The sequence below is a fragment of the Sorex fumeus genome, unplaced genomic scaffold (genome assembly GCF_029834395.1).
Source record: "Sorex fumeus unplaced genomic scaffold, SorFum_2.1 ptg000122l, whole genome shotgun sequence".
Lineage (NCBI taxonomy): Eukaryota > Metazoa > Chordata > Mammalia > Eulipotyphla > Soricidae > Sorex > Sorex fumeus.
The window spans coordinates 19,419,286-19,557,423 of record NW_026606179.1 but is presented as its reverse complement, the minus strand read 5'-3'; the positions used below and the strand labels follow the sequence as shown (position 1 = coordinate 19,557,423).

At 56.0% G+C, this 138,138-nt stretch overlaps 5 protein-coding genes across 9 annotated transcripts in view; 2 read left to right on the top strand and 3 right to left on the bottom strand.

Annotated features, from left to right (window-relative positions):
* Positions 1 to 193, bottom strand: part of MAP4K1 (mitogen-activated protein kinase kinase kinase kinase 1) — a 19,170-nt gene extending 18,977 nt beyond the window's left edge. Inside the window, exon 1 of the mRNA XM_056136737.1 lies at positions 95 to 193. Within this exon, the coding sequence (XP_055992712.1) occupies positions 95 to 193 (99 nt within the window). The remainder of the gene's footprint in view (positions 1 to 94) is intronic.
* Positions 194 to 1,626: 1,433 nt separating this feature from the next.
* EIF3K (eukaryotic translation initiation factor 3 subunit K) lies at positions 1,627 to 12,986 on the top strand. The gene is made up of 8 exons (XM_056136646.1): positions 1,627 to 1,772; positions 2,769 to 2,867; positions 5,349 to 5,469; positions 6,016 to 6,090; positions 10,033 to 10,099; positions 10,208 to 10,285; positions 11,583 to 11,708; positions 12,916 to 12,986. Exons 1-8 carry the CDS (start codon positions 1,714 to 1,716, stop codon positions 12,945 to 12,947), a joined length of 657 nt encoding a protein of 218 aa, XP_055992621.1. The 5' UTR covers positions 1,627 to 1,713; the 3' UTR covers positions 12,948 to 12,986.
* Positions 12,987 to 16,852: 3,866 nt separating this feature from the next.
* On the top strand, positions 16,853 to 79,150 carry ACTN4 (actinin alpha 4). Of its 5 annotated transcripts, XM_056136192.1 has the most exons (22): positions 16,853 to 17,120; positions 56,638 to 56,752; positions 57,246 to 57,365; positions 59,331 to 59,417; positions 60,425 to 60,512; positions 61,534 to 61,612; positions 62,266 to 62,347; positions 62,889 to 62,974; positions 66,555 to 66,647; positions 67,536 to 67,766; positions 67,900 to 68,047; positions 71,009 to 71,159; positions 73,034 to 73,142; positions 73,368 to 73,508; positions 73,610 to 73,792; positions 73,894 to 74,028; positions 74,920 to 75,099; positions 75,686 to 75,832; positions 76,700 to 76,780; positions 76,992 to 77,057; positions 77,449 to 77,607; positions 78,038 to 79,150. In XM_056136192.1, exons 1-22 carry the CDS (start codon positions 16,959 to 16,961, stop codon positions 78,194 to 78,196), a joined length of 2,802 nt encoding a protein of 933 aa, XP_055992167.1. In that variant the 5' UTR covers positions 16,853 to 16,958; the 3' UTR covers positions 78,197 to 79,150. The 5 variants fall into 5 exon arrangements, with proteins under 5 accessions (XP_055992167.1, XP_055992164.1, XP_055992163.1 ...); XM_056136189.1 differs by lacking the exon at positions 76,992 to 77,057; XM_056136188.1 differs by lacking the exons at positions 62,889 to 62,974; positions 76,992 to 77,057 and adding an exon at positions 64,266 to 64,351 and having other exon boundaries at positions 16,854 to 17,120; positions 78,038 to 79,149.
* A 332-nt stretch (positions 79,151 to 79,482) lies between these two features.
* CAPN12 (calpain 12) lies at positions 79,483 to 89,296 on the bottom strand. Its single transcript, XM_056136864.1, has 21 exons — positions 89,060 to 89,296; positions 88,325 to 88,394; positions 88,121 to 88,239; positions 87,751 to 87,884; positions 86,757 to 86,925; positions 85,351 to 85,425; positions 85,188 to 85,273; positions 85,032 to 85,106; positions 84,482 to 84,645; positions 84,190 to 84,383; positions 83,887 to 83,898; positions 83,562 to 83,770; positions 83,438 to 83,480; positions 83,301 to 83,360; positions 82,911 to 82,968; positions 82,659 to 82,732; positions 82,516 to 82,578; positions 81,964 to 82,042; positions 79,739 to 79,855; positions 79,586 to 79,644; positions 79,483 to 79,509 (listed from the first exon to the last, which is right to left on the bottom strand). The coding sequence occupies exons 1-21, from the start codon at positions 89,294 to 89,296 to the stop codon at positions 79,483 to 79,485; spliced, it is 2,124 nt and encodes a 707-aa protein (XP_055992839.1).
* Positions 89,297 to 111,930: 22,634 nt separating this feature from the next.
* On the bottom strand, positions 111,931 to 116,217 carry LGALS7 (galectin 7). The gene is made up of 4 exons (XM_056136080.1): positions 116,212 to 116,217; positions 113,462 to 113,550; positions 112,579 to 112,780; positions 111,931 to 112,044 (listed from the first exon to the last, which is right to left on the bottom strand). The coding sequence occupies exons 1-4, from the start codon at positions 116,215 to 116,217 to the stop codon at positions 111,931 to 111,933; spliced, it is 411 nt and encodes a 136-aa protein (XP_055992055.1).
* Between the last annotated feature and the right edge of the window lie 21,921 nt (positions 116,218 to 138,138).

Sequence of the window (138,138 nt, the reverse complement as noted above, 5' to 3'; positions counted from 1 at the left end):
AAGCCAAAGGCAGGCGCTGAGCCCCTCTCCCGGCCTCTCCTGCCCTCACCCCCTGGGTCACGGGTTGCAGGGGTTGTAGGAAGAAATTCCTCACCTTGAAGACTTCCCCGTAGGTGCCGCCACCCAGTCGTTGCAGCAGATCATAGTGGTCGCGGGGGTCCCTATTAAAAATGTCGGGGCCCACAAGGTCCATCCCTGGGACCAGACCTGGGCCCAGGGGCCAGCAGGGCCTCAAAGTGCAAGTGCTGGCACCTCCCTCCCTCCCTCTCCACAAGCCTTGCACCCGCCCGCCCGGCCTCCACCGGCTGTGGCCTCCCTACTCCCCACTCTCGTTTCCTGCCCCAGCTGCAGGGCTGTGTGGCTAGCTCCACCCCCTGTCCCCTGAGAGTCTGAGAGGGGCAGCGAAGCCTGGGGACCCAGGGGACCCTCCTCAACCTCCAAGGCCCTGAACTGACTGTGAACCTGATGCAAAGTATCTGCATAGCGACTTGGGCTGGGCAGGGGTGGGGGTGCCCTAACACCCCTCCCCCTTTCTAGGTGGCAGCTAAAAACCACAGCTGAACCTCTGCTAAACGCTTGTGGGTTTGGCCACAAGCGGGAGATGGCAGGTCTGCACGCGGATGGCCATGAAGCTTATGTCTGTTGGTCGGGGTTCAAACATGCACTTACTGGCAGACTGTGCTCAGTACAAGCCTAGATACCTTCTACGCACTCATGTGGTTGAATCCTGGGCAGGCGCCTCCTCATCTACCACCTGGGTCTGTGCATTCACACCTGCGACTGCGCACAACTGTCCAATCCTCAAGGCCCTGTAGGAGGCTAATTGGACTTGGGACTCTCACGGGTACCGGGTGCGATCGAGCAGGTAGAGCACTGCTTTGCGGGCTCCTAGTCTTGAGGTAGGCTGGAGTAATAGCACAGTGGTAGGGCATTTGTCTTACATGCAGCCTGCCTGGCCAAGCTGGGTTTGATTCCTCCGCCCCTCTCGGAGAGCCTGGCAAGCTACTGAGAGTATCTCACCCGCACAGCAAAGCCTGGCAAGCTACCCGTGACGTATTCGATATGCCAAACACAGTAACAACAAGTCTCACGATGGAGACGTTACTGGGCCCGCTTGAGCAAATGGATGAGCAACGGGAGGACAGTGACAGTCTTGGGGTAGAGCTTTCAGGAGCAGGTTCAGGACTTAGGGAGCTCAGGTTCCTCCTACAGGAACCCACCACCGGGGAAGCAGAGCTCCAAGGGCACTTAGCCACCGCCCCAAAGGAGACTGCTCTGCGCGATTCCATCAGTTTAATGAACCCAGGTGCGCGCGCGCGCGCCCGCCGACAGATCCGTCTCCTTCCTGGGCCGTTCACGCGCACGTCTCAGGACCTAGACTCCGCTCAGCAGGGCCCGGAAGAAGCTTAGCCCCGCCCCCTGCCGGCCCGCTCCATTACGCGCCTGCGCGCTGGACTCAACGAAGCTTTTTCTCACGCGGGAGAGCCCGCGCGGGTGGAGCGTGTGCGCACGCGCCAGGCCTGGCGCGGTCACGTGGCAGTCGGGGGCGTGGCTACGCCGCTGAGCGCTTCCCCCTACGCGTCGGGCTCCGAGTGGGAGGGGAAACAGTGACGTAGTTCCGCTTCCGCCACCTTTTCTTCTTCCGGCCCGCGAGGTTGCCCCGTGCCGGCCGTGTGTTCGGCTCCCGCCGGGCAGTGCCAAGGGACAGCAGCCATGGCGATGTTCGAGCAGATGCGAGCGAACGTGGGCAAGTTGCTCAAAGGCATCGACAGGTCTGAGCCGCGTCGGAGGGGCGCTCCCGGCGAGGTGGGGAGTAGGGGGAAGCGGGGACCCGGGATCCCCGGGTTTGCTCGGGGGTGGGGCCTTCCCGCCGTCCGGGCAGCCGCAGAGGCAGGAGGTAGCGTCGCCTGCACTTGGCCTTCCCCCTTTTAACTGTCCAGCTGAGTGCAGGTGGACTTCTGTCCCGGAGCACCTCGCTCACCTCCACCCTCTGGGCTTCCCAGTCTCGCGTTCTGCCTTTCAGTCTTGGGTCGCTCACGAAACACCTGCCTGGGGACATCCAGTGTCAGTGCTGGCCGCTGCCGAACCCAGTTTTAAGTGGGGATCCCCTGAAAATTGTGGGCATCAGGGAGTGGTCTGGGCTGGGGTAGAGGTAGCTGAGCCAGAGAGAATGGATCAAGACTAGGGTGAGGTCTGGAGGGGGACGCAGGGGGAAGGTGGCACGGATGTTTAGTCTCGGATGGAGGTTGCAGTGAGCGTTAGCCGGGAGGTTGGGAGATGCTCTGGGGAAGACCCAGGACTCCAGTAGGCTGCAGTGCTGGTTAGGGTTGTATGTGGTAGCTTTTACTAGACATGAAAGAACTGATTTACAACCTCAGGGAAACTGGTCGCCTGTCGCTGTCCAGAGGGAAAGAGGAGACAGGAGGAAGAGCAGGCTAGCGACACTCCCCCTTCAATGTCCAGTGTCAGCTCCTGTCCCTCTGCCCACCTACTGCACTTTTGTGTTTTTGGCTCCCAGGGCATACTCATAGCTCTGTGCTCAGGGATTACTCCTGACAGGCTCAGGGGACCATGTGTGGTTCTGGGGTTCAAACCTGGGTCAGCCATTACACCTGACAGCCACAGGGAACCATATGGGGTGCTGGGCATCAAACTGGGTCAGACACTACACTTGACAGCTTCAGGGAACCGTATGGGGTGCTGGGCATCCTGCCCACTGTACTGTGGCTTCAGCTCCTCTGTGCTCAGCCCTCTTGACTCCCCTCCAGGTACAATCCTGAGAACCTGGCCACTTTGGAGCGCTACGTGGAGACGCAGGCCAAGGAGAATGCCTATGACCTGGAAGCCAACCTGGCCGTCCTGAAGCTGTGAGTCGTCTCTCATCCCTGCAGCTGCCCTGGGTGCTGGGGAGGAAGACACCGTGCCATAGAGAATGGGGCAAGACTAGGGTGAGGTCTGGAGGGGACAAAGGGGGAAGGTGCTTAATCCTAGATTTTTAATCTAGGATGGAGGTTGCAGCGAGCATTAGTGGAGAGGTTGGGAGATACTCTAGGGAAGACCCAGGACTCCAGTGGGCTGCAGTGCTGATTAGGGTTGGACGTGGGTAACTTTTATTGGACGTGAAAGAACTGATTTACAACCTCGGGGACACTGGTAGCCTGTTGCCCTCCAGAGGGAAAGAGGAGACAGGAGAGAGGAGCAGGCTAGTGACACTCCCCCTTCAGTGTCCAGTGTCAGCTCCTGTCCCCTCTGCCCATCTTTTGTTTTTTTTGGGTCCTAGGGCTTACTCCACTGCAACTGCTGGGCCCTACCGCATAGCATGCAGGAGGTGCCTTTCCTTGGTATTGCAAGAGCAAGACACAAAAGAAATTGGGATAGGGCAGGGGATATTTTGTTTGTTGGGTTTGGGCTCTCCCAAATAGTGCTCAGGGGGTCCCGGGGCCATTCCTGCCCCTACCAAACCTGATAGTTCAGTCCTTGGTCCCAGTGATGGTGCTGCTCTGGTCCAGTGGTGTCTGGGGGCTTCTGAGATCACATCTGGCACTGCTTAGTTTGGCTGTCAGCAGTCCTGGGACCAGCTGTGCAGTATGTGATTGCATTGGCTCACTTGGGATGTTGTATAAGGGAAAAGATGCTTGTGTTTTCGGGAGAAGCTGGTAGAACTTCTACATTGTTTTTTGTTTGTTTGGGCGCCATAGTTGGTGGTGCTCAGGACTCACCCCTGGCTCTGCACTCAGGGATCACTCCTGGTGATGCTCGGGGAACCATATGGAATGCCAGGGATCACACCAGGTTTGACTCTACAAGGCAAGCACCCTACCCACTATACTATCTCTCCAGCCCCAAGATCCGAACTTTTTAACCCAAGGACACTACCCCATATGGGCTAACTGAATGTGGGAGTTGTGAAAAACTGGGGGATGGACAACATCGTGTACAACATCCAAAAACTAATTCACAGTCAACCAAGAAGGGAATCCAAGATGTTTTGCAGTGTCTGTCCGTGTTGTGTTTTTCAGTGAATAGGGGTTGTGAGTGGAAAATGTTTGAGATGCCCTGGTTTAGATGGCTGAGGGTGAGGTCATGTCCGTGTGGTCAGTACTGGCTGTGGGGCTGTGTGTGTGTTCACCCAGAGGTAGTGATGGCCATTACTGATCCCTTAGTACAGGAGGAAAGTACAGGGAGAGTTTGAAACGTGTGTAACCCAGGACCCCTTGTATACCCAGATAGCGACAAGGTACAGAGATCTCATCCAAGTGCTTGTAGCTGAGATTAAGAAAAGCGGGGACAATAAGGAACTGCTGGGGTGCAGGCTTGGAGAGGCCCAGCGACGGGTTATGGGCCAGCTAGCTCCAGCAAGGAGACGCGGTGACAGAGTTCCTTCCTCACAGCTGGAGGATTCCGGATGAGGATGACGGTGTACACGGGAAGGCAAGAATAGCATAGGGACAAGAACAGAACATCATACACTGGAGGCCTCCAGGGTGTGGTTATCTGGATCAGAGAGAGACTGTGACATTGTACATGAGAAACCCAGACGTATCTATTTGGACTCTCTAATAAACTTGAACTTCTTAAGCAGGGGTGGGGCGGGGGTGGGGGGATGTGCAATTCAGGGGCTGGAGCGGTTGTCCATAGCACCCAATAGTGCTCAGGGTTTGCTTCCAGCTTTCTTGAAATGGGCCCCCATACACAAAGCATGTGCTGAGCCTGGTGAACCATATGGCCCTAGGAGGATTTGTTTGGTTTCACCTTAATTTATTTATTTATTTGGCCACATTGGGCAGTACAGGGGAACTTTTGCCTAACTCTATGCTCAGGGATGAATGACTCCAGGGGAACATGTGCTGGAGAGTGAATGTTGATTACCAGTATGCAGGGAAGAGCCCTACCTCCACCCCTTCCTCATCCCCCCCACACCACTGCCACCAGGGAATGTTAAACCCAGCCACATAGAGGCTGGAGTCATAGTACAACAGGTAGGGCGCTTGCCTTGCATGGGCCAAGCCGGGTTTGGCCGCAGCACCCCATATTGACCCCGAGCCCTGCCAGGAGGAAGCCCTGAGCCTAGTATGGCCCCACAAAGGAACACAAGATATCTAATCCTGGGCAGTCTGGCCCTGGACCCGGGCCCTGCCCACTCTCCAGACTGCTTCTGGTGTACGTGTTCCTATGTTGTAAGTCACCTGTTGGACCACCTGGTGGGGTCTTTGGGGCCTGCCCTTCCCCTCTAGAGTGGAGATACAGGCTTTACGAGGTGAAGGTCATTTGTGCTGAAGGTCATCTCAACCCTGGGCAGTGGCCGAGAGAGCTGGAGCGGCCCTTGGAATTTTGTTTCTTGTTTGCAGGTACCAGTTCAACCCAGCCTTCTTCCAGACGACAGTCACTGCCCAGATCCTGCTAAAGGCCCTCACCAACCTGCCCCACACAGACTTCACACTATGCAAGTGCATGATCGACCAGGCTCATGTATCCTTGTGGCTGGCTTTGGGGTGCCCGCGCGCATGTGTGTGTGTGTGTGTGTGTGAGTGTGAGGGAGTGTTTGTGTGTGTGTGTGTATGTGTGTGAGGGAGTGTGTATGTGAGGCTGTGTGTGTGTGCGTGAATGTGTGTGTGTATGTGTGAGTGTGTGAGAGTGCATGAATGTGTGAGAGTGTGTGTGTGTGAGTGTGTTTATGTGTGTGTGAGACAGAGTGCGTGTTTGTATGTGAGTGTGTGTGTGTGAGAGAGAGAGAGAGAGAGAGAGTGTCTGTGTGTCTCTGTGTCTCTGTGTCTGTGTCTGTCCTTGTGCTAGCCCAGCAGGCCGCCTGCGTCTACGCCGTCCTCATCCCTCCTTACCGGATCCTTCTCACCGTGAGATCGGCTGTCACTGACCACTGCATGAGTGTATGTGAGCACAACGCGCATTGTAGAACGTGGTGTCTGCGTCTCTCTGTGCTCTAGGCACGAGCCTGTGGGAGGACAGGCCAGAGGGATGGCAGGACCCAGCTGTTTTCCCTTAACACGACCCGCACAGCAAGACGAGCGGCCCATCCGGCAGATTCTGTACTTGGGAGACCTGCTGGAGACCTGCCACTTCCAGGCCTTCTGGGTAATGTGGGGGTTGGCGGCAAGGAGCCCACAGGAACCCCCAGCCCGACCCTGCCCTACACAGCCACATCCTGCAGAAGCCCTGTCTTTGCCCCCCCACCCCTCCAGTGCTCCTCTGCCCCCTCCCTTGCTTTGACAATTTTCTGGGGGGGCACTGCATCTCCTCAGCCTTCCTGCTTTTTCTTGGTGTCCCCCCACCCCAGTCCTAAACCACCTTCACATGGCTTCACGTTTTGCCCATCCCTTCGTGAAAATGAAGGTGTTGGTAGTTGGGTCTGCACCCAGAGGTGCTTAGGGTGGCTCAAGGCTCACTGCTGGGGGTCCATGCCGTGCCAGGGGTAACCCTGTGCCTCCCAGTCTGCACACAGCAGTGTCCCAACCCTTGGGGCTCTGTCCGGCTCCTCAGGAAGATGGTTGCCCTCATTCAAAACCACTCTTTTTTTTTTCTCTTTGGGTCACACCCAACAATGCTCAGGGGTTACTCCTGGCTCTGCACTCAGGAATTACTCCTGGCAGTGCTCAGGGGACCATATGGAATGTCGGGGATCCAACCCAGGTTGGCCGCGTGCAAGGCAAATGCCCTACCCGCTGTGCTATCGCTCTGCCCCCCCTCACAACCACTCTTGGGCCTCCTTGCACCCTGATTCTGGAAAGCCATATCTGGCCCCTCAGGGTCCTCTCACTCCATCAAACTCGGGCCTGTTCTCAGCATGGGGGACCTTCAGGATGTTCAGAACCACCAAAACCAACCCCCATGCAGTGTGGTATTCACAGGAGCGGAGGCCAGGTCCAGGGATGGCAAAACTCTGCCGTGATTCTGACCTTAGCAAAAAGACAGAGCGTTCTGCCGTGCACGGGCCGGGTCCCGTGCCTGCTCCCCCTTCGATGCTCGCACCCTGAGTTCCGATGCCTCCTGCCTTCCACGCTGTCCCTCTTGTCTCCCTGCCTGGGCCCCGAGCAACAGCTCTGGCGTCTGCTTCCTGCTTTTGAGCAGTGTTCCCCAGCTGCGGGCCCATGTGGGGCCCCCAGATATTCAGAGGGGTTTGACAGGTTAAAGTCGGGCAAACGGGGCCACAGGAAGGGAACAGGGTTGGGCCAAAGGTGGAGGAACACCTTTGAGAGTAAATTATTCCTCTCCCACCACCCCATGCGCCTCCCCCTGCCGAGTCTAGATGGGGAATGAAGCCCTCCTTGAGGAGTGACTCCCGGCTCTCAATCCCCCTTGCTCCTCGGCCCCCACTCTGGATGTATTTTGTTTTGTTTTTAGGCCACACCCTGACATACTCAGGGCTTATTATTGGCTCTGTGCTTACTCCTGTCGCTGCTGGGGATTGTATTAGGGTGGGCCACATGCAGGGCAAGTGCCCTCCCCGCTGTATTTTGTCGAGGCATCCCTGGCCTGACCGGGACACTGGAACTTGTCTTGTGTTTGCCCCGATGCCCGAGGCTGCTGACTCAACCGCCCCTGCTCCTTGGGTCCCCCAGTCTGAGCAGATCCCCTCTCTCCTGCCTCCCGGTCTCCTCAGCTGCTCCCTGCTGCTCAGGCTGGTCTGCCCTGCACTAGTTCCACCCTGAGGCTAATGGGGGGGTCCCCTTGCTCCCCATCTTTCTTACCACACCTATTTCTGCGACACCCCCCCACCCCAGCTCCTGGGGGGTAGGGGTCAGTTGTCCAGGGTGCCCAGCTCGTTCCTGGCACCCTGGCACGTTTTCTCAATTTGGAGACACATCTGGCAGTGCTCGGAGTTGCCCCCAGTGGTGCTCAGGGGGACCATGTGTCAGTGGGGATTGAACCCAGGGTCCCAGCACGCGGCGCTTGCACTTCAGCCCTCTGAACCCTTCTTCCCGCGCTCTTTCCTGATTTGGGAACTGGGTCTCTGTAGTGCAGCACTTGCCTCATAAGTGGCTGCTGCAAGTTTGATGTCTAGAACTACACACACAAAGACTTGCTTTTTTTTTGTGGAGGGGGGGGGGTCACACTTTGCTGCTCTGTGCTCAGGGATCACTCCTGGCGGGGACCATATGGGATGTGAGGGATGGAGCCTCATGCAAGGCAGGCCCCCTGCCTGCTGTTCTGTCTTCCCTGCCGTCTCCCCAGTTTTGACTCAGAAAGGCTGGCGTGCCCAGAACCCCCCCGTTGTTCTCCTGGAGTGAAGGTGACTGGTCTTCAGCCCCTTCCCTCCCCCCCCTCCATTTTAGTCCCCTTTTTTAGAGCCTCCCTTGATTTCAGTGACCTGCCCTCTGCCCCCAGTACCCTGTTGGTGAAGATCGTGACCCTTCCCATAATGCCCAGCCACACTCACTCCAGACCTGCAACTCTTTTTTTTTTTAATTAATTTATTTATTTATTGAATCACTGTGGGAAAGGTTACAAAGCTTTCAGGTCTATGTCTCAGTCATGCAAATATCAAACACATTTCCCTTTACCAATACCTATTTTTTCCCATGAAGAACCCCAATAAAACCCCACCCCCCACCCCTCCCCGTCCCTGTGAGGCAGATGAATTCTAGTTAACACTCTATCCGCTTTGATTAGATTGTTTCAATAAAAGATTCACCACTATTATTTAGAGTTTCCCCCCCCCCCCCCCAATCAGACATGCTGAAAAAGCATTGTGAAGTGATTTGCTTTCTACAGCTGGGTTCAAGAATTAAATGTTGGTTTTGGATTTCTGCTATTTTACCTATTGACCCTGGAAGTATTTCTACTGAAAGTCAGATAGTTAAGAAATTGGTTTCTGTGTTCTGGAGTCGTGGCCGTGCTGGAGAGCCGCTAGTGGGGGGCAACCGGTGGCCTCGGTAGGGCGTGAAGGGCGGAGCGAAACGCCCCCCTTCCCATGAGGTTTTAGTCGCCCCCACACTCCCGGCTCATACCTGCTCTCCACAAGGCTCCCATGTGGCCGCCATCTTTCTTTCCAGAGAGGAGAGGGCGACTGGGGCAACACCCTTTCCCCTCCGGCAGACTTGATGGCCTGGATCAACGCATAGTCCGTTCACTTTTCTGCTCCAAGCTGCTGGGTTCTGCATTAAGTCCTTGTGCTTCTGGGGCCATGGCCATGCTGGAGAGCCGCTCGTGGGGGGCGACTGGTGACCTCGGTAGGGCGTGAAGGGCGGAGCGAAACGCCCCCCTTCCCATGAGGTTTTAGTCGCCCCCACACTCCCGGCTCATACCTGCTGTCCACAAGGCTCCCATGTGGCCGCCATCTTTCTTTCCAGAGGGAGGAGGGCGGAAGGGAGCAACACCCTTTCCCCTCTGGGCAGAAATGATTGCCTGGATTAACGCATAGTCCTTTCACTTTTCTGCTCCAAGCTGCTGGGTTCTGCATTAGGTCATTGTGCTTCTGGGGCTGTGGCCGTGCTGGAGAGCCGCTCGTGGGGGCAACTGGTGGCCTCGGTAGGGCGTGAAGGGCGCAGACCTGCAACTCTTGCTCGCCTCTCCTGGCCATGCTCCTTCTGAAGCCTAAGGCATGGCAAGGGAGTAGCCCTGAGGAGGTGGCAGTGGGGCATGGGGAGAGTTGCAGCCCCTGTAGGCCAGAGTCGAGGCCCTGAGGTACGCTGGGGCCTCTGTCTGCCAAGCAGGGAGGTAGTGCCGGGCGGGGGACAGGAGCAGGGCAGGGTGCCCTTAATTCATGGGTGATGCTCTCCCCTCTCCTGGGAAAGTGGGTTCTGCCTGTGAGGATTACCCCAGGTGCCTCTCATTTGGGGCACATTATTTAGTGGCTGACGTTTTATGTCTCTAAAGTGGCCTTGTGGGGCCGGAGAGACAGTACAGGGCTCAAGGCACTGACCTTGCTTGTAGCCATCCAGATTATGGCCCCAACTCAATCAGTGGGAGGCAGGGGGCAGGGTGGCACGGAGACTGGCCGGCTGGCTGTGGATGGGTGCTCTGGGAATTGGTGCCAAGTTAAATAAACTTTCTTGATCTCTTGTCTTCCCCTCCCAGCAAGCCCTTGATGAAAACATGGATCTCTTGGAGGGTATTACTGGCTTTGAAGACTCCGTCAGAAAATGTAAGCCCCCCCTCCCTGAGCACAGGCTCCCCCTGGTGGGGGGTAAGGGGCACAGGCCTGGCTTTCTTTGGGGCGTCCCTTAACGCTTGTGTGCCCTGATTTCCGCAGTTATCTGCCATGTTGTGGGCATCACTTACCAGCACATTGACCGCTGGCTGCTGGCCGAGATGCTCGGGGATCTCACGGGTAAGCTGTCTCATCCCTGCCCCTGGGCCCCTCAGAGCACCCTCTGCCTTGACAGAGTCACAAGAGTTGCCCTGGGGCCTGAGTGATAGTACAGTGGGGAAGACCCTCGCCTTGCCACATGGCCCACACAGACAGGTTTGATCGCCAGCACCCCATATGGTCCCCTGAACCCCACCAGGAGCGGTTCCCAGGGTAAGCCCTGAGCACTGCCTGATGTGGCCCAGAAAACAAACAAACTGTGCCCTTCCCTGAAGGAGGGCTTGAGGTTCTCAGCCATCTGGAGCAAAGCTCCTGCAGTGCTGGATACGACACAGTGACAACATACGGGCCAGCCAAGGTAGCAGTCTCTACGATCTGGACTTGGTGCCTGGAGCACGTAGCCAGTGTAGCCTGAGTGCTTCTGGGTATTGGGGAAACCACACCCTCAAACATGTCTTTCCCATCTTACGTGACGACATAAGCATGATACTACAGAGTTTCTGACAGTGACCCAACACCACACTGCAGCATGCCCGAGAGGGCCCAAGCACCACACTGCAAGTGCCTGAAGTGCCTGAGAGTCCTGAAAGTGACCCAGCACCACACTGCACAGTGCCCGAGTGACCCAGCACCACACTGCATGTCTTTCCCATCTTACATGACAGCATAAGCATGATACGTTCTGACAGTGACACACTGCAGCGTGCCCAAGAGTGCCTGAGTGACTGAGCACCACAGTGCAAGTGCCTGAGAGTGACCCAGCACCACACTGCAGAATGCCTGACGGTGCCTGGGCACCACACTGCAGAGAGGCAGTGAGGAGGGCGCCAAGCAGGTCTCTGGAGGGAAGTAGGCAGAGCCAGCCTGGGGAGCCTGTCAGGAGCTGTCTCTGATCACCCAGGCGACCTCAGTATCATGTCCCCTGTCTGCCCCCCTTTCCCCACCCTCAAAGCATGTGAATGAGGGGGAGGGAGCAGTGGAGGGAGGGAGATTGTTAGATATGCGGGGCCACCCCAGGACATTGGTCCTCCCTCACCCTGAGTGCTGTGAGCAGGGAGGGAGGGGCCAATCAGATCTTGAAACCATTTCATTTGGTTGTGGGAAAAGAGCAGATAAGAAAGTGCTCTGCTGTAATTAGGGCTCTGCTTGTTTCCCTGGGAGAGGAGTGAGCAGCCCGGGCAGCGAGGCCCAAGCCTTGGGGCCGGCTGGGAGGGGGAGGATGCTGCCTAGATCCTGCTGGGCCCAGCTGCCCGGGCAGAGGCTCCAGCACCGTGGCAGGGGGTGACCACGGGTCTCTGGGTGGCGGTGTCCCCTGCAGACAACCAGCTCAAGGTGTGGATGAGCAAGTACGGCTGGAGCGCAGACGAGTCAGGCCAGATCTTCATCTGCAGCCAGGAAGAGAGCATCAAGCCCAAGAACATCGTGGAGAAAATCGACTTTGACAGTGAGTGAGGCCTCGGTGGTGCACCCAGGCCTGCCCTCCTCTCCACACCCCCCCCACCCCCCAAGCCCCATCAAAGTGTTCTGGATGCGGATCACCATGACCTTTAAAGCCCCGGGACTACCTCAGTGGAATGGCGAAGGTGTGCTGGGCATCCTGCCCCTGCTGGGTGGTTGAACGGGAGGCTCAGCCACGGTCTCAGCCCGATGCTGATGATTTCAAGCCTGTTGGTGTAGCATGGCTTCTTGACTTGGAGCAGCAATCAGGGCAGGAGAGATTGATCCATCCACAGTCCACCCCCAGTGCTGTTTGGACCCCCAAGCACTGCCAGGAGGAACCCCTGAGCACTGCCAGATGTGGCCCCCAAACTGAAAAATAGAAACCCAGTATTTGGAATTTGAGGAATAAGATTGCATGAGTCTCATGCTCTACCGACTGTGATAGCACAGGTGCACAGCCAGCCTGGCTGAGCCAGGTTCGATTTCTCCGCCCCTCTCGGAGAGCCTGGCAAGCTACCGAGAGTATTCAATATACCAAACGCAGTAACAAGAAGTCTCACAATGGAGATGTTACTGGGCCTGCTCGAGCAAATCGATGAACAACGGGAGGACAGGACTGGACAGGACAAGATTGCATGGCTGTCTGTAGTAAATGGGACGATGACAGTAATAGCATTGGGCGTTATTCCTAAATGCCTTTCAATCTTTATGTCCTGCTGGGGTAGCTACCTTCGTCGAGTACTGACTTTTTAAAAAGATCTTTTTTTTTTTGGCCACACTTGTCAGTTTTCAGAGATTACTCACAGCTCTGTGCTCAGGACCATTCCTAGGAGGCGGGACTCAGGGTTAATCGTGTGAGGTCCTGGGGATCAAACCCAGGCTGCCCGCATACTAGACAGCCACCCTCCTTGCTATGCTATTGATCCTGCTTCATGAGCGCTTGCTTCCTGCCTGTGTGAGGCCCAGGGTCACATGCACACAGGGGCACACACCAGATGGCACGGCTCTGTCTGCTAGGGAAAGTGCTGCACAGTTGGACTCTGAATTGGGGCTCCTTGATCCAGAGTTGGGGTTTCTGACTGTCACTCCCAGACTGCCTCTGTGCGGGAGCCTGGGCCCAGAGGGGCCTGTGGGCGGCACCGTGCTGGGCAGTGGGAGCTTGGGTGCCTTTCTGCGCACACTGACCTAGTCTCCCCTTCTTTTCTCCACAGGCGTGTCCAGCATCATGGCCTCCTCCCAGTGACTTGGCCACTTTCAATAAAGATCATTGACCCTTGATAAACGACTTCTCCCCAGCTTCCTGCCTCTGCGCCTCACCCGCCAGAGGGAGCCCAGGAGCAGCCCTGCGGTCCCCGTGCCAGCGTCACCTCCTTTCTGACTGGGGGGGGAAGGGGGACTGTGGCTGACTTCCGCCTCCCCTCTTCCCTCCCTGACTTCCTCCCCTGCCCCACCCCACTGCACCTTCCCTGCAGGTCATATCAAGTAGGGGGGCAGTGAGTCAGTCAGCAGGGGCGGCTGAGTGGGCTGAGGCCAGGGGCTCTGCCTCTGGGTCTCCACTGGGCTCCTCTGCAATCTCCCCAGCAGGGGAGGCGGGTGGGAGCCTGGGTCCCAGGTGTCTGGTCCTTATCCTGGGGAGGGAGGGGCCGACCTTTGTCCTGGGGCCTTTGGATGGGGCCCAGCCAGAGGCAGCAGCTGGAGACAGTGGGGGAAGGTTCAGGCCCTAAAGGCACAGACACACCTCACAGGCAGCTTCCAGGGGGCTCTGGGCCCTGGGAAAATCTTGTTGGTGGCAGGCTGAGTTGTTCCTCACTGGGGTTTCCAACTAGACTGATCTATTTCAAACTGATCTATTTCAGGGAGGGAGGGGGGCCATGTGGTCCTGGGGATTAAACTGAGGACTCCCCAGTGTGAGACCTCCATCTCCCAGCCCTTTGCACTGCTGCTCCCGCCCAGCTCACTTCTGTTGGAAGAAACTGACTAGTCCTGAAAATTGGAATTTTGGCACAGGCCATGACCGCCTCCTTCCCAAATCCTGCCCACTCACTCCCTGCTGGACTTGGGAGCCTATAGGCAGCTCCTTATCTCCCAGGTATTCCAGGCATCCTGCTGGCCCAGTGACCTTGGGCAAGTGTCCTTCCCTCTGCTCACCTGGAGGAAGGGGGGTGGGGATGCTGGGACTGTCTTTTGGGTAAAGAGGAGAGGAATGCTCGGGGCTTGCCTCAAGAGGGTGCCTCTGTAGGGCAGTTGCGGGTGCCCCACCTGCTAGCCTGTCCAGCCCTGCCCTTCGTTCCTCTGAGGCTACAGACAGGGAGGAAGGGCAGGGCGGCCACCCTTTGCCCCCAGTGCCAGGCCTGTGCAGGAGCCAGGAACTAGGGTGTGCCCAAATCCTGGGCACAAAGAGTGCTTGGGCAGAGGCAGGGAAAGGCCCAGGCGCGGCATAAACCAACCCACTTGACGGGATGACCAGGACACCCCTGTGCGGGTGAGTGCCGTCCCCACACCCCCGCTTGGCTGATGGCCTGGTGGAGGGCCTAGCCGGTATCTGGGTCTGACTGCCCAGTTGAGGTCATGAAGTGACCTTTTAGCTAGTGGAGCCTGACCGATTCTGCCATTGGCTACGGGGCTTACTTGTGGGCTACAGCATGCCGGGGCTCAGCCCAGCCTGGTTGCTCTAGGGCAACCTCAGGCCTTGCCGTGCTTGCCCCAGTTTTTCAACTGCACCCCTCTTCCATGTTCCCTGGTGCATAGGGAGAGTTTTGCAGGACTTGGCATCCTGTAAGAAGTCCTGCCATCCGGGACTCAGGCTGCTCTAGGCAATGGCTCTTTGTCACCTTTAATACCCCGGTCTGTTTGTGTTGTCACCCTGGTGCAAACGGCCAGCCACCTCCTGTTTCCTGTTACCAGGGGGATAGGGCACCCAGCACATTCCTACTGCTCTTGGGGCACCCAAGAATTGGCTCAGAAACCTGAGGCTGCCTTGGGGGCCCGCTGGTCAGGCCTTTTGGCACCGCTGCAAGGCACCTATTATTATGGCACTGTCCCTGGCTGTTGGGAAGGAACCTCAAGGATGGCAATTAAAGGGCGCCTTCCATTTAAGCCTCTTGACCGAAGCCAGCACCTTGTCTATGGGCCCTTGTCTCAGCGCTTTCCCAATGCACCAGGAGTGGGCAGGGAGGGACACATGGCCCAATGCCCAAATGGCCTTTCCTCGCCAGCCAGGCCCAGCACAAAAGTCCTAGGCTGGTTCTCCAAGTCAGGCAGGAAGGGGCTGCCCTGCCCAGCCCTGGGAACAGTAGCTCTCATGGGTCTCAGGTCATGGCCTCCCCTGGGAGAGCGGGCCCTGGCCTCCCCATTGGTCCCCTTCCATCCCTTGGGAGGGGTGAGGGAGCCAGGCCTCAACCCTCATACCTGGAGGAAGCATGTGTCCCTTGTCCCCTCTGGCCGGAAGTAGCCCTTACTCCAGTCACTCATGTCCTGAACTGCACACTTCCTGCTAACCCCTCCCCCAGTCCTGCCCAGTGTTCCAGAAGGGTTTCTCAGTCCTCAAACCTAAGCCTTCCAGAACCTTCTTTTTCTCCCCCTTCCCCCCCCTCACTCCTCAAATTCAGGATAGTAAGTGTCGATTTCTTGCCTCCAAATTCTCACCATGCCCCCCTTCAGAACCCTGGTCACTGTCACCCATGGCAGGACCGCCTAGCATCCTTGCTGGTCTCCCTGCCCATCTAGCCCCGCATAAACAAACAGATTTAAAGTCATGATGGGTGGGGGCTGGAGAGTACAGTAGGTAGGATGCTTGCCTTGCACATGACTGACCCAGGTTCGACCCTGGCATCCATTATCACTTGAGAACCACCAGGAGTAATTCCTGAATGCAGAGCCAGGAGTAAATCCTGAGTATCAGGTGGTGTGACCCCCACTAAAAAAAAGATGAGGGGCAGAAGATGTGGCTTAAAGTGGCGGAGTACACGCCTTGCAGGGAGATTTTTTAAATCAGGGTGGAGAATTATTCAGCTGCAGACTAAAGATACATCAGTGTCAGGCCAGCATCCCCACACTGACGTTCTTGGGGAGATGGGCAGAGACCGGGATCCATGCCTCGTGCTATGTTAAGTGGTGATAAATATGAGGGAAAAGATTACACAGGGAAAGTGTGCTATTTTAGTTGAAATGGTCAGGTCTCACGGAGGAGGGATATTTCTACACAGGCAACTGTGAGCTTCCCACAAACGCAGTATCCAGGAAGGTGTTAGCGGTGGTGATAACGAGGTCTCACTGGATACCCGGCTGGAGCACGGGAGGAGCGAGGCCATGCATTGGCAGCGTGGCGGGAGCCCAAGAGAGCAAAGGGCGAGGTATCTGAGAAAGGGAATGACCACGGACGGGAAGAGGGAAGACTTTGTGGGTCTGGCAGAAGCCCCAGGCGTCTCGTCTGAGTCAAAATCCGGGCTGGGCAGGGACCGTGTCATTCCCCGCAACCCACACGTAAGCCACTTTAGACTACTCATACTGAGTCCAGTGCTCTCGGACAGGTGCCAACAAAAACTGGTTGGATGAATGAAGACAAGCAAACCTCCCAAAGCCCCCCTATCTGCCCAGGGAGCCGGGATCGATTCTAACCTAGTTGATGTCGTGAATCGTTCAGACCCCTCTCCTCCCTGCGCGCGCGCGCGCGTACACACACACACACACACACACACACACCCCAGACCACGCGTTCCATTTCCCGCTTGATTCTTGTCCCTAACACCGCCTGGGAATGTGAGTCCAAGACTTTCAGTGTTGTTCGTCGGGGAAGGGAGGGGTGCCAGGGCAGGGACTTGGGTCGGTCTCGCTGAGCGCCGAAAGCAAGGCCGGGCACACAGAAGGCGTTTAATAAGTATTTGTGGCATTCCTGCGGCGAAATCCATCCCACTCTCGACAGGTTACGGCCTGACGCGGGGACCCCGCCTTATGAATCATTCATGATCCGGCCCCGCCCCCCCGCGCGCGCCCGGAGGAACCGCGGGGGCGGGCGCGCGCGCGCGCGCGGCGGCCGTGCGCAGGCGCAGCGCGGCGCCCGCGGCGTCGGGCCGCGGCCGGAGGGGCGGGGCGCGGGCGGCGGCGCGGGCTCGGGGCGCAGGCGCGGCGGGCAGTGCGCAGGCGCGGGCCGAGGGCGGGCTCTAGCAGCTGAAGCGGCGGCGGCGGCGGCGGCGGCCAGAGGGGCGGGAGCTGAGGCGGGAGCGGACGGGCTGGTGGGCGAGCGAGCGGCGGCGGAATGGTGGACTACCACGCGGCGAACCAGTCGTACCAGTACGGCCCCAGCAGCGCGGGCAATGGCGCGGGCGGCGGGGGGAGCATGGGCGACTACATGGCCCAGGAGGACGACTGGGACCGGGACCTGCTGCTGGACCCGGCCTGGGAGAAGCAGCAGCGCAAGGTGAGCGGCCCCCGGGCCGGATGGGCTGGGCTGGGGCCGGGGAGGGGCGCGGGCGTCCCGGGAGCCGAGTGGGGTGCCCGCGCCTCCCGGGCAGGCATCGGCGGGGCCGGCCGGGGCGCCCTGGAGTTGTGCAAAGGAATCGGGCAACTTGAGCGGGGGGATTGGGAGTCTGGAAACATCATGGGCGGCCGGGGAGGGAACATGGAAGTCTGGGAAAAGGAATCCGGGGAGCCGGAGGGAGGCACTGGCGGGAGAGGGAGACTCAGAAATGGGATCGGGGCCGAGCATGGCCATGCTCGGGGGGTCGAGAGAGAAACCCGGGGGTCTGGTGTTTGTGGGCTCGGGGTACTCATTCGGAGATCTGCAGAGACCCTCCAGGAGGGAGGGGGTGCTTGGGGTGCAGGAAGGTCTGAAAGGGATTGGAATTGTGGAAGCTTCGGGCCGGGGGCGTTCTAAAGGGACCAGGGTTCTAGGAGTCTGGAGTTGGGGGGTATCTGGAGTGGGGGGGACCGGGAAGAGGCGCGCACAGGGCCCCAGGAGCGGCGTGGTTCTGCGGAGAGGAGCTTGGGGTGCGGGAGTGGTTGGGGGTGCCAAGGAGCCCTGGTGGGATGAATTTTGGGAGCTGTGAATAAGTTTTCCAAGTGAGATGGATTTGGGGTGCCCTGTGCTGAGTGGAGGAGGAGATTGGAAGGGGACGGAAGAAGGTGGGGATAAGGCTGGGGACGGTTTTGACGACGGGCTGGGGAAGAATTCCGGGAAGGTTGGAAAGTTCGGGCAGAGGGAGGCGGAGCCTGGGGGAGAGGTGTTCTGGAAAAGGTGGGGTGGTGGGGGAGCCCCGGATCCGAGGTGGCTGGTAATAGAGGGGGGTGTGGGTAGACGGAGAAAGGAACCGGGGTCTCCTGGAGAGCCTGGTGAAGGGGGAATAAAGAGTTGAGGAGGGTGTCGTGGCGAATCATGCGCTCGGCGGGGAGGGCACCCCAAAGGTGGCCGATTCCGTTGCACAACTCCAGGGCGCAGGATCTTAGGTCTCTTTGGCTGCCTTTGGCCGTGTGGGCTCAAGTTTGTGGATACCCATAGTCGGGAAAGAGAGCTCAGCGACAGTGGGGGCGGGGACCCAGAGGAAGGGGGCGGGTGTGCGGTCAGAGGGGATGCGCAGCTGATGTGTCTCGCTGAGTGGGTGTGCGTGTGGGGAGGGGTGGGGGGTAGGACCTCAAGTTTCAGGCATCCCCGTTTCTTCAGAGATCTGAGTTTTTCTCCCAGATCTGTCCCTAACCCCCTGGGGCCAGACACTGGATCTCTTCAGACAGGACAGTTCTGTCTTGTGTAAAACTAGGGCTGGCTGAGGGGGCCCCTATGTGATTCTGCAAGGACGTGTGTGTATGTGTGTGTGCGCGAGCGCGTGTATTTACGTGTACGTCTACGTGTACAGGGTGGAAGGGGCACTGGGGGAAAGGAATTGGTAAAGCCACTTCAGGAGTTCCAGGTTGAGGGAAGTGTCGGGGCTTCCAGTGGGGCATGAGTGGTGGGGTGACAGGGAAGGAAGCCTCATGAGGGTGTGGGTCGGTTTCAGGCTAAGTGGCCCTCTGGAGGGGAAGGTTGGGAAGAGCAGCTGTGCCTGGCTGCGTGGGGCGGGGCTGGCATGACCTTGGGTAAATTACCAACCTCTGCTAGAGTTTCCTCATGGACTGGGGGGTGGCGGGGTGCCCTTATCTGGGGCCCCACCTCCCTCCCTTTCTTCCTCCAGGTGGGCAGGTGGGGCGATACCTGCCCTGAAAGTGCTTTTTTTGGGGGCGGGGGGAGGGTCACCTGGAAAAGTGGGGAGCTGGAAAGAGAACTGGCATGGGACTGTTGCTGTGAGTGTGGGCCCTGTCTTGCCAGGTGCCCTGTTCACCCACTTCTGGGAGTCTGGAACTGGGCACCTTCTGAATGAGTCTGCCTGGTGCGCACGGTGAGGCGAGGGCACCCTCCAGGCCCTGGGCAGGAACCCCAAACACCCGCTGCTATGTGTCATCCTCCCCTTCTTCCTCCAGGAGCAGGCGGGGCTGAGGAAAGGGTGGAAGCTGTGGAAGCGGTGGAGAAAGGGTGGCGCCTGTGCCCTCACACCAGCTGCTTTGCATTCTCCCGTGTCCTGCCGCCTACCTACCACGGCACTAGTTACACACAGCTGCTCTGGGAGGGGGGGAAAGATTGCTTCACTGTTGGATGCCTTGGGGGAAGGGGGGGGGCATCCGCCTTTTATGGAGTGGGGCACGTGCATAAAGGAGACCCCTGGGGCTGCTGACTTGTCTCTCCTTTGCGGTGGCATTTCAGGGTTTGACACCTTGCCCTTCTAGCCTGGCTCAGGCTGAACCAAGGCCCCGAGGCACGGCCATGGGGCCAGGGCAGCTATAGACTCTTGGAGCATGTGGCATTGGGTCCTTCTAGGAACCAAGCAAGGGTTGGCCCAGATGAGGTGTGCTGGTCCAGGTGGTGATATTTCCCCTGCCCCACAGCCTTCTGCTCTGACTTTGAGGGGCCCCCGTCACATTGATGTAACAGTTCTCACCTGGAAAGTGTCCCCCTCGGGGAAGGGAGGAGGCCTGCTTAAGCACTGGGCAAATTCCTGAGCAATTCCTGAGTTCAGGCCACACTTTCCCCTGGTTTCTGAAAGGCCCCCTCCACCCTCTGGAGAGTGAGTCAGCTCCCTGCTGGCATGGGTGTTGGTGGTGTTGGTGTTGGTGGTCGTCAGGGTCAGGGTCAGGGGGGCTTTCTGCTTTTTGGTTTTGGAGCCACCCCTGGTCATGCTCCGGATGCTCCCAACTTGGAACTGTGGGTTTCCCTTTCAGAAGTGGGACCATGCTATGCCAGGGACTCAAACCCAGGGCATCAGCATGCAGAGCATGTGCCCTCAGGGCTGGCTCCAGGCCCCCTCTCCTGTGTGGCCAGGTCTCTTGACAGCTGCTCCAGATCTTCCCACCCAGTGAGAAGAAATGTCTCCTTCGTTAAGCCGGCAGCTGGTTGGAACCTGCCGGGGCCTCTGTGCTTAGAGCCTGACCTTTGGCTCTACTGCTCTGGGTGTGAGTTAATTATTTGAGGGTTTTTGATGCTGTTTTGTTCTCTTCCAAGTAGGGTGTTTTCTTTTCTTTTCTTTTTTAGACTGAAGAAGATGAGGGCCCCAAAGTAGCCATCTGTTATTTTGTTCCATTACTCTAATTGTTTGCCTCTCAGGATCTAAGATCAACAGGGCCTTTGCCGTTTTCAAAATTGAATAATGTTCGACCAGCAACAACAACAACAAACTCTGTTGGCTAGAAACGAGACCATGGCCATGTCAGGGGGCACGTGTTCTGTGTTTGCCCATTTTGGTCTTTTGGGCGAGGCCTTGCTCATTTGCCAGTGTGCCCTTCCCGTGCCCTCTGTCTTTCTCATCAGTCTTTCTTGATACCAGCAGCAGAGGGGAGGTGTGTGGGGCCCCTCGTTGCTCCCCACATTTCCCTGTGTGGAAGGCTGAGGTCTAGTCTGTGCCAGCCTGGTGCCATTCCTTGGAATTCCGGCTGCTGCGTTTAATTCTAGGCGGTCCCGGGCGTGGGCCCTGGGTTGCCCTCTGCCTTTTGAAACATCCTCCCTGGTTCCGGCTTCCGAGACTAACAGGGAGACTCCTTTGGCAGCAGGGAGCTGACTCACTGTCCAGTTGGGAACTGGGACTAAATGGTTTCCTTTAATGGCAGCTGCCTTGAATGGGCTGCCTTGGGGTGGGCAGGGGAGTGGGGCCAGGCAGGTAAAAGTGGGTGCAAGTGGAGGCTCACGTGGGGCAGGGTTGTGGCACAGAAATGCTCCTTCTGCCTTTTTTTTTCAGCGTTACTGAGCCACCCCTGGGGTTCTCTGTGATTGCTCACCAAAATCCAGGTGACACGCAGCCCAGAGGATGAATTTGGGAAACCCAAGAATTTCTGCAACTGTTGGGCCAGTCTCAGAGGGGTGGGCATTTGCCTTGTACACAGCCTACCCAGGCTTGATCCCTGGCATTTCTTATAGTCCCCCAAGCACCTCCAGGAGTGCAGAGTCAGGAATAATTTCTGAGTATTGCCGGGTGTGGCCCCAACCTCCCTCCCCTTCCCCTTGCCAATTTTATTTTTTTTCTTCTTCCTGAGAATGATGAGATCTGAACGTCTCAGGTTTTTGCTGTACTCATCTGTGATGTGTTGGGAGTTGGGAGCCTTTGACCAGATGGCGGGGTGTTCTCCAAAGGAAAAGATTCCCTGGTTGCTTTCATCTTCTCGGGGGCTGGGGGTATGGGAGAGGAAGGGCAAAAATAATTAGCGAGCAGCTGTTTGCCCTGGTGTCACTTGCTCTTTTAAGTTTTCTGAATAGCTCAAATATCAACATGCTGCTCTCTTCCCTGGCTTTGAGTCCCCAATCATTGGTTTCCCCGCTTGTGTCGGGGCGCCTTCCCTGGGGATGGCCGTGTTCTTCGGGTCACCTCCCCTCACTTTCCTTCCGCGTGTGTTTTACATAATAACACCGGCACTCAGGTTACCTTGTTGAAGTCCCCCTTCCCTCCTTCCCTTTTTTTCATGGAAATTGGAGGCTTGTGATAGCAAGTTGGTAATTCAAGGACTGTGGTAATTGAAACACTGACCTACTAAAAGGTGGGCGGAAGTTTTCTGTTTGGGCAGATACAAAATCCTGACATCCATGAGATTGGAAAGAATTGTGGATGTCTCTGGCAAGCGGGAGACTTGGAAGAGGAGCTTAACCTTTGAAACATCAAAGCCAGTTAGACGGAAACTTAGTTTTACAGTGTGAAACAGTGAAGGGCCAGAAATGGTTATAATGTGTTTCAGACTGGCAGGGTGACACTTTTGTTGCCGCGAAGTTTACATGTTACTTTGTAGCCCAGATCCTAGGTAACCCAGAGGGGGAGCTTTGGGGCATTTCCAGAGCCCTTTAAGTGGCCTAGTTGAAGTGTGTCTGAATGTGTATGTGTATGTGGGTAGTGTGTATTGGTGGGGGGGAAGGGGGGGTGCGGGCGGGCAGCAAGGCGGCAGGGGTGCAGGCAAGGCCCAGGCAAGGCCCTGGATGGAGTGGCCAGGAGGAACGCTCCATCTCCATAGTCCGTGAGTGTTGTGCCTTTGGGGGTTGTGTTCTCCGTTGCCTTCCCTCTCACCCCCCTTCTCCTCATCAGCCACAGATAGATTAACTTGGAGTGTCCTTGGGAAATCGTGTGTCATGCTGGGCATGGGTCAAGCCCAGGATCCCTGATCCTTGGAGCATCTCTGAAAGCTAGCTGTGGGCTACAGAGGTGCTAGAGACATTGAGGTATTCACCTGGCATGCAGCTGCATCCACAAGCTGGTTTGAATCCCTGGTACATAAGTCCCTCTAACCGCCGCCAGGCATGGCCCCTGAGCGCTAGATGTGCTCCATTCCCCCCCCCCAAAAAAAAAGGCTGGTTGGTATAACTTGGTTGCTTCTCTTTAGTCTGAGTGAGCGGCAGTTACTCTTGAAACCAGGGGTCTTATTCTTAGTGAGCATTTATTGGGGTATTGTGCGAAAGGGAAGGCTGGCCAGACTTGGGGAACTTTTCTTTGGGGTCCACACTGACTCCTGCCTTCCTGGTGTGAACACCATCTTCCAAGGAGTAAGGATCATCCTGTACTTCCAGAGGGGCCGTGGGCTGCCTCGCCCTCTTTGTCCTCAGCCTTCTGAACTTCAGTCACTTGTGGTATTTCTCTGCCCACTTAGGCTATACATAACAGGTCAGTTTGCCTTTTTAGACTTGTTATAAACAGAAACTGCAGAAGTATGGCAAATGGACAGCCCAGCTCCCATGGCCATAAATAGAAGGAAACTTCAAAAAAAAAAAAAAGAGGCAAGAAACAAAGCAGTATTGTTACCTTGCTCTCTTGGGGACCCAGCAGGCAGAAGGGTCTGGGCCTGAGGCTTTTTCCCTGCCTTGAAAAGGGGCTTGGGTGGGTGCTGGCTGGGTGCTAAGGACTCAGCCATCCAAGCCAATAGTCCCTTTGAAGTAATCAGAAGTAATCAGACAGCTCCCCTGGAAAACCAGAGGCAGTAACCTCCCCACTGATTCAGGGTTTATATGCCGCGTGCGGATAACCCTTCTGGCTCCCAGGTGCGCTTTGCACACTTGGAAAAGAACTTTTATCCGCTTCTTGGCCCAGGAGAAATTCCGTGAGTGGCAGGAGTGGGTGATGACAGAGCCAGGTCCCGCGCTGGCCCTTTGTCCCCCTGGCCCAGATTCCAACACAGCTCTGCAATAGAAGGTGTTTTGCTTTCCATTGTCAGGTTACTGTTGGGAGGGTTTTTTCCCCCCCAAGAGACCAGGGCTCACTGATGGGCACGAGTCGTGAAATGATCACTCGCTTGTCACGCAAGCTTTTTTTTCTTAGGGCTTCAGGCTTTCTTGCGAGGGCCGCCTCCGCCACTAAACCACACGGCCACCCCATCTGGGGGGTTGCCGCCTACATTCCAAAAAGGAAAGCAGCGCCCTCCCGCCGAGTTAAGAAAGGCTTATTTAAATGTTTTCCTTCCAAATAGCAGAGCAGAACAGATCCTTTGTCTGCCAGTGGAACTGCCCAGCCAGCGGGCAGGAGTCTTTGGTGGTGGCCCTCACCGGCCCCTGGGAGGGACACGGAGAGGGAGGTTGTCTCCAGAGGCTCCTTGCCGGTGTGGTGCTGATGGAATGGGACGGAGGGCACCAGCCACACAATCACACTGTGTCTCCGGCTCCGGGCGGCAATAAAGGCCACATTGTGGTTTGGTTTATACTTTGTCAACGTTCCCCCGAAAGGTGTGGGGCTGAGTGATGTCTGCCACCGGCTTTCTCGTGGGTTTTTCCTTTCATCTCGCGGCTGTTCCGGGTGAGCAGGAGGAAGCTGCAGGCTGGGCGGATGGGAGGTGAGGCGGCAGCGCGCCAGCCTCCACCTGCCAGGGGAACCCGGAGGGAGAGTCCGGCCCTGGTCTCAGGTCCCCTGAGCATGGCTGCTGCCTGCCTCTGCTGTCTGCCCCTAGGACCGCCCTCACCTTTCTTCCTTTCTTGTTTTGGAAATACCCGCTTCCTTTTGATGGTGGAGAAGCGCCGTGGAAGCGGCCCGGGAGAGAGCTTGCAGGCCACAACCTGCAGCCACAAGCACCTGGGAGGGTCTGTGTCACAGCCATGCCTGCCCCCCCCCCCCCCAACCCCCTGAGTCCTGCCGTGCAGTGCTGGAGACTGAGTCCCCTCAGCCTCAGCCTGGAGCCCCAGTCTAAATCTGGGTGTGTGGGGAAGGTGTTGCGTTGCTGTCACTATGGAAACGGAGTTGCCGACTCACTGTTGGGTGGGGTGGGGGGAGATGGCACGCCTCCATACCAGAGGGAACGCTCAGAGCTGGGGCCGGACGGGGCTTGGTTTCTGGGGCGGGCAGGCAGGATGGCCATTTTACAGGGAGGCACACAGGCAAGGATGCCCTGGACGCCGCTGTGGGCTTTGTGGCTGGGACGTGCGCCTTTCCCCTAGGCCTTGGGAGTTGGAATCTGAGCTATGTGACTTCTTAATAGCAGGGCCAAATGTGCCTGCATCTCTTGCCTTGCTTTCACAAACACTGACAAATTAAAAAAGAACTACAGTTTCCAGCAGATCTCAAATTCCAGCCCTTCGTTCCATGATAACATTTGAAAAAAATCCACATCCTTCCTTACCCCAGCTCTGACAATAAATAAACCTTTTCTCCCCGCGGTCTCCCCCCTCCCTTCCTAAATAAGGAAATGAGTGTCTTTGCGTTACATTGTGTCCAGTGACAACATTAAAAGCTTTCCACAAAGTGCTTCTTTGGTTGTTGCTGGCATGCTTGCGCGAGTGTGTGTGTGTGTGTAAGTAATAGGCTTGTATGATCTTCCAGTTCTGGCCTGTGAAGTCAACTCCATTTCAAAATTCAAAATGTCTGGAAGCAGCGGCTTGCCAGCCTGGTTCAAGGGCAGTGCGATGAATCAACCCTTCTCACTGGCCGTCTGCTCACCAGTCCTGGAAGATGGCCAGAGGTAAACGTCACCAGGATTGTGAGGCTTTTTTTTTCCCCCACCCAATTCATTTGCATGGTGCTGCCAAGTTTCTAGGATTTGACTTTCTGTGCAACTGGAAGATCTCTCTTAAAGACATCTTTCAGAGAACTTGGGGTCTACAGTTGTCCCACTATGTTGGGGTGAGAGCTGCTTGGTCACTTTGAGAAATCCACCCCCCCCCCCGTTTTTTTCCTTCCGGTTTTGAGGCACACCCAATGGTGCCCAGGGGCCACCCCTAGCTTGGTGTTCAGGAAACCCTGCCATACCAGAGATGGCATCTGGGTGCGCTCCAGCCCATTGAGTCATCTCCCCAACCCCTTCTTTTCTCCATTTGAACTTTCACTAATGCAGACTGTCCGTGAGATACCGTTCAGGCCTTCGAGAGTCGGAAGCATTTCAGGCATGATTGGTTCCCGGATCACATGGTCCCAGCGCAGTGGAATGCCAGGGAGTGACTCCGAGTTCCTGACTGCTGCACAGAATACACCAGAGATTCAAAGGGAACAAGCTTTGACCCTAAGAACAGAAAGTTTAGGGCCTGGAGAGATGGATATTTGGGCTGAGCCAGTCTTCCCTCCCTGACCCTGAGTGCATCTCTGAGCACTGCTGGGACTTGACCCCCAGCACAGAGCCAGGAATAACCCTAAGCATTATTGGGTGTGGTCACCAGGGGAAAAAAACCCAAAAAATAGACCCCAGGAAAACAAAAACTTGAGTTCACACCACACACACACACACACACACACACTTTTTTTCTTTTTTTGCAGAAGCTACCTTAGGATTGAGCAAGTTTGGGCCTTAACACACACCCTTGCCTAATATGGCCTTCTCAGGGGCCACAGCTACAAGGAACCAGCTTTTCTTACCCAAAAATAAATGCGTGTTCCTGTGAACGTTCCAAGAATAACTCAGACGTGAGACTTCTGAGTAGCCATTCAGATGCTGTAGGTTTGACTCAGCGTGTAGGCAATGGCAGGTCTTTGGGGTCCCTGTCCAGGATCCACGAGGGGCCACCAGCTTCATCTCGTCCACATTACCTGTGTGTGTTCCGGAGCGCCTCACAGGAGGGTGGGGGAGGTGGAGGGTCAGCATGGAGGTGAGCAGGGTTCTTCAGGCAGGGTTATGCGTCTGCATCCAACACCCTGAGTCAGGGAGCAGGGTTCACGGAGCCAGGCAGAATGCTGTGTCTGAAGCGCTCTCTCTCCAGAACCTGTAAGCGCCACAAACAGGCACTGGAATGGGTGCAGAGCTTAAGCCCTTTGCCCATGTGCCAGTGCTAGGGTTCCAACCCAAAGGTTGCTCTCAAGCCCCTGCTTTTATGCCGACATACTCTAGGGCAGTCTAGGGTAGGGAACGAAGAGATGGGACGGGGGCACAGGTGCGTGGGGGTCCTTTAGGTTTCAGGGGAAAGCCTTGGAACATGACAAGGCAGTTGCTCCCCATGAGATAAGAAATGTGGAGCCAGAGAGCTCTGGGACAAGGTGGCTTGATCTTGGGGAATAAGCATGTGGTGGCCGCAGGACCTGGGGTGCAGAGAAGCGGGGATATGGTGGCTTTTGTGGCGCCTCATGGTTGGGAGTGGGGGGACCTGCAGCTGCCACAATCCTCCTTTCCCCCTTCCCTGGGCCAGGGGCTTGTGCTGCTCGGCCCACTCTTTCCTCTTCGGGCCGTGGACAGGCCGGACCAGCAGTGACTTCTGCAGAGGGAACCCAGAATGGCTGAGCGGTCGAGCAGTAGGACCTGCCGCCAGCCCCTTGGTCCCGGCTGCCGGGACACCTGCATCCGATTAAAGGCCAGGGGGTGGGGGTGGGGGTGGGGGGGGCTTTGGGATCTGGAGTTTCATGGCACCGTGGACTCATGTGGCTTTGGAGCGTTTCTCAGCTTAACTTTTACCCCAGGAATGAATTCCAGCCCCCGTTGGTCCCATCAGGAGGCTGCTGGATTTACAAAGTGTCTTGGGGAACATGTTGAGTCTCCCCGTTGGATGGAGATGGGAGCCAAGAAGCCCCTTTCCAGACAAAGGCTTGGGCCTCTTTCCTAACCAGCCTTCCACACAGTATTATTTATTTAATTGGGTGAGGGGTCTGTACTGGCAGCGGGAGTACACACAGGGCCACATGGGACTATACAGTGCTGATGGTAGAACCTGGGCCTCCAGCTTGCAGTCAGCCCCTTGAGTCGATTTCTGGCCTTAGGCTTGTCCCCTCATTTCCTTGGGTCAGTGGGAGCTGCAGATGGGGCAGCGGCTCTGTGCCACCCAGCTCAGGCAGGATCAGCGTCAGCGCTCTAGCCACCTGAGAAACACCACGGGTTTTCCCCTGGCCCTCTTGTCAGACTAGTTCTGTGGCTTTTGCTGGTGTGTGTTTGTGGCGGGGTGGGGGTGGATGGGGACTCGACTACGGTGACAGAGCTTGGGGCAAAAAGTGTCGCTCCTGATTTGGGCACTGCAGCCAGCAAGAAGTGAAGTTTCATGAATCCTAGTGTCCTCAGTGTGTAGTGAGGCTGGGCTGGGGTGTCGCTGTGGTGGTGGGGGGAGGGGTGGGGGTTGGGCTTCTGTGCCCTCGATTTCTCAGGGAGCACCGGCCTGGGGAAGGACTGCAGAGGGGTTGATGGCGAGGCGCTCTTCTCCCAGGAGCTGTCTAGAAGAGGAGAGAGGCCTGTGTTTACAGAAAAGGAAACATCCCCGTTGGGGAAGTTGCTTCCGAGTGGGAAGCATGTGCATATGGCAAATGGGAAACGTGCTTGATTGGCCGGGAGTCAGACCCCTCCCCGATTTGGAACGAGGCTGTACGTTTCCATGGTGGGAGGCTTATGATGCATTTATGTCGAGCCGAATCCACTCCAAGTTAGCTATTCCTGCCGGTAGAAAAGCTAGCCAGGGTGGAGAGTTGGGCGTGGGGGTGGGGGGGGGGCGCTCTCGCTTTCCTTCACCAGCAGACTTGAGGGTCTCTTGGAAGACTTTGGTGGTTGTCACAGGGCCACACGTCTGTGCGTTGCTGAGCCAACCGGCATCTCGTGTAACCTGAGTTGGGGTGTCGCAGGGCCCTGGAGTCCAGCTCTCAGGTAGAAACATGACCGCCGGGCCAGACAGCAGCCCTGGCCGGGCCCCTCCGCCATGCGCAGCGGGGCTGCGCGGAGCCGTGCACGCGAGCCTTTGGGGTACGAGAGAAACCGGAGACCCGGTCCCCGGCGCTCACGGTGTAGCTGGGGACAGAGCGAAGCCACACGAGGCCGCGGCAGGACATTGGAGCGGCACCCCGACCTGCTCGAAGCCCCCCAAGCGTGTCCCGGGAGAGCGGAGGGTGACTCGTGGGGTCGGACATGGAGACGTTTATAAAGGAGGTGAGTGAGCCCGAAGGAGGGCCGGCCCACGGCCACAGGTGGGCAGGCTTCTGAGGGGTCCGTATCCAACCCAACCACGTTCCTTCACCGCCTCTCCTGAACAGCCCTCCCTGCTCCTTCCCCAGGTGCCTGGTCTGTAGGAGGTCTCAAATTCAAACCCCCGACCGAAGGCCACAGGGCCTCAGATCCTGGGTCTGCAGCTGTGCGGTGCAGGCTAGACCCCTTCCCAGGTCGGGCCTGCTCTCACTTTGCCTCTCAAGTCCTTTGCTTGCTGCCGGCCTCTCTAGAACAGGCCTAAACCCTTCCTGCTGTCCAGAGCCTCTCCCCACCTGGCTGTCCTGCCCCTCTGCTGCTGGGCGCTGCCCAGTGCCTCTTTGTCCTGCCGGCCATGCGGAACCACGGCCAGCGCTGCTGTCTGAGCTCTTAGGGATGAATGGGGCTGATTCCCCTGGAACGCGGCTGAGAGGAGCCCTCCCCGGGCTCTGCCTGGAGAGTTTACGTTTGCCGGCCAAGCCCAGCTTCCAGGTGCTGTCTATTTAAATAAATGCCTTGGAGCTGGCTGGTGGAACCTTAAGAGCGCTCCCATCCCAGGAAATACTCCAGTTACTCCAGTGTGTTTAAACAAGAAATAGACCAGCTCATTCAGATGCTCATGGCCAAACGTGTGAGTCAGATTCTGCAGTGCCCTTGATACACGCCTGATAGGCCTTTCCGAAATCCACACACTCGAGCTGCACTTGGCCCCGCGGAGAGATAAGCCTGGGAGAGCGGGCCTGGGCCCAGACTCCATGCAGCTTCCCTGGGTCTTTTCTCCCTTAGGATGTGGCCGTGCCCTGCACTCACCATGCAAGGCTGAGGAAGGAGGCGGAAGAGCACCTCCCAGGGCCCCGCCTGTTGGGGGAGGGCGAGGGTGGCAGGTGGCTCCTGGAGAGAGCCCCAGCACCGCGTGTGCTCCTGGGAAACTGCAGAACTCTGCCCTTGGTTAGGACTTCCCAGCAGAGCCCGCCTCCTGACAGGCCTTCAGGGGGGCTCTTCTGCCCACAGTCTGGTGACGGGCATTCTTTGAGGGAACCATCTGTGGCTCCTGGGACTGGAACTGTAGCACAGCCGGGAGGGCGCTTGCCTTGCGTGCATCCGGTCCGGGTTGGATCCCTGGCGTCCCATATGATCTTCCGAGCACCGCTGGGTGTGATTCCTAAGCCCTGAGCGTTGACAAGTATGACCCACCCAAACAAAAACAACAAAACCAAAAAGCCATCCATCTGGGACTCCTTTGTTGGGGTTGGATGCGTTTCTTGCCCCCCTTTTCTGGAGTGCGTTCTTACGAAGCGGCTGCCGAATACTCAGGCAGAAAAGTTCCTCTCCTGAGCCCGGCGGGCAGGAGATGCCCGCCCAGCCAGTGGGTTAGCTGATAGCACTCGGCCTGCCCACTGGCCACGGGAGGCAGCTCAGATGTCGCAAGGATTCAGGCTGTCTGTTGGCCCGGGGTGGCTGTGAGGGGGTGAGGTGGGGGGTGTTGTTGCCGCATTCTTTGACGAGCCCCGGCAGGGTGCTCCTGACACCCTCACTGCATCAGTCAGGAGGAAGTAGGAGGTAGGGGTGGGGAGAGGGTCAGGGGGTCAGGGTTCCACGCCCCACCCCTGTCTCCTGTAGCTGCCTGCTCCGTGGCCTTGGTAAGCCTGTGTGTCCTGAAAAGGGCCCAGCATGTTCCCCCCTCCGCCCCTCTGAAGTCTCGGGTCAGTGAGATGATAAATAGTGTGCCTGACGCAAGCATGCGCGTGGTCCCTGCTCAGTGAACACAACCATGTATGTGGCCAGCGCTCAGTGAATGAGTGAGCTCGTTCACTTCAGTGGCTTGTCCTCCTGCACTGGGGGTGGGGTGGGGTCTGCTGTGGGCGCTTCCTCCATAAAGGAGTTGAAAGGGCCCAAGGGGCCTGCCCAGCACAGTGGAAAACTCAAACATATCCCCCCCCCCCCCCGGGGGGGGGTTTGGAACCTTAAAGCCAGCCAGCAGCTTCAAAAGTCACATCCGGAGAGTGGCTGCTTGTAAGTGACAGCCACACCCATGGCGTCCCATGTCCTCGTCACCTGGGAGGTGGCCACTGGCCTCCAGGCCCGAGTGCCCCTGGCGCGCCCAGGTCTGTGACGGCTGAGCTCTGTGCAGCACAGGTCAGGCTCGCCCTGTGCTCAGGAGTGACTCAGCTTCTTACTAAGTTTGGGATCTGTTGAGGGGGTCTTTCCCCCCTAAAGTTCCCTGTCCCCTCAAGTGAAAAGAACCTGCAGTCTTGGGTTGGTCGGTCAGGCCACTTGTCTCCCAACCGGCAACACAACGCTTTCCTGCCCCTATACCCCCACCCCCACCTCTGCTGGCTGCCTCCAGGGCTGCTGCCTCCCAAGGCTACCCGAGGTGGGCCCAGATGCTGACCCAACCTTTTCTTCCCCGAGAGGTGTGTGCTTCACAGGCCTGCTGCCCGCTCCTTCCTCCTTCTTCCCACCCCCCCTTCCCGAGGTCACTTCCTGATGCCATTCCTCAACTTAGCCCCTATCCCCCCCAAAAGCAATCAATTCCACAACCTAATAAGGCAAAAGAATGAGGAGAATGTCCGCCTCCCAGCCTCTCCCCTAACAGGGCGCAGGCCCACAGCAAATTTGGAAAATGTTACGAGGGAGCGACAACTGAGTGGTGTTGGGGGTGTGTGTATGTGGGTGGGAGGTGGGGGGGCTGCCCCACCCATTTCAGGAGCTGCCCATTGTTGGCGTGAGGAGGGGCCTTTCCGGAGGGCCACCCCGGTGCTTTTCCAAATCCCCTCCTTGCCACACGTGTAAGTGTGTGGAAAGACCTAACCACCCCCCCCCCCCACACACACACACACACACCTCGGCCTGCTGCGTGCAGGGCTGGGATTCGCACAACTGGAACCCGGGATACCAAGGGTGGTGGGGCGGGTGGGAGGGGGTGACGTTGGGATGTGGTAGATCCAAACCCCCGCTGCTCTGAGATGAGCAGTTTTCTTCCCTTTGACCATGCCAGGGTTAATTTAGCCTGGGCGTTAATTAAAACTTGTCGGCACTTAGAGTGTGGGGGGGCGGGGGGGGCGCAGAAAACTGCCACCCCTCCTACCTTATTATTCCAGGCAAATCCACCCTCTCACGAATTTCCACTGGGGAGCGGAGCCCAGGATTTGGAGGGGGGAGGGCTGCCTGCTGGGGCCAGAACTACTTTGTTGGGGAAGGTCACGCTCAGTAATTAACCTGAACGCTGTGGGGAGGGGGGCAAAGGAGATGGAACCGGGGGCCTAAGGATGTGCCAGATCTTTCAAATTGCTAATTATCAGCAGGCATGAGGTCATCCGTAAATATATCTAATTCTTTAGCTGTAATTAAGGTACTCATTAAAAGTGCAGGGAAGTTTTTTTTCCCCCCCTCTTCTTCTTCTTCCAAAGGAAAAAATACAAAAAGCCTTTGTTTCCACTTGACAGGATGGCTCAGAACAGGCCGAGGACTCCAGACACAGGACTAGTTTCCTGCCTCAAGAGCCTTTACAGGAAACTCAGTGCAAACAATATTGGTGACCCTGCCAAAGAGGCAGACCTGGGGTGATGTCATTGTCCGCTACCACTGCTGGGTCTGGAGGTGGGGTAGGGGGCGTGTGGGCCTGGGGATTAAAAACTCAGCTGGTGAATGTGAGTGCGTGTGGTGGGCGCCAGGAGAGAGGGTGGCAGTCGCAGAGGCCACGAGAGAAAGGAACTCCCAGCAACTCCCAGTGGTGGGGTCTTTGAGGTATCCTTAGCAGCTAGGTTCCGTTTTTTTTTTTTTTTTCTAGGTTTTATAGGGAAAAAAAATTCTATTTACTCTTCTGAAAACACGGTTGCTTTTTTCAGTCGCACCTTTTTTGGAACTCTTCTTTCCATGGGGCACTTGCTTTCTTGGGCGCTGGGTGCAGGCTGGGTGCTAAGTTAGGCATGAGGGTGATGTTGGCCGAGATTTTTTTTTTCCCTTTTTTTGCCACACCTGCCGGTGCTTAGGGGTTACTCCTGGCTTTGCACTCAGGAATTATTCCTGGCGGGGCCCTGGGGACTCTAAGGGGTGGAATCTGGGTCAGTCAAGTCCAAGGTGAACGCCCTCCCCACTCTGGGTGAAGATGAGCTCCATTGGGAAGGCTGGGAAACTGAGGCTCAGGGTCCCTTCGGGCTGTCTGTTTCCACCACAAAAAAAACAGTGCTGGGGAGCGACCCCAGGTCAGCGAGTTGGCTCTCTCAGTCACTCCTCTTTCCCATGTGCCTCAGGAACTGTCTGGAGCCTCTCTGGAAAAAAAAAAAAAGGACAAGCTTTGCATCTTGTCATTTTTCTTCTGGCTGGAAGTCTAACCGAGAGGCATAAACACAGCCTTAAAATGAAAGCAACAAAAATAAACTTGAACCAGCCCTGCGTGAAGACATTCATGCGAAATATGCAAGCTGGCTTACTATTTATACGGCAGGAGGCAGTCCGCGGAAGATCCGGCCGGCTTGGGGAGAGCCGCCTCTGTTAGGGGGCTGCCTGTGCCCTTAGAATTCCAAATAAGCCAGGACCCGTTTCCTCAGATGAGGCTGTAATGCGGTGTCTCCTTTCATTCTCTACATAGGTTAGCATCTTGATGAAATCTCTGAAATGCTAATGAAGGGTCCTGTGCCCCTCAGGAGCCCCTCAGAAGTGCTTCCCCAGAATCCTCCCCTCCTTAGGAAACATCCCGCGGCTCCAGAGGGAAGGGGAGACTTGACCATCCTGTCCCGCTCCTGTGGTTCTCACATCCCATGGTCCCTTCTTCGTCTGGGTTTTTCTTTTTCATTTGGTCAACTTTCACCCAGACGCTTGGGAGTGCTTAGATATCCCTAGGGAAAGGAAACCCAGCAGACAATCACTGACCTGTCCTCCTGATGGTCGCCTTGTGGGGCAGTGAGCCTGACACCGGGACGACAGGTGGGGTGACAGGTGGATGTGATGGTGGCTTTGGCCCACAGTGGCTGACCTCAGGGCTGCCTGCTGTCAGTCAGCCTCCAGGTCAGTTCTGAGGTTTTGGCTCTTGCCCTGTCGGTTTTTTTTTTTTTTGTCAGTTTCCCAGAGCCTACAAGTTCCCCTGGGATCCTGCTTTCCCAGATCTGCCCTGCGAAATGGGAAGGGGTGACCAACCTAGCCTGTTGGCTCTGTCTCCCAGCCAAGAAAGACCTTGCAGGTGTCCCCTTTGAAGACCCGGGGCCTGGTCGGGTTGGCATGGGTAGTGGAGGAGTGCCCAGGAGCCATGCACTGTTATCGGAGTGGGGTGTTTGTGGCCTGGGGGAGCCGACACTGGTGGCAGGAAGCACAGCCAGTGCCAGGGGACTTGCAATCACCCTCAGGTTGTGCCAGCTGCTGCTGCCTCCCGCCCTTGGTGCCACATCTTGACAGTATCTGGCAAGAAGCTGAGCTCAGGTGGCTTCAGTGAGTCCCACTTTCCGGGGGTGGCACCCTGCTGCCAGTAGCCTTGGGGACTTTGGGGACACTTAGGAGTGTGGACACACTTGGTCCATGAAGCAAAGACTCCTGGGTAGCTTGTTACTTTGTGTGTGTGTGTGTGTGTGTGTGTGTTTTGGGGGGTGGTGGTGGTGGGGAGACTTTTGGGCAGTGCTCAGGACTTACTCCTGGCCCTGTGCTCAGGCATGACTCCTGGAGGGGGTTCGGGGACCATACGGGGAGTCAGGGCTTGAACCCAGGTTGGCCACGTACAAGGCAAGTGCCCTCCCCGCTCCACTGTCACTCTGGTTCCAACTCCTGAGTAGCCTGAAGTAGGAGCTGGGGTGGTGGGGAGGTGCTCACAGCCCTGCCAGGAGTCACCAGGCTGGCTCTATCACGTAAGGAAACTCGAGCACTTTTTTGACCTTGGGTGCCAAGGGTTCCCCCCTCTTTCCCGCCGACCCGAGGGGGAGTCATTCCTCCAGGACCCTGAGAGCCAGCGCGGTATCTGGTTTGTGCCCTTTCCCCCCATTTTTCTATTTGGATAGGATGTCTGGAGAGAATGTTTCTTGGGTGCCCCCCTGGAAATGAGGTGTTTCCGCCCCCTGGTTCTCACAGGCGCCCTCCTCTCTCCCATCCCTCTCAGAAACGGGGGCGGGGGTGACCCTGCCCTGGTGCGTGCCTTGTCACTCCAGATTGGTGGGTCGGGGGAAAGGTCCTGCCCTTTGAGCCACAGTGGCGGGGACAGATGTAGCGGCTCCTGGTCTTCGGGAGCTGAGGGGCTGTGGTCCTGGGTGGTGGTCGCGCAGGGGACAGACGCGGGGGAGCAGCCCCAGGAGCAATGGGTGGCGACCCCATGCGGCTCCCACAGCCTGAAGAGACGCAGGCCTGAGGCTTCATTTTCCGAGACCATGAACGCTCCCGGAACGAGCGCTCAGCTTATGAAGAAAAAGAAAATCCAGGGAGCCGACAGAATGGGGCCCGCCTGGCTCCCAGAGCCTCCCTCCATGCCCTCTGACCTGTGGCGTTTGTGTAGTCTTGATCCTTCCCGCCTCTGTCCCTTCTTCCCTCTCCACTGCATTGCTGCCGCCTTAATCCTCTTACCGAGAGGGAGAAAATCCGTTTCCTTTTGCTGCTGGGCGGCTGTGCCCCTCGGGTGGCAGAAAGGATGGGCAGACGCAGCGCGCCTCCCACCCCCCACTGTCCGACTTTTTCCTCTTTGGTCTTTTCGCTTTTCCACACGTGCATGCAGCGAGTGTACCTTGGGGTCCTCCAGCACGCTCGCAGGTTGAGATCTGGTTCCCTGTTCCCCATGAACAAAAATTATGGAAAGTTTTGTTGTTGTTGTTGTAAAAGGGCCCCAAACAGCACATGGCACACCCATGTCGATGCAGTGGCATTTCTGCCTGGTACTATCACCTCCAGCATTAGCTGCTGCCCACAGTAATGGTCTCAGGACTTTGGGAAGGTCCCAGCCACTCAGGGTTTATGAAGGAGACCCACTCCGGGCACTCTCGATGGGAAAGCTAGAATGCCACTTGCGCTGTGCCGGGACAGCAGAGAGAGTTATGGGTTTCCGAAAAATGTAGGGGGGCTCTAGGTAGGTAGTGCTTTTGTTACCTTTTGAAAAGAGCTTTGGACATTCACTGATATGTGGGGTGGTTGTTGTTTTTCTAAACTCCTTTGTTTCTTTTTAGTTCTTGGTTTTGGGGTCACATCGTGGTGGGCTCAGGGGACTGTACACGGTGTCAGGGATTGAACTCAGGTTGGCTGCGTACAAGGCAAAGACCCTTGTTATCATTCTGGCCCGCTTTTCCGAAACTTTTACTGCATTCCCTGTCAACGGGTTTATTGGCCCCCATAGAAAAGGAACCTCATCAAACTGTGCTTTTGGAGCTGTCTGTCTGGGAAAAGCCAGGAAACTCCCCATAAAGGCATCGCCCTCAACTTCAACTTTTTTGGACTTTGTTGCCTTCGCACTGGCCTAAGTATTTCCTGACTCGATTGTTTTCTCAAGCTGGCCTTGGGTCCTTAGATGTTGTTTGTGTGCCTAGAAATAGCCAGAGGAAAAATGGTTGTCGTGCTTTGCATTGCTCCCTGCCTCTCCGTGGATGGAAACTCTTGCAAAAGGACTCAGGCTGCTCAACCCTCAGAATTGGGGGCAGAGGCGATGGCAGCCCCCCCCCAAACCTGTTGACACTCACAGCAGGGGCTGCTGTTGCCCCACCATCGTGAGCGGGAGTGGGGGCCTTCCTTTCCTCTGTGGCAGTGCGAACGAGGTCCATGGGGCCAGAGGCAGTTGTGGGCTGCTCCCCAGTGGCCTTTGCTCTCAGCATGCGGGCCACACAGGAGCGCTTCTGTAAGTCCATCTCTGCCCCTTCCCTTGACTCTGGGCTAAAGAAAGGAAGAAATTTGAAGGGGAGAGGGGAGGGGGAGCCACAAACTGATAAAAAGAGAAGCCTTCCTCTTCCTCCTCTTTGCTTAGTCACGATTGATCCAGAGAGGTTGGGGCCAGCGTGTCTTGAGCCTAGATCCAGGATGGACCATCAGCAGCAGGGCCCCTGAGGAGATGGAGGCAAAGTAAATATTCTCAGTTGCTTGCAGCCCAGAGTGGGTGGGGGTGAGGGGGTGGGGAAGCCCAGAGAAGGGGCCCAGAGAGGGGGCCTGGCAGTAAGCAGCCAGAGTGCTTCTGACTTTTTCCTCTCTGTTTTGTTTTTGTTTAGGGGGTGATACCTGGGAGTACCCAAACATTGCTTCTGACAGTGCTTGGGACTACTGTGGTTGTGGGGATTGAGCCTGGGTCAGCTGCATGCTCGACAAGCTGTCCTATTGCTCTGCCTTCAAACTGACCATTTCTATCTGGCCGACCCCCTTGTTGGAAGAACAACAAGCAAACAGAACAACCGAAACATTACTCTGCAGCCTCCTTCCCTGGAGAAGGAATACACCCAACTAGGAGGTGGCCCCCTACCATTGTCCCCAAACAAAACGTCCCCTCACCATTTCAACGAAACAGAAACAGACCCTCTCCCTGCCTTTTGCTGGGGTCCTGAGTTGCCCTTCTTCACTCAGCAGCAGGCTTTAGGGGAAACTTCTGAGATGGTGGCAGAGAAGGGGGACCTGGGAGTGAGCAGGAGCCCCCTCCCCTAATCCCCCCAAGAAGTGTGTCAGGCAGGGACAGTGGAGAGTCTGGGGTGCGGGTTGTCTGTGCCTCCCTGGCCCCCCAGGTGTGAGATAAGGCCAGAAACTGCGGCCCCCAGAGCTGACTCCAAGTTGAGGACCTTGGGTTTTCTTGTGAGTGCAGTGAGGACACATTGATTCCTGAGCCACTGTTAACTGCTGCCCCGGCCCAGGGCTGCAGTGTACTCCCCGAGTCCCAGTGGACACCAATTTCCCTGTGTGGCTGTGGGAGGGGGTGCTCGTTCACCTGTCCTTTTTGGGTGTTTCCCCCGCATACGCACACTTGGCAGTGCTCAGGACTTAACTCCAGCTCTGTGCTCAAGGGATCACTCTTGGTTGGGTTCAGGGACCATTTGTGGTGCCGGGGATCAAACCCAGGTTGATCCCCATGCAAGGTGAGCACTTTACCTGCTGTTCCTTCTTTGTCCCCTGGCTTGTTCTTTCAGGGAGGGTTGGGGGGATTTGGACCACGCCTGGCAATGCTCAGGGGTTCCTCCTGCCTCTGCACTCAGGAATTACTCTTGGCAGTGCTCGGGGGACCCTGTGGGATACCAAGGATTGAACCTGGGTCAGCCATATGCAAGGCAGATGTCCTCCCTGCAGTCCTGTAGCTCCGGTCCCTGTCCTGTCCTATCCTGTTGTGTGGAGAGAACATCTCCTTCTCTGACTTAGATATAACCCTTCTGTCTTATACCTCTCCACCCCCCATACCCCCTTCACCTTGGGGATGAAGACAGGATGCTGAGGGTCGCAGATCTCATTACAGGGACCCTCTGACCACAGGCCTGGGCGGCCCCCAGTGCCTTTGATGTGGAGGAGGGTAGAGGTGATGGTGACGCACAGGGATGCCCTGCCTGGGCCTGTCCCCTTGTCCAGTGGGATCGGGGCTCTGAGCTGTGCTGTAAGCGAGTTGGTGGGGGGGGAGGAAGAAGGTGCTGCCTGGGTTCTGGGGCCAGCCTCCCCTCCACCCGGCCTGCCCTTATATGGCGAGCTGGCGGGGACAGGTGACGGCAGAGGGGGTGTCTTTCCGTGTTGCTGGTGGGAGGCGCCCAGCTGCATTCCTTCTCAGACAAGCACGAACTAGACACTTTTGAAATGGAAGGCCTGAGACCCGCCAAAGAATTAATCCCGGGCTGAAAAGCCTATGGTGAGGGAGCAGCCAGCCTGGCTGGGGTGTTTGTTGCTTTTTAATCAGACCAGAAATCTCCCTCTGGGGGAGGAGGATCTCCCAGGCCCAGGGCGGAGGTCTCCAGCTGTCCATGGCCAAATCTGACTTGCTATCAGGTGCCCTTCGACTGGTGTCTGTGTCAGCCCGGTTGGGCTATGGGCTACTTCCTGGTTGAAAGGGCAGCTGCCAGTGGTCCTGACCCTTCCTTCGTGGCCCGTCCTGGCCCAGAGGCCCCTGAATAAAGGGGAACTGCGGGCGTGCAGGCCTGGGTCCAGTGGAGGCTGGTCCCAGTTGCCCTGCAGGACTTTCTCCGACCTGTAAACTTGGCTCCTTCTGCACACGGGCCGTGTCACCAGACAGGCCTGGACACTTGATCCTGGCCTTGTTCTGCTCACCGGGGCACCAGTTGTGAGTTGGCCAGGGGTGCTGGGGTGAATTCAGCGAGGCACTGGACTTTGGCACATGGCAGAGATGGGGACCCTGGCTCGCTGTGCAGAGGCAGGGAGGGGTGGGCTCACCTTCCCTGTCCCACCCGGAACCCAGTGCCAAGGAGGAAGACTACGGAGCTGCCTGAAGAGTGTGCCCATGTGTGCCAGGCAGCCTGGCCAGAGATTGGGGGAGGGGGCACTGGAAGGGGACTCGTAGACCCGAAGGAAGCGCTTCCTCATGGGCCTGGCCCTGTGGTCTCTAGCCTGAGTGACCCGGGAGGCCCTGGTGTTTGGGGGCAGGCTGGACCTTGTCCCCAGAGAACCACAGCGTTCCTGAGAGCCAGGAGAGGTGTCCCATGTCCTGCGGAAGGCCACGGGCCTCCTCCCGCTGGGAAACTGGCCACCCCACGGGGCCTGCGGGCCGGATGTGGGCGGAGAACAGGAGTCGGGGAAGGCCACGCAGCCGCTTTCATCTCAGGAAGCCCCAAGTGCCCCCACCCCGCTGAAGCAGCCCTGTCCTCCTGTGTGGGAGCACAGCCAGGGGACCAGGGTCTGACGGGAGGACTCCCCCAGCCCCCCAGTCTCTCGCATGAGGACCCGGGCAGTACCCTGCTTGTCTGTCGGGCAATCTTGGATGGCTGCCCGGCTCTGCATGTGCGGGAGTTCTGTTTCTTTCCCTTGCCATGGTGGGGGACCTGCTTTCCCCCGCGCCCCATGCGGCGGCGTCTCCTCTGAGTTTGTGCTCCTGTATGGGATGACTGATGCCCCTTGAGTCCTCTCTTGAGCTCTAGCCATCCTTTGCTCTCTGCACCCCACTCACTCCAGGCCCTGAGGGAGGGCCTTGGAAGCAGAGTTGGTTCTGTTTGTCTACTACCGAGTTGCCAGCAGTCTCAGGCAGTGATGGTGCGCAATAAAGATTTATTGAGTGAGTGGGCACACAGCCAGGCAGGCAGGTGGAACGGACCCGCCACCCCCTGCCGTCCACCTACTTGTTTCAGCATCTCCACTTGTACTTGAGGCCGAGGTCATTGCCCTTCCCCCCCCAACCCCCCCAAAGAAAGATTCTCAGGCCAGCTCACCTACAGGCCAGCCTGCTTCCATCTAAGCAGTACCCCCAGCAGCCCCCTGCCCATGCTCTGCTGGTCCTTGGGGACATTCCTGGGGGTCGCCAGCCGTCCTTGCGAGGTGCGGTGTCAGTCCCGATCGCCCTGACCAGGGAAAGGTGCTTTTCAAGGGTGGGGTGTGGGTGACACCCCTGAACCTAGGAGTGGTGGGGACACCATCGCTGGACAGAAGAGGTGTAGGTCTGGAGCGCGGGGACCCGGGGCAGTGGGACAGTCCAGGCAGCCTCATGCAGGAACACCACCCTCTCTCTCCGGGCCTGTCCTTTCCCTGCAGATTGAGCTCACCTCAGCCTCACCCAGCGGCTGGGGAGCCCAGGGACACTGCCAGGGCATCTTGGCCAGCTGCCCTCCTGACAGGCAGGTCAGCACCGTGCCACATCCGGGGATGGCCTTTGAAGGAGACGGGCCGGTGGTCCAGAGGCCACTGTTAAAGGGGGCGTCGGTGGGACATGCGGTGCCATGGGAAACCCAGAGACCTCAAGGTGGGGCCAACGTGGGCGGCAAGATCTGGTGGCTCCCTGGCATTGTCCTGACCATAGCGCCCAGAACGCCCGCCCTGCCCCTGCTGGCGCCTGGGCATTGGCTGCCACACCCTCCGCACCTCCTTCCCTGTCTGCCGAGCCACGCTCTGTCCCGAGGCCAGGCCCCCAGGACCTTCTCTCTCTGCAGGGGAGACAAAGCCAGAGACTGTTTCTCCTTTGAAAGGCAACTTTGTCTGTTGGGAGGAGAATGGCAGGGAAGAGGTGGCCCGTGTATTGGTACATGTGTCTGCGGACACGTCGCGAGGGGAGCTTCAGCCTGCCCTGAAGGGACCCCCGTCTGCTCCCACAGCCTCTGCTGCCTGGATTGCGAGAGAATGAGGGGAGCTGGGAAACAGGTGGGGAACGCTCGCAGGGGCCCTGGGGTCCTTGCGCTTATCCTGGGAACAGTCTGGGATGATGCCACGTGGCCTGCAGGCTGGACTGGGTCTGGGGAGAAAGTGGCTTCCTCTGAGCTTCCTGACATGGCTGCCTTCTGTCCCCCAGGGGCTGGAGGACAGGCCTTGGACACCCCTGATGTGTTGTGGTTGTAGAGACAGGTCCCTGCCATTTCTCCCTAACCTCTCTGCAATGTGAGAACCTTGCAAACAGACACAGACACACAGACACACACACACAGACACACACACACACAGAGTTGCAGAGAGCATGTAGAAATTATGGCACCTTAGAAGTAGAATCATGATATACCTGTCACCCAGAGTCCGTGGTGATCAGCGTTTTGCCTAATTTGTTTAATTAGCTTCTCCCAATACCTCCTCCCATCCCAGAGTATTTTATTTCACAAGCCTATTTGTCATCTGGGGCCGCACAGCAGTATTCAGGGCTGCTCTGGGCCGGTGTTCTGGGGGACTGTGCGGTGCCAGTGGTGTGTCCCAGGCCTCCCCACGCAGAGCCTGTGGGGTCTGCCCTGTTAACACTCGTCAGCCACGTGCCTGTTTTCACAGAAGTCACACCAGGCTCGGGGGCCACAGTGCTGGTCTCCAGCCAGGACATGCATTCTAGCCTGGGAACCGCAGCTCTTAGCTAACCCTTGAGAAATGCTTTTTCTTGGGGCTGGAGCTGTGACCAACTTGGGTTTGTTTGATTCCCGGCACCCCATATCCTCCCCTGAGCTTTGCGGGATGTGACCTCAAAACAAAAAATGCCTTTAGATTCCTTCCTCTCCCATTCATTGTCATCAGTGGTGTTTTGGGGGGGGAGGGTCACACACTGGTGGCAGTGCTCACTAGGGCTTCGGACACTTGCTGGCCCTCAGAGTTCCAATGCAGGGAGGGTTGGGCCACACCCAGCGGTGCTCAGGGATAACTCCTGGTGGCACTTGGGTTCTGGGGATTGAACCAGGTCAGTCACCTGCATAGTGCGCCGCTCAACCCACTGTACTGTCTCTCTGGTCCCTCTTGCATGAGTCTCCTAGACAGACCCAGACAGCTCGGATTGGTCCTGTATATCTCTGATGGGTGTGGATGTATTTGTTTTGTTGTATAATTAGTACCATTATAAACACGAACCCTGCATCAATCCCCTTGGCTGGTCTTGGTGGCATCTCCTGTCTCTTCCTTGACTCTTGCCCCTTACTCCGTCTGCCAGTCCTTTTTCTCTGCTCACCAGCCCCGAACGAGGAGGGGGTATGGGGGAAGTCTCCACCCTATTCTCAGATGTGCTCTTTGCCTGAACCCCACGGGCATCCGTGGGGACAGCTTACCTGCGCTGGCTTCAGGAACCAGCCACTTTCCCATGCCATTTGTGTACCAGTATCTCCGTGAGACTCTGAGGGGCTTCGAGTTTCAGCTTGTTGTGTCTCTTCCATGTCCGTCATGGCCGGAGCGCGGGTGAGGAAGGGTCAGAGACTTTGATGCCCTGGGATTTGACTGAGGGTTCACAGACACCCTCCCTCCCGGGAAGGCAGTGTTCCTGCCTTGCTCTGGGCTCAGCATTGCTCTGCCTTCTGGGGAGCCCCCTTCCAGCCGCTCACCCCAAAACGGGCACAGCTCAAACATCTTTTCTGGCCACACTCTGGTCCTCCCTCTGGGCCACAGCCTGGGCGCAGACTGAAGCCTCATCCCTGCCTCCAAACACTGTGCTGATCTAGGTGCCCCTGCCCCTGTCCGTGCCTCATGCCTCTGTGCTCATGCCAGCTTGGTTGGTCCCTGTTACACCCTCGGTGTCCAGCTCTCCCACACTGGCCTCCAAACAGGTGCTTTCTGGGTGGTCTCAGTGGCTTTGTGGTCGTGATGTTCCCAAGATCCCCCTTCCATTTGGGGGCCCCCACGAGTACCCCCAGCTGTGGAAGAGCAGCTGCTGAGTCCCTCTGCTTGGTGCCCCCTGGCCCTCCTCCCCGCTCCTGGGGCCCCTGCCCTTGGGTGGGTCTCTGCACCCAGCTGAGACACCTTCCTCCCGGGTCAGCACCCGTCGGAACAGAGCTCCGCTTTCCAGGGCGGCTCCGGTGTCCACCGACCTCTGCTGCCCTCGGCTCACACTGCCTGCATGGGCCTGGCTCCCTGCTGCCCCTGTCCTGCCAGCCCGCGGGCTCCCAAACAGTGGCCCTTCCCCAGGCCCCGGCCTGCGGTTCTCTGTCCTTGTGTCTGGACTCGATTTCCCTCAGCAGACAGGGAGCAGCTGAAGGTGGGTGTCCCCCCTGCAGGTGCTCTATTGGCCGCTGAAGCTCATCAGTTACTAGAGGAAACTGGATGGGTGTCCATCCCCCCATTCCCTCCCCCCAAAGCACACACACACACACACACACACACACACACACACGTCTACAATAGTGTTCCCCATCACAGTGCCAATCCTGGGAACACTGGGAACGAACACACACACACACACACACACACACGTCTGCAATAGTGTTCCCCATCACAGTGCCAATCCTGGGAACATACACACACACACACACACACACACACACACACACACACAGAGTGTCTGCCTCCTGTTGAGCCAACGATCAAAGGCTCCGGTGGAGGGGAGCATGACCCTGGGCTCCTGGCTTGCAGTCAGGAGACCAGAAGCTTCCCTTGACTGTCCCAGCCTTCCCAGCCTCTCAGCGCCCTCTCCCTGCCCACGCAGGGCCTTCTACTTTCTGTGGGAGGGCCTACACCATCCACACCATTTCGGGCAGAATCTGGCCCAGAGGTTGCAGAGTCAAAGCAGGATTTGTTGGGGCCAATAATACAGCAGCTCAGGCCTTTGCCTTGCATGCGGCCGACCTGGGTTCAAATCTCCGGTGCCCCGTACTAGTCCCTCGAGGACTACAGAGCCAGGAGTGAGCCCTGAGCACAGCAGATGTGGCCCCCAAACTTGCAGGCTCGCAACCCAGCACAGCTGCTTTCTACACTGAGCCCCAGTGCCTCTCTGTGGTTAGAGAGACCACAGTAGCTGCGGAGGGGCACCTGCCCAGGGCTGCCCGTGCCGCCCCACCAGGTGGGGTCTCTGCTGGCGGGAGTGTTCTCAGGCTTGCTCTCTTGTGAAGCCCAGTAGGGACCACCCTCAGGCAGGGGTTTTCAAAGAAGGGGTCAGGGTGGGTCTCCATGTGGGCTGCAGCCTGGGGCGGGCAGGGTCTGTTCCCCGCTCCCCAGGCTGGGCAGCTGCAGCCCATGACCACGGCAGGACCTTCGTGCCTTCCTATCCTGTCTCTCTTCCCTGCGCTGAGCCCCCCACAAGCACAGGGGTCTTCCTCCCCATAGACCTGGCCAGGCTGCTCCCCAGAGTACCCTCCTGGCTGCTTGGAGTAGAGGTTGGGGTTCTGCCTGTCCCCTCCCCCTCCCCAAAGGCCTTTCCTCCTGCGTGAACCCCCTCCCAGGCCCTCAGCTGGTGAATGCTGCCTGCCTGTGTGTGTGTCTTTGTGTGCGTGTGTCTGTGTATATGCGTATGTCTCTGTGTGTGTGTCTTGTGTGTATAGGTATGTCTGTGTGTGTCTGTGTGTGCACTTGTGTCTGTGTTTCTATGCATCTCTTTGTGTTTGTGTCTCTGTGTGTTCCCAGGCCCTCGACTGGTGAATGCTACCTGCCTGTGTGTGTGTCTCTGTGTGCGTGTGTCTGTATGTGTGTGTCTCTGTGCGCTTGTGTCTGTTTGTGTTTCTGTTCACCTCTGTGTTTGTATCTCTACGTGTGTATGTGTGCCTCTGCATCTGTCTCTCTGTGCATCTGTGTGTTTGTATGTTTGTGTCTCTGTATGTTTGTGTATATGTGTTGTGTGTGTGTCTGAATCAGGGTTTGGGCAGCCGGGGCTGGAGGGGCCGGTGCACCGTGAGAATGAGTAAAGGATTAGGTGTTGCAGAGTGGGGTGGCACCTGATGCGGGACCCACTGTGCTGCGCTGGTCCCCTTGTGGTGGCGGTTACTTGCACCTGATCACCAGGTCCTGTGGGGTGGGGGGAGACGGGCAGTGGTGGGGCTCTGGGAGCCTCGAGCAGCATTTCTGCCTGGTCTTCGTGGGAAGCAGGGGAGCAGCCACCGCCCCCCTCCCCCCCACTGCACATTCACACAGGGCGGCCGTTGGGCTGCACCTTTGTTTTATGAGTCACTGGCCATCGGGCCTCCATAAATTGTTATTCGCAGCAGCTTTATCAGGCGTCTCCTGTGCAATCCGGGAAGGGATTTGATGCAGGGTCAGCTAACACCCGGTGGAGTGGAAATCTGTCAGCGTGCCCATATAAGGCAAAGTGCTCGGGTTACTTTTTACCTTGGCACCATCACAGGAATGTCAAGGTAACCAGGCCACCTCAGCAGAGCTCTGATTCTCCCAGCAGGCAGGCCGGACGGACGGCCACCCGCCCTTCTCTCCCTGACTCACCCTTGCAGCCTGCGGGGGGCCTGGGCGGCCCGCCAGGGGCCTCCTTTGAGTGACTGAAATGAGAGCAGCCACCTTGGGCCTCAACCGTGTGCCCAGCCCAGCCTGTGGTACCTGCGGCTTCTGCTGTGAGTGCAGGGGGCCCAGGGCCTCGTGGGGTTTCATGAAGTGCAGGGCCCAGAGCAGGGGACAGGTGGGCCCGAGTGCGTGTGCGCGTGCGCACACACACACAACATGCACACCATTGAGGAGTGTGCTCAGAATTCCACTCCCTTCCCCGGGACACTCAACCCGCAGCTTCTGGGGGGGCGTCCCATTTCTCCAGCCCCCACCCCCCGCATGCTTCCAGGGCCAGGCCTCAGCCCCTCACGCCCTCACGCGCTGTGGTTTGGCGGGGCCTCTGCGCCCCAGGAAGGCCCGGAGGTGGGGCGGGCAGGGCGAGAGTCTGGCCCTGTGGAACGAACGGTCTCCCGTGTGTGTAATGGGGCAATTATGAGTCAGAGGTTTCAGTCTCTCCCGGCTGGGCCCTCCCAAGCCTATAATTACTCTCTGGCGATAGCCCTATTTTGGCGTTTCTCTTTTTAAATCCTCCCAACACTGGGTTAACGTCACCCAGCGCATGTGTCCGAGGGGTCGGAGCTGGAGTGGATATAGAGAAGGAGAGGGGATGCTTCCCCGGGGGCAGGGGGATTTCTAATAAACTGCGGGGCGTGTACTCCCCACCTACCACCCACCTACCAACCACCTACCAACCACCTAGCACCTGTGTCCTTGAGGCTCAGGGCAAGAGCAGAGCACCCTGAGCCCCACTGTTGGCATTTTGGCAAACTCCACGTTTTTAGTTGGGGGCATGGACAAATAGACAGACTGATGGACTGTTGCATTCATTCACGCTTGGCGTGCGGCCCACACACTCCTGCCTCTGAAAGCCTCGGCTGGATTCCCTGCCCAGTGCCAGCCCACACCAGGGTGGGGGCTTTACCTTGCAGAGCAGCTCACTAAGGCCCCTCCGAACCCCACATCCAAGGCCCCAGAGCATCTGTGGACCCAGCCGGGGCCCATCTTAACCCCTTGACCCGGTCCAGCAGGGAGACCCTCAAACCAGAGTCCCCAACAGGAGAGGGAAAGGGGCCACCAATCAGCGGCAAGAGGCATCAGCAGGGGACCCCTCTGCCCACAAGGCTGTAGCCTCCAGCCCTTTGTACCCTCTGCCCCATGTGGGCCCTGGGGTGACCAGAGCAGCCATTGCGCAAGTGACACGTGCCCATGACCCCTCCAAGGCCAAACTCCTGTTCCTCCAGACCAGCAAGTGTATTGTTCCCCACCCCCCCCACCCCCCATATTGGTCCCAGCTGAAGTGGGCCTTCTGGAGGCTGATCCTCTGGGTACCTGTTAGAGGTACAAGGGGCAGTGTTCTGAGGCCAGAGTCTGTCCCAGGACCATTATCTGTTGGAGAGATCCAAGTGCAAACTCTCCCCTCCCCCCTGAAACCTGAGCTCAGCCAGGAACCGCTGAAGGTAAATGGGGTTTTGTGGCTCCAGCACTCCCCTCTCCAGGGGAAGGGCCTCCTGTGCCCGATCATTTCACAGCCGAATGCCAGCCGGGGCCAGAGAAGGCGGGGGCCAGGGTCCTGGCCGCCACCACTGCCCTGATTTCAACCCTGCCTTTGTGGAGTGGAAGTTTTCTCCTTTCCAGGGAGAGATTTCAAGGTCAGCCTCCGCGCGGGCCTCTCTCTGGGTCCCCTGCACCCGCCTGCCCCTGTTGCCCCGTCCTCTCTCTCCCTGAGTCTGGGGGCATACAGGCTGTGCCCCTGGGGAAGGCCTCGCATCTCATGGGGGCTGTCCGCAGCGCAGTGGTTTGGTTCGTCGGTTGGTTGTCATGTCTGGGATCATCCCAGAGAAGCTGGGTGAGAGCAAAGGCGAGCTCAGATGGGAGCGCCTCCATCCTCTGGCCGGCCTGTGCTCTGCTGCTCGCAGCACCCTGGGCCCAGTCTCGAGGGACAGGTTCTGCCCTGGCGGGGCTCAGATCCCTCCCTCCTCGAGCGAATGAAGGGTTAGAATGGTGGGTGGGTGGTGGTGGGGTGGGGGGCGGTCCCCCAGCCTGGCTTTGTGTCAGACTCACCTAGGGAGCCTAGTCAGATGTCATCACTCAGCATCCACCGTCAGGGAATCTTATTCATCTGATCTTGGGATGAAAGTCCCCTCCCTCTCCAGCCCTGATGCAGAGAATCAAATCTCGGACCTCACACTTGTGAGAACGGGCTCTCCTGCTGAGCTATGTTTCTCGCCTTAGACATTTTATCTATTTGGGCAGGGTGGGCACACCTGACAGTGCTCAGGGCTTGCCGCTGGTTCTCTGCGCAGGGATCACTTCTGGCAGGCTCAGGACCATATGGGGTTCTGGGGATCAAACCTGAGTCAGACACATGCAAAGCAAACGCTCGACCTGCTGTATTATTGCTCTAGTCCTGGAGTCAGACATTTCAAGAGTGCCTAGACCCCATATGTTAGTTCATTGGCTTTTCAACAGGACACAAAAGTCAATGCAGGAAGGAATCATCTTTTCAGAAGATAAGAGCTGAGGCAGTTGGATGTCCACAGGCAGAGAGCGGAGTTGTGTCTCTACCTCACAGATGCACAACCATTTCCAACGACCTGCTTCATGGGAAACTGAGAATTATTAAGAGTGAACACCGTGAAACTTAGAAAAATACCAGCACAAATCTTAGGACCTCAGATTAGGCAGTGTTTTTCTGTTTTCTTTTCTTTTCTGTATTTGGACCATACCCAGTGGCACGCAGCCTTACTCCTGGCTCTATGCTCAGGAATCACTCCTGACTGGGCTTGGGATGATTAATAGGTCAAATTAAGTGTTGTAGTCATTCAGTGGGATGCTGGGTATCAAACCCAGGTTGGCTGTATGCAAGGCAAGTGTCTTTCCTGCTGTCCTATCCTTCCTAACCCCGCTAAATATGTTACAAATTTGTGTGCGGTGGTGGTTGTGGTGGTGGTTGCTGGGACTGAGCGTAGGTCCTTCACATGCAGGGCTCCGGGTCACAGCCCCAACCTCAATAACTTCTTTTATTTTGCTTCTAAGAAAGCCCAAAGATAGCCCTGAGGATGAGAGAGGATATTTGCAAATTGTGTCTGATGAAGGCCAAAGTGTCTCGAATACACGAAGAACCTTTACATGGCAATGCAAAGACTGAGTTGGAAAAAGGGCAAAGGGTGAGACGGGACATATCTCTGGTGGAGTTATCCACCGGGTGATCATGCCATGCTGCCTCATGAGCACAAGGGTGTTGGCAGCCTATAGCCACCCTGTACCCGTGACGTATTCGATATGCCAAACACAGTAACAAGTGTCACAACGGAGACGTTACTGGGCACGCTCGAGTAGATCAATGAACAACAGGAGGACAGTGACAGTGACAGCCACCTCACGCCAGTCATGCAGGCTGTCAGAGGAGCAGCGGATAGTCCCAAGTGTTGACAGAGTAGAGGAACCAGAGCCCTGATGTGTTGCCATTGGGAATGTCATGTGGTGCAGCCTCTCCAGGAAGCAGGCTCAGAGTTCCTCGAGTGCCTGCATGTAGAATTGCCACAAGCCCCAGTCACACTGCCAGGCATAGACCCAAGAGGACAGGAAACAGCCACACGCAAGCACCCTCGGACTCTCCGTGGTAGCTCTGTCCAAAGGCGGATCCGAAGTGCTCATCTGCCTTTGGGTTAGCGGACAGATGAGTAAGTGTTGTAGCCACCCCATGAGATAGTCTTCAGACGAAACAGGCTGAAGTACTGGCACAGGCTAAGTGTGGCTGGACCTGAAAAACAGTAATGAGGGGCTGGAGAGAGAGGAGAGGGGAGGGGTGGAGAGGACAGGAGAGGAGAGTACGGTGGGTAGGGCGCTGGCCTTGCACATGGCAGAACCTGGTGTGTGATCTGTGGCACCACCTAATGGTCTCTTGAGCCCACCATGAGTGATGCCCGAGCACAGAGCCAGGAATAAAACCCTGAGCACAGCCAGGTGTGGCCCCCAAACCAAAACAAACCCCAAAGCCAAGCATGAATGAAAAGTCTAGACATGCTCCAGAATGTCTGGATGTCTCATCTGTGTGAAATGTCCAGATTAGGTCAGTTCAGGGGCCGGAGCACAATCACGCCTTGCAGGGTGTCAACCTAGGTTTGATCCCTTGCCCCCATGTCGTCCCCTGTATATTCCTACCAGGAGCACTCCTGGAGCAGTGCTCCCAGTACTGCTAGCGGGCTCTCCGGGATCTGGGGTGGACTGGGGGCTGTCCCAGGGTCATCCTGTTGAATCCTGAACATACAGCTAGGTGTGGCCCAGAAAACCAAAACCAAGCGAACAAAAAACCCCAGAATAGGTCAGTTAACAGAAATAGAAAGTAATTTGATGGTTCCCTGACACTTTGGGGAGGGGGTGTGGATGGGATTGATGGAAATCTTCTGGAATACATCTCGAATGGTAGTTGCAAATGTTACAAATATACTAAAACTCAGGGTGGTACTCGGGGGACATTGAGGTGCTGGGGCGGCCATCCTGAGCCTCCTCCATGAAAAACATCAGCCCATTGAGCGCTCTCTCCTTCATACTTTGAAGAAGTGAAAAAGTTTTCAGGAGGCGGGTGTGCTTTTTACTGTTTTGTGCTCAGGAAACTCCTAGAGAACTTACGGGACCATATGGGGTGCCAGGGATCAAGCCTGAATCAGCTACATGCAAAAGCGAGTGCCTTACCCGCTGTTCTATTGCTCCAATCCGAAATCAGTGAATTTCATGTTACAAGAATTAGTGAAAAATACTGATTGCCCAAACTCTGCATGCACTTCAGAAGGATATACAGGGTGCCTGCCTAGCCCACTTGGCTTCTGCATTCTACTTTATTTTTTTTATCTTTTTACCTTTTTAAAATTAAAAAAAAAAATAAACCACTGTGAGATGTATGGTTACAAAGTTGTTCATGATTGGGTTTTGATCATACATGGAACAAAAGGGTACATCCCACCACCAATGTCCCAGTGTCCCTTCTTCTACCCCCACCCCCAGTCTGCCCCAGTTTGCCTATATGGCAGGTACTCTCTCTCTCTCTCTCTAGTTCTATTTCCTTTTGGGTGTTATGCTTTGCAATACAGGTACTGAAAGGTTATCATGTATATCCCTTTACCTACTTTCCTCACACCCCTTTATCTACATCAGCATTCAGTTCTTGTCCAGAGCGATCATTTGCAACCGTCATTGTCTTAGTGTTCCCTTCTCTATCCTAACTACCTCCCCCCCCTCCCCCCACCACACACACACACACACACATACAGAGCTTCCAACCATGGGCCGGTCCTCCTGGCCCTCATTTCTACTATCTTTGGGTATTAGTCTCATACTTTTTTTTTTCTCTTTTTGGATCACACCCAGCAATGCACAGGTGTTACTCCTGGCCTTTGCACTGAGGAATTCCTCCTGGTGGTGCTCAGGGGACCATATGGGATGCTGGGAATTGAACCCGGGTTGGCCGCGTGCAAGGCAAACGCCCTATCCACTGTGCTATTGCTCCAGCCACTTTTTTTTTTAAATCCCACAAATGAGTGCCGTCATTCTATGTCTTTCCCTCTCCTGATTCATTTCACTCAGCATGATACCCTCCATGAACATCCGTTTATAAGCAAACTTCCTGGCTTTAGTCTTCCTGGTGGCCATGTATTATTCCACTGTGTAGATGTACCATAGTTTCTTTATCCAGATGTCTGACATTCGGGTTGTTTCCAGATTTTGGCTATGTGTTCTGAGTCATTATTGCTGTGTAAGAACTTGACTCCAAGCACAGTTGTGGTTAAAAAGTATCTCCCCTGCCAAAAATAAAAAGCGGTGGGGGAGGGGGGAGATTTTCCACAAGGCAGTTGAAATGTGTCACTGGGTTTGCCAACCTCTGGGCTTGAAGGAGCTGTGTGAGCAATAAGAACAAAACCAAATCATACTCCTCCACCCGCCTAGTTGTGGGGTTTGGCTGTATCCCCCACGGCGGCAGAGGGAGCCCCAGAACTGCTCTCAGGGCTGAAGGGCACAGGGGAGGCAGCCGTGGTCAGACCCTCTCTGTCCCCGCCTCTGCTGTCTGCCCCACTGCAGTGGGCTCCTTGCCTGCGTCAGGACTGTCTCCTTCATTACCCAGAGAACCTGGCCAGCATGTAGACCAGGGGAGTGTGTTTCTTGAGGTCAAGTACAATTCTGAGCTTCTGTCATTGCCTTAAACTCATAGGTCCAGCCCTGCAAGTAGCTGGGGACCCGCTGTCTATTCCTTACTCTTCTGCCCCCATGACATACCCAGTGATGCTCAAGGGGGTTACTCCTGGCTCTGCACTCAGGAATCTCTCCTGGAGGTGCTTGAGAGAACCTATGGGGTGCCAGGGGTTGAACCCAGATTGGTCGTGTGCAAGGCAAGTGCCTTTCCCACTGTGCTGTCGCTCTGGCCCTACCACCCCAGCTCCTTGACCTCTCTCTAGCTAACCCTGTGCTGCTAGGAGGCTCTCTGGGACCTGGAGTGGTATCGGGTCTGCCCCAGGGTCATCCTGGTGAACCCTGTATGCCATCCTTGTCCTCCATGAGGATGCCAGCTGTGCGAGGTGGGATCAGGTCCTGCCTAGGAGGGAGATGCTCTCAGGGGCAGAGACCACCACTCCTGCCAGCCCGGGCCTGAGAAGGTCCTTGTGCAGGTGTTCCTGGGGAAGCTTTGCCCTCCACAACCAGTGAAGCGCCAGGCGGCAACTCTGATTGGCCGAGGTGGGCCTGCGGTTCCCGGGAGCAGGTTTCTGGCGATGCCCGCAGGCCCGTTGGAAATCTCGGTGCCGCCATAGTTACACCTCAGCTCCTACAGGGGAAATGGGAGGCTTTTTCACATAGGCTGAGAAAACGCCGAATAAGGCCAGGCCAGGGCACAAGAGAGAGTCTACATTTCCCCGTAATTGCTGTCAAATTAGGTCATGGGGTGGGGGGTAAGGGTTTGGGTCCTGGGTGCTTGACGCTTGTCTGTGGCTGAAGAACTCCTGTCCAGAGGGCCTCTGCATTACTAAGTTGGGTTGTGTCAGTGCTGGTGGGCTATCTCCTCTCATTGTGGCTCCTGGGTGTGTGTGTGTGTGTGTGTGTGTGTGTGTGTGTGTGTGTTTAAATCTCCTTATCAGTTCACAAAAAGCCTTGGGTCTCCAAAGCCCTGCTCCCTGTATTCCAAGCACTGGTGCATGCAGGGCGGGTGGGGTGGCTGAGTTGCTGCACGGGCTTGATCCCCAGCTCTGCAAGTCCCCTCGAGCACTGGGCCTGGGAGCAGCTCCTTTGCACCACCGGGTGTGGCCCCCAAGCAGCGTCCAGACTCTGGTCCTGAGACCCCACAGACTCTGGAAAGACCTGTGCAGATGTTGCCAGGGAGGTCATCAGCCTTTCCACCTGGGCCCCCCCGGTGACCTGATTCCAGCAGGCTTTGCCTCTGGGCCCTGAAAGCGCCTTTATAGTCTTGCGAAGTGCAGGGGCCAGGGGAGCGGTCTCTGCTTTCAGGCCTGTAAAGCTGCCCGGCAGATGGGTGATAGGGCAGGTACGTTCCGAAGAATAAATAGCGGTCGCTCCCCTTGTCTCAGTCCCGATGGGCATCCTGGGGACCTGCGGACCCGGAGCATGGGCAGCGTCCGAGGTCCCCGCACGCCAGGGGGGAGTTCGGCCACTGCGGCAGCGCCCTCCTCCTCCTCTTCTTCCTCCTCCTCTTCCAAGCAGCCGACACCCCCGCGGAGCAGCAAACCCAGCACGGTACTACAGAGTCAGGGTCCGGGCCCTGAGAACGCCCAGGTCTCTCAAGGAGCCCTCGGGGTGGGGAGTTCACTGTGGCCAGTTCCACTCAGCTCTGGCCTGGGCAGGGCAAAGGCAGCCAGTGACCTCCCACCCGACGGTGGGCACGCAGGCAGGGTGGAGGGCGGAGAGGCGGCAGAGGGCCCCCAGCATTCTGCGCCCAAGTCTTGCCAAGTGGGCCATACAGCGGGGGCCACAGGTGTGCCGGTGCCACGTGGTCTGGCCACCCCCCCAGGGCCCGTGCAGGTCGTCTAAGTTGAGTGACCGACCTGCCTCCTCCACTCTGCTTGTGCCAGTGGGCTCCCGGCTCCCAGCAGGCCTCCGCACCGCCCCCTCAGCGCAGGCTCCATGTGATGGAGGGTCCATGACGGAGGGTCCCTGTGGGTCACCATGGGTTGTCGACTCTGCAGGGGCTGCCCCGACAGTGGCCGGCAGTGGACTCACCTCTGGGCCGGGGAGGGAGGCTCCATGAAAGGCTCATTAAAGCCCATTGCACTGCATTCCTGGCCGCTGAGGTCACCTCCCGAACAATATCCATCCTTCATTCATCCAGCCACCCCACATCCGGCGCCCGGGAGGGGTCCCTGCGACACAGGAAGGGCTTTATGGCCCGCGGTGAGTGGGCGCCCCTCCCCCACGTGCCCAGTGACAAGGCAGAAACAGCTCTGGGGCCCCTCCAGAGTCACAGGGCGTGGTGTCGGCCATGGGTCCCCAACACCCCCAACGAGGCCCCAGTGAGGCCTCCCATCCCCTGAGCTATTTCAGGCTTTAGGGGTGAGCGGGCTGTGGGCTCTCAGCCACGGGTTTTCCTTGGAGCACCGAGCCGCCTGGACCTCCTTCCTTCTCTACCCTGGGCACTGGCTGGCCTCTGGGGACACACGTGTGGCCAGCCTTGCTTCCTGAGAGCACTTCTGGTGGGGGGACCTTGGTGGGGGGGGGGCGTCCGTACCATCCCTCAGGCCCCAGGTTTGCTCTCTTAGCCTCAACATACTGGTCAAGGCCCTCGGCCACCCCTTGCCTCAGTTTCTTCCCCTGCAGGAGAGGGCTGCGGTGATGGGGCTATTTGTCCCCTCCTGCACTCCCCACCCCACCCTGTGATGGCTCCCTGTGGGTTCCACCCAGGAATGGGGCTTGTCAGGTCCATGATCAAGTTCCTCTGGGGGTTTTCAGGACCCAGTCAGTGCCCCTACCCCAGTCCCCCTAAGATTCACTCTGGACAATGAAAGCTCCGTGCTCTGGGCTCACCCCGTCTATAGAAGGTCAGTGCCCTGAACTCTCCGGGCAGTCCCCCCTCCCCCGCCACCTCCCAGGGGCACCCTGCCCTCCTCTTCCTGCTGGCCATCGTGGTCCCGAGCCTCGCAGGGCCCTGGCCTGTACCAGGTCTCCGCAGAGAGAGAGAGAGAGAGAGAGAGAGAGAGAGAGAGAGAGAGAGAGAGAGAGAGAGGCGCACCCTTGGGAACTTTTGAGCCCCAGCAGGACCCATCCTCCCCTCCCCCCTGTGCTCCCAGCATGGGGCTCACCCCTTTCCTGAGTGGGGGGGGAGGGAGGGAGGGGAGCAGTGAGTGTAGGGCTGGACCCTGGTTGGGGCTGTAGGACTGTGACAGCGCCTGGGTCGTGCCCAACTGCCCAGCTGTGCTCACAGGGGGCTGTGGGGGGGGGTGTGGGCACGGTGGGCAGGTACCACCAGTCACACTGGGCCTGGCAGCTGGGACTGGGAGCCCCACCTGGGGCACCATAAGTCTACGAGAGCCCATCCATGGGTGGCCGGGTTCCTGCTCTCTCCACTTTATGTCCCCCACGAGCTCCACCTCCCCACCCCCAACTATCCCCCCGGCCCTGGGCCCACTGGTTCCCAAGGGTGATGAGTCTCTGTGAAGAAGCACAGGGCAGCAAGACCTGGGGTGAGGGCGCCACAGCAAGGTGCTCTCTGGGCAGACAGACAGACAGACACACACTCTCTCTCACACACACGCACACACACAAGTGCAGGGGTGAGTCTCCATGGGTGCCTCCCACCGCTACTGTCCTGCCCTCTAGCTTGCCCAGGGTGGCCCCGTGGCAGGGGTGAGATCAGGGGTGGGCTCTGGGCACCCAGTCAAGAACTCTTGTTCACTCTTTGAGATGGGCATGTGCCTGTGTGTGTGTCTCTGCATCTGTGTTTGTGTCTCTGCATCTGTGTCTTGTGTTTGCGTGTGTGTGTGCCTGTGCATGTATGTTTGTGTGTGCTATGTACAGTTGTGTGTGTGCACATCTGTGTGCATTTGTGTGCTTTTGTGTGTCTGCGCATGCTTGTGTGTGTGTATGCATCTGTTCATCTGTCTGTTTTTGTGTGTTTGTGCGTGTCTGTGTGCGTGTGTATATGTGTCTGTGTGCATGTTTCTGTGTGTACCTGTCTGTGCACGCATGCTCCTCTATATAAGTCTGTGTGTACGTCTGTGTGTCTGTGTCTGTGTGTCTCACAGATGGGTTCCTCTGTTGGCACTGGCGGGTGGGAGTGACCTCATCTGCCTTCAGTTACCCCCCCCCCCCCCCCCCCCCGCCACCCTGTGTGTGTGGGTTTGGAAGGAGACCCAGACTGGCCCGTGCTAATGAGGGGACTCCTTTGTCCCCAAGGCGTCTCCTGTTGAGTCCCTGAATGAGCAGGATGGCGACAGTTGTCACAACACATGGTGTTTGGCCAAGGCCCCCTGGAAGCCCCCCACCCCATCCCCCACAGCTCCGCCTGGGCTCCCGCCCCGGGCCTGGGGAGGCTCATGCTCCTTCCTGCTGCGGGCCGGCGTCTACGCTGCCCTCTGTGAAGCGAGGGCGGTGCCCTGAGAGAGCCGTGCGGGCGGTCCCAGAGCTGCTTTAGGCGGGAGACCCCAGGAGGCGCCCGGGCACGTCCTGCTAACTGATGTGACTTGGGCCCCTGGTGTGACGTGGGTGACAAGCCCCAGCCAGCAGGGCCGGGCGCCGAGGCCCTTGTGGGTCTGTGTTTGGGCTCGTGGTTGGGGCGTTGTGTCTCTCACCTTCTGGTGCCCGCGCACACCTGGGCACCTCAGAAACTCTCCCAAGGATTGATGGGGCTATTGAGTGGGTGGGCTGCAGGTGACACAGGGAGCATGGTGCGGTCAATGTTCTCTAGAGTCAGCCGCCAGCTAATAGGGCAGGTCAGAGGCCTTCCAGAAGCGCCTCCAGCTTCTGGGGCCACTGGGAACTTGATGGGGCCGGCCCATGGGAAACTCGAGTTTGTGGGTGGCCGTTGGCTCCCGCCCACTTTCAGCCACGTCCAGCACTGTTCGCACTCCTGCTGAGGGATCTGAGAGGATGTTGGTGCTCTGGGAGTGGGGCTGAGGCTTGGGGCGGGCCAGCTGCACCCCCCCCCCCCCCAGGAGCCTGGGCTCACACAGGCCGCCTGGCAGGGCCGTGATGGGGACACTGGCTCTGGGGTTGACAGGCCGGGGTGCCCCTCCCAACTCCTGCTTCTCTCCCATGGGGCGGCCTGCTGGCACCTCACCTCCTCAGATCCTCCTGGGTGCGTGGCCACCCAGGGTGAGGCCTTGAGGGGGTCAGTCTCGGTTCATCCCTGACCCCTCCCCGGCCACTTGTGCTCTGACCCCCAGACCTTCACTGCCTGGTGCAACTCCCACCTGCGGAAGGCGGGCACGCAGATCGAGAACATCGACGAGGATTTCCGCGATGGTCTGAAGCTCATGCTCCTGCTGGAGGTCATCTCGGGTGAGTGCCTGCGCCGGGCCTGGCGGGCGGGGTGGCAGCTGGATCCCTCACGCACCTCTCCCCCGAGGGGTCCTTCATACTCCTCTCCCCCACGGGGTCCCTTACACTCCCCCCACCCCACCCCACTGGGTTCTTCACACTCCTCTCTTCCCCCTGCTGCGGAGTTCCTCACACTCTTCTCTCTCTCTCTCTCTCTCTCTCTCCCTCCCTCTCCCTCTCTCACTCCCTTTTTCTCTCTCTCACTCTCTAACTCTTTTTCACTCTCACTCTCATTCTCTTTCACATACTCTCTCACTCTCACTCTTTCATCTCTCACTCATTCTCTCGCTCTCACTCACTTCTTCACTCTCTTACTCTTTCTTGTTCACTCTCTCCCTCTCTTTCACTCTCTCACTCTCTCATTCTCTCTCTCACACACACACTCTCTCGCTCGCTCGCTCTCGCTCTCACTCATGCTCTCTCTCTTTTTCTCTCTGCCCTGCGCGGCTCACAGGGGAGCGGCTGCCTAAGCCGGAGCGGGGCAAGATGCGGGTGCACAAGATCAACAACGTGAATAAGGCCCTGGACTTCATCGCCAGCAAGGGCGTCAAGCTCGTCTCCATCGGCGCTGAAGGTGAGCGGGGCTGGGCTGCTGGCCGCAGGCTGTGTTGATGCCGAGAGCTTGGGCTGCCAGCCCCTGGGGCCTGCTCTACAATGACCCTGAGATTGCTGCTGAGGGGACATAGAGTTCATAGCCCCCCAGCTGCCCCCTCCCCAGTAGCTCAGACCCTAGGCAACCGACTTCTCTGCAGGGGGCAGTTGGCGGTGGCTTGTACCACAAGGGCACGGGGACACTCACATGCCCCCGAGACCACCCCAGCTGTGGAGGTTGGGGGCAGGGGAAAGAGACTGAGGTGTGCTGCGAGTCTTGGGCTCAGAGAGAGGCCAGGTGGCCCGGGTGGGATTCTGACCCTGCTGGTATCCCTGTGCCTGTGGGCAGCCCAGGCCCTCCACGTCCTCCCGGTGGAGCTCAGAGCTGTGGGTGCCCAGTGCTTCCAGTTAGTCCTTCAGTGTTTGGCTTTTGGAACAATCAGGGAAGTGTCCCCGCGCCTGGCTGGGCTCATGCTGTCCCAGCCCTTAGGAAAACAGAACAAGTCATTTCCGTGAGCCACGGGCCTTGGCGTGGGGCTCGCCGGGACCAGCCGCTGGGCTAGAATGTGGGTGCGAAGTGGTGAGGCTCCACCCCTGCCGGGGCCTCAGTGGGAGGGGTGCTGAGTTTTTGGTTTTGGGGCCGCCCCTGGTGGTGTTTGGGACATAACTCCTGGCGGTGCACCAGGGACCATATGGGATGTCAGAGATTGAACCCAGGTCGGCCACATGCAAGGCAAATGTCCTCCCTGCTGTACGATTTCTCTGGCCCATGATTTTTTTTTTTTCTTTTTGGGTCACACCCAGCAATGCTCAGGGGTTATTCCTGCCTCTGCACTCAGGAATTACTCCTGGTGGTGCTCGGGGGACCATATGGGATGCTGGGAATCGAACCAGGGTCAGCTGCATGCAAGGCAAACGCCCTGCCAACTGTGCTATAGCTTCAGCCCCTGAATTTTTTTCTTTTTTGCTTTTGGGGTCACACTCAGCGATGCTCAGGGGTTACTCCTGGCTCTGCACTCAGGAACCACTCCCGGCGGTACTCGGGGGACCGACCATATGGGACGCTGGGAATTGAACCCAGGTCGGCCGCGTGAAAGACAAACGCCCTACCCTGTGCTATCACTCCAGCCCGATTTTTGTTTTTTAATGAAATCACCAGACCCAGGCAGGACTTGAGCTACTCCTAAGGGTTCCCGCGCCACCTCCACCCTCACAGCTCCCTTGGGACCAGCTCAGGCTGGGAAGCAGCTGGTGCTGCTATGGGGGTGTCTCCTCCTGGGAGTTGCTGCGGGCCCCGTGCCCCTCAGCAGGGGTGGACCAAGGCTCCTCCCACGTGGCTCCCTCTTGCCTCACTCACATGGCTGGAAGCTTCCCCACCCGTGGGCTGTGTCCCTCGACCGGGCTCTGCCTTCTCAGGATTGGGGTGGTGGGGGTGTGGTGGTCATGCGGTAGGACAGTGAGCAAGTTACCAACCCAGCCCCAAACTAGGAGTCAGGCGCAGCCGTCTGAGGGGGCACCTGGGGCTGGTGAACGGAGTGGGGCCACGCGGCCAGGAAGAGCCAGCACATCTTAGGTATATTCCCAAGTGGCCCCACAACTGCTGTTTTAGGTAGATTGTGGGGCTGGGGGGTGTGTCCAGTTCTAGGGACAGTGACGGTGGATCAGGCAGAGGTGGCTGCGGAGGGTGGGGGAAGAGGACTGGGCTCAGGGGGGATCTTGGGGGACTCCCTGGTGTGGGCATGAGGGGCTGTGAACAGAGGGTGGGGACGCACCCGGGGTGACCACCAGGAGCCGCCCAGGTGTGCGGGGCGGGGGTGGGGTGGGGCTTGGCAGGGGGTTTTCAGGCATGACTCTGGGGGTTCCGGGCACTTCAGCGGGGCTCACAGCGTCCTGCCTGAGGGGTCTGGCACTGGACATCATGTGCCCTCTGTGCCCGCCCTGCCTGCAGAGATTGTCGATGGCAACGCCAAGATGACGCTGGGCATGATCTGGACCATCATCCTCAGGTTCGCCATCCAGGACATCTCGGTGGAAGGTGAGGGCAAGGGGCAGCTGGGCTGGGGCGGCACCGGGGGGGCCTGTCCACCCTGGGGCCTTCGCCTCGGTGGACTGGGGACCAGGCAGTGACCAGGAGACGGGGGCGGGGAGACTTCCTGGGTCCCTCCCTCGCTGCCCCCAGGAGCCGAGGCCAGATGGGAGGGGAGACCCATGGGTGCAATGGGTGCTCATGCCCAGGGCTGGTTCTTTGCTCTGTCTGGGAGAGGCACCCTGGGAAGTTCCAGGCCTGGCCATTGTGGCGGTGTTGTCTCGTGGCCACTTTCCCGGCATCCCCCAGGCGGGCAGTGTCTTGGGCTGGGTGTGCAGGCCGGAGCCCAGAGCTGCAGTCGCCTATCGGAGGTGGTGTGTGTGTGTGTGTGAGGGGGGGTCACCTATCGGGGGGTGGGATTGTGGGATTGTGTGTGTATATGTGTCAGAGCTAGGAGCTGCAGTCACCTATCGGGGGGTGGGATTGTGGGATTGTGTGTGTATATGTGTCAGAGCTAGGAGCTGCAGTCACCTATCGGGGGGTGTGTGTGTGTATGTGTGTGTGTGGTCACCTTTCCGGGGTGGTGGGGGTGGTGTATGTGTGTGTGTGTCTCAGAGCCGGGGATTGTGTGTGTATGTGTGTCAGAGCTGGGAGCTGCAGTCACCTATCGGTGACACAGCATCCCTGCTGTGTCCTCCCGGGTCCGGCATGAAGGCAGGCTGTGTGTGTGTGTGTGTGTGTGTGTGTGTGTGTGTGTGTGTGTGTATCTGTGTGTGTGTCTCGGAGCTGGTGATTGTGTGTGTGCGTGTCAGAGCTGGGAGCTGCAGTCACCTATCCTGTCTGTGTGTGTGTGGATCCAGAACCGGGAGCTGCAGTCTCCTATCGGGGATGGGTATGGTGGGGGAGGTGTGTGTGTGTTGGGGGACACTGCTGTCCTGCTGCTACCCCCTGCCCCCCACCCTTGGCGGGTTCCAAGTGGCAGGCCTATGTACCAGGCTGATGTGTGTCTTCTGCAGAGACCTCCGCCAAGGAAGGGCTTCTCCTGTGGTGTCAGAGGAAGACAGCCCCATACAAGAACGTCAACGTCCAGAACTTCCACATCAGGTGTGTCCCTGCTGTGTCCTCCTGGGGCCAGCGTGAAAGCGGGGCTGAGGCAGCCCAGTATAGCCATGAAGCTCGGCCTTTGGCCGGGCTGCCCTAAGTTGCTAGTGAATCTGGTGTTTGGGGGATGAGGGTGTCTGTCCTCTCTGCTGAGGGCATCACGGAGCAGAGACTTGAGGTGCCCTTGGGTCCCGGGTATGACTGGAGAGGGGCCAGGGTTTGGGGAAGGGACTGGAGGCCTGGTTGAATCTCACCTGGCAGAGCCTTGGTGTCCTGGGGGACAGCAGGCCTTGGTGGCACACTGGGGTGAGGACCAGGGTCTTGGGGTACACAGATACACCACTGTGGCTCTGCTCCCCAGGTACAGATCTGGACTCCAGGGCCAGTGCCATGAGCACCTATCCATCCTTCCCTCCCTCCCTCCCTCCCTCCCTCCCTCCCTCCGCCCCTCCCTCTCTTCCTCCCTCTCTTCCCTCCCTCCCTCCCTCCCTCCTTTCCTCCCTCACTTCCTGCCTTTCTCCCTCTCTCCCTCTCTTCCTCCCAGCAGTGCTCAGGGCTTGCTCCTGGCTCTGGCTCTGCACTCTGGGATCACTCTTGCAGATTCAGGGGGCCATATGGGGTGCTGGGGATTGAACCAGGCTTGGTCTCGTGCAAGGCAAAAGCCCTCCCTGCTATTAGTTCTCTAGCCCCATCTTTTTTGTTTTGTTGTTGATCCTGGGGGTGGAACCCAAGACCTCACAGCTCAGTGGGCTAGGTCCCTGGCCATCAGACATCGTGGCCTTTTCTTGCAATAAACTTGACCCTCAAGTGTGTGTGTGTGTGTGTGTGTGTGTGTGTGTGTGTGTGTGTGTGTGTCTCCTGGCTTCCCGTGCTGGTCTCACCATCTCTGGACTTACCCAAAAGCCCAGAGGAAGAGTGTGAGTGCCGTCCCCCCACTGAGGTGAAATCTGAGGCCCCTGTGCTACCTGGTCACATCCCTTATGCCCTGCCTTTGCCACTTCCTGACTCTGCCTCCCCGCCCTAGCTGGAAGGACGGCCTTGCCTTCAACGCCCTGATCCACCGGCACAGACCCGAGCTGATTGAGTACGACAAGCTGCGGAAGGTAGGCTGGCCCCTCGCGTGTCCCACGGTGCCCTCAGCCTGTTGGCACTGGCATCGAGAGCAGGATTCTGTGTGCCCGGAGTCCGTCCCCTCTCCCTTGCTCCCTTCCCGCTGTTCCCTCCCTCTGCAGCCGTTACAGTGGCCGGCTGACTCCAGGGCTCGCCCCGTCGTGCCTCCCAGCTCCCCTTCCTCCGCCTTCTCAGAGACCCACCCTTGGCCCCCTGTGACCCTAGTCCTGTGAACCTCTGGCTCCCTGGGTGGCCCTTGGGGGCCCCAGACCAGACTGTGAGGAAGGACAGCTGGTGGGTAGAGGGCGCCATGGGTGTGGGCTGCAGGCCTGAGCCAGTTCCAGGTCCACAGGGGAGGAGTGGGCCCAGCGGGGAAGCTGGAAAGGTGTGGGAGGGGGTCGGGGCTGGGTGCTTCCCTGCCCGGCAGCTGCACCCCAAGCTGGAGGCTCCATCTGTCCCTCTACCCTCAGGGCAGGGCTCACAGACGGGTGCTCAGGGCGGGGGCGCCCCTGCATTTCCCCCGAGGATGTCCCCCATGCTGTGTGCTGGTGCAGACTTGGCTCCACGAAAGGGGCCGCGAGGTGCCCTGTGCAGCCCAGCCCGTCCTCTGCCTCCTGCCAATGGGCCTCTTCCTCCCCCGCCCCAGGATGACCCTGTGACCAACCTGAACAATGCCTTTGAAGTGGCTGAGAAGTACCTGGACATCCCCAAGATGTTGGACGCGGAGGGTAAGCACCACCCTTGCGTCTGGCCATGCCCTTTTCTGGGGTTGCGTCCGGTGGGAATTTCAGGGTGACCAGCATTGCCGGTCACCATAGCAGAGTAAACGTGGGTGAGCCGGGGACACTGGCGTGACACTGGGCAGCCCGAGTGGAGGCAGCTGGAGCGGGCCAGTCCTGCTGAGGGCCGGAGCGCCGGGAGGGGACCGGCTCTTAGGGGGCTGCGCCCCGCTGGAGTCCCAACCCTCCCAGGTGCAGTATTTTGTTTTTTCCGTTTCCGGCCTTGCTCCGTTCCCCGGCCAGGACCCGGACCTCTGGCCTCTGCGGTCTTGGGGGGGAGGCGGGGGGTTGCTGTCCGCACGTAGCCCCTTGAGGCTGTTCTCAGAGAGGAAGTGGACTCTCAGCTGCCCAGTTCCCACAGCCTTGGCCTTGCCGGAGATCCTGGCGGCTGGCAGGGTCCCAGGTGGGGCCTCCACTTGCCCCAAGGAGCCTCCTCCGGCCCACCCCAGCCTCAGCCATGGGGCAGTGTAACCTTGTCATTCGCTTGCAGACATTGTGAACACGGCGCGGCCCGACGAGAAGGCCATAATGACCTATGTGTCCAGCTTCTACCATGCCTTCTCGGGAGCGCAGAAGGTACCGGCAGGGCCTGGCAGGCCCGCCTCACCGCTGCTGCCCAGCACCACCACTGCCGCCACCTCTCGCCTCCCCTCTGCTCACCTCGTTTCTCTTGCAGATGGCTGTGGGCCCGGCTCCGATGGGAAGCCACCCCCTCCCCGACTCCCACTCCCCAGCACCACACGGCCCGTTCGGTTTTTTGCTCACGGTTCCTGCCACGGGTTTGCTCTGGGCCAGGCCCTGGGGACACAGGAGTGACTGGGGCAGGTGGGAGGTCACTCACGTCCTGGGTGGGGGTGGGGGGCATGACCGGGGACATGTCCCCAGCTGAGTCGAGTCATTTCAAGGCATGAGGAGCAGGAGGCAGGAGAAGGACCGAGCTGCCTTGAGGAAAGGGGGTTTCCAAGAGAGAGTGCAGGGGCTAAGACGCTTGCCTTGCATGCGGTGCACCCAGGTTTGGTCCTCAGTACGGCAAATGGTCCCTGAATATTGCCAGGAGTGAGCCCTGAGCACAGAGCCAGGAGTGATCAATGAGCACAGAGCCAGGATTGAGCCCTGAGCACAGAGCCAAGAGTGATCAATGAGCACAGAGCCAGGAGTGAGCCCTGAGCACAGAGCCAAGAGTGATCAATGAGCACAGAGCCAGGAGTGAGCCCTGAGCACAGAGCCAGGAGTGAGCCTTGAGCACAGAGCCAGAAGTGAGCCCTGAGCACAGAGCAGGAGTGATCAATGAGCACAGAGCCAGGAGTGAGCCCTGAGCATGGCCAGGAGTGGCCTCAACTGCACTCACCCCCCACCCCCCCCCCCAAAATAAACCTCTGGGGTCTTCACTGCCTCTCTCAGGAAGGCTCTTGGCACAGGAGTGAGGAGCAGGCAGCCGGGGAAGGTCCCGGGACAGAAATGGGTTGGGCAGGCCCACCGGTCGGCCAGGAGGAGAGAGAAGTGAGGTGGGCAGGAGAGATGGGAAGGTCGAGGTCAGAGCAGGGGACGCCTCAGGATCTGCCGCTGGGTTTGGGTTTTCATTGAGGCGGTAGGTGACCACACCAGCCGCTGTCCTAGCCCCGTATTCGGGCGCCTCCCTTAGCATTTGGCCCCTGTGGCGAGCCCGCCACTCCTGTGTCCCCCACCAGGCCTGGTCCAGGCAAAGGCCCGACGCGGATGACAGAGCCCGGGCGAGACGCGTGGAGTCGGGTCGGAGTGGGGCTGTGGCTTCCGGTCAGGAGTGGGCGCTCGTCCTCCCGCATGTGCTCGGCCGCCCCCGCCTCTGCCACGCTCGCTGCCTCTCTCTTCTCTCTCTCTTCCCGCGCAGATATTGTGGGCACTCTGAGGCCCGATGAGAAGGCCATCATGACTTACGTGTCCTGCTTCTACCATGCTTTCTCGGGGGCTCAGAAGGTGAGCGGGGGCGGGGGCCCCTCCCGCGGCCGTGGCTGCGGACCCTCGCCCCTCTCATCCGCACCCGGTGCTGCTGCGGGCCGCCCGTGACCGCGGTTCTGGGTCATCTGCTGATCGCGTGGGGGTGTGACCGCCCACCTAACCTGCCCTGCCTGCCTCTAGCTTACGGCCCTGAAACCACTCACCTGTCCTGCCGTGTCCTGCCCCGGGCTCCTGGCAGCCTGGTGACCCAGGCAGGGTCAGATGTGCTGCCCGCGCCATGTGGCCGCCCACACATGCCCCCACTCCCCACCCTGTGTGCCTCTGGGGTGCCCCGGTAGGACTGATCCCTCCCCTGCCCCCCACCCCGTGTCTGGCTTTGTGCTGCTGAGGGGTCCGTGGACAGTGAGGAGCTGTGCGCTCCCAGGAGGATGGTGGACCTTGCTGGGCGCTTGCTCCGCCACAACCCTGTGCGCCGGGCTGGGTATGGGGTAACCCCTACCCACATGAGCCGTCCCGGCGGCCCAGTTCCTTACCCCCTCATCCTTAGGAATGGTCTGCCTGTGACAGGGGACTTGGTGCTGGTCTCACAGGCGGCCTCACGGCACACCCCTCACGGCACGTCTGCCCCTGGCTTCTCCCTCTGTGCCCCACGGAGCCTTCTCTGCCCAAGCCACCTTGCCTGTCCCTGGGTTCTGGCATTCCTGAAGACTTTGTGGGTGCAGGGATATGGGGGGCAGGGTTTGGGGGCTGGCTCTGGGTGGGTGCAGGTTATGCTTCTGGGAGCTGCCTCTGTTGAGGGGTGCAAGACGCCGGTGCCCCCACCCTGCAGTGCGTGGTGCCTGCTAACCCAACCCCAACCCTGCCTCCACCTCAAACACACTCCAAGCCCGGCACAGCCTCCCCTCCCTCCCTCCCTCTCTCCTCTCTCTCTCTCTCTCTCTCTCTCTCTCTCTCTCTCCTCTCCTCTCCTCTCCTCTCCTCTCCTCTCCTCTCCTCTCCTCTCCTCTCCTCTCCTCTCCTCTCCTCTCCTCTCCTCTCCTCTCTCTTCTCTCTCTCAATTTTTCGTTTTTGGGCCACACTCAGCAGTGCTTAGGGCTTCTTCCTCTCTCCCTGCTCAGGGATCACTCCTGGCAGAAGTCAGGGACCATGTGGGGTGCTGGGGATGGAACCCAGTGTCTCTCCTGTGCAGTCTCTTAAAGGAGCTCCCAGGGGTGTTTTGGGCCAAGCCCAGTGCATCATCTTCTCCTGGTTCCCTGGTGGACTTCCTCACTCAGTAGCCCCACCATGCCCCGGGCTGGGGGTGGAGGGGGTTCAGAGTTCAGCAGTTGGGTCCAGCATCCCGACGGGTAGCCGCCACCATCTGGATCTGAGCTTGGGGTATCAGCTGAGATGCCTCTGCGGGGTCAGGGGCCTCAGCGGCTTCTTCCTCCTCCTCTTCCTCCTCTTCCTCCTCCTCTTCCTCCTCCTCCTCCTCCTCCCCGCTTCCTGCGCTCTGGGGCTCTGTGGCTGAGGCTTCCCCTGGCCCCCAGCCCGGCGTGCCCTGCAGCACGAGCAGGGGTGCGTGAGTGCGTGCGTGGCTCCGGGCCACCCCCAAGCCACTCTGTTTTCCTTCCCCACCACGCCGTAGACCCTCCTCACTCTTTCTGTTCCTGTTCTGTTGCTGTTTCAACTCCTCCTCTTGGACCCTTTCTGTGCTTCCTGAAAGGTACCTGGCTTCTCCCGGGTGGCCCCCCGCGTGCCGGCACCCAGAGGACGAGGCGGGGTGCAGCCAAGTGGGCTGCGCGTCCCCCTCCTTGCCCGCGTCACGCTCTGCCCAGCCCGCTGGCCACACTGGCCTCCCGAGGGGGGCATTCGGAAGGGGTCTCGGCATGCTTGGGGGGCACTGGCACTCCAGCCTTCTGCCAGCCTCTGTAGCTCTCCAGCTCTCGGCTTCCCTCCCACCCCAGGGAGACCTTCCAGGGCTGGGGTGGGGGGAGGACCCCCCGTGGAGCCTCCCCTGACCCTCTTTCCCACCCTGGGGGTCCAGTCCCGCAGCCCAGGTCCGGGTTGAGTAAGTCTTAGGCTGTGGGGATCTGTCGCTCTGGGCACCCTCTTGCTGCGGCCGCGCTGGCCTGTCCTTCCTTCCCCATGGGGGCCCCGGGAAGACGGGGCCAGCTGCCTCTTGGGGAGGTCGCCTGCTCTGGGCAGCCCTGATGGGCCCGTGTGTGCTTCCCCGCACCAGGCGGAGACGGCGGCCAACCGCATCTGCAAGGTGCTGGCGGTCAACCAGGAGAACGAGCACCTGATGGAGGACTACGAGCGCCTGGCCAGTGACGTGAGTGTGTCCCCGGCCCTGGCCACAGTCGCAGCGGGAACAGCATGGGCGTGGGCCGCTGCCAGAGGGACAGGACAGGCTCTTCCGGGAGGGCCCAAGCTGGAGCCAAGCCCCCATGGTGGCAGAATGAGGCGCCCTCTCCCCCCTCTCGTGCCACCTGCTTCCATTTCCTTGGCATCACAGTAACAACAAAGTCTCCAATGGAGACGTTACTGGGCCCGCTCGAGCAAATCGACGAACAACGGGAGGGCCTTTACCTTTACCTTTACCCTTACCCTGTGAGGACAGGGGCAAAGCCTTGTGGCTTCCCTGAGTAGGAGAGGGTGCTGCGCTGGAGGACTGGGGTGGGGGGGAGGCCCAAATTCTGACCTTCCAGCACCCAGCAAAGTGGGGATAGGGACTTGGCCCTTCGGATGTGTCCATCTTCGTGTGCTTTCTCTAGCTCGGGGGGTGTCAGAAAGAAAGGCTGCCTTTTGCTCCAACTCCCCCCCCCCCCCCCCCCCACCGTCACCTCTGATCTCACCGGCAGTGTGCAGCAGCATTGTGGTGTGGATGTTGCTACTCACATGGCCCATCCTTCTGCCCTCAAAGACATGGGGGCACTGGAGAGGGGCGAGCATAGTAAACGATTCTCTTGGCTTTCTTGGCTTCACTTCAGAGTCGCTCATGCCCCAGATCCTGTGCGTGGTGCCAGCTGCCCCGCAGTGAGCTGGCACAGATTGGGGGGGTGGGTGGGGGGTTGGCTGGGGGCTGACCCTGTGCTGCTCTGGGGGTTCGTCCGAGTGGGGCAGGGGAGTCTGACAGGAGGAGGAGCTGGGTGGGCTGAGAGCAGGGAGCAGTCCCCTGGCAGCCTGGCAGCCTCCCCGGCTTCCCACGCGCCCCCTGCAGCTCCTGGAGTGGATCCGCCGCACCATCCCCTGGCTGGAGGACCGCGTGCCCCAGAAGACCATCCAAGAGATGCAGCAGAAGCTGGAGGACTTCCGCGACTACCGGCGCGTGCACAAGCCCCCAAAGGTGCAGGAGAAGTGCCAGCTGGAGATCAACTTCAACACGTTGCAGACCAAGCTGCGGCTCAGCAACCGGCCCGCCTTCATGCCCTCTGAGGGCAGGATGGTCTCGGTGAGCCCTGCCCCTGCCCGCCTGCACACCCTTCGCATGAAGAGCTGCATAGTCTCGCTGTCCACTCTCACTGGACCCGGATGGTGGGCGCCCCATGGCCCCGGTTGACCCACCCTGCTCCCCCACCCTGCAGGACATTAACAACGGCTGGCAGCACCTGGAGCAGGCCGAGAAGGGCTACGAGGAATGGCTGCTCAACGAGATCCGCAGGCTCGAGCGGCTCGACCACCTGGCTGAGAAGTTTCGCCAGAAGGCGTCCATCCACGAGGCCTGGACGGAGGGTACGGCGCGCCCGCACCCATGGCCCTGCCTTGGGTGCTCTTCCCCCATATGCGCCACCACGTACAATCACTACATACACACACACAAACACACACACATGCTCACACACGTGCTTCACACACACAATTCCCCCACTTCATGTATATACACGCTCACACACACATGCTTTACACACACAAACACACACACACACACACACTCAGTTCCCCCATTTCATGCATATACATGCTCATAGCACAGCGGTAAGGTGTTTGCCTTGCACACAGCTGACCTGGGTGACCCGGGTTCGATTCCTCTGCCCCTCTCGGAGAGCCCGGCAAGCTACCGAGAGTATCTCACCCGCAAGGCAAAGTCTGGCAAGCTACCCGTGACGTATTCAATATGCCAAACACAGTAACAAGTATCTCAATGGAGATGTTACTGGGCCCGCTCGAGCAAATCGATGAACAACGGGAGGACAGTGCTACATGCTCACACACACCTGCTTCCCACGTACACAGTTCCCTCAAACACACATACGCACACGTTCTTACACTTCACACATGCATGATTCCCCCCCCCACTCTATACACACATGTGCACGCTCGCGCGCGCGCACACACACGCACACACACAGTTCCCCCTAGATTTTACTCTCACGTACACACACACACACACACGTTTTCACACTTCACACATACACGATTCCTCCCACTCTATACACACATGCGCGCGCGCACACACACTCTACACACGTGCTCCCACACACATGCCCTTGGCTCTGGGCCCTCCAGCTGACAGATCAGTTCTGGGCCAGGCTTCCTGCTCCCGCTCCCCCTTCCCCCTTGCCTGAGAGCTCACGCTGAAGAGGCTGGACAAGGAGCCGCCCGGCCTGAAGATGGCACTCGGGGCCCGCCAGCTGCCCGTGTGCAGTGATCACTCTGGGTCTGGCCCCTCCCGGACAGCTGTGTGTGCAGCTGCCCATTCCCTTGGCTCAGGAGGCGGCGTGCGTCACATCCCGGCCGGCTGTCGGGCGCCACACAGGCTGCAGGGCCCAGCACCCCAGTACCCCCATGGGACCTGCCCCTGGCACCCCACAGCTCCCCAGGCCCGGGGCTCCCTGGTCACCCACTCTGCCGGATACACAGGCCTGGTGCCATCACCGTGTCTCTGCCCAGGCCTCTCTTCCCTGGAACTGTTGTCCAGCAGCGGCGTCCAGCCCTGGGCCAGTGCGTCCCCCCCCAGGGAAGGGAAGGAGCAGGGTTGGGGAGCTCTGGCTCCGCCCCCAGGAGGCGAAAACCTGTCCTTGTTGCTCGTTGTTCAGTCGCCCGCCACCCAGCGCCTCTCAGCCTGCTCCCCCCACACTCACCCCGCACGCTGTCTCTGCTCAGAGGCCAGGGCGTCACTGCCCCCACCCTGTGCCCTAATATGGGCTGAGCTGCTCCCTGTGCTCTCTGGCCTGCCCTGCTTGCTCCTGTCCGTACATCTTTGAGTTGACTCTGAGGCTTTCCCTTCTGGGTCCTCTTGGCCCATGTTATTAGTTCTGTTGTCCCCCCCTAAGGGGGGGGGGTGTCCCAGGGGATCGGGAAGGCGGCTTGGCTCCTGAGGTGAGGGGTGCGGGAGCAACTGCCACCAGCCTCCCATGTCTAGGGGTGGCAAGTGGTGTCTCTGGCCAGGCGGACGTGGCTGTTCACAGTCTCCACATGCCCCTGCCCCACCCCGGCCTGCCTTGCAGGAGCTTGGCATCCAGCCCCGGCCCTCACGTCAGCCAGGAGCCCCCAGGCAGACCTGCCCACTCGTTCCCAAGCCCTGAGAGCTCTGTCCTCTGAACCCCTAATTATGCAAAAATGGGGGACAGCCCTGCACACCCGGACGTTGGCACACACATACCCCAGAGCTCTTCCTCACCCGGCCCCCCCACCTGCAGGGGAACGGCATGGTCTTCAAGACTTTTGTGATGCCCCCCTCCCTTCCTCCCCTGCTGACCCTCGGCCTGTCCCAGAGCAGCCGTGGCCCTGGGCCATCCCTCCCCCAGCCATCTCACTCCCTGAAACTCTGCTGAGGCAGGGAAGCCGAACCCTGCTATTTCTGGTTCCCACCCTTGGGAGAAAGCAATTTGGAGAAGGAAATTGCAAGCTTGCCGTTGTGGTTAAGCCTCCTGCCCCCGGGCTGGGCGGCAGGGCTGCGAGTCCATCTCCCAGGCCATTGGCCGCCTCCTGCCTACCAGCACCATGGACCAGAAATGTGGAGATGCAGACATTGGGGGTGGGGGTGGGGGTGCGGGTGGAAAAGAGCCACCTCCTCGAGTGCTCAGGTGTGGAGTGAGGGATGGTGTGGCTGGGGGGCAGAAGTGAGCTTCTGATGTCCAGCTGAGAAGGGGACACTGAGCTCAGAGCCACCACTCAAGGGCAGTTTGAGGGATTAGCCCTAAACCAGGACCCTGTTTGGAAGCAGGATCCCGATCCTAGTCGGACCTTTGCATGCGTGCATGCGTGTGTGTGTGTGTGTGTGTGTGTGTGTGTGTGTGTGTGTGTGCGTGCGCATTCTGGGTGCATGGGTGCCTGCATGCATGCGTGTGTGCAGGCAGGCAGGGCCTGCTGCGCTTCTGCCTGGGCTCTGTAATTAGTCAGGCTCCAGGACTAATAACAGTGATTCCCTCTGCCTTCAAAGGCCTGGCCCTGGGCTCCGCTCCCTGTGGGGACCCCTGGGGACAGGCCCTGGGGGCTACAGCCTATGCTTCCCCTACTCTTAGGGCTCCTGTTGCAAAGGACCCTCGGTATAGTGTGACACCCCACCCACCCACCCAGCCAGCCCAACCGCCCCTTCCCTGGTTCACTGCCAGCTTGGCTGACCCTCCAGGGCTGGGAGCAGGGGCCTGGATGTCTCGAGTCCAGATGTGATGTGGGGCCTGCCTACACCTCACTGCCCGCCCCTGCAGTGCAGTTTGTGTAAGTGTCCCCCCCGCCACTTCTGTCCCCCAGGCAAGGAGGCCATGCTGAAGCAGCGGGACTACGAGACAGCCACGCTGTCGGACATCAAGGCCCTCATCCGCAAGCACGAGGCCTTCGAGAGCGACCTGGCCGCGCACCAGGACCGCGTGGAGCAGATCGCGGCCATCGCCCAAGAGCTCAAGTACGGGAGGCTACAGGGTCCCCCCGGCCTTCTGCCCTCACTCCCCCAAGCATGGGTCCACATGAGTCTAGCTTCGACCCCTTTTTATTTGGAGGCCTGGGGCTACCCCCAGCGATGCTCAGGGCTTCCTCCTGGCTCTGCACCCAGGAATCACTCCTGGTGGGGCTCGGGGGACCGTATGGGGGGTGCTGGGGACCAAGCCCAAGTCAGCCCCGTACAAGGCAAATGCTCTCCCCATTGTACTATCGCTCCGTCCCGCCTTTGTCCCTCTTAACCAGTGAGGTCTAGAGTCTGACCCCTGCTTCCTGTTCCTTAGGCGGGCTTTTGGAGTCCCTGGGGGCCCTATCTCCCAGACTGCCACACCCGGGAGGTTCCCACTCCCAGGCGGGCCTCCCCCACTCGCCCTTGGGTGCACAGTGAGCCATTGTTCTGTGGCTCTGCTGAGAATACATTTATTGTAGCGCCTGCCCTGCCCGCCCCAGTCAGATAAACTTGCGGGCAGCGAGTGAATGGGGCTATTCTCGCAGGAGCGCTGGGGCTCTGCAGATAGCAGCCGCTCAAAAATAGAGTCCCCCGCGCAGACAGACCGGCCGCTCCAGGGCGACCCCGCAGCCCTGCCTTCTTCTCCCTGACACCCTCGCCCCGTGTCCCTTCCCCATTGGCACACCCAGGGGCCGAGCAGTGTGGGAACCCTCACAGCCAGCCACCATTGTGGGTGTCACCGTCACCCCGTGGGCACTGCTGGGGCTCTCCTGGGTTCTCCTCTCCCAGGAGCAGGGCCTCTGGACACAGCCCCAGAGGCTGAGGAGGTGGACGGGGTGGGGGGGGGGCTGGGTGGATAGAGGACCCTATGGAAGTGGTGGGTAGGGACATTTGTGCTGGATGCTTGATTCCTGGACTTGGGGTGCAGTCCCCTGACACACTCCCTTGAGACCACTTTCTGGACAGGAGCTGTGTGGGGTGTCATCTGTGCCCCAAAGATAAGTCAGAGGGCTGAGACCAGGCCAGGGTTTGCCTAGAAGGGCAGCACTGCTGAGGCTTGGTTCACAGCAGTGACAGAAGTGATAACCGGGACTCAGTGTCCAGGACTGGCACCTCCTGAGGCGGGTCACACAGCAGGGAGGGTGGGGGCAGCAGGGGAAGCAGACCCCTGGCCCTTCGGATTGGCTGCCGTGCTCCCTGGACCGCCAGACTTCTGCAGTCATGGGTGTGTTGTTAGCCAAGCGAGTCAGTCTCTCTTGATACCTGTTACAGTGAAGACGCAGCCTGTGCCCAATGATGGCCATGCCCGCTTTTCCCTGGGGCCCCCTCTGAGTGCCTTCAGCCCCTGAGAACCAAGGAGAACCCCAGGGGGCCCGAGCAGGGGGCGGGGCTCAGCTCCTTGTTTCCCACCTCCAAATCCATGGAGCAGCTGCTCCCACAGTCCATTCCTGTCCCCAGAGCACTCCGCTCATCTTTTTTAGGGAATGTGGGAGGGAGGTGACCACATCCAACTGTGCCCGGGGCTCATTCTGTGTTCAGGGATCTTTCCTCACAGGGTTCAGAGTCTATATGGGGTGCTGGGGGTAGAACCCGGGTCAGCTGTGTGCAAGACAAAACCCTATGCATTACTGTCCAGCCTTTCAGCTGGACTTCTAAGCGAAAAGAGCATCTGGTTACGGGCTACCTGTGGGGAGGAGGGGCACACTCTGGAGTGCTTGTTAGCACGCCATGAGGTGGGGAACAGGAGGACCCTGGCCCTGTGTTTTCCCACAGTTCCTCTGCTGGGGAGATGGGGGGAGGTGGGGCAGTGGCACAGTGCTCCCTGATGTCCACCTGGGCCTTGGAGTGGGTGGGGGATGTCCTCCTGGGTCTCACCACACTACCTCCCACAGTGAGCTGGATTACTATGATTCACACAACGTCAACACCCGGTGTCAGAAGATCTGCGACCAGTGGGACACGCTGGGCTCCCTGACCCACAGCCGCAGGGAAGCCCTGGAGGTGAGGGGCGGGTCCAGTGGGTGTGACTGGGAGGTGGGGGCTCCAGGAGGCAAGTGTTGGGGGCTTGTGGGTGAGGGGCGGGGCTAAAGGGGCGGAGCCTGTGGATAGGGGCGTGGCTAAAGGGGGTGGAGTCGGGGACGAGGGCGGGGCCTGTGGGTGTTTGTGAGGGGTGGCACTGGGAATTGCCCTTCCAACTCACCCCTGACCACCTTCCTCGCCCCTCAGAAAACTGAGAAGCAGCTGGAGACCATCGACCAGCTGCACCTGGAGTACGCCAAGCGGGCGGCGCCCTTCAACAACTGGATGGAGAGCGCCATGGAGGACCTGCAGGACATGTTCATCGTGCACACCATCGAAGAGATCGAGGTCCGCCCCGAGCCTCCCTGGGGTGTCCCCGCGGTGGGCCGAGGCCGGGCACCCCCACTTACCCTCCCTGCCCTCCTCTCCCGCTTCCTCCCCACCTGCAGGGCCTCATCTCCGCGCACGACCAGTTCAAGTGCACGCTGCCCGATGCTGACCGGGAGCGGGAGGCCATCCTGGCCATCCACAAGGAGGCGCAGAGGATTGCGGAGAGCAACCACATCAAGCTGTCGGGTAGCAACCCCTACACCACCGTCACCCCGCAGATCATCAACTCCAAGTGGGAGAAGGTGGGTGCTGCCGGGCGCTGGATGGTGGGGGGAGGGACACCCCCTGAGTTCCCCGGGAACCCCCTCCTGATGGCACCTGCCTGGATCTTGCCCGCCCTCAGGTGCAGCAGCTGGTGCCCAAACGGGACCACGCGCTCCTGGAGGAGCAGAGCAAGCAGCAGTCCAATGAGCACCTGCGCCGCCAGTTCGCCAGCCAGGCCAACATCGTGGGGCCATGGATCCAGACCAAGATGGAGGTGGGGGCAACCCTGATGGCCTTGCGGGACTCCCGAGTGCTGTCCAATGGGCCCCTGGGGAGCTGTGGTGCTGATGGGAGGGAGGGACGGGGTCATTGCGCGCGCGCGCGCACACACACACACACACACACACGCCCATCCACGTGTGCTCAGGCCGTGTGCCTTCCACTCCTCGGTCCTCTCCCTGCTCACAGGGGGCGAGAACAGGGGCGTCAGCCCTCTACCACGGCTGCCCGCTGCGGCCCTGCCAACCTGCTCAGACCCTCCATGGCCTCTCTTGGCAAATGCAGGCCTGGCTGCTCGAGGGCACGGGACTGTGAGAGTTCCCCGGGAACCCCCTCCTGATGGCACCTGCCTGGATCTTGCCCCAGGCTCTGAAGCCCAGCTGCTCCCATGGCTTCCCTCTGTCCTCTTAGGGCCTTGTGTCCACCCTGTGCAGCTCTGGGCTCTTCAGAGCCTGCTCAGGAAACAGTGTACAGACTCTTTCCTACATGGCCGGCCCCATCTGCCTTTTCAGAAAACGTCTCTGGGTGCTGGTGGGAGGCGGGCTTGGGGGCCAGAGGAGCTGGGCTTGCACGCAGCTGATCCCGACAGCACGTGGTTCCCCCAAGCCTGAAGCTGGTAGGGGCCTCCAGCATCACCGGGTGTGACCCAGGCACCCCCATCCACCCTCAAGTCACTCAGTGCTCCCTGGGTATCGCCTTTAAGTCATCGAAGTGACCCTCAGTTGTGTCTGAGGTGGCTGCCAGCTGCCTCCAGTCCCCTCCACACCCCCCAGAGGGGGCGGGATCTCCCATTTTTGGAAGCCAAGAGGGAAAACCTGCAGGAGGTACTGGGTGCGGTCCCTACAGCCGCCAGCCTGTCCTTAGAGTGCCCCCGCTCCCTGCGCAGGAAATCGGGCGCATCTCCATCGAGATGAACGGGACCCTGGAGGACCAGCTGAGCCACCTGAAGCAGTACGAGGGCAGCATCGTGGACTACAAGCCCAACCTTGACGTGCTCGAGCAGCAGCACCAGCTCATCCAGGAGGCCCTCATCTTCGACAACAAGCACACCAACTACACCATGGAGGTGGGCACACACGCCCCCACCCGGCCCGGCACCCGGGACAGGCAGCTCAGGGCACGAACCTGGGTGATGGGGCTGGGGCCCCTGACAACCCCCCAGCCCGTTGCGGCCTGGGCAGTTCTGAGGCGAGGACACAGATCCCAACAGCGGCTGTGGCACCAGGGCCGGTTGCCATCCCAGTAACAGCCGGGGGTCATTCCTGGTGATTGTGACCACACAGCACCACGTGGGCCCTGAAAAACAGGTCTCTCTAGGAGTCAGACCCATGGGACAACGGAGAGGGCATTTGCCTTGCACACAGCTGATCTGGGTTCAATCCCCAGCATCCCATGTTGTCCCTGGAGTACAGCCAAGAGTAATTCCTGAGCATTGCTGGATGTGACCCCCAAACAGGCAAACAGAAAGGGTCTCCCTCCCCTCACTTCAACAGCCATTTGTTAAGTTCTGCCCAGCATAACTCATGGGCCTGTCCCCAGGCCTGTGCCACAGCCCGTCATGCCAGAGTTCCCCTGTGTGCACAGGCCGACACAGAGTGTGTGTTGAGTTCTGACCCCTAGCCCACGCTTGCGCCTCTGTCCCGCCCCTGCAGCACATCCGCGTGGGCTGGGAGCAGCTGCTCACCACCATCGCCCGCACCATCAACGAGGTGGAGAACCAGATCCTCACCCGGGACGCCAAGGGCATCAGCCAGGAGCAGATGCAGGAGTTCCGCGCCTCCTTCAACCACTTTGACAAGGTGAGCTGCTGTCACTGCCCGTCCACCCCTGTCTGTGTCTGTTCCTGTGACCATGTCGTTCACCCGGTCCGGCAAGGCCTCCGGGCCCTGCAGGGGCCCCCTTGATCTCACTCTCCACCAGGCAGGTGCCCAGCTCTGCCTCTGAGGCTGAATCCTCACCCACCCACCAATGCACCCCGGAATTCAGGGCATGGTTGGTGCTCGTGTGTGTGCGTGTTCATGTAGCACACACACACACACATTCTCAGAGGCATACACACAGACATGCACTCTTACTCTCCACTCTCAGAGACACAGACACACACACACTCTTACAGGCACACTCAGACACACTCAGAGACACGCAGACACACAGACTCACAGTCATACATAATTTCTCTGTCTTTCCGTCCTCCTGTGTGGAGCCCATGTGTCAACTGTATCGTGTATGTGTGTGTGTGCATATGCACATACAGTCTCCCTGATACAAACACAGACACGTGCAGGCACTCTTACAGAGACGTGCGCGCGCACGTACACACACACTCTCACAGGCCATGACACCCTCCACCCGAGTGCATGCACTCAGCTGGGCCCAGAGGCCCCCTGACCCCCAGTCACAGACTGCAGTTGCCCCCACACCCCGACCCCCAGTCCCAGCAGCAGGAGAGCGCCCCCCTCCCACCAGCCCCTCACACACGCAGCTGCTGTCCCTTCTCTGAGGCCAGCCCCGCGCCGGCCACCCCTGTCCACGTCCCCTCTAACTGTGTGTTTCCCTCCCCTATGTGTCCCCCCGCCCTGTGCATGTGGCCCTGGTCCCTGCCCCATCCCGTCCGTCCGCCCGCCCTCCACACGGGTCCTCCCGCACCTGCCTTCGGACGCCGGCAGGACCACGGCGGGGCACTGGGGCCCGAGGAGTTTAAGGCCTGCCTCATCAGCCTGGGCTACGACGTGGAGAACGACCGCCAGGTATGCCGCCTGCGCCTGGCCCTAACCGCTCTTCTCTCTCCTCTCTCTCGCCTCCTCCGCCCCTGCCGTCCTGCCGGCCCTCTGGCCTCCCCTGCCCTGTCTCTCCGGCACCGCCCCCTTACCTGGTCTCTTGGGGCCTCTGTCTCCCTGCTGCCGCCACTGTCCTGTTCCCCGCTGTGCGCCTGGGGCGGCCCCTCTTGCCGCCGAGCAGAAGCAGACAGGCAGCATGGACTCGGACGACTTCAGGGCTCTGCTTATCTCTACAGGATACAGCCTGGTACGCGGCTCCCTCCCCTGCTACTGCTGCCCTGTCCTCGGGACACTCCTCCGCCAGCCCTCGCTGGCCACGGGGGCCTCGACGACGTCCCCAGCCTCCCCCGCCTCCCCACGCACAGGGGCGCAGCCTTCTGGCTCCCCGCCTTTTCTTTCTCTTTCTGTCTTTCCTCCCCACCCTCCAGAGTTTAATTCGTGGGCCTCGGGCAGAGGAGAAGTCGGGCTGTTTGAGCATGACCCCCGCACTCCCCACATCCCAGAAGACGGGGCGGGGGGTGGGGTGAGGATGGAGCGGGTGGGGACAGGCTGGTGGCCCCGGGGTCAGCTGGGTCCCCGTGGGGTCCGGCTGGCACAGGCCTGGCGGCCCGGCCCCACTCAAAGCTGCCGCCTCGCAGGGAGATGCTGAGTTCAACCGCATCATGAGCGTGGTGGACCCCAACCACAGCGGGCTGGTCACCTTCCAAGCCTTCATCGACTTCATGTCCAGGGAGACTACGGACACCGACACGGCCGACCAGGTCATCGCCTCCTTCAAGGTCCTGGCGGGTGACAAGGTAGGCTGGGGGGTTGGTGGGGGGGGGATGTGGGGGTATTTGTGTTTACATGACATGGCGGTGTGTGTTGATGGTGTGGTGGGTTGTACGTGTGGTATGGTGTGTTACAGGAGTGTATCTGATGTGTATCATTTGTGTTAACATGGTGTGAGGGGATGTGTTTGTGTATGTATAGGATGGTGTGTGTTATGGAAGTGCATGTGTGTGGTGGGGTGTGTGTTTATGGTGTGTGTGTGGTGTATCTGTGTGTTGTGGGTGTTGTGGTGTGTGTTGTGGGAGTGCGGTATCTGATGTATATGGTGTAAGGGGTATCTGATGTGTGTGTATTGTGGGTGTGTATGTGGGGAGGTATTGGTGCTTCCGTGGTGTGGGGCTGTGTGTGTGTTGGGGGGCGGTGGGTAGCCCAGAGTCCTGCCCTGCCACCCCCCAGAACTTCATCACGGCGGAGGAGCTGCGGCGAGAGCTGCCCCCGGACCAGGCGGAGTACTGCATCGCCCGCATGGCGCCCTACCAGGGCCCTGATGCCGCGCCCGGCGCCCTGGACTACAAGTCCTTCTCCACAGCGCTGTACGGGGAGAGTGACCTGTGAGGCCCCTGCGCCCAGCACCCGGCCTCCCTGGTCCCCGTATCTATGCAAAGTCCCTGCTGTGGGAGGGCAGGGGGGCGCAGGGAGGGGCTGGGGCCGGCTCTCTCCTCTCCCACCTCAGCGCCCGGAGTCAGCGGGGCGAGTGGAAATCCGCGTCCTTCTTAACTCTGGAAAGGGGGTAGCGCCCCAACGGCGTGCAGGTCCCCTCCGAGCCCTGAGAACAGCCCCCCACCCCCACCCCCTGTCCCGCCTTCCACCTCCCCAGAGGACCCTCCAAGGCCTCCCCCACCCAGGCCAAAGCCCTACGTGCCTTGTGCAAGGACCAGGAACTTCCCAGCTGTGCGGGTCCAGCAGAGGGTGCCCTAGCCAGGCACCCAGAAGCACGGGCCCGCCCTCTTTGGGGGGGGTGCTGGGGCCCCTCTGGGTCCTGCTTTGGAGCAGAGGTGTAGTGGGACCAAACCTGCCTTGTGCCCCAGACCCGCACCACCAGCCCGCACCTCGCTTTTGTCTGGACCTGCGCAGCACTCAGATTCTCCAGGGACCAAAAAAAAAACAAAAAACAAAAAAACAAAAAAATTTAAAAAAAAAAAAAAAACAAGAACAAAATAAAACAAAAAAATCCACAAAAATCTTTAAAAAAATAGTAAAAGCTATAAAAACACAAGGACAAACTTTCAGAAGATTACTACTTTATTAACGAACGAATTTATTATATAAATATATATTCACCCTGCAACATTCTGCCACCTCCCTCTCCTAATGACGATGTAGCTGATCAACTGCCCTCCCCACCCCTGTCTCCCTGTTCTCTGTCGTAGGGCTCGGGTCTGGGGACCCCTGAGGTGCGGAGGGGGGCTGCTGGCCTGGCTGCCTGCTAGTTGATGGCTTTCCCCCCCACCCCCCGTCCCCCTCCTTTTTGAGTTTATTCTGATTTCCCCTTCCCCCCCCCTTGGTTTCTGGATAAACCATCTGAGACAATAAACATGCATATTTTTAAGGATCCCTCCCCCCAGCGTCCCATCTCTGTCCTGTGTCTCCGGAGGCCATGTGGGTGAGAGTCAGGGCACCGCTGCCGGGGAGGGGGGGGGGGGCGTCCCCGTGAGCACCGAACCACCCTGCGAGGGCACTGGCCTGCTGGCATCGCCCTGCTGGTGTGTGTGGGGGGGGGGGTGGCGGGAAACCAGCACTGGAGAGCCTGTGCCAGAACCGTGGAGGGGGGTTCTGAGCAGGAAGGAGGTGCAGAGGCATCAGCCCTGATCCAGACGAGGCATGAGTCCCATGTGGGGGTCCTAGGAGAAGGAGGCCACCTGCCTCCACTGGGCGGGAGAAGCAGCAGCAGTCACTCGGGGGTCCTGGCCCCTCCCCCGCCACCCCCTTCCCGCCCCGACTCACCTGGCTATGGGTCAGGCAGATGACCCCTTCACCCCCATCCAGGTTCTGGCTGCAGAGGCCTGCGGAGGGTCAGGGTGAGTGCCACCGTGACCCTGTCCCCCAACCCCCTCCCCCACACCCAACCTGCACTGGTGGGGGCGGGGGGTTCCTCACGGAAGATGTTGGTGAGCTGGGCCGCGCAGCACACAAAGCGCTCGAAGTCCACACGTAGCCGGCTGTCCCGGTAACGGCTGGTGAGGGCCTGGGTCAGCTGGTTGTTCAGGTGGAAGCCTGGGGGGGAAGGGGGGGGCGGGGATGGTCTCAGCCTCAGCTGCTGCCCCGCGCCCCAGGATAAGACACTGAGCCCCCCATGGGGCCCCTGCTGGTTCGTCTCTCTTCTCTGGGCCTTGGTTTGCCCATCTGTCAGATGGGGGCTATGGCCAATGTCCCATGCCCGGCCCAGCATCAGACATGCTTGGCCCTGCGACCTGCATTCTCTCCACCAGGGTCCCCCACCCCCACCCTCCAAGTCGACTTCCTGCCAGCCCACCTTCAACACACCTCTGAAATACTGGGGGGCAGGGGACAAGCAAGGCACAGCCCTTCCTGGGCACGCCTCCTCAGTTCAAATACAAGCTTACTTGGCTACTGCCAGTGCCCCCCCACCCTCAGGAAAGAAGCACCCCTGGGAGTCCAAACAAAAGTGTTCAGAAAGCTACTCCAGTACCACCCCCCAAAACCCGGCCAGGGTTCCAGCGCCCCCTGGTGGTGGGGAGCAGGATTGCCACTTCGGGAAACTGTGTGGGACTTGTGGGGACCTGAGGCCACCACCCCTCCTGGTGACCGCCCACAGTCACCCTCCCTCTGGCCTTCATCTGCCCTCCACGGGCAGGAGCGGGTGGAGGACCTGGGAAAGGGCCAAGAGCCCCTGTGGAATGTGCGGCTAAGGAAACAGTCGGCTTCCTCTGGCCACTTGGCTGGGCTCCCCCCCCCCCCCCCCCCCCCATTGGCACCTCGCCTCTTCTGACCTCTGGCCCACAGTTCCCACTCAGCCTGCCCTCCTACAGGAAGCCTTCCCAGATGTTCCTCAGTGTGCTGCATGAAACTGGACTCATCCTGGTGGGCCTTGAAGTCAAAGTCCCATAACTGGGGAAAGGTCTCCCTAGCAAGAGTTAGTTTCAGGCTGGAAGCCACAGGGGTCCAAGGAGGAACATGCAGGGTGCAAAGAATGTGACTTGAGTTGAAGCGGGTCCTCTGCAGGCAGCCTGCCTGCCTCTCCCTGAGGGTCCTTCTCCCTTACACGGGTCCTTTTCCCTGCCCCACTCCAGCCCCACTCACTTCTTCCCTTCTCCAGGTTTAAATTAAGTTTTCTCTTTCAATAGGGGCCACCCCCAACCACTCCCGGCTAGGTGACTGCGGTACCGGCTCATGGTCGGTGCTCCAACTGGTGGTTCTGGAGAAGAGGTGGAGTGGGGTGGGTGGGCACGGGCAGGGGGGCATGTGGTGCCGAGGTTGAACCCAGAGCCTCACGGGTGCCAAGCACAAACTACTACTTGAGCTTTCTCTTGACTCATAAGTTTGGGGGGAGGGTGCAAGGGGGTTAACTGGGACGGGCCTCATGCCTTAACCCCGGCACTATCTATCTTTGACACTTAATGATTGTTCTAAGGGGGCTGGAGCGATAGTACAGTGGGTAGGTTGTTTGCCTTGCAACAGGCGGACCCGGGTTCAATCTCCAGCAACTCATCAGGTCCCCTGAGTACTGCCAGGAGTAATTCCTAGGAGTAGAGCCAAGAGTAACCCCTGAGCACTGCTGGGGTGGCGCCCAAAGTAGGATACAATGACTCCTAGATCCTCTCAGACACCCACACACACCCTAGGCTCCCCTGTCCTCAGTCCATTCGGGCCGTCCACACCCCTGTGTCCCCAAGGCACCCTTTTTTAACGGGGCCAGCCCTGGCCTTGTCTGCAGTCACTGACCCACCAGCATCAGCTCCCTGGGACACCATGCACCAGCATCCTAGAGTCCCCTTACCTCTGCTGCTTTCTGCCCATGTCCCCCCTTTCTTAATCTTTTGTGCCATGTCTCCTGAACATATAGCTTGCACCCCTGGGGCCTCCCTCTGGAACCCAAGGCCCAGTCGCCCACTCACCACCATCCTCCCCCTTTCCCCGTGGCATGAAACCCTGGATTGGAGGGGGGATCATTCTTTGGAATTCTGGGATTGGTACCTGTCCCCACCTTCTCACTGGAGACCAGGAAGAGCAATGCTCTCCATCCCATGATCAGGAATCTGCACCCCCAGACCTCCCCAGGAGAAGCTGTTTCCAGGGAGGGAAGGGGGGCAGGGCCACCCAGAGAGTGAGTGAGAAGACGACAGGGGTCCCCAGGTCCCCACCTGCCGCGTTCAGTGCCAGCCTCAGCTCACACGAGTTCATGGTGCCCGACTCATCTTCATCGAACTTGTCGAAGGTGTCCTGAGCTCAGGTGAAGAGGGTGGGGGAATTCTAGGTCATTCCCAGCTCCTCAGCACCCCCAAGGAGGCCAGCCAGTACAGATCCCCATCGGGGGGCCCTTTCTCCCCCTCTCCCTCAGCCCTGGAGGAGCAGCTGAGCCTTGCTGCCCCCCCCCCTTCACTGTCTCTAAAGGAAGGTGACGGGGACCCCATGTGAAAGCAACTTCAGCTGCCATGGGCTGTGCGAGGCAGACGCAGGTGGGTTTGTTCCCGTGGGGAGGTGGGGCCTGTCCACTCTCCCAGGTGACCCCCCGACGGGAGGGGCCATACTGAGGTCACGGGCAGCAAGGGCAGGGCTGCAAGCTGGGGTCCCCAACGTCTCCCACTCAGACCATGTTGGGGTGCACCCTCGGGAGACTGCTAGCCTTCAGAACGCCAAGCACCTGTGAGTCTCTGTCTGGGGGGGTCGGGGTGGGGGCGGGGAGCTCACCATACCTGCCACTTCTGGAGGTGGCCCCACAGCTGCTGGAAATGGTACAGAGCCAGGCTTCCGCCATGCTGCAGGTGGGCCTCAGGTTAGAATGAAGTTCTCTCAAATGGGACCAGAGCCCCCCGCCGAGGCCTGCCCCATCATGTACCCCGAAACAGCGCAGCAGAAGTTCACAGGTCCTGGGGCCGATCTCTCGGAGAATCCCCCGGTTATGCGCCCTGGCTGCAGAGAAAAACCGACCAAACACCCGGCACTCCACGACTGGGGTGGGGGCTGGAAGAACCAGGGGTGGGGCCCCCCAGAGCCAGGCTCCCCGCCTTCCCCTGAGAGATCGTGAGGGCTGCCACGGGACACACATGGGGGCGCATACCCACAGACGAGCTCAGGGTCCCCGACTCACCGGGCTCCAAGGCGATGTTCAACAAGATCTGGAGCTCAGGGGCGCAGAGTTCCTCCTCCTGCACAAGCGAGGAGGGAAGGGCCGGGAGGTGACCCACTGGGGCACGGGGACAGAGCCCCATGGTGGGGGAGGGGGGGGGGAAGCTGTACCCCTGGTGTCAAGGACAGCGCTCTGGCTAACCAGAGGAGCCCTGGGAGGCGGCCTTGCGCCAGCGGCCGCTAGGGGGCGGGTGGAGGCAGGCGGGCGGCCAGCGCAAAGGTCCTGAGGCAGGACTGGCTGGAGGGAAGACCGAGACTTAAATTCCGGGGGGTGGGGGGGGGTGGGGGGTGCACTGAGACGTCCAGGATGAGGAAGGGGCTCCAGAGCAGAACAGAACACAGTCCCCCTCACCTCTCCTGCCAGCTCCAGGAACAGCAGTTCCAACCCCAGGTCCAAGGGCCAGTAGGGCACCTGCAGGGGCGGGAGGAGGAGTTTAGCTGCGACCCGGGGGAAGAGGGCTCGCCGACGCGCCCCCCGCCGCCCCTCACCTCGAGGGCGTGCAGGTCGGCGCTGATGACGTCGTCGATCTCCCTGCGGAGGACAGGCGTGATGGGGGGGAGGGGTGGGCGGGAGCAGGGGTGGGGGGCGACCGACCCCGGCGCGGGGGCTCACACGGCGGTGTGGCGGCGCTCGGTGAAGATGCGCAGCGTGAAGTCGGCCTCGTCGCCCGTGCGGGTGGCGCTGGGCACCACCAGGTAGTGGCCGGGCGGCAGGCGGCAGCGGCGGCTCACGTCGCGGCGCGCGCAGAAGGGCGAGCGGTCAGCGCGCAGCAGGTTGGGCAGCAGCGCGCGGCTGCGGGGCGAGTCCCAGAGGGGCAGCAGCTGGGGGGCGGGGCGGGGAGGGGCGTGAGCGGGGACCCCCTCCGGACCCCGCGCCGGGGGTCGCCCTCCCCGCACGCGCGCGCCCCGCCTCCCGGGCTGGTTGCAGGAGGTCCCACCTCCTCCGGGATCTGTGGGAAGAAGGAAGGGCAAAGGGGGTCAGGATGGGTGGGGGTCCAGACGGGGCATGCAGGACCCTTCAGATCTCCCCCCCCCCAACATCTAAGCCTTTCCTCCGTTTCCTTCTGTGCCTTTCTTGCACCCTGGTCCCCTTCCCCTCCCCAGCGCCCCCTCCTTCCGACCCTGCCCCGCACCCCTCCTTCTGTGCCCCTCTTGCACCATGGTCCCCTTCCCCTCCCCAGCGCCCCCTCCTTCTGACCCTGCCCCGCTCCCCGCCCTCTGGCCGCACCCCACCCTCCCACCTGGAACACGTGGAAGCCCACGCTGAGGTAGCTGAGGCCCTGCGCGCGCAGGCGTCGCCGGTTGCGCTGGATGAGGGACAGCAGGACCGTGCACTTGGGCAGGCGGCCGCCGCGAGGACAGTCGTCGTCGTCCTCCTCCTCCTCGTCCGGCTCCAGCAGCGTCAGCCGGAACTGGGGGTTGGTCCAGAAGGTGCCTGGTGCCGAGACGGAGAGCAGTGGGGGTGAGGCGAGCGAACGCAGAGCCCCCGGTTCCCGGCTCTCTCTGGGGGCGGGCCCCCTGTCCCAGCCTCACCGGCCCCGGGCTGGCTCCCGCCGGAGTTGAAGCCTCGCACCCAGCGGCCCTGGAACGTGTGGATGTGCCAGCTGCCACCCGCCGGCAGCGGGCCCAGCACGTCGGGGCTCAGCGAGCAGATCTGGACCGTGTTGAAGTGGCGCAGGAAGTCCTGAAGCTCCATCCTGGGGAGCCCCCCACCCCCTCCCCGTCAGCTGGCAGCGCGCACACAGAGCTGCCCGATGAGGGGAGCCCCAACCCCACCATCCCCCCACAAATCCTCCAAATCCCAGAACCCTTTGGCACTTCAAGAAATCTCCCCCAAAGGCCAAGGTCCACCAGGGTACCCCCCCCCCACCCATATTGCCAATTTGCCCCCTTCAGCCGCTTCCTAGTGCCAAGTCTCCAGAAATCCCTGGATGTTACATCTCCTGAATGCAACCCAGCCCTCAGGGTCACTGTGCCTCCAGGACATCCCCCCCCCACACACACACACTCCAGAATCCCCTATCCCAGGTTTGGTTGACACCCCCCCGGAGGGCTCCCTATTCCAGGGCCCTCCCCGACTCGCCAGAACTCGCCGTCTTCCTTCTTCACTAGCAGGGCCTCTCGCCACTCGGTGGGTAGTGTGTCCCAGCGTGGGCAGCTGCGAGATGAGGGTGGTGAGCATGGGCAGATGAGGCTGGGACCCCTCCCCTTCCCTTCCCTGCCCCCAGATCCTTCCCACCTGTCGCTCCAGGCCCCGTTCCACTCCACGCGGCCCCACGGGTTCCGAAGCCGCAACAGCCGTACTTTGGTGAAGCCCAGGGTCACCTGCGAAGCGATGGTCAGTGGGATCGGGTGGGGACACCGGGACTCCCCCCACCCAGCTCACCCACCAGGAGACCCACCTTGTGTGTGCCCGTGACTGAGTACGCATGTCCCTTCACCAGCCCGTCCTCTGTGCGGTACTCCCCCCGGTTACTCTGGGCAGAGGATGGGGGACAGTGAGGCCACGGGGGGGGGGGGGGGTCAGACAGGAGATGGCTGCTCCTCTCTGACCCCCTCCCAGCTCCTGACACCAAGGCAGGTGTCCACTGAAGGTCTGCGTCTTCATGGGACTCCAGAAGACGGCAGGAGTTGGTGGGGCAAAGGCCAGCGGATCAGTGCTAGATCTTCTCTTTTTTTTAAAATTTTTTTTCATGTTTTTTTTTTTTTTTGGAAGGGGGCACACCTGGCAGTTTTCAGAGCTCACTCCTAGCTCTGTGCTCAGGGATCTCTCCTGGCGGGGATCAGGGAATCATACGGGGTGCCAGGGGTCAAACCCAAGTCAGCAGCATATAAGACCAGTTCCTTCCCGTTGTTCTATCACTCCAGCCTGTGGAATCTTTTGGATGGAAAGAGGAGTTGGGGGCCCAGGTGGCAGAATGGTGCCCTTTGTATGCGGAAACCCTGGGTTTGATCTTAGAGGCCACGTGGTCTCCTTACCACTTGCTGGGAGCGAGACCACCTGCTGGGAGCGACCCTCCCCACCCCACATTGCCCAAACAGAACAAAACCTAGAGGAGACAAACACCAGCAAGTAGAAAGATACAAAACAGGGAGAGAGACAGAGAAACACAAAAGACAAAAATAATTGGAAGCCCAGTAAGGCCACAAGTGGAGGAAGGATGACCGAAGTGGGGGTCACCATGGGGTCACCCACAAAAATCAACCCTAGGGAGTGAGGGGTGGCTCCGTGGGCTGGAGCACAGGCTTTTCTGAAAATCTAAGAGAAAAAAAAAAGAATTTTTCTGCTTGTTTTTGAATCCCAGGGCTGGGCTGGAGCAGTAATATAGCAGGGAGGATGCTTGACTTGCACATGGCCAACCCAGATTAGATTCCTGACACCACACAAGTCTCCCTGAGTCCCACCAGAAGTGATCCTTGAGCACAGAGCCAGGAGTGAGCCCTGGGTACTACTGGTGTGGCCTTCCAAAAAATATATAGTCCCTGGGTAATAAGAGGTGTGGGGGGATTTTGGGGGAGTGGGGGGGCAGTTTTCATATCCATGAGGAGAAAGCTGAAAACCTGCTGGGAAGGATGCTATTCAGGAACTGACTATAAACCTGTCTATAACAACCTCTGGGCGCCTGGATCCAGTGGTGCTTGAAGCTGGTGGTTATAGCAACAAAGTAATCTCCTTGGACTTGTTCCAGCTTGACTTTTGAGACAGTGAAACCAGAGAGAAGGACCCAGGATACCTGCTCTCTAGCCCCAACTGAGTCCTGGTCCAGGAAAGGGTTTTGGAGCAGGGGGCTGGGAGGGGTAGTCTCACCAGTGCAGTGGCGCCCACTAGGGACTCTTTCATAAGGGCATGGCGCAGGATGGGGAAGAGTCCAGGGATGTCCTGCCTCAGGTAGAGCACCTCGCCGATGCCACCCGTGAAGTCCACGAAGGCCTCGTTCATGTGGCCGCCCTGCATCACCTCGTAGGAGCCATGCAGCCTGTGGGGTGGGGGAGGGGTCTGAGTGTGGACCAGTGTCTCAGGCATCGCTGGTCCACACTGAGACCTGGGGGGGGGGGGTACCGTCTGTCCCTGGGGACCTCAGACCCGGGAGACAGGATGCCTTGGGGACACCAAACCATATGATTAGGGGCTCCTAGGAGGGGCGCATCAGAAAGGTGCTGCTTTGGGGGAAGGCAGCTTTGGGGGGAGGGTAGCTCTCGGGGAGGGGGTCCCTTTGCAGCCAGTCAGGGGCCTCAGAGCCCCAAGAAGGAGGAAAGCCAGTATCTAAGAGCACCAGGGGTCCCACCCATTTTTTTAAAAAAAATTTTGTTTTGGAGTCACACCTGGTGATGCTCAGGGGTTACTCCTGGCTCTGCACTCAGGGATCACTCCTTGCAGCACTTGGGGGGCCCTATGGAATGCCAAGGATCAAACCTAGGTTTCCCACGTTCAAGGCAAGCGCCTATCCACTGTGTTATTGCTCGGGCCCACCACCCAGTATTTTGGATCCGGTTTGTGGAACTGGTCAGGGGTGACCACATTTGGTGGCCTGGGAGAGGGAGTTCAGGCTCCTTGAGAATGCTGGGTGTTAGGGGAGGGCCTGGTGACCTAGTGACCTAGAGACCTAATGACCTAGTGTTCACTTCCTGGGCAGAGTCGATGTGAAAGTTGATGGGGGGTTGTTCAGGTTGGGGGTCTCGGGGTGGGTGTGATCTGGCAAGTATGTAGAGCTCAGAGTTGGGGGACTTTGGGAGGTGATGTGCCTTGGGGCCAGCTGTCTGGAACTTCTTGTGGGAGGGATGCAGGGGGGGGAGGTTCTTACTTGGCATAGGCCTTTTCCAGAAGTGGAGCCCAGAACTCATTCCGCTGCTCAGAGCGCACGAACATCAGCTTCCCGTTCCGCACAGGCAGCCGGTCATCTACCACCACGTCAACCCAGCGGCCAAACTGCCAGATCTGCAGGCAGAAAACTGGGCCAGTGCTTCAGCCTCTGTTCCCACTGACCCCACCACCCGGCCTGGCCCCCCGCATGCCCCTCCGCCTGCCAACCCCCACCTGCCCGGCCTGGGTTATACTGCCCACCTACTGCTGCTATCAACCCTCACCCACACCATCAGCCCAGAGACTCAGGGAAGGATGTTGGAGTCACAGGGAGAAACTGAGGCACACAGAAAGCACCTGCCCAGCTTTACCTGGAAGTGGAAGACCCCTGCGTAACCATTCCGAAAGCTCTGTCCCAGGGGCACGACCCGGCGCAGCAGCCGCGGGTACAGTGTGAGGGAGGCAGCGGCCGCCAGAAGCCAGCAGTTACCTGGGAGGGTGCACAGAGGGAGACTGAGGCACAGGGAGAGGAGTGCCTCTGGCTGGATGGGGCCTGGGCAGTTGGTAGGTCTTACCCAATCTCCCCTGACACACATCTGTCCTGCTCACGTCCTCGCAGATGAAGTGGGGCTCAGCACAGAACTCCTGCGGGTGGATTCAGGTGGGGAAGGAACCATTGTGGGTCAGGGCTGACCGCCCGCTGCGCCCCGTAATGAGCATCTCCAGCCCAGAGGCTTGTAAAGCCTGCAAGGCTGGAAGCTTCCCTGTGCCTCCTGCACACAGCAGGGCTGAGCCCCCTGCCCTCCTCCCTCAGACCCAGGAACATAGACCCTCCTCTCTCAATCTCCAAGAGGAACACAGTCCCTCTTCCCTCAGACCATCCTTTCGACTCAGGAACACAGACCCACCTCCCTCAGACCCAGGAACACAGACCCTCTTCCTTCAGACCCTTCCTCAGACCCAGGAACACAGACCCTCCTCTCTCAATCTCCAGGAACACAGCCCCCATCCTCCTCCCTCCAAATATACAGTCCCAGGCCAGAGCCATAGTACAGCAGGAGGAGGGCGTTTGCCTTGGAGGCGGCCGACCCAGATTCAATCCTCGGCATGCAGTATGGTCCCCGAGCCCACCAGGACTGATTCCTCAGTGCAGAGCCAGGAGTAAGTCCTGAGTATCTCCAGTTGTGGCCCCCAAACAAAACAAAAAACACAGTCCCTCCTCCCTCAGACTCACAAACCCATCTCCCACCCGCCTCCCTCAGATCTAAACACAAACCCCTCCACCCCCCTTAGCCCCAGCCCCACTTTACATGCGGCCTCTTCCATTCCACCCCTTTGGCCCTCTCGGAGTCGGGCCCGAGCAGGTCATGGCCGAGGGCCTCTGCGCCAGCCGGGAAGTAGGGGTCTCGGAACAGGATCCCCTCCTGCAGGCAGGTGGCCCGGATTGCTTCGTAGTTCTGACCCCGAAAGAGCTTGGGGCCCCGGGCCTCGGGGCTGGCCTCGTCCTCCACCAGCTGGATGGTGACCTTGCCGCTGTCACACGCCATGGGACTTCTGGGCTGGCAAGCTGGCCTCTGGTCCTTTAACTTCCTGAGTCATGGGGCGGGGCCTCCCCATCCCCCCATGGGGGGGTCTTGAGGCCCCTGAGCCTGGCTTGTGAATATTAATTGATGGTTTGGGGTGCCGGGGTGCAGGACGCCTCTCCAGTGGTTTCCTCCCCAGGGCGTGGGGCCTTCAGTTGTGGCCTGGCCACAGCTTAATAGGCTTGGCCGGTGGCAGAGCTGGGGGGTGGGGCTGCGCCGTGGGGGCGCCGAGAAGGAGGTCAGAGGCAGCTCCCAACTGCACGGACCCCCTCTGAGTTTCTGTGGCTCTCTTGTCTCTGTCCTGTCACTCTCCATATCCTCTGGCACAGGGAACCTGGGAGGAACCTAATCCTGTTTCCTGCCATTCTGGGCTCAGCGTCTGTGGCCCACGATTCCCCCAAATATATGCTGGAGGCACTGGAGATGGAGGAACAAGGGCCGAGCGGCCAGAAACTCACCCACTTCCGGTCCAGCTGATCCAGCACTGGGGTGTGGCACCCCAGTGCAGATAGGCCCCTCCCCCTCCGAGTGCTCCCCAAAGATGTTGTCTGAACCCCCAGCTGTATGTATGGGCCTGGAGAAGTGGTTGGTTATAAGGCTGGGGCCACGGTACAGCAGGTAAGCAGCTTGCCTTGCACTCCGCCCACCAGGGTTCGAATCCCTTGCACCCCGTATGGTCCTCTGAGCATCGCTAGGAGTAATCCTTGAGCTCAAGAGTATTGAATGGTGTGGCCAAAAAAACAAATCCAAAATACCCCCCTCTCTACCGCCCTCTCACCCCAAAAAAAGCCTGACGGTAGTCTTGTTAGGCCAACTCTCTGCCCTGGTCTGCGGACCCCTGTGGGCTGCTGGCCGCCAGCTCCCCTTTCAGGAGAGTTCCTTGGCATACGGCCCCCAGTACGCCTTACATCCCGGGTTCCTAAGATGCTCTCCCGGGTCAAGAGGAAAATCAGATTTCATAGGAGTGGATGTCTGTAATTTTGAGAGCCCAGCACCAACTCCTGGCATAAGCACCCTACGGTGCTTTGGGATCAATGAATCCCTCATTCTCCAGTCAGATAGCTCAGGAGAGCTGCCCCGCCCCCAACCCCGTGTTTGACTTGGACTAGCCAGTCAGAGCCGCGATGTCTCTGACCACGCCCCCTACCCACACCTGGGGATCCCACGTGTGTGGGGTGGGGGTTGGGTCTCGCTTTCTCTGGGACGCTAAGAGGGTGCAGGGGGGTTCCTCTGTTTCTGCTCGGTGGCTGCAAATGAGCGAAGAATGAACAGTCAGGTTCTCAGAATCCGCAACCTTTTTTTTTTTCTTTTTGGGTCTCACCTGGCGATGCTCAGGGGTTACTCCTGGCTCTTGCACTCAGGAATCACTCGCGGTGGTGCTCGGGGCACCATATGGGATGCTGGGAATTGAACCTGGTCAGTCGCGAGCAAGGCAGACGCCCTACCCACTGTGCTATCTCCAGCTCAGAATCCTCAATCAAGTTGTAGGTGAACCAAACTCTGGTTCAAGGAGCTGATCAATTCTGTGCCTTCCGATTTCCTTTTTCTTTTTCTTTTTTCTTTTTCTTTTCTTTTTTTTTTCTTTTTGGGTTACACCCAGAGATGCTCGGGGTTACTCCTGGCTCTGCACTCAGGAATTACTCCTGGCGGTGCTCAGGAACCACATGGGATGCTGGGAATCGAACCGTGGTCAGCCGCGTGCAAGGCAAACACCGTACCTGTTGTGCTATTGCTCTAGTCCCTCTTTTTCTCTTCTTTGTTGATTTATTTTATTTTGGTTTTGGAGCGATAGCACAGCGGTAGGGCGTTTGCCTTGCATGCAGCCAACATGGCCGACCCGAGTTCGATTCCTCTGCCCCCCTCAGAGAGCCCGGCAAGCTACCGAGAGTATCTCGCCCGCACAGCAGAGCCTGGCAAGCTCCCCGTGATGTATTCGATATGCCAAACACAGTAACAACAAAGACTCCAATGAAGACGTTACTGGGCCCGCTCGAGCAAATCAATGATCAGCGGGAGGGCCTTTACCTTTTACCTTTGGTTTTGGAGGCCACACCAAATGCTCAGGGGTTAATCCTGATTCTGTATTCAGGGATCATTCCTAGTGAGACTTTGGGGACTGGTGTACCGGTCAACCCAGTTGATCCCAAGCGAGGCAGTGATCCTACCCTCTCTACCGTCAGTCTGGCCCATCTTTGTTTTTGTGGTGCCAGGAATCAATCCAGTGCCTCGCACATGCAAGACATATACTCTACCACAGAGCCACACCCCGGTTCTTTTGGTCACTAGCAACTAAAAGAAAACTTTGCTTCTGCAGCTGAGAGCTCTGCAGCGGTTCCCCTGGCCCGGACGTCCAGGACATCCATCCATTAAGGAATAAGGGCTCCCAGATCCAGCCAGGAAGTAAGGATCTGAAACAGGTTTACTCTGTCCCCACTCCATCCTACCTCCTTACCGCAAAGTATAGAAGATGCTGCTTCTCCAAGGCTGCATTTGAGTCATTTAAAAAAAAATCTGGGGGCTGGTGCGATAGTACAGAGAGTAGGGCATTGGCCTTGCACATGGCTGACCAGGGTTCAATCCCCTTCATCCCATATGATCTTCAAGCCCTCCAGGAGGGATCCCTGAGCTCAGAGCCAGGAGGAAGCCCTGAGTGTGGTACCCCAAACTAATTTCTGGGGGCTAGAGAGAGAGTTCAATAGACTGGAATATACGCATTGCATATGAGAGGCCTAGGTTTGAGTCCTGGAATTGCATGGTTCCCTGACCACTGAGCCAGGAGTACCCTCAAGCACTGCTGGTTGTGATTCCTCCAAGCAAAACAAAGCACAAAAGATTCTGGGTCAGGGATGTAGTTCAGTGGTAAAGCACGAGCTTTCTGATTTTTTTGTTTAGGGTGGATGCACCAGAGATGCTTACTCCTGGCTGGCTTGGGAGACCATATGGGGTTCTAGGGATTGAACTGGGCTCACTGCATGCAAAGTGAGCACCCTCCTGGTTGGCTCTGGCCCTGTCAAATGCTCCCTTTATCAATGGTTTTCTGTGTCTGCAGGAGGTGCTGTTCTCAGCACTTTGTATCATCTCATTTAATCTCCCTGTGAACATGGAGCAGTACAGCTGTGTTTGACACATGCAGCATTTCTATCTGCTGGAGCCTGACACCAAACATGAGAACTCAAACAGCAGCTGTTCATTGCTCGGTGCAGATAGTCTGAGATCAGAGTGCTTGCATGTGAGTGAGTGCTCCCTTCCCAGCCGCAAATGCAGCCTTCTCACTGCACCTTCCCAGGGCTGCATCTCTCTTCTCTCTCTCTCTCTCTCTCTCTCTCTCTCTCTCTTTTTAGGTCACATCCAGCGGTGTACAGCGGTTACTCCTGGCTCATACACTCAGGAATTACTCCTGGCAGTGCTCGGGGGACCATATGGGATGCTGGGAATCGAACCCAGGTCGGCTGCATGCAGGGAAAACGCCCTACCCACTGTGGTATTGCTCCAGCCCCTCTCTTCTCTTCTTATAGAGGTGCTGATCCCATCATTGGGTCTACCCACAAGCCTTTAATCTGCATCTAAAGCACCTCCTCTCTCCTAACAACACACTGGAAGTTAGTGCTTTCACCTCTTCATGAAGGGGCATATGAAGGGTCAGCCTCATCACAAGAGGTAAGGTTTAGGGTGACCCGGTTTTACGAAGGCAGAAACTGAGGCACAGGGGAATATGCTTTGTCCATTCTCTTGCAGTTGCAGTTGGTTTGTTTTACCTCTCAAAAGATTAAAATTCAGAGGGGTCAGAGAGATAGTACAGTGGGTAGGGGGTTTGCTTTTAACGCGGCTGACCGGGGTTCAATCCCCAGCATCCCATTTGTCGCCCTGAGCACAGCCAGGAGCAATTCCTGAGCTCAGATTCAGGAGTAACCCCTGAGTACTATCAGGTGTGCCCCCCTCCCCCCAAAAAATCCAACCAAACAAAAAGATTAGAATTCAGAATATACAACAGCACCTAGGCCCAGGGATGAGACTCAATGTGTAGCTCACATGCTTTGCCTGTGTGAGGCCCTGAGTTCCATCACACTGTGGTCATAATGGCCTCCAAGGAACACAGGATAATCTTCATCCCCAAGTACTTGGGCATAACCCCCACAACAACCAAAATAACAACAGCAATAACACAATAACTCCTATAGAGAAATAAGTGTCAACTTCATTGAAAGTGGGTGAAAGAAGGCTGATGAGATAGTTTAGGGGGTAAGGTGTATACCTTGCATGCTGCTAATCTCAGTTCAATCCTTGGTACTGCACTCCATGGTTCCCTGAGACCTGGTGGGAGCACTGAGCCAAGAGTAGCTCTGAGCACTAGCAAATCACTGACCTAGAAAAATAGGAAGGAAGGAAAGAAGAAGGGAAGAGGAAAGAAGGAAGAAAGGAAGGAATGGGTAAGGACATGAAGAAGAAGGGCTGGAGAGAGAATCAAGAGCTGAACACATGCTTTATATGCACGTTGCTTGGGTTTGACGCCCAGCGCTACATAATCTCCTCCAGGATATGGCCTCAGACCACTGAGCCAGGAGCCCTGAGCACTGCCAGGGATGACCCTCCCAACCAAAATATTAATCCTAATATGAACGAAAAATACCAACAAGCAACTGCAGAGTCCATGGCCTGTTAGCATTGGGAAATATGCTCAGTCTCCCGGAAATGCTCATTAGGACCCCAGGAAACGCCATGATGCCACGGGATTAGGAAGAAAGTGGAACAACCGGGAAGCACTGAGCCAGCAGGATGCGGGGCAACAGTGTTGGCCTGGGAGAGGTGTGGCTTGGCGCAAAGCCCTTTGGCATTGCTCAGTAAATACCTCTCCCATGACCCAGCACTTCCACACCCAGGTGCACCGAGTAAAGAAACACAGCCGCGCGTGTTCCGCGGGGCACCTGCAGAAATGCTCGCTGCAGCCCATTCTGTGACCTCTCAGATGTCTGCACCGCAGGACTAGGGGTGGAGCTGGGAGCATTCGAGTCCCGTGTGGGTGGATCCCGCAAACCAACGCAGCCCAGACAGCTGGTCTCAGATGTCCACAGTGTGAAATGGCTCACCCGGACCAGGCATGTGCCGGGCCCTGAGTTTGACCCCAAGAACCTCCTGGCCCCAAAGCACAGAGTGTGGCTCCTTTACAAATAAAGAGGGTCCGGAGAGAGATTCAGGGCAGGGGGCTGCGGTGGGTAGGGTGATTGCTTTGCATGCAGTTGACCCCACTTTGATCCCTGGCACCACAGTGGTCCCCTGAGCACTGACAGGGGTCACTCCTGAGCACAGAGTGAGGAATAGCCCCTGAGCCCTGCTGAATGAGGCCACCAAACCAACTTACCAGCTAACTTCCTACGTAATGAAGGCCTTTAAAAAAAATACGCAGGATTGGAGAGATAGTACAGCAGGGAGGGTGTTTGCCTTGCACGCAGGCCACCAGGGTTCGATTCCCAGCATCCCATATGGTCCCCCGAGCACCATCAGGAGTAATTCCTGAGTGCAAAGCCAGGAGTCAGCCCTGTGCATTCCTGGGTGTGACCTAAAAAAAAAAAGACTCACAAATCTCTTTAAAAAATAAAAAAATATGCACACGGGGCTGGAGTTGTAGCACAGCTGGCAAAACACAGTCAACGTGGGTTCTCTCTCTCTCTCTCTCTCTCTCTCTCTCTCTCTCTCTCTCTGTGATCCCTGAGCACAGAGCCAGGAGTAAACCCTGAGCACTGCTGGGTGTGGCACCCAAACCCAAACCCAAAACACACAGTTGTTAACTCTGGCCAATCCCGACTCACCATACCACTTCACACACACTTGATTTAATTTTTTTTTCCTTTTTGGGTCACACCTGACAATACCTCAAGGGATGATTCCAGGCTCTGCACTCAGGAATTACTCCTGATGCTTAGGGGACCATATGGGAGGCTGGGGATCGAACCCGAGTTGGTTGTGTCAAAGGCAATTGCCTGACCCATTGTACTATTTCTCCCGTACATGGATTAAATCTTTGTGTTTTTTTTTTTCCCCCCGCAGAGGGGCCTACTTAGTGGTGCTGAGGATATCAAGTGGTTCCAGAGTTTGAAGTCACGGCTCCTGCATGCAAACGATGTGCCCCAATCCTATGACTCTTCTCCCTGGCCCCCAGTTTTGTGTGTGTGGAGGGGGTTGTTTTGATGCATGTGTGCATTTAAGGGGAAGGGGTCTGGAGGTCTGGGGGCGGGTGGCCTACTCTCGGTGTTGCTCAGGGGCTACTCAAAGCTCTATGCTCTGGGGAAGATGTTGCATTGCGTGTTGAACTGGGGCCTGTGCTCAGCATTTTGAGCCAGTTCCCTGGCTCAATTTTTATTTTTTAATTGAATTTTTTTGGGGGTGGGGGAGCCACACCCAGCGATGCTCAGGGGTTACTCCTGGCTCTGCACTCAGGAATCACTCCTGGCAGTGCTTGAAGAACCACGTGGGATGCCAGGGATTGAACTTGGGTTGGCCACATGCAAGGCAAATGCCCTCTCCTCTGTACTATCCAGACATTAAAAAATTTTAATGCTCTAATTAAAGAACCATGATCTACAAAGTTACTGATAGTTGAGTTTTAGATACAGAATGTTCTAGCAACAATCCCATCACCAATGCCAACTGCCATCCACCTATGTTCTCAAGTTTCCTCTTGGTCCTGCATCTCAGCCTATTACCTTGACAGGCACTTTTTTTTTTGAGCGGGGGGCACACTCTGCGGTGCTCAGGGTGTACTCTTGGCTCTGCACCCAGAGATCGCTTCTGGAAGAACTTGAGGAGCCAGATGGGGTGCCAAGGATTGAAGCCAGGTCAGCCACATGCAAAGGAAGTGCCCTACTTGCTGATCACTGCAGACACAATAGACACATTTCACTTTTATTTGTTTGTTTTTGGGAGCATACACAGCGGTGCTCAGGGCTTATTCCTGGCTCTGTGCTTAGAAATTACTCCTGGGGGCGCTTGGGGGACCATATGGGTTGTAGGGGATTGAACCCAGTTGGCTGCATGCAAGGCAGATGCCCTCTCCCTGTACTATTGCTCTGGCCCCATGACAGGCACATTTTAAAGTTTGGTGGTTGTAGTTTGGATCTCATGTTTTCAGTGGTGTTGCATTTGTGGTTTGGATATAGAGTTATACCACCCTCCCCCACATTATCAATACCAAGGCCCTCTCCCCTGCTCGCCCACACTTCCCTTTCTCATCTTCTTTCCTGTTCCTTTTTCTTCTCTGTCCTTACTCTCCCTCTACTCTAGGGGTCTAATCCATCATGTTGTATGGAATAAATTAGAAGAAAGACAAACAGCCTCAGTTGTTTCTGCAAGATGACACCAGGGAGGAGTCTGGAAAGGATTCTCCAGAAGGAAATCTGGGAGGAGTCTGGAGGAGTCTGGGAGAGTCTGGAGGAGTCTGGAGGAGTCTGGGAGGGGTCTGGGAGGAGTCTGGAAGAGTCTGGAGGAGCCTGGAGGAGTCTGGAAGAGTCGGGAGGAGTCTGGGAGAGTGTCTGGAGGAGTCTGTGAGGAGTCTGGGAGAGTGGAGGGTCTGGAGGAGTATGAGAGGAGTCCGGAAGGACTAGGGAGGAGTTTGGAGGAGTCTGGAAGGAGTCTGGAAGGAGTCTGGAAGAGTTTAGCATTTCCAGGACAGTCTCTGCCTTTGTGATATTAACAGAGCCACCCACTGCCCACAGCTGTTGGTGCTGAGTCGGGCTTGCAGTTATGCACGTTCCAGCTCTGTTGCTCCCCTCCATGGCATCTTAAAGGGACTCCATGTGACATGGTACCCTGATGTCATGCCCAGACCATAAGAGAAGGACAGGGGCAGGGCTGCTGGCTGAAAGGGCTGCACAGAGGTAGTGCAAGCAGGAACAAATGCCTGGTCCCAGGGTCCCCGAGCACTAAGCTGTGAGCAGCCCCAGCAGGACACAGCTCCTGAACATTGCCATGAGTGGTTGAAAACCCAGAGGGAAATAAAAAGAGGTTGCATGGACAGAAATTGGCTCAAAAGTGTGGCTGGAGAGAAAGCACACGGGAAGGCGCTTGCCTTGCAGGCAGCTGACTCTAATTTGGTCCCTGGCACCCCATAGGGTCCCCCATGCATTGCCATGAGTGATCCCTGAGCACAGAGCCGGGAGGAAGCCCTGAGCCCCACCAGGTATGGCCTCCAAAAAGAACAAAAAACCAACCCAACAAACTAAAAAACCACAAACATGGAAAAGAAGCCTGGCTGTTTCTTCTACTCTGTTGACTATTTTTTCAGAGCAGCACTTCTTTTCTTTACATGCATCCTAATTCCTTTTGACACTTTTGGTGGGGCTGAGGGCTTTGGGGTCACATTCAGTGGTGTACAGGCGTTACTCCTAACTCTGTTCTCAGGAGTCACCCCTGGTGGTGCTGGGGCTTAAAGAGGAGTGCTAGTACAGTGGGTAGGGCACTTGCTTTACCTGTGGCTGACCAAGGTTTGATCCCTGGTACCCCATAGAGCACCCACCACCACCCCAAGCCACACCAGGAGTGATTCCTGAGCACAGAGGCAAAATTAAGTAAGCTCTGAACACCACCAGGTGTGGCCCCCAAACAAACAAAGAAATGAGGAGGTCGGGGGCAGCCACTTTGCGCAGGAGCAAGTTGAAGGAGCCGCCGCCAACCCCAAGCATCTCAGGGCTGCCACGGATCAGGCAGGTCTCGTTGCACAGCTGGAGGCCAGTCACCCCCATAACCTGTCCAGTAACTCCCTCAGGGCCTCAGCAGCTCCTGCCAGTGGATCTGAGCCCTCCTGCCTTCAAAGGTTCATTTGAGGTGAACTTGACCACGCTGTGAGGACCGGATTCAGTTAGTCAGCTGGCTCACATCCCGGGCACAGCCCTCGGGAACAATGGCCTGGAAACAGGAACCTGGGGCCTGTTCCTGCGCCAGGCTCTGCTGCTCTGTTCGAACCGCAGGGAAGAGTTGCAGATATTTTTTGCTGGCATCGTCTGCCACCCACTTCACCCCCTTTTCAGCATCTGCTCTGCGTGTGCCCCCGATGGCCAGGCCAGCTGCTAACAGACTAATGAAGAGAGTCTCTGTGTCCTCCTAATGAGAATCAGCTGAATGGGGCCAAGAGACAGGACGGGCGGAGATTGCCCGGCAGCAGCTGACCTGGATTTGACCCCTGGCACTGCAGAGGATCCCCTGAGCCCCACCAAGAGTGATCCCTTGAACACAGAGGCACGAGGAAGCCCTGAGCACCGACAGGTGCGGTCCCCAAACCCAAATCAAAATCAAAACAGCCGAAGCCCTGGTAGTTAAGCACAATTTCACTTTTAATCAGAGTCTGCTGGCACGTTCGGATCCTGGGGGCCACATAAGTGACATAAATGGCATCATTCTTAGGTGACTCCATCTTCGCTTCCTTCCTGAGGAAATGACTTTGAGGGCTGGAGTGACAGGACAGTGGGGAGGGAGCTGGTCTCTGACCCAGGTTCGATCCCCGGCACCCCCAGTCCCTCCAGGAGTGATCACTGGGCACCACTGGGTGTGGCCCGAAAACAAAAGAAAAGAAAAAAAGAAAAAAGAAATGACTCTGAGACAGGATTGCTGCAGATAGATTCCTGCTGGGGGCTGGGTGACCTTAGCCAATACCCTCCCAGGAAAGGGGGCAGAGCTGAGCTGACAGGAAAGCTGACACCCCTCTCTGGCAGCTCTGAGGAGGCCACTCAAGACAGACCTAGTGGAGGCGAGAGCCAGAAGCAGCCCCTGAGGACAGAACTTGGGAGTAAGTAGCCCCTGAAGCACTGCTGGGTGTCACCCCAAACTCACCCCCCAAAAATGAGTGTGTAGGGACAGGATGTGACTCAGTGCTAGTGCAAATGCCTTGCATGTGTGAGGCTCAGGGTTTGAATCTGATACAGGCTGGCAGACAGATGAGTGGATTAAAAACCACTGTCAGGGAGAAGAGATCACTCATCCTGCAGGCCAAGTGCCTTGCATGTTCCTGATCTGGGTTCAATCCCCAGCACCCTATTTGGTCCTCTGGACTCTGCCAGGAGTGATCCATGAGTGCAGAGCCAAGAGTAAGCCGTGAGCACCTTTGGATGTGCCCCCTGCCACCCAAAAGAAACAAATCACTATATTGGACCAGAGAGATAGGCACTTTCCTTTCTCGCAACCGGTCCCAGTTTGATCCCTGGCACTGCATGTGGACCCCTGAGCATCACTAGGAGTGATTCCTGAGCACAGAACCAGGAGTACCACCAGGTGTGGTCCCCAAAAGAATTAAAAAAAGAGAAAGAAAAGAAGGAAAAAAACAAGAGGCAGAGAGAAAATCAAGGTGACAAAACTGATATTAGAAAAAAATCTAATTGCAGGGATTTGGTATTATTATTATTATTTATTTTTTGCTTTTTGGGTCACACCCAGCAATGCTCAGGGGTTACTACTGGCTTTTCGCTCAGGAATTACTCCTGGCGGTGCTTGGGGGATCATATGGGATGCCAGGGATCGAACCCGGGTTGGCCGTGTGCAAGGCAAATGCCCTACCCGCTGTACTATTTCTCTGGCCCTAGATTTGGTATTATTTTGGTTGAAAACTTTTTTCTTGAAAAAGCTTATGTCCCACAATGAAAAGATATTGATTGCAATCATTTATTAATTGATTAAAATATAAGGAAAATTACACAGAAACACAGTGATAGCACGGTAGCACTGTCCTCCCGTTGTTCATTAATTTGCTCGAGCCAGCACCATTAACATCTCACAACAAATTGTGAGACTTGTTGTTACTGTTTTTGGCATATCGAATACGCATGGGGAGCTTGCCAGGCTTTGCCTTGTGGGTGAGATACTGTTGGTAGCTTGCCGGGCAAGCTAGCAGGTGAGTTTAAATTCCCATTATTAATTCTCAACATCTAAAAAACAGATTTGGGCTTGGGTTGGAGAGAGGGCTCCAAGAGCTGAGTGTGGGATTTGCCTGGAGAAGGCCTGGCTATGATCCCTGGCACCCCATGGCCCTGAGTAGCCCATATCTGGCAGTGTTCGGAAGCTATTTCCCCCTCAAATAAGAATAAACAATATTCTAAAAAAGATTTTTTGATTCTTTGGGCCTCACCCAGTGGTGCTCCGGTCTTACTCCAGGCTCTGCACTCGGGGATCACTTCTGGTGGGGCTGGGGACTAGGTGGGGTGCTGGTGATCAAATCCTGGTCAGCCACATGCAAGGCAAGCGCCCTACCCACTGTGCTATTCTTCCAACTGCTCAGCCAATATTTCTTTTAAGAAGAAATGATTCAGAAGGCTAATAACAACTTAAAAGATGTTCCATCTTGGGGCCAGGGTGATGGTTTAAAGGGTTGAGGGCACTTCACAGTTCTGAGCTGCCCTGGGGTGACCCCCAAGCTTGCAGCCTGGAGGAGTCTCTGAGGACCACCAGGTGTGACTCAAAAACAAAACCAAGTGGGCTGGGAGGTGGAACAGCCTTAGGGCACCTGCCTTGCATGCATCCTTTTTTGTTTGTTTGTTTTGAGGGGCAATACCCAGTGATGCTCAGGAATCACTCCTGGTGATGCTTAGGGGAACACATGGGATGCAGGGATGACACCCCAGTCAGCTATGTGCAACACCAGCACCTTACCCACTGTACTATCTATCTCTCCAGTGGCCCCCTAGCAAGCATCCAACCTGGGTTCAATCCCTGGCACAGGGATTGACCTGTCTGCATCAGCAAGTGTGGCCCTGAAGCCCTTGGGCACCCCCAGGCAGACTTGGGTAATCCTCAGCACTGCACCCTCCAGCCCTTACCAGGAATGTCCAGCCTGGTTGGCTAAGAATTACCAGTGGGACACCCCCCCCCCCCAGGTCCCCTGAGTACCTCTTGGGAGACACAAAAGAAAAGAAAGCCAAAGGATGCTCCCTATCACAGTCGCTAGGGAAACAGTCACACAGAGCACAATGAAATACATTTCCACAACTATTACAAAGACTATCATAAAAAAGAAAAAAGGGGCAGAATGATAGTACAGTGGGGAGGGCATTTGCCTTGCACACAAGCCGACCTGGGTTTGGTCCCTGGCATCCCATATGGTTCCCTGAGCACTGCCAGGAGTGGTCACTGAGTGCAGAGCCAGGAGTAAGCCCTGAGCACCATGGTTCTGGGTCCTACCCCCCCCCCAAACAAAATAAATAAAATAATATAGAAGGAGAGCCCGGCAAGCTACCGAGAGTATTCGATATGCCAGACACAGTAACAACAAAGTCTCCAATGGAGACGTTACTGGGCCCGCTCGAGCAAATCGACGATCAACGGGAGGGCCTTTATCTATCTTATCTTTATCTAGAAGGAAAGCAGGGCTGAGAGCTGGCTCCAAGGACTCACACAGGCTTTGTGTGCATGCAGGATCCCAGGCTCCATCCCAGCATGACAACCTGGGCCCATAAGCGCTATGTTAAGGGCGGAGTTGAGAAGAGTTAAAATAGCAGGCACTGCAGGAGGCTCACACTAGGTGCAGCTGTTGTGAGAAGCGTTTGGGGTGCTTGGAAAGCATCAGGCTGGAGCAGCCATTTGGCTCCAAGAGGCACGACGGGCGTCCAGGCAACTCCCATCTGTGTGCTCAGGGCAGTGCTACTCACAAGAGTTACGGAGGAGAGGATGGGCACAGCCATGCCACAGAGCACCATGCAGCTGTCACCGGGAACAGAGAACCCACCCGTGGGCAATGAGGTGGGACTGGCAACGCTAGAGCAAGTGGAAAAAACAGACACACAAAGTCACACGTGGGGGCGAGAGCAATAGTACAGGGAGTAGGGGGGAAGGGCACTTACCTTGCACGAAGCCAATCTAGGTCCAGTCCCTGGCACACCATACATGTGGTCCTTCGAGCCCCACTAAGAGTGACCCCTGAGCACAGCCAGGAGTAAGCTCTGAGCACTGCTGGGTGTGGTCCAAACACACACACACACACACACACACAGAACCATAGGTTGGGCTGGTGGGTGTGACTCAACAGTTCATCAACTACCTTGCTTGCAGGTGTGTGGCCCCAGGTCTAATTCCTGACACTGCAAAAACGAACAAACAAATAAAAGAACCAAAAAACCCTAAATCTAATACAAGCCACATGGGCGGGAGAGACAGTATTATAGGGAAGGCACTTGGCTTTCATGCGGCCGTCCTGGTACCCAGAGGGTCCGCCAGGCCTCACCAGAGTGATCCCTGAATGGAGAGTCAGGAATAAGCCCTGGAAACTACCAGGGGTGGTCACACACACACACACACACACACACACACACACACACACACACACACACCAATTGAAAAATACTCGACAACAATGAAAACCCAAGCCACATGTTGCAAACACTGCTCAGTGGCGGGGTTCTGAGAAATGTGCCTATAAGATGATTTTGTCCTTGGGTTAAATCTAGCATCAGGGAAAAACAATAGTACAGAGGGGAGGGTGCTTGCCTTGCATGTTCAGTACCCGACATCCTACAAAGACCCTTGATCTTTGTGGGAGTGATCACTGAGTGCAGAGTTAGGAGTAAGCTCTGAGAGGTGGCCCAAACGCCAGCCCCCGTTCAAAATGCTTTTAAAAAAATCTCGTGTGGAGTCACATGACCTTAGATAACCCTAGAAGCAATCTCATCACGCCACAGGCCCACTGGACTGGGCGCATTAGTATGGTCTCTTGCAGACTGACACGTTTTAATATTTTATTTCTACTTTTTTTTTTGTTTTGGGGCCTCACCTGAGAGTGCTCAGGAATCACTCCTGGTGGGCTCTGGGGACTATGTGGGATGCCAGGGATCAAACCCACATCAGTTGTCTGCAAGATAAGCCCCCTCCCCACTGTACTCTCTTCTGCCCCTGACACATTTTTAAGTGTGTGAGATTATGCTGATTTCATTGTCAAAAAAATGCACAATCTGAAGCTGGAGCAATAGTCAGCAGGGAGGGCACTTACCTTGCATACAGCTATCCCAGTTTCAACCCTCAGCACCCTCTGTGGTCCTCTGAACCCACCTGGAATGATCCTTGAGCACTTAGCCAGGAGTAAGCCCTGAGCATTACCAGGTGAGGCTGAAAAAAAAAAAGAACATCAACAAAGAGCAGAGCAAGGAGCAAATTGGCTCAGGTTGCTTGGACAGAAACAGGGTTACAGAAACAGTAAATGTCTGTATAAAACTTACAAAACATCACTGACTGCACATCGATTGGAAATTTGAAGAACAGACTCACAAAGCCACATGTGGGACCAGAAAGATAGTACAGGGATTAATAAACTGTTAAATAAGTTATAAAATGCAAAGAACTTGATTGGATAAGTTTAAATTGATTAGATTACAAAATGAATGTTTTAGAAAATGCTTGGTTTAAAAAAAGACCATTTCAAAATCCTAATCAATTATCAAAATTTAGAAATGTTCAAAGCTGCCCAGAAGAGGTGACAGACTATTTTTTTTTTTTTGCAGGCCAGGAGATAAACGATAGAGGAATACCTTCTACCCAGTCATCTCCAACAGCTCGTGTCTTACCATCCCAAAGTTATGGTCAGATTTTTATCTTTTTATTTTTTTGCTTTTTGGGTCACACCCAGTGATGCTCAGGGGTTATTCCTGGCTCTGCACTCAGGAATTGCTCCTCGAAGTGCTTGGGGGACTATATGGGATGCCAGGGATTGAACCCTGGTTGGCTATGTGCTACGCAAATGCCCTACCCGCTGTGCTATCTCTCCAGTCCCACGGCCAGATTTTTAAAGATCAAAGTAAACACAAGTTTTCTCCCATGTGTAATTACAATTCTAAGACACTTTTCTGTAGTCACATGACTGATTATATAGCTCGGAACTGGGGTAGTACAACAAAATACTCAACTCTTTCATGCTTTGATAAATAGTGAGGGCAAAAGCTATCACCCCCAAGTGGTCTGAGCACGTTAGGTAGGGACCACCTACTGATTTGCTGATTTAAAAAGCCGCCGCAGCTTGGGACCAGAGTGATAGTACTGCGGGAAGGGTGTGTTTGCCTTGTACACAGCAGACTGGATTCGATCCCTGGCATCTCAAATGGTTCCCCTATGACCGCCAGGAGTGATTTCTGAGTGCAGAACCAGGAGTAAGTCCTGGGCATCACTGGGTGTGACCCCCAAAGCCATCTTTGTTCTGGGTGGCTTGGGGCTGGGCTCGGGAGATCACATTCTTTCCTGCGTGAGTCTCATTTTCCGACTGCCAAGCCTCCCAGTGCCACTCTCTCTCATCTCCTGAGAATTCTTTCCTGCTGCAAAAACAAAGACCCTGGAGCTGGGCTGGTGGTTTCCTGGGAAAGCTGGCTGTTTCCTGCGAGGACTATGACACCAGCCGAGAATTCCAGCTCCCTGAAAACCCCCACGGCACACAGGTCGAGCAGCTTGGAGGCTGCCTCAGTGAGGCTGGCAGGCCCGATGTCCACACTGGGCAGGAGAATTCAGAGCCTTGAGCATCGACAATATTTCCCATCCATCCCCACTGATATTCTCTGTTCTTCCCCCCCCCCCCCTTCAGTGTGTGTGTGTGTGTGGGGTGGCAGGTGGGGGTGGGGAGTTAGGTCTTACCTAGACATGCTCAGGCCTTATTCCTGGCTCTGTGCTCAGGATCACTCCAGGCAGTGCTTGGGGGACCATATGGGGTGCTGGGGATTGAACAGGGGTTGACTATGAACAAGGCAATCACCTTAACTAACCCCTGTATTCTCTATATCTAAATCTCCACTATATGTATAGGGTTTTTTTTGGGGGGGGCACACACCAGCAATGCTTAGGGGTTACTCCTGGCTCTGCACTTAGGAATCATTCCTGGTAGTGCTTGGGGGACTATATTGGATGCTGGGGATTTAATCCTGGTCGACTGTGTTCAAGACAAACCTCCTGCCTGTTGTAATTTGCTCTGGCCTTCCACTTAAAGTATTTTTATTAAGGCTGGAGAGCTTGCTCAAGGGGCTTGAATACACGCTTTGCATGCAGAAATTGAATAGATTTGGATGTTTTTGTTTGTTTTTGAGCCACACCCATTGTGCTCAGGGCTTACTCCTCACTTGCACTAGGGATCATGCCTGGAAGGCTCAGGGGACTACGTGGGGTGTCAGGATTGAAGCCATGTCAACCGTGTGCAAAGCAAACACCCTACGTTCTGTACTCTCTCTCTGGCCTCAAGGTTTCGATTTGATTCCTGATCACTGTGCTGAGAATAGGTTCTGCTTAGTATGAGTTCCCCTTTAATTTCCAAAATTAAGTCAAAGAGGTTTTCTTTTCTATTTTTTTTCTTTCTTTTGCCACACTCAGTGATGCTCAGGGGTTTCTCCTGACTTGAATTCCTCCTGGTGGTATTCGGGGACCAAACGGGATGTTAGGGAATCGAACTCTGGTTCTCCACGTGCAAGGCTGTATTATCACTCTGACCCCTGTTTTGGTTTGTTTTTTGGTCTGTTAGTTCGGTTCCTTTGGTTCCACACATGAATGCAACCAGACAATGCTGCCTTCCTCCATCTGCCATGTTTCGCCAAACATAACAGAGTCTTGCCGCAAGTCAGAACAATGAGCTCTCCCTCACACCTGCGAGGTGGCGGTTCTCCAAAGGCAAGAAACAACTAGTGTGGCTAGTTGGAGAGAAGGAAAATCTGGGAATGTGGGTTGGGACAGACCCTGGCAAACAGTGTGAAGAGGTCTCCAGAAATTGAATAGAAAGCCTGAACAGTACAACGATCCTACTGGGGTGTTTGTCCATAGATGTGAAAACACTAATTTGAACCACTTGCTCATGGCAGCGTGTGTGTGTGTGTGTGTGTGTGTGTGTAGGGGGTGTTGGGGAATCAGACCCCGGGTCTCATACCTGTGACAGATGTACTAGAACTCAGAGCCACATCCTGGTCCTGTGGGAGTCTTCTATATATCTTGTTTTCTGGGGGGCACACCCAGCAGTGCTCTGGCCTTGCTCCTGGCTCTGTGCTCAGGGATCACTCCTGTCACAGTGTAGTGTAACCAGAGTGGTGGTGCCAGAAATTGAGCCCGTGTGTGCCAAGTACAAGGGAAGTACCTTCCTGCTGTCCTGTCTCTCTCTTAACTTCTGATAGCCAAAGGTGAAACCATCTGTGTGCCATAACTAGATGAAATGATGGTGAATCCACACAAAGGAATATGACTTCGCTATTTGAAAAAAAATACAGAATTCTACCATGTAACAATAATATGTAAACAGACATAGACCCCCCCCCCTCGGGGGAAAGGGGAGACACACCTGGTGATGATGCTCAGGGTTTAACTCCTGACGGCATTTAGGAATTACTCCTGTTCAGGGGAACATATGGGATGCTGGGGATCAAACCCAGGTCAGCTGTGTGCAAGGCAAGTGCCCTCCCTGCTGTACTATCTATCGCTCCTGCCCCATAAACATAGATTTAAAGGTTGAGTTGCTTTTTCACCCCCATGCATTACTGGGGCTGAAACTCAGGTTGCAGGCTTGTGAGACAGGCTAAACCAGCTCCCGGCCCACACACAGAGACTGAAATAGGAATTTCTCACATAGTTATGGAGGCTGCATGATCTGCTGAGATCTTCTAATTTGCTATCCACCAGCAGAGACTCAGAGGCTGAAGATCCAAGAGCCAGGAAATCAACAGTAAACTCTGCTCAGCGTGGAGAGGCTGGGCCAGAACAAGTGTGTTAGTTCCAGGGCTTCAAGTCCCAGGAAACTGGGGGGGGGGGGGGGGAGCGGGGGATGGGAGAGAGAATCCATTTCCCTGCCTCTGCCTTTTTGTTCTATTCTCCTCCACAAAAGACTTCATAGTCTGCCCACAAGGGAGACAGATGGTCTTATTTATTTATTTATTTATTTATTTATTATTTATATTTGCTTTTTGGCCCCCAACTCCCAGCAGTGCTCAGAGCTTACTCTTGGTTCTGTGCTTAGAGAGAGCACTCTTGCTGGGCTCAGGGGACCACATGGGGTACCTGGGATTGAATTCAGGTGGATGCATGCAAAACAAGTGCCCTTCCTGTAGTACTGGCTCTCAGGCCCCCAGAGATTGTTCTTAAATCACAATGTTTGGGGTATCTTCCAAGCAGCACTCAGGGGTAATGAGGGGGTAACTCCTGGCAGTTCTTAGCCTAAAGAGCTGATGGTGAAATGTGAGAGATCAGTGCTGATTAGGCCTTGCAGTCCTGGGGACCCCAGGGGTTGCCCCTGCAGTGTTGGGGGCCTCCAAGGATGCCCAGGGTACCATATGGATTGAAGCAGGGTTGGCTGCATGCAAGATAAGCACTGTAACTCCTGAACTATCTCTCCAACCCGAATCAGTAATTTTGGGGTGGAAGAGGGTCACACTCCTGTTGTTTGGGGATCCATGTGGTGGTGGGTCTGAACCCCAGTCTCCTGCATGCAGACCACGTGCTCCAACTCTTTTAAGTCTCACCCTGGTCCAGAGAGATAGTCTTTGCTGATTCACTGATTCTAATGCGAATGGCTTCTAGGCCACCCTCACAGCACCCCTAGAAAAAGAGGTTTTACCCATTCTCTAGGCATTGCTTTGTCTTGACAAGTTGGCACATAAGTCCCCCTGTTTGTCAATCCCCCCCTCTCAGGGCACTGCAACGTTATTGAGGCTTTGGCATAATTCATTGGGAATTTTTTTTGAAGGGTGGGGATGAGGTTTTGGGCTGGTACACCTGGTATTACTCAGGGGTTACTCCTGGCTCTGTGCTCAGGGTTCACTTCTGCTGGGGCTCAGGGGACCCTAGGGGACTCCGGGGATGGATCCAGGGTCGACTGCCTGCAAGGCAAGAGCGTTACCTGCTGCTCTGTCCCACCGTCCGGGGCGGTCTAAATTACTGCCTTCACTTAAAAAAAAGATTCAACCCTACGCCTACTGTAAAAGACACGATTAAGATCTGAAGAGACAAAGAAGTTAGAGGTAAGAGGATGGCATGGCCAGGAGACGCGGCACCCAGACACATGGAAAGGGACCGGTCACTTTCGGAGGGTGCCTGGGCGCAGGGGCTACTCCAGGCTCCGTGCTCCCGAGCGACCCCTGGCAGTAATAATCTGCCATTGCAGCCACATGACGGGTAAGGACCTGCCTTACCTGCCGTGCTCTCAGACCCGAAACCCACATTTTATTAGCTTCCCATTCCTCTGGTCTGTCTCATTTCTCCCGCCTTCCTGACACTGATAGTTGCTGTCTAAATTCCCTTGGTTGTATTTTTATTTTCTCTAGAGAAAAATTTTATAGAAGAACAAAACAAAAAGAGACACCACACACCACAAATACGAACATAAATAAGTCCCCAGAAAAACAAACAACAACAACAAAAAACACAGCTTGTTGCAATTTAAAAAAATCCGTACCAAATAAAAGTGCACACACTTGGGGAAAAAATGAAAAAATGAAGGAAACTATATTAAGGAAAATAATAAATATAAGAGAGTTAAGAACAATATTATAATGAAATTTGACTACAGAGCTGGAGAATTAATTAAATTCGCTGAGTGCATACTCTGTGTGTAGGAGCCCCAGGTTTGATTCTCTGTATCTCATAGTTCCCCCAACACTGCCAGGAGAGTCTCCAAGCACAGACTAGCTCCTGGGTGTGCTCTCAAAACAAAAACAAATTTGATTAGAAAAGAACATTTCATGGTCATAAATTGCTTAGCACTCATCTTAAATACAGCAAGTCTAAATGTATATTGTCACAAAGCTGGGGTCAGGGAGATGGTCCAAAGAGTTGGTATGCCCGGGTTTGATCCTTGACACTGCATTGGCCCCACTTCTCTCCAGAATTGCTGAGTGTGGCCCCCCAAATCTAACAAAATATATAACAGAAGGCTAGATAATTAACAGTTATAATAGTAGGCCCTCCCGTTGATCATCGATTTGCTCGAGCGGGCCCAGTAACGTCTCCATTGGAGACTTTGTTGTTACTGTGTCTGGCATATCAAATACTCTCGGTAGCTTGCCGGGCTCTCCGAGAGGGGTGGAGGAATCGAACTCGGGTTGGCCATGTTGGCCGCGTGTAAGGCGAACGCCCTACCCGCTGTGCTATTCTTTCAGCAATGTTGTGTAGATTTTATTATCTCTCTCTTTCACATCCTTATGACTTTTGTTTTGCTTTGGGTCACACCTGGCATCGCTTGGGCATATTCCTGGCTTAGTGCTTGTGGCTTACTGCTAGCAGGGTCTGAGGGGCCCTATGTGATGCCAGGGATACACCAGGATCTGCAGTGTGCAAGACAAGTCCCCGACCCACTGTATTATCTCTCCAGTTCAATGCAACTAATTTTTGTATTGGTTATATATATATACATAGGTTATATATATACACACATATATATACACACATATATTATGCTTTGCTAAATTTGATAAGATTTGTGTTTTACCAATTTTGGGAGGAACTCTTGAGGGTATTCTAAATATAAAATATAAAATCAGATCCCACACACATGTAATGCGGATGGCATTAGTATATATATATAATATATATATATATTTGAAGTGACAAAGTTTTATGCAGTTAAAATAGTTTTGAGGGGCTGGAGCGATAGCACAGTGGGTAGAGCATTTGCCTTGCATGCAGCCAACATGGCCAACACAGGTTCGATTCCCAGCATCTCATATGGTCCCCCGAACACCGCCAGGAGCAATTCCTGAGGGCATGAGCTAGAAATAACCCCTGAGCATCGCCAGGTGTGACCCAAAAAGCAAAAAAAAAATTGTTTTGAGCCACTAGACTTGAGACATTAACTAACGTATTTGAAGTCATTCATAAGTTACCAAACATGCTGCCAATACTCGACTGTGTATTTCCTACAAGCAAGAACATTATCCATTATATCCATCATGAAACCAGAAACTCAACACTGACAGATGACTACCAGAAATCCCACACACCCAGCCACTTCACTAAGGCCTTATTTTTCACGCCAGTGTTTGAAATTTGTATCTGGTCAAAGTGATTTTTTTACCCCAGCTTAAAAAAATATTTCAAGGAGCTAGAGAGATAATAGTTGCCTGGCACACGGTTGGATCCAGGTTGGATGGCTGGCATTCCTTGAGGTCCCCTGAGCACTGTCAGGAGTAATTCCTGAGCCCAGAGCCAAGATTAAGCCCTGAGCATAGCCGGATGTGATCCACCCCCCAAAAAAACCCTTCAAATATTCAAAAACTTCACGACACAAATTAAAAATGAAGGATGAGAAGCTGGAGAGAATGTAGTGGGTTAAGGTCCTCACCTTGCATCCCACTGACCCAGGGTCCAAATCCCTGGTACTGTGTATGATTCCTAAGCACCACTAGGGGTCACTCCTGAGTAAAGAACCAGGAATAGTCAGGAACACATGGAAGTGGAGTCCCAACCCCCCTTACCTCCTTAACCCCCCAAAGATGAACAGTTGGGATCTGAGTGATAATACAGTGGGTAGGGCACTTGCCTTGCATGCAGCTGACCCCGGCTCAACCCTAGCATCCTATATGGTTTCTTGAGTCTGTCAGGAGTGATTCCTGAGCCAGGAGTAAACGTAAGTCCCACCAGTGTGGTCCCAAAACAAAACAAACAAAAAAACCCAAACAAACCGAACAGATGAACGATGAACCAATAGATACTGGGGTACCAACAGATGCAGACGTCCCCGGGTTTCCCACGGGATAAGGAGAACCCTTCATTCCACAGTCCACCCGGAGACACCCTAGAAATGGTGGAGCATGAGGAAAGGGAGCTGAAAGTCTGGGGCTCAGAGAGGTCTGGGCTTGATGGTGCCCACAGGGTTTTGCACACCCTTTCAAGGCCAAACTCAAAGCTGGCAACGTCGATTGACCACCAGGGGGCGTCGTGGGACAAGCCTGGGACGGTTCCTCCGTGCGCCGCAGACTCGGGGCGGAGCCCTGGAGGGTGCAGGGCGGGCGCTCGCCACGGGCTCCACCCATCTCGGAGCATCCCCGGCGGAGCTTGCTGGGCAGCTTGACTGGGTGCCCGCGGAGCCTCGGCCCCCGCAGCTGCAAGGCGAGAGTCTGGTGCTTCCAGCATCCCTGCGGCGGGCCTGGGAACGGGCCTGGGAGCGGGGGTGTCCGGGGCCTTGGGGAGAGGCCGCGTGGAAGGGGCGTGGGAATGGGGTTCTTCTCGGCCGGCCAGGTGCCACTTGAGTGCGCGTCTGCCCCCGGGCGCGTGCAGGCGGGGGCCTGTCCCTACCGGGACAGCTGGGAGCTGGCACTCCCGAATCCCTCTCCAGCAGCACCCCGCCACGAGAGAGCCAGACGTCGTGGTCAAGGGGGACCTGGCGCTAACTTCCCATACCCGTGAGCTTGGGGTTTCCAAGGGACCGAGATGCAAAACGCTTTGGAGGTCGGCTGGCTCCCCCAAGAAAGAAGGGGGGGCCGTTGCTAAGCATAACGTGAACCACCAGCAAAGCTCCATAAGCTCATTTCCCCCCTGGCTTGGCTCTGCCCAAATCCCCCCCACCTCGGCCTGGCCTCTGTCAACCTGCTTCGTTCGCCAGGGGTCGGAAGGAGGCACAGACACTACGCGCTGGGCGGTAGCACTTTATTTGCAAGACGAGGCCCCCCGAGTTCGCCGCGCCTTGCAGGGGCTCAGAAGATCCTCACGGACTCCAGCTGCACGTCCCCGCCCACCTCCAGCAGGCGCACGCGCGCCGCGGGGATGCGGTAGCGGAAATGGTGATACTCCTGGTCGCCGATGATCGCCTGCAGGGACAGCGGGCAGGGCTCTGTGTGAGCTACCGGGGCTCCTTCGGGACTCGGCCCCGCTGGGCGACACACCCACCCCGCCCCTGGCCCCCGCGAGGGTCCTCTCCTCTGGGGCTTGTTTCTGGACTCGGTCCCCCATCCCCCTCCGCGTCCCTGCTGCACATCCCAGCCCTCAGGACATCAATGGGAGGGGGGCATCCACCCGCTGGGACCCTCGAGTGAGAACTTCTGGCCCTGCTGACTTGAATAGTTTTTTTTTCTTTTCTTTTTGGGTCACACCTTGCCGTGCACAGGGGTTACTTCTGGCTCATGCACTCAGGAATTACTCCTGGTGCTGGGGGACCATATGGGATGCTGGGAATCGAACCCGGGTCGGCCGTGTGCCAGCCAAACGGTCCTACCCGCTGTGCTACCGCTCCAGCCCCATTGATAGGGTTTTGTGGGAGGCAGCGCCCAGTCCTCCACACGCCTTAGCCCCATGCCCCACCCCCAAAGGTGTGCTGATGAGGGGCCTGGGGGTGGGGAGCGCACCTTGAAGCCTTCAGGGGTGGTGATGAGGAGCACCTCGAAGGGCTGGCCACCCTGGATCGGGATGCCTTTGCCTCGCTCCTCTTTGCCCCACTTGCCCTGCTCCAGGGTGTTGAAGACCACGGTGGACTCGTCCAGCCTGGGGTTGAAGTGCAGGGCGGCCTCGCTGTCCTTCTCATCACTGCAGAGCAGGTTGACGTAGAACCTGGGGGTGGGGGTGGGGATGGGAGACTGTCATCCCCTACAGCCAGAGTCATGCAGGCCCTTCACAGAGTCCAGCCCCAGGTCAGTCATGAGACAGAACAAAGGTGCCCCAGAGCCCAGCGAACTCCCATCTACTCAGCCTACAATTAAGGGGGGAAACACTGGACAGACAACCCTCTACCCCACTCCAGAGAGGACCACCAAGCCAACGCCCTTCATTTCCAGGGCCTGGGGCTGCCCAAGGAGCTGGGGACGAAATCTGTCCATTCCGGGAGCCTGAGATTCCCAGATGTTCCAGTTCCAGGATAAACCGCCACCTCTGGGTTCCAAATGCTCTGGGCAGAACAGATTTTCAGAGCTCTTGGGGAGCTCAGATGGGAGATTATAGCACTACATAGGGACCCTGATTGCCCTGAAACCTCAGATCCTTAGAGATATGTGAGAAATCCAGAAACATAGTCAGGTACCAACGCCTCCCCCACCAAAACAAAAAACCGGTGAAGAGGGCAGAGTACTTTGACTTGAGGGTTCCAAGTGTGGGGGTGCGGGGGTATGAGTGTATGTGTGGAGGTGAGTGGGCAGGGCTGCTCCCGGGCTCTGCTCCCCCTCCCCTGCTGTGAGATCCAGAGCACACTTGGTATCACCCAGCCCTTTGTGGGGGGAGGGGGTTGCTGAGACTCACCTGCCAGCCTTGTTGGGAACCACACCCCGAATTCGCATCACTTTGCCCACGCCAACGCCCTCAGGCAGCGGAGTCTTGTGGGGTACGTTCTGGAGAGAAGGGAGGAGGGGTCCAAGTGAGGCTGGGAGAGAGGCAACCAGGAGGGCTGAGCCCCCCAGGAAAGGAAAAGAACCAAGATGGAGACAAGGAGCTGGTGGGGTGGGGTGGAGGGGCGGGGGAGAGGGAAGCAGGCACAGAGGGAAATGGAGGTACCCAGGGAAACGGGCAGCGAGACCCCCCCCATCCCCAGTACACAAAATATTCAGAGGCCTGGAGGAAAGCAGGAGACAAGCGCCGGGGGCAGGGGTCAGCCCGGAGCCTTGGCCCATACCCCCCAACACCCACTTTCTCCTACCCAATGGGCAGCCTCAGCTAGGACCCCCCTTCTCCCAGACTCATCTGTGCTGTCCTGGCCCTGAGAACCCCCCAGACCCCTCACCATGCTTCCTGGCTGGGACTGGACAGGCAATGGCGCTGGGGGTGCGTGGGGGCCTTAAATAGAAGAGGGGCGTGGTGGGGCTCTGACTCACTCCTTCCCTTTCCCCACCCACCGCCCACACCCCGCCCAGACCCTGGCCCCAGGCGACTGGCACAGGTCCCCCCTCTGTGCGAGACTGCACCTCCATCTGCTTGCCGGGGCTTCCTGGGGGGCCCTGCCCCCGCCTTGGAGCAAGTGGCGATGCCCTGAGCTAGTAACTCAGGGACCGAAGATAAAAATAGGGCATGTGTGTCTGGCATGAAGCAGTAGCAGCATGGCGGCGGCCAGGAGGGCCCCCGAGCCTCCCGTTACCACCTTCCCATTCCAGGCCGGGAGAAGGCGCAGTGATGCCAATGCTCACATGGAGAACGGGGCCCAGAGTGGACCCCAGTGAGAACCCACTGAGTCCAGGGGCTAGAGCCCTAGTACAGTGAGCTGCACCCTTTGCACACAACCTGCCCGGGTTCGGTCGCCAGCACCGCTTCTGGTCCACCAGGCTACCAGGAGTGATCTCTGAGGGCAGAGCCAGGAGTAAACTCTGAGTACTTCCAAGTATGGCCCCCAAACCCAAACTGAGGGGCTTGCCTTGCACCTGGCTGGCCCAGGGTCCCCCAAGCACCTCCAGAGGAATCCCTGAGCACCACTGGGTGTGACCCCAAAACAAAACAAAACAAAGGCCCAGTTGGAGCTCGTTGCCTTGGGTGTTGGTCCTGCTGCGGGAGACTCCCAGGCAGGGCTCGGGGACCCAGTCCCAGTGAGTCTCAGCCTCATCGCCAGCTGCGGCCAGTGGTTCCAGGCAGATGCAGTGGAGCCAGGTGGGGTGCGGGCACAGGGCCATCAGCTGGGCTCGAAATCGGGGTCTGGAGCAGGCCCGGCTTGTACTCCAGCCCTTGAGTCCCCTTCCTGGTCCCTTCCAGGGACAGGGTGTGTCTCCGTCAAGGTCTCTGGCAGGCTTGAGTGCCTGGATGTGCCCTGAGGGCCAGTGTGGCCTCCTGGTTGCTCACCTGGTGCCTGGACATGGAGGAGCCTCTAGGTGAGGGCAGAGCAGGGAGGGAGGTGACCTCTCTCCTGCTGAGGACTACACAGAGGCCAACACTGTCCACAGGGAGGGGCGCTGCTACCCCCATGGTACACATAGGGAAACTGAGGCTCAGAAAGACGAGCACTTACCAAGCCCCTTAGTGCCTAGAAGCTACTCCCAGGACAGTGCTCTGGGACAATGTGGTATGGGAGGTTAAGCTTTGGGCTCCAGCCCTTAGGGTCATATTGTCCTCCAGCCCCAAGTTTCCCTTCTCTGGAATATCCTACTCTGCCTCCCCCGGCCGCCCCATAACCCACACCTCTGCCCCCCACAGGTGCCTCCTCTTCCCTTAGAGTCTCTCTCCCCATCCCAGAAGTGCCACCATCTCTATCCTGATTAGTGTGTGTGTGTGTGTGTGTGTGTGTGTCATGAATGATGTGTCCTAGAACCCAGCCCATCCAGCCCAAGGAGGAGAACCCAGTGGCACCCCCAGCCAGGCCCCAGAACACAATGGAGGCTGAATCCGGGCTGGGAAGGGTAGGGTGGAGAAGGTAGAAAGAAGGTTCTGGAAGGCTGGGAGAAGGGAGAGTGGGGCACTGAGCAGAATTGTTCCTCTGGACTAGCAACCTCTGTGTCCCTCCTCCCCCAAACCCCCGCCCCACTCACTGTGGGGAAAGAGGCCCGTGGCAGAGACACCCCTGAGTGAGTAGAGGCAACAGACTCAGAACTTGGTCTGTCACCCAGGGCCTCCCGACTCTCCATCCCACCCCAACCCACCAGCACCCCACAAGGCGTGTTGGGGTGCAGCTGAGGAGCAGGAGCTTCAGAGACGGGGACTGGGAAGCTGCAGAGGTGAAACCCAACATTAGCTGGGGTGCCCAGGAGAAGCGGGGTGTGTGCCAGGCAGTTGGGCCAGAGCTTGCACAGAGGACCCTCGGTTGAGTCCCAGAGCAGCACCCTCAGAATGGTGAGTCTCATTGGCAGAAATTGGGGGTCTCAGCTCGCATGCACCCCTGGGGCCGATGACTCACCTTTCTCTCATTTCTCCATTGTGTCTGGATATTTCTTCACGTGCCCCCGACGGACAAGTCCAAACTCGACTTGAGTGCAGGCCCAGATGTTGGCGGTGTCCAACCATTTTCAGTCGAATTTCTGGTTCTTGTCTCAGATCTCGGGTGCATCCTGACAGCCTGTAATTCAGTGACTGATTACCTTCATGTTGGTTCTGGAATAACGTTCCCCCCTCCCCCCTGGGAGTGGTTTCCTTTTCAAATAAAATAAGTGTCTGTATTTCATCATTGTCTTTCTTTCTTTCTTTCTTTCTTTCTTTCTTTCTTTCTTTCTTTCTTTCTTTCTTTTTGCTTTTTGGGTCACACCCAGCAATGCACAGGGGCCACTCCTGCCTCATGCACTCAGAAGTTACTCCTGGTGGTGGTCGGGGGACCATATGGGTTTTTGGGAATCAAACTCGGATTGGCCACGTGCATGGCAAATGCCCTACCTACTGTGCTATCGCTCCAGCCCCCATCATCATCTTTCTTTCCCTTTCAAATGATTCCTCACATTCATATATATGCTGATGCTATTTGTGTGTGTGTATGTGTGCATCTGTGAGGGGTTGGGGGGACCATGTGGTATTGGGGATTGAACCTGGGTCTCCCATGGGCAAGGGTGCTCCATGTCAGGAAGCATGGGATGTAGCCTGGTGACTATCAGGCACCTGATGGGCCATCAGCCTGTTAAATCCTGCCTTCCACATGGGGGCAGGTGCCGGCAGCCATTTGGTCCTGAGCAGTACTTAGGCTCCAGCGTGTGAGTTCCTGACACCCCTCGGAACTCCCTCCCTGCCCAAGTGTACTGATGTCAATAGCACTGCCGAGTTAGCAGTCAACAGACTTGTGTAACGACACCCTCAGTCAGGTTTCTTCCAGCTCCCCAAAGCCACCAGTCCCACATGAGACCTGGCCCTGGGAAACACCCACCTCTCAGCATTTGGCAGCCACCACGTACCTGTGCTCTTGATGCTGATGGGGTTCCCGGGTGACTTATATGAAGTGGGGAGGAGAGAGACCTTGAGAAGAAAATCTGCCACTTTCTTTGCCACCCAGGCATGGCTGGGGAAATCTAGGGCTGATAAGAGTTTCAGTTCTAGGGGCTGGAGCGATAGCACAGCGGGTAGGGCGTTTGCCTTGCACGCGGCCGATTTGGGTTCAATTCCCAGCATCCCATATGGTCCCCCGAGCACCACCAGGAGTAATTCCTGACTGCAGAGCCAGGAGTAACCCCCGTGCAACGCTGGATGGGACCCAAAAAGCAAAAGTGTGAAGGTATGGAAGGACATATCTCAAGAGCATGGGTGACACACGTGCTCGGGTACCACATGCAGCAACACACATGCACGGGCAGCACGCGGGCTCGGGGAGCACGTGCACGCTCCCTTTGTTCAAGTTGGCTTTTACAGGGTTTCTCCCAAGCTGCCTCACGTGGAGCTGCTACCTAGGTAAAAGTCCATTGCTAGGGTGGGTGCCAAGAGGTAGAGTGGGGATTGGTGGATGGTCTTCTTTGATGTTTTTTCCTGGCCCCTGTTCCTTCTGGAGCTTCTCAGTGGGGTGGAGGTGGCGGGGGGGGGGGGGCGTCTAGCCTTTTCTGGGTCTGTGCCGGCACGAGGTAATAGTCTCATCAGGCCTTAGCTCCTGTGTCCACAAGGTGGACTTTCGCAGCTTTGGGGCTACTGGTTTATTACTCCCCAGGAATTCACTGCCATGGGGGCCCTTCCCTATCCTCCTGCCTGCCTACTTCACGTTGAATATAAAGAGGGTGGGAGGAGGCTGTGCTCCAACTGCGCCCCCCCCCTCAGACAGCTCCCCCCGGAGACACAAGGGGACAGAGAGAAAGGGGCAGATTTTCTTTTGGAGGCTGCCGCCTCTCTCCTCCCCATTACGTGAACTAAGTCGCCCAGAGAACCCCACTTGCAGCTGTCCCCAAATCCCTCCAGGCATGATCCCTGCGCTCAGAGCCAGGAGCCAGCCCTGAGCACCGCTGGGTGTGGCTCTAAAAAGCCAACAAGCCAACAAACCAGAACTTGTAGATACAGCTGCTGGCTCCCCTCTCTCCAGGCCTTCCAGAACAATGCCTGTGTGTATCAACAAAGAAGGAATCACTGGGGGTGGAGGTGGGGGTGGGGGGAAGGTGTATGAGCAGATTCAGGGACCCCCCACTTTTTGCACCAGCTCCCACTGGCTGAATCTGGGTCCCTGAGTCCTGCACAGCTGGTGAAGCAAACCTAATGTTCTGTGCCCACAGTGCCAGTCCGTTGGCCCTCTTGGCACACAAACACCATGACGGGGGTGCAGAGCGGGAAGGGTGCTTGCCTGGCACACAGCCGGCCCAGGCAGTTGGATACACAGCACTGGATACCGTCCTCTGAGCCCTGCCAGGAGTCAACCCTGAGCTCAGAGGCAGAAGTGAGCCCTGGGCACCGCCAGGCATGGCCCCCAAAGCTAAACAAAACGCCATCGGTGCTGTAGTGAGGAATCAGAGATGTCTCAGTGACCTGCAGGCTGGCCCGGTGGGTGTCTGGGTGGGACCCAGTTCCCGGTTCAGAGCTGGTTTCCTTTGCACCATGTCCTGAAGTGGCTGAAAGACCCAGGAGCAACATGAGATCCCTTCACGGAGACTGTGAAGCTGTTTTGGGGTTTGAGATTAGCTAGGAAGTCTTGAACAGACTTGTCTGAATTGAAGAGCCGCCGAGCCTGAAAGCAATGATCTCCCTGAACTGATCAGCCCGGAGTGTGAGTCCAGGCAAAGTCTGAGAACATTCCTTGACACAAGTGTGAGGGGGGTGGGGGGATGCATGAAGGGCAGTTAGGATAGAAGAGGGACCAGTATGACAATCAGTTGGAAATGATCACTTTGGACAAGAGCTGAGTGTTGAAAGTAGGTAAAGGGTTAAAACTGATAACCTTTCAGTATCTGTGTTGCAAAACCATAATGCCCAAAAGGGGGGGAGGGAGAGAGAGAAGTGCCTGCCATAGAGGCAGGGTGGGGGCGGGAGGGAAACTGGCGACATTGGGGGTAGAAATGGAAAATGTATACTGATGAAGCGACAGTGTTGGAACATCATATAACTACAACCCAATATTGAACAACTTTGTAACTCTGTATCTCAGTGTGATTCAATTACAAAAATTAATTAAAAGCAAAACAAAACATTTCTGATCACATTCTGCTTGGCTACATTAGTCAACTTCCTCATTCGCTAAAGCGGCGCAATTACTGTACAGAAAGCAGACGCTCAAGGTGAGCCTTGAATAGTTAAAGAATTTTCTTTAACTCTGGCAGCAGGAAAAGCACTGCATGATAGCCACTTAGTCTGACGCGGTTATTCTTGGGAAATCCTGTCCCTGTGTCCTTGGAGTGTCTCGGCCTACTTCCCAACTACCAGTTAGCTGCCACCCGCTCTTCTGCTTTTCTGCTTTTATTTTTTTTGGGGGGGGGCACCTTGCCACAGCTGGAGTGCATGTCGGCATGCATGAGGGAGTTTTGGGTTCGATCCGTGGAACTTTGAGCACCGCTGGAGCAGCCCCTGGACACAACCGGGTGCCGCCCCCCAAAACAAAGCACAGTAGGCAGAAGAGCACCGAGTTCCCTTTCCTCAAGCAGCCTTAGGTCTCAAAGTGCTTCCCATGTCACATGATCTGGAAAACTATGCAGTATTGCGGATCAAGAGGTTCAAAGCTTCATGTTCACTTTTTTGGTTGGTTTATGCATCACAGCCGGCAATGCTCAAGGGTTGCTCCTGGCTCTTTGCTCAGAAATTACTCCTGGTGGTGCTTAGGGAACTATATGTGATGCTGGGGATTGGACCCAGGTCAGCCGCATGCCAGGCAAGTGCCCTATCCACTGTATATTCATTCCTGCCTCCAATTTCTGTATTCACTTTAAGAACGCTGGTGATGGCGCCCAAGCCACTGGAGACTTACAGATCCAAAAAGCCAGACTGTATCTGAAGGGTGGCCCTCAACAGGGGCACTGTGTAAAGGATGGCACCGGTAGGTGTGGCCAGACCAAAGAGTGGGGCTGGACACCGGGTTGGTGTGCCTCCAAAGAATACTATATACTTTTTCAGCAGATGCTTCCAAATGCAGAGTCGCCCTAAAATAAAAGGCTGAGATGTAGAGTCTCTGATCACCAAGTACATCCTGGTGACCAAAATGCTCAGTATGCACCTGGAACTTTGGGCGCTCACAGATTCATCCACCTACATGCTCCCCCTGCCACACAGAGAGGATCCCACTGAAAAACTGTAGATTGATCCTAACCCATGAGAGGAAGTTGCACAGAAGAGAATGGTTTGCCAGAAGGAACAGAAGGAGTAAACACTTGAGCCAGAGGTAGACCGGAAGTAAGGCACTTACTGGACATGTGGCCACTTCTGCTGATTCAGGTTCCATTCCTGGCACCATATGGTCCCCTGGGCATCACCCGGGCAGCCCTGGAGGGCCCTAAGTATTGCTTGAGTAATCTCTGACACTACAAGGCCCAAACAGCATTGCATCCTCAGGCCTCTCCACTGAATCCCTAGCCCAGTTGGCTGAGAATTGCCAAGAGGGGCCCCCAGATTTCCTGAGCACTGCTTGGTGGGCTCCCCACAAAGTATAACTTTCTGTGTAATAACAACCGTGTGTATTTCTTTTCTTTTCTTTTCTTTTCTTGTCACACCCGGCAATGCACAGGGGTTACTTCTGGCTCTGTACTCAGGAATTACTCCTGGCGGTGCTCAGGGGACCATATGGGATGCTGGGAATTGAATCTGAGTCTGCCGTGTTCAAGGAAAATGCCCTACCCACTGTGCTATCACTCCAGTCCCTATTTCTTTGTTAGTGAGTTGGTTTGTTCATATAGTTAGTTGTCTCCCCTCTTCCTGTCCCATTGTTGCTGTGAGGGACTGGGCTCTCCTTGTTTGGTTGTACTATTTGCCTCTGGGTCCACATACTTTTGTTTCGATGTTTCCATGAGCTCAACAGGGGTCCCCTTCCTTTAGCTGTGGTGCTTGTACATAGGCTGGTGGCAATGCTTACTTGGGCACCAATATGCCCATCCTTCCTTCTTTCCTTCCTTCCTTCCTTCCTTCCTTCCTTCCTTCCTTCCTTCTGTTCTTCCTTTTTTCATACCTGGCAGTCCTCAGGGCTTCTGTTCCGTACTTCTGTTCCGTACTCAGGAATAACTCCTGGTGGGCTCGGGGGACCATATGGGGTGCTGGGAAATCGAAATTGACTTGGCCCAGTGCACAGCTAATGCTTTACTTCCTGAATGAGCTCTCCAGTCACAATAATCACTTTCTAGCCATTTCACTCATGTGACTGTGATTACACACACACACACACACACACACACACACACACACACACACACACACACACCACCCACTGACAAGCACAAGGGAGGCCCTGGAGAGATGGAGCCTGCCACTGTCACAGGGACCATAAATGGGCGGCTGGTGTAGACACACTGGGACAACGACTCAGACATGGACCCAGCCCCCTCCCATTGCTTGGCATCCACCAGGCTGAATCATCTCACCCCCACATGAAAAAGAACCACTTGCTTCTGGGGCCAGAGAGATAGTGCAGCGAGGAAAGCTCTTGCCTTGCATGTGGCTGACCCAGGTTTAATCCGCAGGACCCCAGTGGTCCCCTGAGCACTGCCGGGAATGATCCCTGAATGCACAGCCAGGAGTAAGTCCTTAGCATTGGTGGGTGTAGCCCCCCCAAAACCACCTCCTCCCCTTCACCCAAACAAACACCAAAAATCAAGTGAACAAATATCTGTTTCCTCCAATGAGTAGGAATGAAATTGATCATTCTCAAAATGTGGAAATCCTGCAATTACCCATGATATCTACTCTGAGGATGGGTAGATAGAGGTTGTGTTTCTCCACAGCACCCAAAAGGAGAGAGAGAACAAAAGGGAATGCCCTGCCACAGAGGCAGGGTGGGATGGGGGGATGGGGGGGGGAGGGATACTGGGATCAGTGGTGGTGGAAAATGGGCACTGGTAGAGGGATGGGTACTCATTCATTGTATAATTGAAATCCAAGCACAAAAAATTGTAAGTCTACAACTGTACCTCATGGTGTTTCACTAATAAAAATTAAAAAAAAAAGAAGTTGTGTTTCTGTGCCACGAGCCATAATTCTTCAGTATAAGAAAGTGCTCCTTCAGGTAAAACCTGAATAAATGCTGTCAGGAGTTATTCCCTCAGGGCAGAGCCAGGAGTCTGCCCTGATCACCCTGGGTGTGTCCCCTCACCCTGGGAGTGCCCCCTCACCAGAAAAAGACATCGTGGAGGTATATTGTGTGATTCTTTTTCAAAATATGTGTGTTCGATATGCCAAACACAGTAACAACAAGTCTCACAATGGAGACGTTACTGGGCCCGCTCGAGCAAATCAATGAACATCGGGAGGACAGTGCTACAGTGCTACATTGCTACAGTGCATAAAAGACAGGATCATGTCCAGGCCATCAAGTCTGCCAGAGGGGAAAGGGTGTTGCCCCATTCGCCCTCTCTTCTCTGGAAAGAAGGATGGCGGCCGCATGGGAGCCTTGTGGACAGCAGGTATGAGCTGGGGGTGTGGGGGCGACTAAAACCTCATGGGAAGGGGGGCGTTCCGGTCCGTCCTTCACGCCCTACCGAGGCCACCAGTTGCCCCCCACGAGCGGCTTTCCAGCACGGCCACGACTCCAGAGCACAGAAACCAATTTCTTAACTATCTGACTTTCAGTAGAAATACTTCCAGGGTCAATAAGTAAAATAGCAGAAATCCAAAACCAACATTTAATTCTTGAACCCAGCTGTAGAAAGCAAATAACTTCACAATGCTTTTTCAGCATGTCTGATTGGGGGGGGGTAAACTCTAAATAATAGTGGTGAATCTTTTATTGAAACAATGAATCTAATCAAAGCAGATAGAGTGTTAACTAGAATTCATCTGCCTCACAGGGACTGGGAGGGGTGGGGGGTGGGGTTTTATTGGGGTTCTTCATGGTAAAAAATAAGTATTGGTAAAGGGAAATGTGTTTGATATTTGCATGACTGAGACCTAAACCCGAAAGCTTTGTAACCTTTCCCACAGTGATTCAATAAAAATAAATAAATAAATAAATAAATTAAAAAAAAGACAGGATCATGGAGGGTTGGGGAAGTGGGCCAAAGGGCAGGAGCACACAGGGTTAGATCCCGGGCACCGCATGGTCCGCTAAGCACCTCCAGGAACATCTAAACCATCTGCAGAGTAGCTCCTCAACGGCGTTGGGTGGAGCCCCCAAACCAGCAATGACCATAACCACAGCCAGCCAGATGTCACAAAGAAGCTGACTAGACAGAGCTGGTTTTCATTTCTCTAGCTTCCTGAGGCAGGCAGTTAATTTCATGTCAGTTACCTCCCCTAGAGCTGGGGTTTCCTGCTAACCATCCTACACCAGAAATGAAGGTGTTTCCTGGGCCAGGTGGAGAGGTGGGGGGCTGGCTTTTTTCTTTGTAGGGGGGAGAGGTGGAAGAAAATAAGGGTGTTGGTTATACAGGTCTGGACATTTCTCAAAACTCATCAGTATTCTCCAAGCGTCAGCAGGTTTGATGAATATGAATCAGGGCTCACAAGAAAGAGTAATGGGAAAGAAACACATTCCCAACTGTCCTGAAATAAAATAGAATCTTCCTGAAAGTATTATTCCAGGACTAACCTAAAGATAATCAAAACAAATGAGTAAGAAAATGCCAAGGCGGTGCATAGTAAATCAGGAGGAATGAATCAGAGCATTCACTGATAGGAGGTTGAATAGAAACTATTGCCAAGATGCCAAGATGCCAAGTCAAGTTGGGAGTTGTTTTTTTGAAAGCAGGTGAAGAAAAATGAAGCCTCAGCTAAAATCAGGGAAAGATGAGTTAATGGTGCACAGGTATGCATGTGGAATGTCACATAGCAAATGGAAAGCTGCTTGCCTGCCTTCCTTCCTTCTTTCCTTCCTTCCTTCCTTCCTTCCTTCCTTCCTTCCTTCCTTCCTTCATTCCTTCTTCCCTCCCTTCCTCCCTTCTTCCTTCTGTCCTTCCTTGGCCACATCCAGTGTTACTCAAGGCTTACTCCTGATCCTATGCTCAGGGATCACTCCTGGTGATGCTCGGGAGACCTTTATGGTGCCAGGGATCAAACTGTGGTCAGCTATGAGCAAGCCAAGTGCCACAACCCCTGAACTGTCTCTCTGATCTGAACCTGCCTTTCTAAGAATGATGAGTCACATGAGTCACACCATTCTGGAACATCTGCAGGGATTAGAACTTCAAACCTGGCTTTCTCTGTGTTAAATCCTATAAAGCTATCCCCACCACCTGCTCCAGTCAGGCCCTGCCCATCCCGCTGTGCCACCTGGGCAGGAAGGGCACCCCCTCTCATGCCTATTTTCACCTCTGCATACAGGGGCGCTTGCAACCCCCACCTCCATGGGGCTGCGTAGGTTCCCTCTCTGAACCCACAGCTGCACCCCCACTGTGGGTGCCCATGTGTGGGGAGAGGGCTCGAGGGTAGAAGCCTGCCATGGAGGTAGTCGTGCAGGTCCTGCGCTGCCTTAACACAAAGCCACCCTTAGACATGTGGGGTGTGGTGTGAATGGGGAGGGGCCTGGGGAGGAGGAGGGACTTGGCAACAGAAGGGAGGGTTGCTGCACTGCCAGGAGGGTTCTGCTCAGCGCCCCACCCTCCCACCTTCCTGCCTTCCAGAACCTTTTTTCTGCCTTCTCCACCCCACCCTTCCCAGCCTGGATTCTGCCTCCATTGTGTTCTGGGGCCTGGCTGGGGATGCTGCTGGGTTCTCCTTCTTGGGCTGGGAGGGCTGAGCTCTAGGACACCCCATTCACGTCACCCCTTCGTCCTAATCAGGACAGAGATGGCAGCACTTCTGGGGTGGGGAGAGAGACACTGAGGGAAGAAGAGGGACCTGTGGGGGCAGAAATGTGGGGCATTGGGGGGCAGAGTAGAATATTCCAGAGACACCACAGAGAAGGGAAACTTAGATCTGGAGGATGGCGCCAGGGCTGGAGCCCAGGTTTTCAAGCTTAACCCCTCCATCCCCATACCACATGGTCCCAGAGCACTGTGATGGGAGTAGCTTCTGTGCACCAAGGGGATTGGTAAGTGCTCCCCTTTCTGAGCCTCAGTTCCCCTATGGGGGTGGCAGTGCACCTCCCTGCAGGCAGTGATGGCCTCAGTGTGGTTCTCGGCAGGTGAGAAGTCACCTCCCTCCTTGCTCTACCCTCTCCTGAGGCCTTGCCATGTGCCAGGACAAGCACCCAGGAGGCCACAATGACCCTGGGGTAAGCCTGGCTGGCCCTGGGACTCCCTCTCCCTCTTAGGTTGTGACTATGAGTACCAATTCAGGACACAAACCCAAAGACGACTTCGGTGGACACAGGTTGGAGGTCCCACACTTAAGTCTTCACTTGGGCGGGGCACCCAGTGCCAGCCATGGCCTGGCTGCTCTGGGCGCATTATCTGTGGGAACATTGGCATCAGCGAGTTTTCTCTCTGCCAGGCGGCAGGAAGGAGGTGCCGGATGGAGACTCAGGGAGCTTATTACAGGCATCACTGTTATTACCTGTGTTACCTTTCCCGAGATCTGTCCCAGTGGCTCAAAGTGGGGGGCAGGGCACCTGGAAACCCTCTGTGGGAGAATGGAGGTCGGAGGCGGCAGGAATGGGGTGTTGCTGAGGTCTTAGTGCCAGGGTCTGGGCCCTGGGTGGGGGTGAGGGAAAAGGTGAGTCAGAACCCCACCACAACTCGCTTCTCTGGATAGTCCCATCTGCCCCCAGCTCCTCTATCTGCCCCTCCATCCTGGCCTTGACAGGAAGCCCCGTGGGTGCTCAGGAACAGGGGGGCTGGCGGGTTGTCGGGGCTCCCCTTTCTGAGCTTCAGGAAGTTGGGGCTCTGCCTGAGGCTGCACTGATTACTAAGGGGGGCTTGTCCTTGCCTGGGAAGTAGGGGTGTCTAGGGTTTGAAGGTGTGGGCTGTGACTGGGCTGGCACCCACTGCCAGTGCTCCATCTCCCCCCCCATGTTCTCTCTCGTGTCTGGATGTTTTCTGCATCTTGGGACGTTCTTGCTCCCCCTCTCAGTTTCTCAATGCCAAGGCCCTGAGGCGTTTGAGCTGGCACTCCGAATACTGTTGAGACTCACAGGGGATACCCATGAGTGTGTGTGTGGGGGTGTCTCGAAAACTCATGGGATCTCATTTTCTTCCTTTCCAGAGATGAGCACCCCAGGGCCACTCCTGCCAGCCAGTGTTACAGAGGAAGTGAGGAGGCAGGGTCAGACAGTCAAGACCTCTTATTGGTCATTTCTCAAAACCTTGCTTGCATCAGGCATGCACACGATCAATTCCATTGGTTCTTTTTACAAAAACTCATTTAAATAAGGTTTAACCAACCAGACAGCAGAAGCCGCTGAGGGGAGGTGTACATGCACAGAACACAGGAGAAGACAATCTTTTTCTCATTCAACCCAGATGCTTAAGTATCTTAGTATTTTCTAATATAAAGCCAATGTTCTGTGTCTTAGGATAAAACAAACTTTTAGACTTTTATTTCCCCTTTAAGATTTTCAATTCTCTTCACTCTGACTAAATTTTACTTTTGTGGGATTTATCTATTTCATGACAATTTTATAATGTGTTAGCACAGAGATATTTATAATACTAATTTTTAGAATTTATATAACTCAGGTGTTGGAGAGATAGTACAGCAGTTAAAGTGCTTGCCTTGCATGGAGATAACCCACGTTCTATCCCCAGTACCCCATATGGTCTTCCTGAGCCAGGATTAATCCCTGAGCACAGAGCCAGGAGTAAGTTCTGAGTACTGACAGTACTTTATTGGTCTCCCCGAAGCCAATAATTATAATAAAATAATAATAATAGATAAATGAAATGTACATTCCTCTAAAATATTGATTCTATTAATTAAATTTTAATTGCAAACCAACTCCTAAAATTTCAGGAGATTGGCTCTATCTTGTGGATGTAGTTGTCACCACGTCCACAATAAAAAGAGAGTGGGGGGGACTAGAGTGATAGTACAGCAGGGAAGGTGCTTGTCTACCATGCAGACGACCGGAGTTTGGATCCCTGATATACCGTATGGTCCCTTGAGCACTGCCAGGAGTAATTCCTGAGCTCAGATCTAGAGGAGTAACCCCTGAGCATCACTGGGTATGACCTGAAAACAAACAACCCTCCCCCAAAACACACACACAGAGCAAGAGAGAGAGAGAGAGAGAGAGAGAGAGAGAGAGAGAGAGAGAGATGGACAGATGGACAGGCAGACACACAAAGAGAGAAATACCTCTCCCATATGTGAGATTAGAAAAAGGAACATAGGGAGCAACCAGAACTGATGATTTTGTCTATAGAACGAACTTACATGGTTGGGAGGGAACATGGGGGGGTGTTTCTTGTGTCTCTGGTGAAGGGGAGTGAGCTGTCATTGATGGGTGTGGTGTTGGAATGATGTATGCAAGAAAAAATATGATTGTCAGCAGAACTGCAAATCCCGGTACTTCAACAAAAATTGTTAAAAAGTAAAGAATAAAACCATCACCACAACAAGCCATCTGCCAGAACCAGGAACATCATGAGGTCAATTCCTGGTACCAACGGCCCACCTCACACCCCAGCACCATGGTCAGGGGGGCCCTCTTTAAAATGGTAGCAGATAGATCAAATGTAAGAAGAGGAAGGGCCTTGTAATAGGCTTGTGGGATGCTCATCCGGTGCTCCCTGTCCCAGTCAAGTCTCTGGGTGCAAGTGTATCTTTTTTCTGGCTGGAGAGATAGTACAGGATGGAACGTTATTGGCTTGCATGTGGCCCACCCTGGTTTGATCCCAGCAGCACATGTGGCCCCCAAACACCACCAGGAGTCGCGCTTGAGTACAGAGCCAGGAGTATATTCGAGCACTGCTGGGTGTGGCCTCCACACTCCCAAAATGACACAAACTGCTATCATTCCTAGGTCATCCCCTCTTTTCACTTCCCATCCAGATGTGTCCGGCTGAGTCCTCATCATTAGGCTCAGATTGGCTGGTCTGTTCCCCAACATGAAGAAAGCGTTTTAGCCATTCATCTGTATTAGGACATTTGTGTTGTTTCCAGGTCTTGGCTATTGTACTTAACACTGCCATAAAGACAAATGTGAACATATCTTTCAAGTTAATGTTTTTATCCTCGTAGGATGGGTGCCAAGTAGAGAAATCACTGGGTTAGATGATAATTCTATTTTTAATGTTTTAAGAAGTCTCCATTAAAACATTTTGAATAATAATAGTAACCATCTAGGAAGCATTTTATTGTATAATAAGAGTTTAAAGTACATTATACCATTTTACCACAATTATGGTATCAGTTCTTAGGATTCATTAAAAAAAAAAGAAAAAAGGAAAGAGGAAACCTAGGACCAGTGAGAGAGCTGAAAGGGCTGATCATGTTCTCCAGGAGGTGGGGGACCCAGTCCATCCCCAGCACCGCATGAACCCTGGGGCATAGAGCTCCAGTACACCCCGAGCACTTCCCGCTGTGGTCCCCACCCACCCCCAGAAATAGCAAGAAAAAATGCAAAATGTAGATGCAAATACTGGCCCAGGGCCTGGTCAGCCACCTGGACACTATGCTGAAGGCTAGCGCTGCTTCTGCCTGGATGGGAGGATCTGCCTTCTCTCTCTTCTTCCTTTTTTTTTTTTTTGGCTTTTTTTTTTTTGAGGGGGGTCATACCTGGCAATGCTCAGGGGATGCTTCTATCTCTTGCACTCAGGAATTACTCCTGGCAGTGTCAGGGGGACCATACAGGATGCTGGGGATCAAACCCTGGTCGGCCGTGTGCAAGGCAAACACCCTACCCGCTGTCCTATTGCTCCGGATCTGCCTTCTCCCCTTTGCTCTAAACTGTTTCTTGAGTGGGAATGAGGACAAGGTAATCTTTGGGGAACTGCACAAGTCCTGATTGAGGAAACTTGGGAGCTCTGGGTGGATTTCCCTCCTCCTCCTCCTCCTCCTCCTCCTCCTCCTCCTCCTCCTCCTCCTCTTCCTCCTCCTCATCTTCTTTTGCTGGTCCTCCCAAACTGGTTTTCGGACTCAATGCCACTCACTCTGGCTGGGCTGGGGGAGCTGAACTGGTTAGTGCTCAGGCCCACCAGTGCTGGGGTGGGGCATGTGGTGCCCGGGCTCATGCATGCATAGCACACACTCCAGTCTGAGTTATTTAAATAACTTGTGAGTTATTTCCCTGCCCGTTTTCCCCCTCTCTTTCTGGTGTCTTTGCTTTTGATTGTGTTTTGTTGGGTCACACCCAGTGGTGCTAAAGGCTGGTCCTGGCTACTTGGGGGTCACTCCTGGTGGAGCCGAGGAGACATGAGGTGTCAGTGTCAGGGATAGAGCTCAGGCCTTCCCCATGCAAAGCCTCCACCACAGTCCACTGTGCCGTCCCACTTTCCATTTTCCATTTTCCCAAGTCCTGCCCTTGGTTGTGGTGATGGCTGGAGGGTCCCTCACAGAGTCATCCCAGTGTTATAGAATGGAGCAGGTCCAGCGTCCATGGTGTCCTGCTGTCCTGGATTCATCTGATTGCCAAAAAATGGCAAGATCTGAAGTTGCAGAGTGGAGAGTTTGTTGGGAGTCAGGGCATGGAGCCCCTTCTCTTATCAGAGAGAGACAGTGCCACAGGATGCTTGTTGTCTGGGGGCTCTATAGTCAAGTGTCCGTTTCCCTTTATGACAGCACTAATTGGAACTCTGTGCAGGGACGGTGATGCTATCTGTTCTTTCTCAGATGAGTCACTAAGTCATCATAGCATCTCCGGATAAGATTTGAGGAATACGTCTAACATCTCATTAGTCTGTATTGCAACTCTGGGCATATTTTATATTAGCTGAGCCCTTGAGAAACTCAGAAAGAGACCTTGGGAACTGTAGGCCTCTGTCTGAGTGAGACCTTATAATTTGCAGAGTGCACTAGATTTTAAGGTGGCAGAATGGTGAGCTTTTGGGGCCACACCCAGCGGAGCTCGGGGTTTACTCTGGGCTCTGCACTCTGGGATCACTCCTGGCAGGCTTGGGGGACCATATGGGATGCCAGGAATCGAACCCAGGTCAGCTATGTGCACAGAAACACCTTACCCACTGTACTATCTCTCCAACCGTGGTGGCTGTTTTTAAGATTATTTAATATGGAGTGTCTCCTGACAAGTGACAAATCTGAGAGTTTGACTTTCATACCTTCATCTCACTGGTCAGGGAAATGGCCAGTTCCTGCTGGGATGGGGTGGAGAAGGGGCCCAGTGCAGTCAGGGGTGTCAGGGGAAAGTCCACTTAGTGGTCTTCAGTACCAGCCTTGATTGTCTGTATTCACATCCTCTTGGTTGTCTGCATTAACTTTCTATGTTAAACACCAACTGTAGGTTTTTTTCTTTTCATGGGGGGGGGGGGATGTTCATCACACCGGTGGCAAGTGGCACAGGGGTTACTCCTGGCTCTCCACTCAGGAATTACTTCTGGCAGTACTTCTGGCATACTCATCGTATGGGATATTGGTGATTGAACCTGGGTCTGCCACGTGCAAGGCAAACTCCCTCCCCACTGTGCTATCATGCCAGCCCTTCTTCCCCATGGCCAACACCCCCCCCCAAAACCCTGTAGTTTAATGTCCACAAATCTAGGGGAAACAAATATAAAGCAAATCAAATCTAAAGCAGGCGTAGGAGTCAGGGACCAAGAAAGCAATATTACAAGGAAGATTCTAAGTGTGTCCAGAAAGTGGAAGGTCAAGAAGGAACCAGAGCTCAGGGTGAATCTGGAGATGTTTGATGAATGAGCAGTGGCATAATTCAGCTTCCTGAAGGAAAAGGATTCCATCCCCCATAGGCGAACCTAGGCACTAAATCCCTGATAAAAGAGAAAAGTTAAAAGAGCAAAAACTACAATTTTTTACATCTTAATTTAAGCATTTTCAGCTGAGAGGTCTTCCTGGATTTGTAGTGCCTCTGGAGTCCTCAGGCACTTAGAGACACAGAAATATCCCCGCCATTGTCTGTAGCCCGTATCAAGGTCTCCATCTCCAGCTAGGAAAGTCCTTGGTAGACGAGTCATTAATCAACGCCAGTCAACTAGAAAGACTGGAAGTGCTCATTTAGCAAGCCACAGGAAATTTCAGTGCTCATTTGTTTATAAGCAAAACTTCTTTTCTTTTTTAAAGATAAGCATGGAATCTGATTTCCACAAGACATTATTGAAACATCCTTCTCTCTCCATCATTACTGGTGATTTACTAAATAGTTACAGTAACAGATTAAGTTTACTTTCCATAAACATGGCCAGTCATGTTGTATAAACAGTAAAAATGATAGATTCCTTTGAGGGCTGCAACTTTATTTTAATTTTTTAAAAAAGTTTTTAGTTTTTGGGCCATGCCTGGCAATACTCAGAGTTTAGGGCAGTGCTCAGGGCTCTGGCAGGTTTGGGGAGCTTTCTGGGCTGTCGGGGATCAAATCTGGGTTGGTCACGTGGAAGACAAGCCCCGTTCTTGCCATAGTATTTCTATCTGGCCCAAAAAACTGCAATAGCTTCAGTGGCCTTTCTGGGCTTAAGAGTATACAGTTAGAGTAGGGTGACTTTTCCTTGGGGTGTCTTGTCCAAACGATAAACCTCAGGCCAATCTGTTTTAAACTTTTTCAGACTCCAGAGGGTCCTTCTCAGGTGCGTTTCTCCCCTTTGGGTCAGAGTCTGTCCCGCAGCGGTGATCTTGACCAACTATAGCTAGATTGCTTGTGGGTCCATCTTGACCAACTATAGCTAGATTGCTTGTGGGTCCATAGGCCCTCCCATGTTGAAGTTGGGATAGCATGGAACCTGCCCCATGTGGGATCAAGGCCCACATCAAGGCCTGCAGGTCAAGGCCCTCTGTGGGATCCATATTTTGAGATGTTAAGAATTAAGCTCAGGGGCCGGAGTGATAATATAGTGGGTAGGGCGGTTGCCTTGCATGTGGCTGACCTGGGTTCGATCCCTAGCATCCCATAGGTCCCCTGAGCACTGCCAGCAGTAATTTCTGAGTGCAGAGTAAGACTGAACTTTGCTGAGTGTGACCCAAAAAGCCAAAAAAAAAAATAAGGTCACAAAAAATGGGGAAAAGGAATTAAGGTCAACCCTAGGGCAACTGAAGCTTAAGTTAATGAATTTTTTAATATTTATTTTTATGAGAAAAATGGTGATTTATAAAGGTGCTCATTAAATAGTCATTTCATGTTCCAACACCACCGGTGTAACCTCCAATGTACCCATTTTCCCTCCATCCCCAACCTGCCCCCTTAGGCACACAACAACTGTACTTTATATTTCTAAGTTAATTTAATAAAGTCCAGGTTTTTACAAGTAAAAATTATTTGCCATCAGGATACACCTATCAAAGTAGTGTTTTGTGGTTAATTAGCCTTAATTTCCTGAGTAGTGCTGTCTCTGATCTCCCAGACAAAAATCTCAGAATTATATCGAGTTCCCAAATGATCTATTACAAAGGCACGGCATTATCTGTCTTCCTGTGTTGATGCAATCAAGATATTGCTGTGAAGTAATATGCATAGTAAAGGTGTTAAGGAGAGAGAAATGTCTTACTTACAATAAGATGAAGTCTACCTCATTGCTGTAGACCATAACCTAAAGAGGAATAGTTTTTTGAATCTCCTAATCATAAAACACATGGTCCCAAAACAAATTATCAAAAACTATACTCATTTTTCTACAGCTTATCCTTTTATACGAGGGATTCTAATTATTTGTTAATAAGTTTAAAGGGAAAGAATTTTTTTTTTCTTTTTGGGTCACACCCGGCGATGCTCAGGGATTACTCCTGGCTCTGCACTCAGGAAATACTCCTGGCGGTGCTTGGGGGACCATATGGGATGCTGGGAATCGAACCAGGGTCGGCCACGTGCAAGGCAAACGCCCTACCTGCTGTGCTATCACTCCAGCCTCAAACATTCTTTTTTTTATGTGAAAAAATTTAATTTTATTCAAACACCTTCGTTTACAAAGTTGTTCATAATACAGTTGTTTCGGGCTTTCAATGTTCCAACACCAGCTCCTACTAGTGTGACCTTCTCTCCACCACTGCCCCAGTTTTCCACCCAACCTCCAAGCCTGATCCCTTGCAGGCACAAATGAACTTATTTTATATTGCCTGTTACAACAAAATGGAAAATGGAATTATTGGATTAAAAAATACTTAAGTAAAAGAAGATTTGTGAGAAATTGTTATATCTCCCAGTGGGGGTCGTTAAAGTCATGGTCTGAGAGTTTTACTGAGCTGTTTGTTGCTAGCTGAGTGATTCTGTGTTATTGTTTTTGTTTATTGAGCTTAGTTGACTTCTATGCTACGTTTCCATCCAATTCGCCATGCTCCTAATGGGCTGTCAGTATTGTGGAATTTGAATTTCCTCCAGGAGCTCCAGGATCTGCAGAACTGGGAAGATTCCTGGCTTGCCTCCTCCCAAGGGGTCCCCAGAGTTTTCAGCCCAAAGACCATGTCTTCCAAAACTGAGTTTCAGTGGCTTGTCTTGGCTCTCCTCAATGGTTTACGTGGGGGCAGATGTGGGATGTGGGTGTGGTTGCTGGGGTAGGATTTCGGCGGAGGCTACCTGCCCCCATTTTGAGAAGACCCCAGAGTTTTCAGCCCAAGAACTGGTACAGCAGGGGTTTCTGTCAGCTTGGCATCTCTGCAGAGGTTAGTCATGGAGCAGTGAAGCTGGGCCATTTGCATGGAGGTGGTTGTGGCATGTGGGTGCGGCTGCTGGGGATTCTTCCACAACCACATATGGTTGGAAAGTTTGTTCTGTTGGCTGGTTGCAGATTTTACCCAAGGTTTCTCAGTCCTCACAGCAAATCCTGCTGTGACGGTTTTGAATATATAAATTTATTTCTTGTTATCAATCACCATTTCATAAGATCACAAAAATTCACTTCTGTGCTCTCTCCTCTCTCTCTCCTCTCTCTCTCTATATATATATCTGTTTTATTTATATTTATTCTTTTTGTTTGTTTTGGGGGCCACACCCAGTGGTGCTCAGGGCTCACTTCTGGTTCTGTGCTCAAGGATAACTCTTAGCAGACTCAGCAGATATAGGGCACTGGGAATTGAACCTGGGCAGTTGTGTGCAAGGCAAGCACCCGACCCACTTTCATATCATTCTGGCTCCTCTCTCATTATTATATAATTTTATCATTAATGTTGAAGTGTATGATTCATTTGAGTTAAATAACCTTTTTGTATACTGTGAGATAAGGCTTGACTTTTAGTGAATAATTTGTCTTGCCAACATTTACGTTATTATTGTTAAGTTTAGATTATTATTCATAAGAATTATTTCATTTTATTTATGTATATGAATTTGTGTTTGGGGCTACACCCAGCAGTGTTCAGGGGCTACTCCTGGCTCTGTGCTCAGGGATCACTCCTGGAGGTATTAGGAGGTCATAGTGTTTAAGGGAAGTGTTTTTTTTTTCTTTTTAATTTTATTGAATCACCGTGAGATAGTTACAAGCTAAAACAAATGTCTTAACCCCTGTACTATCTCTCTGGCACAAATATTTTATTATTTTATTTTATTTCTTGGAGGGTGCAAATATTTTAAACATTTTTTTCTCTCAAATCTCATTTGACTGTTTTTAGTTTTGGTTTTGGGGCCACACTTGGCAGTACTTGGGGTCTTCTCCCAGCAATGCTAGAATCAGTCCCCAGCCTTTAGCATGCTCAGCCTGCTGAACTATTTCTATGGTCTAATACTTTTTTTTTTCTGTGACAGCCGGCAGAGCTCAGGGGTTGCGTCTGCCTGGATAAGGAGGCTTGGGCCTGACCACAGAAAGGCAGCACAGGGCAGCGCTTGGTGGGGTTTCCTAAGGCAGACTGATCAAGTTTTTAAAGAAAAATTTTTTTTCTGACTCTGCATTCAAGAATTACTTCTCCTGACTCTGCATTCAAGAATTACTCCTGGGTAGCTCAGGGGACCAAATGGGCGTTAGAACACGGGTCAGCTGCGGGCAAGGCAGATACTCTACCTGCTATACTATCACTCCAGCCCCAAGTTCTTGTTTTTACTTTAATTTTTTTTTGGCCGGGGAGGGGTGTAGTGGGGAGGCGATGGGCCACACCCAGCGCTACTCAGGCCTCACTCCTGGCCCTTCGCTCAGGGATCCCTCCGGATTGAAAGCTGTCACTCAGGATTCTAAGACAGTTATACAAACTGCAACGCCCTCGTCTGTTGCCAGGAGGCACTGCAACTGGCCGGGAGTTGAGTAGAGCCTTGTGGTCTGCGCATGCCTACGTAGGGTCGACCTTAGTTCCTGGCTTCACGGGCGGCGAGCGCAGGCCCAGAGGAGACCAACTGCTACTCCACTTGGCACGGGGCCTACACCTGACTTCATGCTGGCACCGTCAAAAAACAGAAAAAACAACAACAAAAAACCAAGCTTGCCTGATCTGTGGGAACTGCTCGTTACCGCCACCTCATGTTGGAATGTGGTATAGCAAACGGGTTGTGCAAGAGTCAGGCTAGGAATTCTACTAGAGTGTGTGTGTGTGTGTGTGTGTGTGTGTGTGTGTGTGTGTGTGTGTGTGTAAGAAACCAAATTAGCTTGCCTTGCAGGATTTGTAGGTTCCTTGGTGTTTGCCTTACTGCAAGTTCTCAGAGAAGTTTACTGATCCACTCTTTATGGGTGAGTGACCATGTCCAATTCTTCTATTTCAATATTAATAACTTGGAACTTTGCAGCTAGATTAAATAATGGAAAAATTTAATAGCTAGATCATAGATCATTCCACTCAAGTATTGATTTAGCTGAGGCGTACTCTTGGCATTAAAGGATTTAGGTCAATGAGTAAAATGTGTCCTGTGTCACAGTGAAAGTTTTACTTAATACTGGAACTTAGAGGCTGGAGAGCTGCTTTCCCTGAAGGAGGCTGGGGTTCAACCCCTGCCAGGGTATGTACCCCTGAATCCCTAGCAATGAAGTAGCTCCTGAGCATCTCTGAGTGTGGTCTAAAAATACCTGTAACATCTTAGCACTGTCCTCCCATTGTTCATTGATTTGCTCAAGCGGGCACCAGTAACGTCTCCATTGTGAGAATTGTTGTTACAGTTTTTGGCATATTGAATATGTCATGGGTAGCTTGTCAGGCTTTGCTGTGTGAGTGGGATACTCTCGGTATCTTGCCTCTGCTAAAAATACCAATAAAGTAAAATATTATATTCAAAGGAAACATTTTGGAAACTGAAAATATATGTCTTCTACAAAAGATCAGGGAAGAGAGGAAGGTTTTTTTTTTTTCTTTTTGGTCACACCTGGCGATGCTCAGGGGTTACTCCTGGCTTTGCACTCAGGAATTACTCCTGGCAGTGCTCAGGGGACCATTTGGGTGCTGGGAATCAAACCCAGGTCGGCCACGTGCAAGGCAAAAGCCCTACCCACTGTACTATCGCTCCAGCCCCAAGAGGAGGTTTTTGTTTCAGTTTATTTTGTTTGTTTTCCAGTTCTGGGAATCACACTCAGGGCCTCATACATGCAACGCAAGTGCTCTACTCATGGGCTGCAACCCTGGCCCGGCTATCACACATTTTACAATTTGCTTACAACTTAGAAATATTGATAAAATAAAGGTCTGAGGGGTAAGATTTTTATTAACATGTGTATTTAGTCCTGGCAGCCACTCCCACACCCAAAGCTGCCACCATGCCTCCAGCTGGGCACCACTACCTCAGGACTAAGCTCTACAGGGAACCTAATCTATCGAAAGTTTCAGGTACACAAGATTTTATTGACTGAAAACTCCAGGCCTCCTCAGAGTTGGGATGGGCAACCTTCCTCCACCTCTTGGAAGCCCTGGCAGCCAACACCCCAGCCACTGCCATGCCACTGGCTGGAATGCCTAGTTAAATAATCTGGATTTTCTGGAGCCTCATCTCCAAACTCTAAAACGCTGACATCCCAGTAGGAGCGCACCAGATTGGATGGGAATGTAACATAGAAGTCAACCAATCTCACTAACAAAAATAATATCACAGAAGAGTTAACTTGCAACAACAGCTTAGTAAACCTTCAGACAAGGACTTAGTGTCCCCAGGGTGAGAGGCAATAATTTTCACAAATTTTCTTCTGTGGGAACATTTTTGTCATTCTGTTAGCCATTTATTGGTAGCACTGTAACACTGTCACACTGTCCTCCCCTGTTCATCAATTCGCTTGAGTAGGCCCAGTAACTCTCCATTGTGAGACTTGTTGTTACTGTTTGGCATATCGATTACATCATGGGTGGGTAGCTTGCCAGGCTTTGCCGTGCGGACTAGATACTCTCAGTAGCTTACCAGGCTCTCCGAGAGGGGCGGAAGAATAGAACCCAGGTCGGCCGGGCTGGCCGTGTTCAAGGCAAATGCTCTACCGCTGTGCTATCGCTTCAGCCCATTTATTGGTTATAAGCAATATCAAATTATTTGCTGTAGGCCTGCTATGGGGCAGGCTTGCGGTGGAAAATTGGAGACAATGATAGAAGAAAGGTGACAGTGGTTGTGGGATTGGGGTTGGAATATTGAATGTCTGTAACAGATAATCATGAACAACACTGTAAAGCACAGCGTTTAAGTTTAATGGGAAAAAATAAATGAAATATCAATTTATGCCCCCCTACCACATACATTTAAAGCTAATAGGGAAAGTATCTGTATAAAAAACCTTTTTTCAGAAAAAAAAAAAGAAGCATTTTGGGAACCAGAGACATGGTTCAGGGATAAAGGCACTTGACTTGCATGCAGTTAATTTAGTGCAATCCTGGACACCACGTGGTCTGGGTGATTTCCTGTACCTCAGGATCTGAATAGCACCATATCCTCAGCCCTTGAACTAAACCTCCTCCCCAGGGGAGGGGTCACCAAGTATCCTGAGCCTCGTTTTGGAGGGCTCCAGAAAACAGATAAAGACCAACTTTCAGTGAGATAAAAGAATGTGCTTTTCAGTTGAGGCAAACTGGTTATGCCAGAATGGGGATGGGAGGAGAAGCATGGAGTG

Bases quoted from the DNA above. Each gene is read 5' to 3' on its own strand.
- CAPN12 (XM_056136864.1), bottom strand. From the start codon at position 89,296: ATGGCGTGTGACAGCGGCAAGGTCACCATCCAGCTGGTGGAGGACGAG. The intron at 85,274-85,350 runs GTGGGTCTCCTG...ATCGCTTCGCAG, and splicing joins CAGTCACGGGCACACACAAG to GTGACCCTGGGCTTCACCAA. The intron at 84,646-85,031 runs GCGAGTCGGGGA...GGGGCTCCCCAG, and splicing joins AAGGAAGACGGCGAGTTCTG to GATGGAGCTTCAGGACTTCC.
- LGALS7 (XM_056136080.1), bottom strand. The intron at 112,781-113,461 runs GTGAGTCTCAGC...CCCCACCCCCAG, and splicing joins GTTCCCAACAAGGCTGGCAG to GTTCTACGTCAACCTGCTCT. The intron at 112,045-112,578 runs GTGCGCTCCCCA...CTGTCCCTGCAG, and splicing joins CCACCCCTGAAGGCTTCAAG to GCGATCATCGGCGACCAGGA.
- EIF3K (XM_056136646.1), top strand. From the start codon at position 1,714: ATGGCGATGTTCGAGCAGATGCGAGCGAACGTGGGCAAGTTGCTCAAA. The intron at 2,868-5,348 runs GTGAGTCGTCTC...TCTTGTTTGCAG, and splicing joins AACCTGGCCGTCCTGAAGCT to GTACCAGTTCAACCCAGCCT. The intron at 10,100-10,207 runs GTAAGCCCCCCC...TGATTTCCGCAG, and splicing joins TGAAGACTCCGTCAGAAAAT to TTATCTGCCATGTTGTGGGC.
- ACTN4 (XM_056136192.1), top strand. From the start codon at position 16,959: ATGGTGGACTACCACGCGGCGAACCAGTCGTACCAGTACGGCCCCAGC. The intron at 57,366-59,330 runs GTGAGCGGGGCT...CCCTGCCTGCAG, and splicing joins CGTCTCCATCGGCGCTGAAG to AGATTGTCGATGGCAACGCC. The intron at 76,781-76,991 runs GTATGCCGCCTG...GCCGCCGAGCAG, and splicing joins ACGTGGAGAACGACCGCCAG to AAGCAGACAGGCAGCATGGA.